Genomic DNA, 144,179 nt, shown 5'->3' with positions numbered 1-144,179 from the left:
ATGCCTTGACCCCAGCCTCAGTCCATTCCTTGTGAAGTTCACCCAAATTCTTAAATCGATTTTGCTTTACAAGCCTCTCAAGGCTGCGGTTCTCTTGGTTGGTTGTGCATCTTTTTCTTCCACTCAACTTTCTGTTAACATGCTTGGATACAGCACTCTGTGAACAGCTTCTTTGGCAATGAATGTTTGTGGCTTACACTCCTTGTGAAGGGTGTCAGTGATTGTCTTCTGGACAACTGTCAGATCAGCAGTTTTCCCCATGAATTGTGTAGCCTAGTGAACCAAACTGAGAGAGCATTTTGAAGGCTCAGGAAACCTTTGCAGGTGTTTTGAGTTGATTAGCTGATTGGCATGTCACCATATTCTAATTTGTTGAGATAGTGAATTGGTGGGATTTTGTTAAATGTGAGCCAAAATCATCACAATTAAAAGAACCAAAGACTAAAACTACTTCAGTGTGTGTGCACTGAATTTATTTAATACACAAGTTTCACAATTTGAATTGAATTACTGAAATAAATGAACTTTTACACAACATTGGAGATGCACCCGTATAAGTAATATGATGTAATTGAGATATATCTCTATGATAATCATTTAGAAACAGGAAACCCAGAACCATGATATTACTATGTGATGCCTTACTGTACCATGGTACATTACTTGATATGTAAGGCAGATTCAGTATTATCTTGTTTTTGGCTCATTTCATTCAGTAAACACGTGTAAACATGAGCCCGAAGTCACTGAACACTAACAGAGTTCAAATCATCTCTAAAACTGACTCTTGACTTCCTGTTTGACTTCCTGCCACAGCTGGTGTGAGTGAGTGTGTGATCAGAAGAGGAAGTTTGTGTTGTGTGTGTTTGGTGTTTAATGAGAGCAAGAGAGATGATGGAGACGGATGGAGACTCAGACGAGGACATACGGTAGGATCGCTCTCATGTCGCTTTTGTGGTTCGATCGGCTGCAGGGCTTTGACTTGCTGCATGTACGAAAGAGAAATATGAGAGATAAAACATGAAACGAGACGTGCGTGACCGTTTCCTGATCCGTATCGATGTGAGACGCTCTGTTTTACTCTGTGCAAAAATAACTTAACACTGTGTGCAGGTGTATGGAAATGCTTTTATTTTGGATAATTTTAACATGCAAGTAAACTCTGTGCAACTCTGGTCTATTGAAATTATTTATATTATATTATTATTATTATTATTATTATTTATATTTAATGTACAATTATTACAATTATTTATTTTAGATTTATTTATTTGTTTTATTATGATCATTCTTATTTTAGCATTCGGTCACTTGTTTATTTATTTAAAATATTTTTTATTTTATTTTTATATTCAGTTATTATTTATTTATTGCTTATTTGTTTTATTAGTTATCAATTATGAATATTTTTGTATTATTTTTATTGTATTTGATACATGTTTGTTCTTTCTCCTTGATTCTTGAAAAAAATGTAAAAAAATATTTTATTTATTTTTATGTTTTTTTTTTCCTTATTTTATTTATTTATGATACATTTTTATTTAATGATAAATGCACCTAGCAACAACCACATAGCAACACCTTGGCAACCACCAACATCATCTTAGCAGTGCTATTTTAGTATTATTGACATTTTAGTTTTTATTAATATTTAGTGTTTATTTTATATACCTTTTTTTCATTTAATTATATTTAGTTCATCTTCATTGTAGTTAATATTTTTATTACTTTTTTTAAAGATATGTATATATAGTTTTATTTTTTATATTTAATTATTATTTATTTATTACTCATTTGTTTTATTAGTTATTATTTCTGAATGTTTTTTTATTGTATTTGATAAATGTTTGTTCTTTCTCCTTGATGCTTTGAAGTGTTTTTAAATTAAAAAAATATTGTATAGTTTTTTGTAATTGTTATTGCTTTTTTTAAAGATATGTATATGTAGTTTTTATTCATTTTTAATTCAGTTATAGTTATTTTATACAAATTACAAACTAAATAAAAATGTAAATTATTAATTTATTTTTTTTTTTTTTTTTAGTTTTAGGTAATTATAATATTATAATAAACAACCGTGCGTCCTAGAATGACATTTTCTTTGGACAAAGAAAAAAAAAAATTTCACTTTCTAATCATACTGTATTTTAGAATGTGGCATCTATAATCATCATGATCTGGTTTCATTTCTCTTGTTCACAATGATAGACAGGATCTAGTGGCTGAACCTCTCAGGTTTGAATTAAACAGGGCTTTTAAGTGAACAATGCAGCTCTCCAGATGTGAGATTAATGCACGTTTACATGCTGAAGAGGCTGATCTTCATTCCTCAGTCTCATTTCTGTTCTTTTTTAATTAGTTTTTGTTCCTCATGTGATCTAATAAGCTTTAATGATGTTTCTTCCAGTCGCTTCAGCTTTGTTTACATGTGTGATGTGGCTTTAGTGTTTGTCATTGGATGCTGATTGGTCCGATAAGAGCTTAATTTGATTGGATGATTCCACTGGCATCAACAGATGTGGAAGGTTGTGATTTTTAGGGTGTATTAGAGTCTCACTTGACTGTTTTGGGACGTTTATTTCTCAGGGTTTGATCATCAGAGGTTTGGATGATTTCTTGTGGTTTATCATCTGCAAATGTTTCCGTTTTGGATCACTGACTGTCTGATGTCTGTTTCCTGTCGTCTTTAGGGTTCCTGCACTTCCTGTGAAGAATCTCACTGGTTCAGGACCAGTCCATCCTGCATTAGCAGGTACTGCACTATAAAATACAGTTTGTTTGTTTTTTAATCTCAAATTCACTTCAGTGTAAAGAACTTGATTTGCATGACAAAAATTACATTTATTTTGCTATCACAGCTTAACTCAAAGTTGTGTAGAAACGTTTTATATACAAAGGTTTATTTTTTTTAGTGAATATTTTATTTATTTATTTATTTTTATTTGAATGTAAAAGTAAACTTAGTACCAATGAATGATATAAAAAACACAGAAATTAAGAATTTAAAATTAAGAATTAACAAATTTTTAGTTTGTCGGTAAACAGCTAAATGCTGTACAAAAGCGTATTGAAATATGTATTTTATTTATTTTTTTTATTTTAACATGCAAGTATGCAGCTTAACTCTGAACAAAGATATATATAAATTATTTAATTGTATTTTATTGTATTATATTTTATTTTATTTTTATTTTAATATAAAAGTAAACTTAGTACCAGTGAATTTTATTAAAAGAAGGACATAAATTAAGAATTTAAAATGAAGAATTAACTAATTTTTAGTTTGTCGGTAAACAGATTAATGCTGTACAAAAGCATATAGAAATATATTTTTTTAATTCTTAATTTATTATTGTGTATAAAATAGTATAGTAGTATTTATATAAATAAATAAATAGTATTTATATAAATAAAATATAAAATAGTAAAACAAAGTGTATAAAATATTTTTTATTGTATTATTTTATTTATTGTTATTTGACATGCAAGTAAACAGCTTAACTGCACAAAGATGTATATCAATTATTTTATATTATTTTTTATATCAATTTTTTATTTTATTTTATTTTATTTTATTTTATTTTAATATGAAAGTTAGCTAAGTACCAATTAATATATACTTTTTAAAAGACATAAATTAAGAATTTAAAATTAAGAATTATCAACAGTTAATGCTGTACAAAAGCATATCAAAATCATTTTTTTTATTTTTATTTTTCAATTTACTTTTTTGTGTTAACATCTGAACAAAAGTGTATAAAAATATTTTTATTATATTAATATTATTTTAACATGCAAGTAAACAGCTTAACTCTGTAAAAAGATGTATATGAATTATATTTCTTAATATTTGTGTGTTTGTGTCAGGAATGACTGGTATCCTCATGTGTGCTGCTGGGCTCCCTGTGTGTTTGACTCGGGCCCCAAAACCCATCCTACATCCGCCGCCGATCAACAAGAGCGATCTGAAACCCGTGCCGGGGATCAACAGCATCCGACGCAAGACCAAGAAAAAGCACCTCCGCAAAGGTGAGTGTCTGTGTGTGTGTGTTTTGTCTAGCGATTGATTCTCTGTCTGACTTTTTTGCTGATCTGAGCAGAACAGACTTTGTGTGAATCGAGCAACAACGGAAAGTGACAAGGTTCCTCTTACGTTACAACACCTGAACCGTGTTACCATAGATCTGCTTAACGTCGTACTTATAGATTTGTTTTTGTGCCTTCGTTCCTGCAAAAATCAAGTGGCAGGAATCAATAGTGTATTGAAAGTCCAGACAGCAGGTGTGTGTTCATGCGCTAAAGGTCACCAGAATAAAGACTCTTTGAGAAATAAATAGCGCTCTGTGTTTTGAAGAGCACGTTTGTCAGCTAGGGCTGTGACGGTCGCAATGACAACCGCACCACCGCAGTCATCGGTTGCCACCGGCAGTACGTGACGTCACACAATCTATAACAAGCATAAAATACAGTGGCTGCATCCGAAAGCCTAGTCAGCTGACTTGCTGCCTCGCTGCCCTTTCAGGCAGTGACTTCGAAGGCTGCGAAGGCAACTCTAGAAACTGTTTCGGACAGACTTCAGAGGCAGCATTTTGTAGAAAAACGATCTTAAACAGTGTAGAAAATTAAGAGCTTTAGATTAAGAGCTGGTATTTTTCTTATGTGGTTTTCCAGTCATTTGGAGCCTAATAAACACACCAGCTTTTGTCTGCATTTTTTAATTAGGTTTTTAGTAAAAACCAGGGAGATACATCTGTTTTTATTTTATTTTAATTTTGTAAAACGTTTTATTTTTATATATTTTATTTTATTTACATTTGAGTAAACTGCTTGGCTATATAAGAGGTGTGTAGAATTTTTTAAAATTTATTTTAATTAATGCTTTATTTATTTTTGTGTATTTTATTTTATTTACATTCAAGTACACAGCTGAACTCTGTACAAAGGTGTGTAGAAGGTTTTCTTATTTTTCTTTTAATTTTTTGTATATTTAATTTTTATTTATTTACTTTTTTAAACATTCGAGTAAATTTTTGTATTTTATATTTAATTTAATTTTTGTATCTTTTGTTTTATTTTAATGTTCAAGTGAACAGGATAACTCTATACAAAGATGTACAGATGTATTTTTACATTTATATTATATTTTATTTTGCATGTTTTGTTTTAGTTACATTCAAGTAAATGACTACATAAGACATGTATTGAAACTAATTTTTTTATTTTCATTTTTTGTATATTTATTTATTTTTTTAAATATTAGTAAACATCTTAACTGTACAAATATATGCATAGAAATTATTTTTTAATTTGTATTTTATTTTTGTATAATTATTTTTTTCTTTTTGTATATTTAATTTATTATTTTTTATTTTATTATTTTTATCTTATCATTTTTAATTTCATTTAATTTTACTGTTTTTTATTTGCTTTGTTTCATTTTATTTGCATTCAAGTAAATAGCTTAATTCTACAAAAGGTGCATAGAAATGTTTTAGTTTTATTTTATTTTTTTATATTTTATTTTATCTATTTGTTTGAGTAAACTGCTTAGTTCTATAAGAGGTGTGTAATTTTTTTTATTGTTTTAGTTAATTTTTTTCTTGTATATTTTATTTTATTTACGTTCAAGTACACAGCTGAACTCTGTACAAAGGTGTACAGATGCATTATATTTTATATTATTTTATTTTGCATATTTTATTTTAATTACATTCGAGTAAACAGCTTAGCTAGACGAGAGGTGTATGGAAACTAATTTATTTATTTTAATTTATATTTGATTTTATTTTTGTATATTTATTTTATTTTTAAATACAAGTAAACAACTTTATACAAAGAAATTATTTTTTTAATTTTTTCTTGTATAATAATTTTTTCTTTTTGCATATTTTATTTTATTTGTATTTTAACTTTGAAGAACAGCATACTCTATACAAATGCATTGTTTTATTTTATTTTTAAGCATGCAAGTAAGCATGCTTTTAATGATTTTAACAAAAAGGCATAAATTAAGAATGATTTAGTGAAGACTAAAGCTCACTGTCTGTGTGATTCGGATCTAAATCAGTGTTCATTTTGTCTCGTTTTCCAGGTAAAAACCCAGAGGACGTAGTTCGGCGCTACACAGAGAAAATCAAAACTGCTCCCGAAGAGGTGATTCCCGCACACATGTGATTAATGAGCATCATGTGATCAGCCAAGCGCTGTGTTGTTTACTACTGTAGAAAAGCTAATGAGTGAGGCAGCAGATGTCTGTCAGTGTTACTCACTGTTGATATCCGTCAGGACTGCACCATCTGCATGGAACGACTGGCCACCGCGTCCGGATACGAGGGAGTGCTGAGCTACAAAGGCGTCAAACCCGAGCTGGTCGGCAAACTGGGAAAGTGCAGCCACATGTACCATCTCCTGTGTCTGGTGGCCATGTACAACAACGGCAATAAGGTCAGAACACAATGACACGAAGGCTGTGATCACATCAATGTGTTTTATTGTACATGTTTTTTTCATTTTCTTAATGGAGTTAAACCAAACCAACCAGATTTAAAAAAGAAATGTCTTTGGTGCTAAAAAGTATTTAAAAGTCATAATGCAAAAAACTTTTGCATGAACTTTTGAATGCGTTTGATTTGATTTGAGTATATATAAATACATATAATCTTAAAACTCATTTTATGGCCTGTTTTAAAAGTTGTTTTTTCTTAAAAGAAAAATAATGGGGTTTTAAAAACTGCTTTGTGTTGCGAGTCAATTTGACCCACATTGGTTTCCATGTGGTTTGTCAGAAATTGACATTATGGAAAACACCGATTACTACAAAACGAACTGAATGTGAATGTGTGACCTGCTTGTACAAAAATTGGATGGTGTGTGTTCTGTAAGCCCATACTATATTGGTGACAAGATTTAAGTTGCTCACTGTACGTGTAAAAATCAAAGTATACTTTGGGCTTTAGAGAGACAGAAAAACTGCGAAAAACTGTGTTTACAAATTGTGGAATGATTCCCGAATAATGTTCCTCAGTGTAAAATTGCGTAGACTATGAATATCTCATCATCTACAGTACATAGTAGTGATTCATTTTGGCAAACTGGTTCTTTCGGTCAGTTTGTCTTAAAAAACCAATTCATCAATGACGCCACTGTGTATTTGTTTTCTAACAACTCACTGTCGTGTTTTGCAGCATTTATATAAGCCTTTTGATGGGTTGCAGCTGTAAAAGTGGGTTACACTCACTAAGTGAATGAATCGCGTTTGTGCTGAACTCTTACAAATCAAAAACACTCTTCTTCGATCCATAATCACTTTCTTTCACTTAACATACGCAATCTCACAGTCTGAAGCGTCTGTCATGGGAAATCAACACATGCTGTTGTGAATAATTAAGCTAATTATCTTCTCATAGGATCTCATGAATAATTATTAGAAGTGTTGTGACGTCAACACAATGTAGATCTTAAACCCGGAAGATGAAAATAAAGCAAAAAATTAGCCAATTCTCTACAACAATTAAAATTAAAGGATGCTAACATTGTTAAAAACACAAACACCTGTGCTAAAATCTTAGAAAAAGTAATTTAATGTTTCATGACCCTTTAAAATATAATTTGTATGCACAATAAATAATAAATTTCAGGTTTTTCGGTCCATGTATGTTGCGTTCATTAGTTTTTTGATTTAATATTGAAAGAAGAAATATGAAAAAATAGATTTTTTTTTTTTTTTTTTTTTCCCAGAAAACTGAAAAACAAGAATTCAGCTTCATTTTTCGTTCAGGGTTGGAAAAACTAATAAACAGCCTGAATATTCGGTTTCTGCATGTGGGCAGGAATTAAACGCCCCTTTCTGCTGATTGGTCAGTCGAAGATCAAACCGCGCCATCATCAGTCCTTCCTCAGTTTCGCACAAAATAATAGTCCTGCTCACCTGCCGCTGCATTTGTACGGATTCTTAAAGGAGATGTCCACTTCCAGAAAAAAAAATTACGGATAATGTACTCACCCCCTTGTCATCCAAGATGTTTATGTCGAAGAGTCTTATCTAGTAAAACGATCATTTGATAAAAATTATACAATTTAAATACTTTTTCAATCTCAAACGCTCGTCTTGTCTTGCTCTTCCTGAACTCTGTGTATTCTGACTCAAGACATTTAGGGTATGTCGAAAAACTCCAAGCGTATTTTCTCCCTCAACTTCAAAAATCATTTCAAAATCATCCTACATCGCTGCAGAAGTACCGACCCAGTCTTTGCAAAGTGAATATGCAAAGAAGATCAAACACCCTTAACAAAAAAGGTAAAACAGCGATAAAGGACGATTTTGAAGTTGAGGGAGAACATGAGATGGGAGTTTTTCGACATACCCTAACTGTCATGAACCGGAACAAAAAATAGTTCAGGCAGAGTGAGACAAGACAAGTGTTTGACATTAAGAAGTAGAAATCGACCGATATATCGATTTTACCGATATTTTTCCCGATATTTAAGCATTTTACCTTAATTGGTTATCGGATTTGTAATATCAGATTCACCAAAAAACGCCACCATCTTGTGGGTGTTTTCAGAATTGCCGTCAGGATCAACATTTCAGGGGAGATGAGACAACAACAATGGCATGCATAGGTGAAGCACTTGCTTAGCTGTAATTAATAAGCTTTATTTAACATAACAGCCATTAATGCACATATTAGATATGTTACATAAATGCCTGATATGTAGCTAGTTTATGCAGCTTTGGATCTAAGAAATAGACGAACTCACGGAGTCACGTAAATAAACACGTAAATTTGTCTTAATTAAATAACATACAGCCATGAATGAGCACATGTTGGAAATGAAAGCACTGAATTTGATTCTCTCTGTGTTGTCTATATGCTCATCATTACTCTCGTGAAGTCAGAGTTGGCTAAAATAATCCGTCAAGTCCTGTCCCAATAAAGACTTAACTTTGCCTGAATTAAATAATACAGCCATAAATGAGCACATGTTGGTAATGACCTTCATTTTGCCATTCACTCACCGGGCTGATGCTCAGGAAATGTTCCAGCACAGCCACCGGATGTAACTTTTAACAAGATTCACTTGTTTAAAACACCCTAAGTTATATTAACATTTACTATATAACCATTATTTCACTAATACACATCTAAAAATATCTAAAAACGTTTTGTCAGAATCTAGAGCAAAATATTAGTGACTCTGATATAACATACCAGCTTAGAAATGCAATGTTTTGTTTGTTGTATTCCAGTATTTCAGAGAATATTATTCAGTGAATTAACATTATCCAGTGAGCTATTCTTCATTCTTTATATTAAACAGCTTATAAATCTACTAAAACTGTAGTTTAAAATGAAGTTGATATGACTCCTGTCCTTTATTTATTTTCTCCATTTGAAAACATTAGACATTCTACATTTGTTTTGCTTAATGTTGCAGCTGATACATTTTATAAATAAAAAAAAAAATATATATATATATATATAAATAAAAAGGTCACGTAACATGCAAATAATCGGTATCGGTTATAAAAAATCAATATCGGTCAATCACTATTAAGAAGTATATAAATTGTATTATTTTTATGAAAATAACTGATCGTTTCGCTAGATAAGACCATTCTTCCTTTGCTGTTATTATTTACAACCGCATTTGGGATAGTTTGAGGTCTCATTTAAACTGCATTTTGGAAATTCAAACTCAGGGCACCATAGAAGTCCATTATATGGAGAAAAATGCTGAAATGTTTCCCTCATAAAACATAATTTCTTTATGACAACGATCAGGCTTGTTTTTGCTAGAAATGCAAAAAAGCAAAACTTTACAGAAATGTTGAGGTTTTTTTTGGAAAATTTGGGAAATTTTATCAAATCTTTGGAATTTTCCTGAAGTTTTCCACCCCTTTGCAACCCCTGTCAGTGATGCATGTGCATAATGTCAACAACTCACTCATAAGAATCCTCGATAATCCTTAATAAACTACGAGAGTTGGTTAAACCGGCTTGGTTGAACTTTTTTGAGTCGAACATGCTACTCCATCTTGCATCATCAACCCAGAAATACATTTTAATTCATTTCAGTTTTTGAACCAGCTCAACTGATACTTCCTGAAAAACGGCTCCAAAGAAATATTCATTCAAGAATCAGACATCACTAGTGCATAATATCATCAAGTTCTCTGTGCTCTAGGAACAAGGGTGAAAATCAATAGCAGGATGCCCGTGATCTTTGGGCCATTAGGTGACACTGCATTAAAAACAGGCATGACTCTGTAATGAAAATCACTGCATGAGCTCAGAAACACCTCCAGAAATCATCGCCTGTGAGCACAGTTTGACATGCCGTTTTGTCATTTGCAGTTTTGCTTGGGCTGTGAAATGGGTTTGTTACACTTAAACTTTCAGTGCTGCAACAATCTAGTAATTTAGATCCAAACTGCCTGTGGCAGACTTTTTGATAAAGAAATTCTCTTTGGATGATTCAGATGACAAATCTTCAATTTCAAGTTAACTTCTAGTCCCAAATTTCATAAATTCTCATGTATTTCATGTTTTACCCTTTTAAACATCATCTGCTGTTTAGGTATGTTTTGAAGTGTGCCTACTAGCTTGAGCTGGTTTAAGTTGGTCATGTGCTGGTCCTAAGCAACAAACTCCTGCTCAGGACCAGCTTAGGACCAGCTCATGACCAGCAGCCATGCTTCAAAACATACCTAACCAGCATATGCTCTTTTTTTTTCAACAGGGTAGTATTTGACAAGCTACAATTAAGTTTTTTCCCCAGACTCTTCAGTGTTTTTCAGAGTGTTGATTTATTTATTTTTTTGCTAAATTGAATTGATCCAGTGACAAAAGTCATAACAAATTGTGTTTAGCCTTTCCGAAACACGTCTATGTGCTGAAACTTTGCATGCACATTCATGGCCATAAATGAAAAATATCCACCAAATTTCAGGAAAAGATAAATAGTTTAACCAGTGTTTCAGCCTGCTTGAAAATTGAATGTGGGTCAAAGTGACCTGAACACATCTGACAGATGCTTTTATCCAAAATGACTTTCATTGCATTCAAGGTGCACATTAATTTTTTTTAAATCAGTTTTGCTTTCAGTGTGAATTGAAGCCATGACTTTGGTATTGCAAGCACCAATGTTTGAGCAGAAAAAAAACACAAAATACATCTGCGTATAGAGTTTAGTAATAATGTTGTAACTAAAAATGTTTGCTTTTTGTGATGCTGCATCCACACACACAGTGCATTTTTTGCTCATCTTGAATAAAATGCATCAAAGCATGAAACATAAACACAAAAACTGGTGTGATTGTGCTGCACATCTCTGATGCCTCTGAATGTCCCAGCTGGTCCATCACAAGATCTCCTGAGTTTTCCTCTTGTGTTTTTTTTGTGTTTAATGTGTCTGATGTTGCTCTCAGGATGGCAGTCTGCAGTGTCCCACATGTAAGGCCATCTACGGGGAGAAAACCGGCACACAGCCTCCTGGGAAGATGGAGTACCACGTGATTCCTCATTCTCTACCTGGGCACTCCGATACCAAGACTATCCGCATCGTCTATGACATTCCCGCTGGGATACAGGTACAGAGATGGATAGAAGTGGTTTTATTTTATTTTATTTTTATTTTTATTTATTTTTTATTTTAACATGCAGTTAAATTGGTTAACTCTGTATTAAGATATAAGGGCTGAAGCGTAATCTGAAAAAAAAAAATTTTATTAATAAAATATATCACCTAAAATCAAAAGATATATAAGTAATAAGAAAAAAAAACATTTATTTGAATATATTTTATTTTTTATCAAATTGCATGTTTGCAAATACAGATGTTTATCATATGTGTAAAGAAAGCAAAACAATGCCGTTTGTATGATGGGCCATATGAACTAAACCTTTGTTCTTCGCTTCAGGCAGCCCAGTTTTCAGAGAAACGCTCTGCACCCACATTTAATATGTCAGGCTGTTTTTGCAAAATGACCTGTGGGCTTGTGGCTTCTGGTCACTGTGTTTTCACCGTGTTTTACCATATGTGAGACAGGAAGTGACTGCGTGGGGATTTCCTGCTCTTTGGGGACAGTGGCGCAGCTCGTTCTGGGTCGTTATCTCTCATGTATTTGCACACTAGTTTTGCACGATCAGCCACCCACTCACTTTCTGGGCTCTGATGTCATAAGATTGGCTTGATAAAAAATCTCCCATTACTAACATCCTCAACATTACAAGAAATGCATTTCTATACCAGTGTTATTTTAGCATCATTGAGATGCTATTATAGTTTATATATAAATATGTGGCGATGGAACACAAAACCAGTCATAAGGGTCAGTTTACATAAATCATACATAAAACTGAATAAATAAGCTTTCCTTTGATGTATGGTTTGTTAGGATACAACAAAATTTGGCTGAGATACAACTATTTGAAAATCTGGTATCTGAGGGCAAAAAAAAAAAAAAAAAAAAAAAAAAATATTGAGAAAATCACCTTTAAAGTTGCCCAAAATGAAGTTCTTAGCAATGCATATTACTAAAATCAAAAGGTTTTGGTATATTTACAGTACTTTACTTAATATCCTAATGATTTTTGGCATAAAAGAAATAAACTTTGACCCATGCAGTGTATTTTTGGCTATTGCTACAAATGCCCCTGTGAAAGTTATGAGTGGTTTTGTAGTCCAGGATATGTGTGTGTGTGTGTGTGTATATATATATATATATATATATATATGATTTAATTTTAATTATTGTTGTAATTATTTTATTTAAGTTTAAAAAAAGTTGATAAGAAAAACAGAAAAAAACTATATATATATATATGTATTTCTTTTTTCTTTCTATTTTCACATTTTTTTTGTGATTTAATTGTAGTTATTGTTAAAGTATATATATATTATATGGAGATGTGTGTGTATGTATGTATATATATATATATATATATATATATATATACACATACATACACACACACATAAATGTTACATACATTTTTATTTGAATATGTTTTATAAGATTAGTGTAATAATTTAAGCAACAACTTTCAGTATTTATTGATATGAAAGTATAGTTCAGTGTTTTTTCTAAGTATAGTTGATTTTATTTTTTTTACTTTCATATTTATTTAAAAATGTAAAAAAAAAATTAAAATGTTACCTTTTGTTTAGTTTTTTTAATGTTTATATCGTTTTTGTTTCAGTTTTATCGTGTTACTTTAGTACATCAAGGTAAACTAAATGAAAATAAAAATTGCAACTAGCTTAAATAAATAATAAATATAAATATAAATAATATATATTTTTTATGGTTTTAGTTTTAGTTGACAGTAATAACCCGTGTTTTATGCATGCATTTGCATTTTCCTTACAGTGTTAGGAAAGGATTGTTGCACCAAAATAACTGCAGTTTAGCTTTTCCAGCATCTCTCTGACAGTCGAAACTGAAAGCACCGTTTTTGTTTCTTGTACTTTTAAGACGTCTACATGTGAATGACCTGCTTATAGTAACAGTGATGCTAAACACTGCTAATAAATCATATGAGGTTGTGAAAGTCCAAATATGTCGCACAGTGCATAAAACTAACACAAAAGAGCAACAAAGCCTTTTTTTCCATGCTATCTGCTCATTAACATTCCCAGCGCAGGCTGTGATTCCTGTGTGTTTTATGAGATGAGAGGGATTGAGTCTAATGCCTGATTCACTGCAGTAATGCTGTTCTGCTCGTCTGTCTTTGATCTGCGTGTGTAAAGCTGTGATGTGATCAGAGCCGGTCGTGGCAGCGGGACGGATCTCGTGTTCACGCCTCGGGCCGTCGTTAGCGTTTCCTCTCCGCTGTGTGCTAATTGAGCGAGCGGCGTGTGTGAAGTATGACAGCGTGTGTTTTGTGTGTGTTTTGTCCAGACCACAGAGCACCCGAATCCTGGGAAAAAGTACAGCGCACGAGGATTTCCTCGACACTGCTACTTACCAGACAACGAGAAAGGCCGGAAGGTGAGAATCAAGATTTGATTTGAATTCACTATACTGTGTTTTTTTATTGTTTTATTTAATCAATTATTTGGATTTAAAATTTATTTTAATTAAGTAATTCTAAATAATAAAATATTTTATTTATTCATTATTGCTCATTATTTTTACATGTTGAGGTGTCCATCCAGAGTGTTTAAGACTGAACGAAAATATAAAACTTTATTTATTTATTTGTTTTAATTCCAACATGTGAGTTGCCAATCTCAACAGCATTATAAGGCATTATGTGTGTATTTTCTATACAAAAATCAAAATGTTGGATGGATTAAATTAAATATTGACTATACCTGGGTTATTATGAAAAGATAATTTAAAAAAAAACAATATAATTAAAATAATAAACTAAATAAACTAAAACTATAGACATATTAAAAACAATGACAATAACATAAAATAAAACTAAAACTTTAACTAGAAATGAAATAAAAAATACAAAAATGTAATCTAATAAAACAACAAATTGAAATAGTGTATAATAAAATATCAAATATAATATTAAACAAAGTATATATAAAAAATAAGAAATACTGTAAAATGTTATATCAATGATACTTAAAACTTTCACCAAAAATGACAACAAAAATACACAAATGAAATATGAAATATAATGTATTCCAAAAAATATTTTAAAAAAATCAAAACAGTATATAATAAAATATATTACATAACATAAAATATATAACAAATTAGAAGTCCTGTAACAATTTATCAGTTATACGAAAACTAAAAATTTTGTAAAAATTTATTTAGTACTGTATTTATGTGCAAATAAAATATATGTATAAATAATAAAAATGTATATAATAATTGTTTGTGTGTGTGTATATATAACATAATATAATATAATATAATATAATAATTATATATATATATACACACACACACACACACACACACACACATATTATATACATTTTTATCATTTATATATATATATTTTTTTATTAGTGTTGTCAAACGATTAATCGTGTTTAATCGCATCCAAAATAAAAGTTTTTGTTTACATAATATATGTGTATACTGTGTATATTTATTATGTATATAAAAAATACACACAAATGCATGTATATATTTAAGAAAATTATGTTATATTCACATTTTACATATATAAAATATAAAATATATGAATATAAATATATACATGGAGATACATGGAAATATTTCCAAAATATATACTGTATGTGTGTGTATTTATATATACATACTAAGTATACACACATATTGAAACAAAAACTTTTATTTTGGATACGATTAGTCATTTGACAGAGCAAATATATATATATATATATATATATATATATACACACACACACACACACAAGCAATCATAACCATATGGATTTTAATCACAAGTCACAGTCATATATAATATTATATTAATCAATATTTGTGTGTTGTGAATGCAGGTTCATGTTGTTTTTAATGTTAATTTCAGGTGTTGAAATTGTTAATCACGGCATGGGACCGCCGTTTGATTTTCACTATCGGGACGTCCAGCACCACGGGAGAGACGGACACGGTCGTGTGGAACGAGATTCACCACAAGACGGAGTTTGGCTCTAATCTCACTGGCCACGGCTACCCCGACCCCAACTATCTGGACAACGTGATGAGAGAACTGGCCGCCCAGGGTGTCGGCGAGGACAACCTGAAGGACTGAGGGTCGGTCCACTGCCGGACACACAACTGCACACACACAACCTCATTCTGAGGAGTTCCTGACCGCTGGAGAGACCCTTGACCTCTCTGGGAACAACAGTCCTCGCTGACCCTGAGTGCGGGACTGTGTGAGAGACGAGGAGATGTGGATGATGGAGTGATGAAATCAATAGAAATTACTCTAATGTGTTCCTCATTCACTGTCACAGCTTGCTTTCTCTCTCTATCTCTCGCGCGCTCTTTTTGAAGGCTACCCAGAATGCATCTGGGCTCAGACCGGTGCATGTGGTAGTTGTATATACACACACACTAGTGGTTGACCGATATGGGTTTTTCAATGGCCATGCCTCTGCAGATGGCAGGTATGTGTTTTATCTAGGGCTGTTAATCAAATGAATTATATGACATGCTGATTAATTAATTGCAAATTAATCATCCCCCGGAGATCATTTAAAGCCAGTATTGTTTTAAAGCATTGATTAAGCGATGAAAAGTAGGTTTAGAGTGAAATATTTTGATTCTCCTTTTTCAAAATTGGATATTGAAATATGAAATGATTTTAAAAAATGAAATGATACTCTAAATTTGAAACTAGGTGGCAGCAAATCACTGTCTTAATGAGTGAGTCATTGAATTATTCATCCAACCGATTTGTTCAAACATCTGATTCATTTAGAAATGAAGCAAGTGACTTTCTTTAAGAATGAGTCACTGAATCATTGACTCACATGATTTGTTCAAACAGCTGTTTAATTTAGAAACGAAGCAAAGTGACCGTCTTTATGAATAAGTCACTGAATCATTGACTCACTTGATTTGTTTAAATAGCTGATTCATTTAGATATGAAGCAAGTGACTGTCTTTATACATTAATCACTGAATCACTGGCTCACTCGATTTGTTTAAACAGCTTCATTCAGTAACAACAGATTCATTCAGTAACAAAGCTAACAGCTGTCTTTATGAATGAATCGTTGGCCCATTCAATACATTTGAATGGTTGATAAATTCAGAAACGAAGCAAGTGTCTCTTTATGAAAGAGTCACTGAATCATTGACTCACTTGATTTGTTCAAACAGCTGATTAATTCAGAAACAAAGCAAGTGACTGTTTGTATTAATGAGTCACTGAATCATTGGTTCACTCGATTTGTTCAGACAGCTGATTCATTCAGTAACAAAGTGACTGTCGTTATGAATGAATCTTTGACTCATTCAATTCATTAGAAGGGCTGATTCATTCAAAAATGAATCAAGTGACTCTTTATGAATGAGTCAATGAATTATTGACTCACTTGATATTTTCAAACAGCTGATTCATTTAGAAACAAAGCAAGTGACTGTCTTTATGAGTCACTGAATCATTGATTCACTTGATTTGCTCAAACAGCTGATTTCTTCAGTATCAAAAATAGTGACTGGCTTTATGAATGAGTTACTAAATCAGTGGCTCACTCGATTTGTTCAAACAGCTGATTCATTTAGAAATGAAGCAATTGACTCTTTTTGAATGAGTCACTGAATCATTGGCTCACACAATTTGTTCAAATTGCTGATTCATTCAGTAACGAAGTGACAGTCTATGAATGAATCATTGGCTCATTCAACTCATTCACTCACTTGATTCATTCAGTAGAAAAAACTGCTTTGTTGCTAGCTGTGATTAATGCAAAAGAAACACCAATTTTACACAATATTCACTGGAAAAATGTTGAAGTTAGTAAGCTCAATTAACACCTCTGTTAACCTGCCAATTAGTAGCTAATGCTGAATATCTCAAAAATCACCAAGTATCAGATGATTCATCCAATTTCTTGATATATCGGTCTACCACTGCATCCAATATCTGTGCATTTCTTTGGACAACATGGAAAAGTTTTGTTTCCATGTTGAGTTTTTTCACACTGCATCACTTTCAGACAATTTTCCTGATGTTTTCTGCCCGAAACATCTTCAGTTTGGCCTCCGTATGTATAAGCGATTAAAGGAGGAAGCCTGTAGTCATTGGCGTTTGTTGGGATATCAGTGTAGATGGATCCGTAAGCAGATTTTCGAGGCTGTTTTTGATGTTTGTGCAGCCGCTGCATAAAATATCTGCACTTCAAAACATTCAGCTCTCCAGCTCGTGTGCTACTTTTGAACTACAGAGCAATTAGCGGAGCTCAGAGCGAACGCTGAGATTTGAGGATCCTACTGTGTGCGTTTTAACTTTTAGAATGAATAAGATGAATAGGATGTCTTCTTGAAATATGCAATGATTCATATCCTATCTTGCTTTCTTTCTCTTTTATGTCATTGATCTGAGAGCGTGGCTTTCTGGTTGAAGACGGGTTTATCTGTGCTGTGTTTGGAATGGAATACTAGCATACTGCTTTACTAGAATACTGCACACAGTATGGAATGTATACTGTTTTTAAAATGCAGGCATTATTCCATGCCAGTGCATGCAGCTGTCTAGTTATGATGTTGAATAAATTAGATCATTGCCAATTTTTTAATGAAAAACACTGACATGTTGCATATATACGTTGTGCTCCAGTTGCACATTTTGGCAATCCAGTTGGTCATGCACAGAACGTTCATATAGTGTGCATGTAAACATACTAGATACTGTAGAAACAGTTGTATGTTCTGTTTTATTCTGAACACAGCCCTCGTTTGGTGACAGAGAGTTTCTGAACCGGTAGCAGATAAATCACGACTCAAACTGCTCTCAAGGTTAAAGTCGTTTCCAGAGAGCTAAGAAACACACACTCATTATGCCGTCCGTGGAGACGTGAGCGCAGCGCTGTTATCCATCACGGCCTGGGCGGTGTGCGTTATTGCTTTCTTTGCGGATCTCGTGCAGGTTTGTGACGTTCAGAGTCAAGAGACGTTTCCCAGAGGCGAGAGATTCCTTCAGCGCAGCCGCCTCGTGTTCCTCTGGGTCTGTGAACTGTGATTTATTTCTGTGGTGACTCTGATACGTGTTCACGTGTCATTTGGAAGCCAAAGATCGTGACGTCATCGTACAGTCTCTGAAGGGCCGTTCACACTGACAATTTTAATGTTTTATTATTACAATTTTAAATAGCTGTTTTCTGTGTGAATATATATTTAAATGTAATTTATTTCTGTGATCAAAGCTGGAATTTCAGCATCATTACTCCAGTCTTCAGTGTCACATGATCCTTCAGAAATCAAGATTTTTTTGTTGTTGTTCATTTAATGAAAAATACAGTAAAAACAGCAATATCCTGAAATATTATTACAATTTAACATAGCTGCTTTGCAAGTGAATATACTATAAAATGGAATGTATTTCTGTGATTCAAAGCTGAATTTTCAGCATCATTATTTCAATATGCTGATTTGCTGCTCAAGAAAAATTTATTTAAAAATGTAAATCTTTTATAACATCATAAATGTCTTTACTGTCACTTTTAATCAATTTAATGCGTGCTTGCTGAATAAAAATATACATTTCTGCCCAGAAAAAAAAAAAAGTAGTGCATTTCATAACACTTTACCGGTGTCAGTGTGAACGGCTCTTAAGACTCACGGATGATGATTTTAAACGCTGTGGATGATTGAACAGCCCACAGATCTGCAGTCTTCCTCCATCCAGAAACGCAGAATCTCTCTGATTGTGTCTTGAAATATCTGTAAGCATCTTTAGTTATCCTCGTGTCTTGTAATGCTTTGAAGAACTGTATGGAGTACAGTATATAGAAGTCAGCATATATACACATACATTTAAAAGTGTGATATATCTTTGAAGTGTTTAAATTATTTTTATACTTACACATGATGCACATGTATCCAGACACACACTCAGACACATACACATATACACGTGTACATATTTGATACATGCTTTTTTGTCAAATCTGACAGTTTGTCAGTAACGTCAGGGACTGTTACCGTGTTCTGAGCGTCTTATATTAGTCGTGCCGTTCAAGCAATGATTGCCGTTGCTGTCGATGATGTCGATGGGAAAGGTTTGTTTGTGTGACTTTACCTTGCCCACCCAAATGGGTCATGTACCTTTATATATCTGCAGGGAATATTTCAATCGTCATTCATATAAGCACTGCATCATACTGTCTGATATCACTGGGGATCTTCACATCTCGCCTCATTTCAGACGCAGAGTTCCTTAAAAATGCTTTTGCATTGTTTGAGCCTGTACAAACCTACATGTTGTGTTGAATTTTAGTGTAACTTTCAAACTGGAGAAGGAAAGTGTTATCTCAGTATGATTAATATTTTATATTTTACTTTTTTTATTTGTATATTTTCTCTTTTCATTTTTAATTTTAATTAAAATTTTAGTGCCATTTTTGTGTGTTTTTGTCATTTAATTGTTTATATATTTTGATTAATTTTTTAGGTTACTTTCTGTACCATTTTAACCACAGTTATAATATTTTGAGCTTTTTTCAGTTCACTTCAATCATTTTTTAGTGTAAGAATTTTTTTTTTTTTTTTTTTTTTTTTGCCAGTTTCATTTTTTTTTAATTCCTACAGTGTTTAATTTTGCAACTAAGTTAAACGAAATTAGAAATGTTGCTAAACTAAAATATTTTTTAAGTGTTTTATTTTAGTTAATATTTATTTCAGTTAACAAAAATATTTTAAATAATTTAGTTCATGATAACTCAAAAATGTCTTTAATAAATAATAATCAATGCAGTTCTGAAGCTAATTGTATCAAAAGGAAACCATAACAAATGGGTTATTATATACATTTTATACATATTAACATTTTTAACCATTTTGTCCAAACTTAACATTTATAGTCACGTGAGCTTTTTTGCAGTTCACTTTATTTTGTAGTGTGAGAAATGAAGAATCCATGTTGTAAAGCTCAAAATGACATGCATAGAATTATACAAGAATTAGTGTTGTGTTTTACACTTTTATCACAATTTGACGTGTCAACGGCCCAAATACTACCAAACTTGAAACTTTTGTAAAGGTAAATTGAATGTATGAGTTTGAACTGGGTTTGTACAGGCACTGTAGCTTTAACTCACTGTTCATCTATCTCATTGTCTAGGTGTAGTTTCTGCTAGTTATAATAAAAAGAAAAAGGATATCCAGTGAGATTTTACGAGAATGAGTTTTATGAGAGACTTGGACCGATTATGCAATTCTGTAAGAGATGCGTGTTGAACGCTGTTTTCATCTGAGCAGATGCTGTGTTTTTACCCAGCATGCTTTGTGCGCTCTTTTCAAAGGTGACTAATTAGACCCCCCTCATTAGACCTAATTAGATCATTTATCACCTGTCCATATGGTTCATCCCAAAATAACTCATCATTTTTAGCTGTTTGACTATATGCGCAATATTTCCACCGACAGGCCGTTTTAGTGAGGCGGAGCACCTCATGCATGTTGGTTATGAGTTTTTAGGACATTAGAGATGTTTTCAGGTGAAAGATTGATTTGAAATAGATGTATGGCAAGCTGTTTTAACATTTAATCTTTAAAACGTACTAGTGTCTATTATCATATCGAATTATTTTAGATGTCAGTATCCATTTAAATAGGTACTAGTACTTATTCATTAGCTACTAGTGCTTATTCTTTAGGTACTACTATTTATTACTAATTCATTAAATACTAGTACTCATTCTTTAGATGCTAATACCAATATGGCAAGCAGTTTTAACGTTTAATCAATAAAACATACTATTCTCTATTTTAGTATATATAGTATCTATTACATAAGGTGCTAGTACTTCTTGGAAGTACCTTTTAAATAGATACTAACATTTCAGTCGTGACTAGTAACTTCTTTTGTTACTAGTAACATTTCAAATTTTTGCATTTGATGTTGATTTCTGTCATTCAAATATCAACTATTCAGTTTTGACTGTTCAAAATGTATTCCAGTTATGACTAGTTCATATTTTCATATGCTAGTAGTTATTTATTAGGTACTAATACTTATCAGACACTAGTTTCTAGAGATGGGACAATACATCGATTCGTGGATCGATTCTGAGATCTTCTGAATGTATCGCCATTCTCTTTGGAATTGATTCTGAGCTTAGATTTTAACAGCAGATGGCGCTCTAATCTAGTTTTTATCCGCACACTCAAATGCTCATGAAGAAGAGTGCTGAAGATGTCATGTTATTTCACCTCAGCTCAGAATGCTTTTATGACACGAGAGATTATTGTAAACACAGCCCACTGTGAACACCCTTGTAATTCGCTTCAATCATGTATACATTTCAAATTTTATAAGTGATTATTTTACGTTCAAGTGCGTGTAAGGATTTTGAAACAAGCAGAGCATGGCTGTTTCTAAAGCAAGCAGTGCCATCTGCTGTTTAAAACTAAGCTCAGAATCGATTTGAGAAAGAATCACGATGTGCTCGGAAAATCTCAAATCGATGCTGAATCATTTCTCGAATTAATGATTTATGAGCCCATCCCTACTACACTGTAAAAAATAAAAAACACAATTTGTTGAGTCATCTTAAAATAATTTGTTACCCTGCTGCCTTAAAATTTTAAATTCAGTCAACTAAAATAAGTTTATTCAACTTGAAATGTTAAGTTGTACTAAGTAACAACTTAGATATTTGTGTTTGCTAAACTTAACAGATGGGTAAGTAACCCAGCTGCCTTAAAATTTTAAGTTGATTCAACTCAAATATCTAAGTTGTCACTTAGTATAATTTAACATTTCAAGTTGAATAAACTTTTTTTGAGTTGACTGAACTTAAAATTTTAAGGCAGCCAGGTTACAAATTATTTTAAGTTGACTCAACAAATTGTTTTTTACAGTGTAGTTTCTTTTGTAATTGTTACTAATAACAATTCTTAACTCACTAGTCACAACTGCTTTTTTTAAAACTATGACTAGTCAGAATGACCACTGAAGGGGTTCAATATGGCAAGATCTTTTAACATTTAGTCCTTAAAATGTGCTAATATCTATTTCCATGCTACTAGTGCTTATTCTTTAAGCACTAGTACCTTTTTAAAAGATACTAGTACTTATTTATTTGATGCTAGTACTTATTTCAATAGTGACTAGTAACTATTCTGTTGTTTCTAGTAACACATTTTGGATTTTACTGTTGACTTTTATGGGGATCTGTCATTCAGATATTCAGACTAGTACGTATGACAGTTCTGACTAGTACATATGTTTTATATACTAGTACTTATTAATGAGATACTAGTGCTTTTTTTTAGATACTTGTACCTATTAAACAGATACTGGTAGTACTGTTTTAAATACTAGTACTAATTATTATTCAAAATGTTACTAGTTAGATTTTTTTTTAATTTTACTACTACGATTTTTAGTTATACTTTTCAGTGGTCATTCTGACTAGACAAAATATAAGACAAATAAAATTAGACTAGTGTAATAATTAGACTAGCATAATAAGAGTTACTAGTAACAATTACAAAAGATACTAGTGTCTAACAAATAAGTACTAATGTCTAATGAATAACTACTAGTATCTATTGAACTGGTACTAGTATCTAATGAAAAGTAATAGTATTTAATGAAAACTTAAAAATAATAATCTAATGAATACTTGTTAAAAAGACACTATTGGAATACATACTAGTCAGAACTTGAATAGCTGATCTCTGAAAAGTAGATTCCCAAATAAGCCAATAGTAAAAATTTGAAATGTTTTACTAGTTACAGTAAAATAGTTACTAGTCACTACTGAAATAAGTACTAGTATGTTTAGAAGTTACTAGTACCTGAAGAATATGAATGGTGTTGCTTTCGTCAATGAAAATTATGACTAAATATCGTCGTCAACGAACCTTTATCACGTTACGAAAACAAGACGAGACGCAACGTAAATGCTGGTCGTGTGACGATGACTATAATTAAATGTATAATGCAATATTGTTGACGAATAAAAATGTGACAAAATGTGGTTTACAAAATAAAAACTATGCTAAAATGTCTTTTCATTTTCGTTGACCAAAACAAGACGAAACAAAATGTTATAACGATATTTCGTTTTGTTTAGTCGCGTTATTATTATTATTTTGCAGTATTTCTGAAGTGGGCTGCATCAGGTCGCACTGCACAGACGCAGGCGACGTCACTTCCTCAAGCCCAACTCACGGACCGGGGGGATTATAGGCCTGAAATTACAATTATTAAGACTATTAGACAGTTATATACAGTTATCAGCACATGTTGAAGTAAATAGAGAATATGCGCCGTATTGCAGCGTTAGAAAACTCTGTCAGTTATTTTTTACTTTCACTTTCTATATAGTGAATTGTAAAGTTAAAAATGAAGTTAAGACGTTCACCAGCATAACTATTGCGCAAAGTTTGATATCGATTGGCTCGCCTTCATGGTTTAAAACAGAAATACTTCCAATATTGCGATGTAACTGCAAACCCCCATGCATATGCATCTTAAACACAGGGAGAGGTGAAAGAGGAATCAACTTGGTATGCCGCTCTGTCTGAAACACGTCTTTATGTTTTGTGCGTGCTTCGGGTGTATGCGTGAACAGCGTGCAAGTAACGAATCGAGTTCTGTTTTGTTTCTTCTTCTTGTGGTTTTAAGTAGCTTGAATGTGTAAATTGGCAAACCTGCAAAATCACATGCCGAATGGTGGGGTTTTGACCTGGTCCATACGTATCATGGAACGACTGCGATCCATTTAAGCCCTAATAGGCTATATGACAGATCAGAGGCAATGCTTCAGGAAAATTGCTTTGCCGATCCAATGGCAGACTCCAGGGTTTTGTGTTCACCGTTTCACACACACCAATCACGTGCGCGTATTTGTATCTTGACTATCCTACTAGGTACTTATACTATATTGACTGGGTTAAATAGAATTGCATTACTAAAAAGAGACTAAAATACAATTTTCATTGACTAAAACTAGACTAAATGTTATCAGTTTTCGCTGACTAAAACTAGACGAAAATAGTCATGGATAATTATGACTAAAGACTAAAATGCTCAGACATTTAGTTGACTAAAACTTGACTAGACTAAAAAGAGAATGAACGTGACTAAAACTAATAAAAACTAAAATGACAGCTTCATATAAAGACTAGACTAAAACTAATATTAAAACAGGCTGCCAAAAACAACACTAAATATGAACTAGTAGGTAAAGAATAATCACTAGTATCTAAAGAAAATGAAACAGATACTAGTAGCTAGCGAAATAAGTACTAGTATGCATTAAAATAGACACTAGTAAATATTAAAACGGCCTGCCATATTGACACTATTATCTAGTAATTGAATACCAGAATCTAATAAATAAGACCTAGTACCGAATTAACAAGTACTAGTATCTTTTTAAAAGGTACTTGTACTTAAAGAATAAGCACAAGTACCTAATGCAATGCATACTAGTAGTTAAAAAGGTACTTGTAGCATGAAAATGCATACTATTACATTCGAAGGATTAAATGTTAAAACGGCTTGCCATAATAAATGCGTATCTGTGTTTGGTGTGTTTATTGCGGCTTTTGGCTTCGGTTGCGAATCGCAGCGGAAGGTGAGAGTCTCACGTGGAGACGGCGGATCAGTCAGGTGATTTCAGACCATATGGCACCTAAAAAGAGCCGCTGATGAACTGATCCGAGCCAAATCCGTCATCCCAGATTCATTAGCGTTTTATAATGAAATGCATTTGATGGAACTGAAATAGCAGGATCGAGAAGAGCTGTTTCCCAGAAGGAAATACGCTTTCTGAGGAGAATAATTTTGTAGCTGGCACACATTTAAGTGTGTCACAACCTCAAACCTGCTCTTCTAAGAGACCATTATGAACATAGATATATATAGAGAGAGAGAGGATATTGGTAAATGGTTAAGTGGTTAATGTCAATGTGTGTTTCTGGGGGCAGATTTTTAATGGGTTGTGGTTTTATTCATTTGGCCTCTCATATGAACCACTGAAGTCAAATAAAAGCGCATGGATTTGTTCCTCATGTCATAGACTCGTACAGGCAATAGAATTAACATGTACATTAAGAGAATCGATTTCAAATATCAGACGAATTGTTGTTTGATGAAACAATACAAGGGCTTTTATGATACGTGTCTTAATGAATCTGTTATGATCTTGTTGCATGTCTGTGTTTCCTGTGAAATAAACCATGTCCTTCAGCAGAGGGAGGTTGATTTGACTTTGGTCGTTCTGTTCGTATTTCTTCTCTTCTCTTTTGTCTCAGATGCATTGCTATTGGCAGCATTATTAATGTCCAGTGATTGTGTGAAGCTCCGAGAGGCTGATGCAGCAGATTCAATTCATTGGACTTTTACTTAATTAAGTGGCTCTTTATTTCTCCCGTTTTGTCAGCGCTTATTTGTTCCAAAGCTTAAAATAGAACCGAGCCGAAGAGCGAATATTGACTTTTAGGAAGCCATCATTATCATTATGATGAAAACAAATAATATAGCTCAAGGAGTAGAGCTGAGGATGTGAAGATGAACTGATAAAATGAATGCAATGCAAGTTTCTTTGGATGAAAGCATTTGCCCGGTCAGTAAGATTAAAAAAAAAAAAAAAAAAAAAAAGATATAAATAAGACAAAAATAAATAAATAAATATTTTTCAGCATTGATAATAATTATAAATGTTTACTGAGCAGGAAATCAGCATATTAGATCAGCTTTGATCACAGAAATAAATTACATTTTACTACATATTCACACAGAAAATAGCTATTTTAAATTACAATAATATTTCACAACGTTGCTGATTTTACTGTATTTTTAATCAAATAAACAAGAAGAACAAAGTATTAAAAATCGTACTGACCCTAAACTTTTGAATGGTTATGTATATAAAAGCATGCATGGAAAATAAATAAAATAAAATAATTTATTAATTAATTAATGTTTTATATATATAAATTAATGTTATTATTAATAGTTACAATGCAAATGAAATGCAATCTTAATTGTTAAAAAATCAGTTGTTTTAGTATCATTGATAAATGTTAGTTTTTTTTATTTTATTTAAATTTGTTTTTATTTTAATGTTAGAATTTATTTTAATTTTAGTAATATGTTTTTTTTCATATATATACACTTTCAAAATTAAAAAAGTTATACATTATACAATATACAAGTTATAAATTTTTTATTATATTTATACATTTTCTAATCATTTCCTTCCTTAAAACATTTCCTAGACTTAATTTCACCCTTGTATAGTGTAAAAAACCACTCACACGTGATGTCAGATTTGACTGAATCATTCTGTTGAATTGATTCTTTTCAATGATTCATTTAAATCAGCTCACAAATTATTCTAAAAGATTCGTTTGAGAACCAGTCTGATTTTAGAAACTATCCAGTATTGTCATAAACAATGACACAGATCATAAAAAAAATAATAAAATATAATCTAAGTATAATATATAACGTAAAAATCTGGTTAAAAATGAGTTAACATGACATGAACTAACAATGAACAATACATCTGTAAGTATTTATTCTTTTTTTTTTAACTGTTTATTGCTAGTTCATGAGATCCCAGGTTAATTAAGATTAAGAATTGGTTTAGAAGTGTTTTTCATTAAATCCTTTTTTAAAAAAAATAATAGAACCTCATCGTAAAGTGTTACCAGATCTTTAAATAAAAATCTGAAGTGTCATATATTTATTCACAAATATTGTGAAACATATATTTGTGTATTCAGGTTCGTTTCATCAGTTGTTTGTTTTATTTATATACACTCACAGGTTAATATCGCAGCTGTATATTTCTCATGAAATGTGTTCTGATTGTTTGTGATTGTGTCGTGCAGCATTTTCACTTACGTGGACAAATGACTCGTCGCTGGAAGCTTGTTGCGTCGTTCCTGTTTATGAACCTTTTGCGTCTGCTGTTTCGTTTGTCATTCTCACTCCCAGCGGCATAATATTAGCAGGTAATAATAATATTTCCTGTCAATTCAAAATTGATTTTGTCATCCTGCTCCGGAGAAATTGAATGTACAGCACAGGGCTCTTGCAAACATTAAACGCCGGCTTTATGCAATCATAAATGTAATGTGCTATGAATTATTTGAGGTCAGACTGGATTGAAAAAAACAGAGCGTTTGCTGCGGGTTTGGTGTAAATGGGTTTTATAGTTAACAGGCACAGCAGATGCTCTCCGTCCAAATAAAATGAGCATTAAATCAACAAAAGCAAATTTATGCACAAGAAAGCAAATGTTTTGAATACATATTTGGCCAAAATAACAAAACAAATGAACTCTATTCAGCTGTTTTCCAGCACACATGCTCACACAACCCAAAAACACTGTTTGGCACAATGCAAAGCCTCTTCTGTTTACACAAATAAATAAAACCACCAGAATCAGTCCACATGAACCAAATACCATTCAGAGAATTGATAAAGAAACATCTAAAGAAAACACAAACGCACAACCGTGACGCCACACGCTGGACGTCGGTCTGATTGGCTGCGAGACGCGGCTGCCCTCGTTTCGGTTTTACACTGCTAACCTGGATTCGGTCTAACCTGCTTCTGTCCACAGCAATGGCAAATCTAGAACATGGCTGCTGCTGAGGCTTTTAAAATAGATGTTTAAAGACACAAAAGTGATTTACAATCTTTTGTATGTCCATTACAAGTTGTGGGAATCATTTGTGTGCAAATATAAAAATATCACAATTACAAATACAATATTAATCAAGTTCATTTGGTCAAGAACTAGTCCACCTGCATGGAAGAAAAAAGCCAGAAAGCAAATTGCACGAAATAGATTCTGGTGCGCAGTGACCGTAAAAGCCACTCAGATGCTACTTGCTGTTTTATAACGCGCGTGTTGGTGTTATTTGAGCGTGACTGAGATGCTATAATAGGTTTTCTAAAATATTTTCCATTTTCATTTTAATTTAAAATAAGTTAATGTTTTAGTAATTATGTTATTTTATTATTATATTATTTTATTACTTCAAAAATGTCTGCAATAGAGGCCAAAAGTTTGGAATAATTAAGAAGTTTCTTAAAAATACAGTAAAAATTCTGAAATATTATTAGAATTTAAAACAGCTGTTTTCTATGTCAATATCTATTAAAATGTAATTTATTTCTGTGATTAAAACAGAATTTTCAGCATCATTGCTCCAGTCTTTAGTGTCACATGATCCTTCAGAAATCATAATAATATGCTGATTTGCTGCTCAAGAAACATTTTTGATTATTAGCAATATTAAAAACTGTTGTGCACAGTTGTGCTGCCCAATATTTTGGTGAAAATCATCATACATTAGATTTTTCTGGATTCACATATGAACAAAGTTCAAAAGAACAGCATTTATTTAAAATAGAAATCTTTTTTAACATTATAAATTACTTTATTCTCATTTTTTATCAATTTTATGTGTCCTTACAGAATGAAAATTTTATTTTATTTTATTTAAATTTTAATTATGTATTTATTATTTTATTTGAATAACAAACATTATTTTTTTGTATTTCTTGATTTTTTTATATTTTACTTATAATATATACTTAATTTGACTTATTTAACCAAATGGTATTTTTTAAAGTATATTTATTCAGTTGTTTATTCAAATAAAAAATCGTTTAGATATTTGAATAATTTTGAATAATTTTTTCTTTGAATATTTTTTTCTTTATTTCAATCCTATCTTCTGTCATGTTTCTTTCTTTCTTTACTTATTAATTAAATACAAATATTTACGTTTATCACATTTATTTAAAAATTTGAACTATTTACAACATTGATAATCAGAAATGTTTCTTGAGCAAAATTCAACTTTGCATCACAGGAATAAATTTTATTTTAAAATACATTATAGTGGAGAACAGTTATTTTAAAATGTCATTTATTTCTGTGATCAAAGCTGAATTTTTCAGCATCATTACTCCAGTCTTCAGTGTCACATGATCTTTCAGAAATCATTCTAATATGCTGATTTGCTGCTCAAGAAACATTTTTGATTATAAGCAACATTAAAAACAGTTGTGCTGCCCAATATTTTTGTGGAAACCATGATATAGAATTTTTTTTTTTTTTTTGACATTATAAATTACTTTATTCTCATTTTTGACCAATTTTATGTGTCCTTACAGAATGAACATGTTATTTTATTTTATTCCAATTTTAATTATGTATTTATTATTTTATCTGAATAACAAACTTTATTTTTTTTGTATTTCATGTTTTTTTATATATATTTTAATTTGTATTATTTAATCAAATGGTATTATTTTAAGTATATTTATTCATTTGTTTATTTAAATAAAAATTAGTTTAGATATTTGAATAATTTTGAAAAACTTTTTCTTTGAATATTTTTTTCTTTATTTCAATCCCATCTTCTGTCATGTTTCTTTCTTTCTGTCTTTACTTATTAATTAAATACAAATATTTACGTTTATCACTTTTATTTAAAAATTTGAACTATTTACAACATTGATAATCAGAAATGTGTCTTGAGCAAAATTCAACTTTGTATCACAGAAATAAAATAGATTTTAAAATACATTATAGTGGAAAGCAGTTATTTTAAAATGTCATTTATTTCTGTGATCAAAGCTGAATTTTCAGCATCATTACTTCAGTCTTCAATGTCACATGATTCTTGAGAAATCATTCTAATATGCTGATTTGCTGCTCAAGAAACATTTTTGATTATTAGCAATGTTAAAAACTTGTGCTACCCAATATTTTTGTGGAAACCAACATACATTTAATTTTTCAGGATTCCTTGATGAATAGATAATTCAAAAGAACAGGATTTATTTGAAATAGAAATCTTTTTAACATTATAAATAACTTTATTCTCATTTTTGAGCAATATTATGTGTCCTTACAGAATGAAAATGTTTTTCAATGTTCAATCCCATCTTCTGTCATGTTTCTTTCTTTCTTTCTTTAATGTTTTTATTAAGTTAAATTGAATTAATTGTAATCAAATGTATTTACTTATTAATTAAATACAAATATTTACGTTTATCACATTTATTTAAAAATATGAACTACTTACAACACTGATAATCAGAAATGTTTCTTGAGCAAAATTCAACACTGCATCACAGGAATAAATGATATTTTAAAATACATTATAGTGGAAAGCAGTTATTTTAAATTGTAATAATATTTCACAATATTATAATAATAAACTGATATTTTACAAACTAAATGAAAAGGAGAAACGTTGCTTTGGCAACTAGCTGTAATAAAATAAGTTTACTATGTTTTTTGTATTTTAAGTTAATGATTATTTTACTTCAAGTAATGTTTTTTATAGTTTTAATTGTAGTTAACTATAATAACCGTGGTGTGTGAATGTGTTTAGTGTACAGTAATGCCATGCAGACTGTAAGACTGTCACACACTTGCGGCTGATTTCAGAAGCTACAGTCGGGTGTTCGTGATAAAATCACCCAGATAAAAACACTTCAAAGTACAAATACGTAAAAATATTTCCACAGACATTCATAACTCGAGTTTGATTCAAAAACATTGCATAATCAGATTTTACAGTTGCTGTGAGTTCTTGTTCCTGAGCGCTGAAGCCGAAGAACAGTAACGCCGAGTTAACGTCAGTCTGAAGCGTTTTCTCGTGTTCTCTATGAGCTCAGGATGAGCGGACGGCTCTCGTCTGGTTCTTGGCTCTGGAAGGTCGAATGCGCTCGTTCTAAATCCAGCACGACGTCCAGCAGACGAGCGGCGACGACACGAGCGCGCTCAGATCGGCCCTGCGCAGACACTAATACACATGGACAGAAAGAAAATGCTTTAACATGTATTGTGTGCTGGATGAGTGTGTTTGTCTGTCAGATCTGATTTACAGGTGAACTCTAGTGTTTCTGAAGATGAGGTGCGTCTGACCTGATGACGGCTGACTGGCTCTTAGAGGCTCTTCTTGTTTCGCTGCCTGCATTTCCTGTGTCTCCAGGTACTGCTTCCTGTGTCCCAAACATCAGCAATGAGTCAATGATGAAGCACAGTGAGGATTTGTTCTTTATAGACGTTTACTATGGTAACTATGAAATACTGCAGTTATTGTTCATACTGTAAAATCATAATTAATATGATATATTAATATAATAATTTCCTTTTTTTTTTCTTTTTTTTTGATGGTGGTGGTGGTTTGTTTATATTAATAAATCACTGTAGGAATTTGATGAATATCATGATGGTTGTCCAAAACATACCAATAAAATATCAATAATAAACATAAAAATATAAATTAATATATAAGCAAATACATAAATAAATAACAATAACATTATAATTTGCACAGAGAAAATAAAACCTAATTTTACGCCAGGTTCTTATCATTGCTTAAATCTGAAACAATTTAAAATAATTTGGTTTACTTGAAATACAATATAAAAAGCTTAAACATATTTTATTTTAACTAGCTGCCATAACAAACATTTTCATTTTAAGTTAGTTGATCTTAACGTACTAATATAATTATAATAAAAATAATTAAATAAATAAATAAACAAATAAATAAACAATGATATTATAATTTGCACAGAGAAAACAAAACCTAACAAGGTTCTTATAATTAATTAAATCTAAAACAATAAAAAATAATTGAATGTTTACTTGAAATAATATACAGTGGGTACGGAAAGTATTCAGACCCCCTTAAATTTTTCACTCTTTGTTATATTGCAGCCATTTGCTAAAATCAATTATGTTCATTTTTTTCCTCATTAATGTACACACAGCACCCCATATTGACAGAAAAACACAGAATTGTTGACATTTTTGCAGATTTATTAAAAAGAAAAACTGAAATATCACATGGTCCTAAGTATTCAGACGCTTTGCTCAGTATTTAGTAGAAGCACCCTTTTGATCTAATACAGCCATGAGTCTTTTTGGGAAAGATGCAACAAGTTTTTCACACCTGGATTTGGGGATCCTCTGCCATTCCTCCTTGCAGATCCTCTCCAGTTCTGTCAGGTTGGATGGTAAACGTTGGTGGACAGCCATTTTTAGGTCTCTCCAGAGATGCTCAGTTGGGTTTAAGTCAGGGCTCTGGCTGGGCCATTCAAGAACAGTCACGGAGTTGTTGTGAAGCCACTCCTTCGTTATTTTAGCTGTGTGCTTAGGGTCATTGTCTTGTTGGAAGGTAAACCTTCGGCCCAGTCTGAGGTCCTGAGCAGTCTGGAGAAGGTTTTCGTCCAGGATATCCCTGTACTTGGCCGTGTTCATCTTTCCCTCGATTGCAACCAGTCGTCCTGTCCCTGCAGCTGAAAAACACCCCCACAGCATGATGCTGCCACCACCATGCTTCACTGTTGGGACTGTATTGGACAGGTGATGAGCAGTGCCTGGTTTTCTCCACACATACCGCTTAGAATTAAGGCCAAAAAGTTCTATCTTGGTCTCATCAGACCAGAGAATCTTATTTCTCACCATCTTGGAGTCCTTCAGGTGGGCTTTCATGTGTCTTGCACTGAGGAGAGGCTTCCGTCGGGCCACTCTGCCATAAAGCCCCGACTGGTGGAGGGCTGCAGTGATGGTTGACTTTCTACAACTTTCTCCCATCTCCCGACTGCATCTCTGGAGCTCAGCCACAGTGATCTTTGGGTTCTTCTTTACCTCTCTCACCAAGGCTCTTCTCCCCCCGATAGCTCAGATTGGCCGGACGGCCAGCTCTAGGAAGGGTTCTGGTCGTCCCGAACGTCTTCCATTTAAGGATTATGGAGGCCACTGTGCTCTTAGGAACCTTAAGTGCAGCAGAAATGTTTTTGTAACCTTGGCCAGATCTGTGCCTTGCCACAATTCTGTCTCTGAGCTCTTCAAGCAGTTCCTTTGACCTCATGATTCTCATTTGCTCTGACATGCACTGTGAGCTGTAAGGTCTTATATAGACAGGTGTGTGGGTTTCCTAATCAAGTCCAGTCAGTATAATCAAACACAACTGGACTCAAATGAAGGTGTAGAACCATCTCAAGGATGATCAGAAGAAATGGACAGCACCTGAGTTAAATATATGAGTGTCACAGCGAAGGGTCTGAATACTTAGGACCATGTGATATTTCAGTTTTTCTTTTTTAATAAATCTGCAAAAATGTCAACAATTCTGTGTTTTTCTGTCAATATGGGGTGCTGTGTGTACATTAATGAGGAAAAAAAATGAACTTAAATGATTTTAGCAAATGGCTGCAATATAACAAAGAGCGAAAAATTTAAGGGGGTCTGAATACTTTCCGTACCCACTGTATATATATAATAAAATATTTAAAAAAAAACCTGAAACATATTTTATTTCAACTAGGTGCCATAACAAACATTTTATTTTAGTTTATCTTAAAGTACTAAAATAACTATAATGGAAATAAGTAAATAAATAAAAATAAATAAATAAATAAACAAACAAACAATGATATTATAATTTGCACAGAGAAAATAAAACCTAATTTTAGACAAGGTTATTATTATTAATTACATCTGAAACAATTAAAAATTATTTTATGTTTACATAAAATAAAATAAAATAAAATATAAAAAAGCTTAAAAATATTTTATTTTAACTAGCTGCCATAACAAACATTTTCATTTTAACTAAGTTTATCTTAAAGTACTAAAATAACTATAATGGAATTTAATTAATTAATTAATTAACAAGCAACAATATTATAATTTATAAAATAAAACTTAATTTTACACAAGGTTTTTATTATTAATTAAATCTGAAACAATGAAAAATAATTGTATGTTTACTTGAAATAAAATGAAAAAATGAAAAAAAACTGAAACATATTTTATTTCAACTAGGTGTCATAACATTTTCATTTTATTTTAGTTTATCTTAAAGTACTAAAATAACTATAATGAAAATAAATAAATATAAATAAATGAATAAATAAATAATTTGCACAGAGAAATAACAGTGTCAGTGATAGTAAAATAACACTGATCTTGTAACGATTGAGATTGCACATTAAGATGGTCCAAAACATGGGTCTGGGTCATATGTAATAAAACATCAAATAAATAAATAAATAAAATATATAATATATTCATGACATTCACCCAGACAATATATATATAGATGTATAATATAATACATGTATATTTATGCATTTGGCAGTTGCTTTTATCTAAAGCAGCTTATGCTGCATTGAATATATAATAATAATGTTTTAATAAAGCCACATCTCCTTGATTTCTGTCATTACAGCAGCGACACCTGCTGGGCGTCTACAGTATTACAGTGTCACAGGAATCACAGCAATCAGGTAAAGACTTGTCACAGACCTGAGTTTGTCTCGGCCCTGCAGCAGTTCTTTATAAATGATCTGTGTTTCAGCATCTGGATCTAACGGGTCGCTCCAGTCACCCAGAGTCACGGCCGAATGAGTCCGACTGCAGCCCGACGCTGACAGACACGCACATACACACACACACAAGACACAGATGACCGTGAGTAACACAACCTCTGCTCTCTTTCTCTCCTGTCACACCTAATATTATTGAGGATGCTATTACTGTAATGTTTTTTATGATGACCATAAAACACACTGAAATAATGAAGCATTGCAACTGAAAACGTCCATGAAAACCTACTGTAATCTAATCAGTCTGAGGTCACTGTTAAGTACCATGTGAATCACACACACACACACACACACACACCTGTGCGGTCAGGCTGCAGGCAGCAGGTCCATTTGTTTCCTCGATGAGCTCCAGGGTGAAACGAAGGCAGCATGTGTTCATTATAAATACTGACCTTCCTGATGGCTGACAACCACTGATTAAGCTCATTTACATTCTGAAACACACACACATACATATACAGTTTAATATATATTTATATACAGATTTTTTAAAAAAGAAATTCACTACTTTTAATCAGCAAAGGATGCATTAAATTGATCAAAACTGACAGTAAAGACATTTATAATGTTACAAAAGATTAAAATAAATGCTGTTCTTTTGAACTTTTCATCTGTGAATCCTGAAACTACAAAATCCGGGAAATTGATTTGAATCAATTCGGACTTTGGAGCTGGTTCGCGAATCATTTGATTCAGATCGGGACTTCGGTGCGGGCTCGCGAATCATTTGAACCAAATCGGACTTTAGAGTGGGTTCGCGAATCATTTGATTCAGATCGGGACTTTACAGCGCGGATCGCGAACAATTTGAATCAAATCGGACTTCGGAGCAGATCGCTAATCATTTGATTTAGATCAGAACTTCAGAGCTGGTTCGCGAATCATTTGATTCAGATCAGGACTTCAAAGCGCGGATTGTGAATCATTTGATTCAGATCGGGACTTTGGTGCGGGTTCGAATCAAATCGGACTTCGGAGCGCGGAATCATTTGAATCAAATCGGACTTCGGGTTCAGCGCGATCGCTTCAAAGAATCATTTGATTCAAAACGGGACATTTGATTCAGATCGGGACTTCGGAGCGCGGATCACGGATCATTTGACTCAAAGATCAGAACTTCAGAGCTGGTTCGGGACTGATCGGGACGGTGCGGGTCACGAATCACGAATCATTTGATTCAGATCGGGACTTCAAAGCACGGATCGCGAATAGTTTGATTCAAAAGGAAAGGAAAGGAAAGGAAGGATTGGACGTGACGTGAGGACAGGTATGGTGACCCATACTGGGTGCGGGTTCACGAATCACTGATTCAAAACGGGACTTCGGTCGTTCGCGAATCATATGATTCAGATCGGGACTTCAAAGCGCGGATCGCGAATCATTTGATTCAAAACGGGACTTCGGTGTGGTTTGACGAATCATTTGATTCAGATCAGGACTTCGGAGCGCGGATCACGGATAATTTGAATCAAATCGGACTAATCATTTGATCGCTAATCATTTGATTTAGATCAAAACTTCAGAGCTGGTTCGCGAATCATTTGATTCAGATCATGACTTCAAAGCGCGAATTGTGAATCATTTGATTCAGATCGGGACTTTGGTGCGGGTTCGCGAATCATTTGAATCAAATCGGACTTCGGAGCGCGGATCGCGAATCATCTGATTCAAAACGGGACTGCGGTGCGGGTTCACGAATCATTTGATTCAGATCGGGACTTCAAAGCACGGATCGCGAATAGTTTAATTCAAAAGGAAAGGAAAGGAAAGGAAAGGAAAGGAAAGGAAAGGAAAGGAAAGAAAAAGAAGGATTGGACGTGACGGACAGGTATGGTGACCCATACTGGGTGCGGGTTCACGAATCACTGATTCAAAACGGGACTTTGGTCGTTCGCGAATCATATGATTTAGATCGGGACTTCAAAGCGCGGATCGTGAATCATTTGATTCAAAACGGGACTTCGGTGTGGTTTGACGAATCATTTGATTCAGATCGGGACTTCGGAGCGCGGATCACGAATCATTTGATCGGAGCACGTATCGCGAATCTTTTTTTCTGATTCTTTCTTTCTTTTTCTTTTTATTGAACAGTATAAAACATAAAACCATTAAGAAAGTACAGTAAAAAAAAAAAAAAAAAAAAAAAACAAAGAAAGATAGGAAGTATTCACATACAAATCCCTTAAGAAAATTAACCATGGTTTTACTATAGTAAAAGTGTATAGTAAAAATTTTTTTTTTTTTTTGGTATAACCAGTTTTACTACAAATACCATGGTTAAAATATGATTTGTGTAGAAAAACGAGGTTAAATTTGTGGTTACCGTGGTAACAGTTTTTTTTAGTAAAACTACAGTTAATTTTTGTAAGTGATGTGTTGCTATGTCAACAAAAAAGTGATACATTTACACCTTAAGAGTACACTGAATATATAGAGAGATACAGTTTTCACTGATTTAGAATTAACAGAGCTCCGGATAGTTTCCATATACTGGTCTAGATCAACTAAGGAAAAGAGAGGTTTAGAGACAGTTAACTGTTTATGTATGTGAAATTTAGCTAGCAGGAAACACAAATTAAGTTACGTTTTGCTATATTCTCTTTTGAATAGTCCAAAGGAAACTCTTTAAAACTGCTGCTGTAATGTTGTTGGTTTTACATAATCAAAATTGTGTATTATTGTCTGATAATACAAAATCTCTCTTTATAAATAATGAATATGTTGGCTACCATAGTTATACTGTAAATAAAGACTTTAGATGATATAAAACTGGTCAAAAAGGGTGGGGTGCGTTATCATTGCTTTATCATTGTGTACAACCTGAACTCTGTAAACACGGTTCAGTTCAGCAGTATATGTCCACTGTTCATAAGGACGATCTTCCTCTAGTCAGTACAGGTTTAGTGGTTACTGTAATGTGTGTTACACTGAATTGGAGCTTCTATCAGGTGATGTCATACAGTATGTGTGTGTGTGTGTGTGTTTCGTGTCACCTTGCACTGCAGGTATGTGGTGTGTAGTTGTCCGTCCGTGTCCTGCGTAATGACCTGCATGACATTCTGGAGCTGAAAGGCGTTTTCATCCACGCGCTCCACCGCGCACACATGCGTTATGAGAATAGTGGAGCGAACCTGCAAACACACAAACACACACACACACACACACACACTACAGTCTGAATGTGTCTGTGAGTACCAGGGCTAGTCACAGTCGTATTGTTTCCTATATTGCATGTGCTCTATATTAAGCATCTCTTTATTCAGATTGACATAAAAGAAAGTGTCACACACACACAAACACATGCGCACACACAGTCTCACCTTGGCACTTTCCCAACATCAAAAGCCAAGAGATGATAATGAGCTTACAGCTAATGACACTCTATTCATAAAACACACACAGAGAGGAGAGGAAAGGAAAGGGTGTCGGACCTGCCAGTCGGGGCTCTTGGCGTACGACAGCGACTCTGAACTCAGCCAGAAATATCGTTTCTTAAAAGCGAAGCGTTTGAGCAGCTGAGGTCCTTCAGCTTTGTGTTTCTGCAGGAAACCTTCCTTCACAATGACAGACGGCAAAAACACTGCGCGCTGAGGAGCTTCACACACTGCAGAGACAACAACCAGAAACTAGATTATTACTGTAATCAGTCATATCTAAAATACATATACAAAGACTGAAATTATTTAAAAAATAAAATATATCAAGTATAATAAAAATGATAATTTTTTAAATATTTTTCCAATGATTGAAATGAAAATTGTTTACAGATAAATATAAAATAAATAATATAAAATATAATATAAAATTTTTCCAGCATGAATGCATGCATAAATGATGAATAAATATGATATAAAAATACAACTAAAATAAACAGAAGAGAATATAATAAAAAATGGTAATATTAAAAGTTACAATAATCATTTATATCTAAAATCCATGTGGTTTAGGTTTTAATTATGATTCTTCCAACATGAATGCATAAATTATTCAAATGAAAATTATATCAAATTAAATATATATAAAAAATAAATATTAAAATGAACAATATAGAATATAATAAAAATATAACTTTACAACATGAATGCATCCATAAATGATTGAAATGAAAGTTTTATAAAATAAACAATATAGAATATAGTAAGTTATTATTTGTCCAACGTGAATGCATGCATAATGACTGAAATGAAAATTATATAAAAAGTAAATATATAAAAAAATAAATATTAAAATAAACAATATAGAACGTAATAAAAATATAACTTTTACAACATGATTGAAATAAAAGCTGTATAAAATGTACAATATAGAATATAAGTTATTATTTTTTTTTCAATGTAAATGCATGAATTAATAATTGCAATGAAAATTATATAAAAATAAATATTAAAATAAACAATATAGAATGTAATAAAAAATAATAGTTTCTTAAAATAAATGCATGCATAAATGACTAATATATATATATAGAATAAATAAAATAAATATAGAATATAACAAAAATATAACTTTTACAACATGATTAAATAACTAATATAGAATGTATTAAAAAATAAAATTTTCTCAAAATGAATGCATGCATAAATGATTGAAATGAAAATTATATATAGTGTATCCTATACTTTTTTAGTACATTATACTAGTGTATAATGTACTAAAAAAAAGATTTTCTTAACATGAATGCATGCATAAAGAGTTAAAATAAACACAATAAATATAAACAATATAGAACATACACACAGAGAGGCAACAATGAAAAACTAGATTAATTACAAACTGAATGCATTGAATGCAGTGGTTTGTTTGTGTATGTTGTGCAGTGCTGCAGTGCAGACAGCAGGTGGTGCACTTGACTACAGTCAGTCAGACACACAGCAACTCATATTTCACTCACACATGTGTGGATTACAGTCAAATAGAGTACAGTAAACCTTAAGAGCCTGCATGTATTGTACTGATGCTCTCTCAGTTATTCTAACATGCATTTAACCGATCAAACACACAGATGCTGTGGAGTGAATGAGTTTGTGTAAGAGCTGCAGGTGTGACTGTTATCAGACTCCGTGTGTAATGTATTCACATACACATTAAATATTAAAGCAGTGTTTGACAGGACGTGTTCAGCACGGTGTCAGAGTAGATATGGCTAGTAGATATGTGATCTCTCAGTCAACCTACACACACACACACACACACATTTTTGTGCGCTTATTGCATTATTTGTGCTATTTTTTGACGATCAACTTTATATAATTTGGGAAATGCAATTTCAATTTCAGTTTGGCTATATGCAACGTAACATACCTGCATATTTATGCATATAATGCAAAAAACACAACTATATACAGCCTTAGAGTGCAAATTAATGAAATACATATGTGACCCTGGACCACAAAATCAGTCTTAAGTCGCTGGGATATATTTGTAGCAATAGCCAAAAATACATTGTATGGGTCAAAATTATTGATTTTTCTTTTATGCCAAAAATCATTAGGAAATTAAGTAAAGATCATGTTTCATGAAGATATTTTGTAAAGTTTCTACTGTAAATATATCAAAACGTAATGTTTGATTAGTAATATGCATTAGTAAGAGCTTCATATGGACAACTTTAAAGGTGATTTTCTCAATATTTAGATTTTTTGCACCCTCAGATTCCATATATTCAAATAGTCGTATCTCTGCCAAATATTGTCCTATCCTAACAAACCATACATCTGTGGAAAGCTTATTTATTCAGCTTTCAGATGACATATAAAACTCTGGACCCTTATGACTGGTTTTGTGGTCCAGGGTCACATATATAAATGTAAAAAAAAATACACATTTATAAAATAATTTAAAAATATGTACATAAAATAACATTTTTAAGTAGAATAAATCAATAATAAAAATACGAGAAGATCACTGTTATTTTAATATAATTAATATACTATTAAAACTACTAATATACTGTTTTTTGTATTTTATATTTACATTTTATTTAAAAAATGTATTTTCCTTTTTGTTAAAGTTTTAATTTTGTTGTGTTTTTGTAATTTTAGCTTCTTTCAAAATGTATACCTAGGTTTTATTAGGTTTTAGTTTTAGATTTATTTATTTGTTACTACTTCAACTAAAACTAGATAAAAAAAAGCTTGTCAAGACAAACTTTAAGTTAGCTTGAGAAAGCCAGACCAGAACATTTGAAAAGTTTAAATATTTAAAGAGTTTAAGAAGTTTTAAAAAGTTCTAAGTTTGATGGTTTTTAGTCTGAAATAGTTTGAAGTCTAAAGTGGTTTTAAAGGGTTAAAATTTGAATGTTTTGAAGGCAATACAGTCTCAGAAAGATAGACAGATGGCATGTTGTTAGCATGTAACTAGCATGTTGTTTTAACGATTAGTTACTAGCATGTTGCTAGCATGTTTCTAGGATGATTAGCAAGTTACTACATGTTGTTAACAATTAGCAAGTTACTAGCATGATTCTAGGATGATTAGCATGTTATTAGCATGTTTAGCATGTTACTAACATGTTTCTAGCATGTTTCTAGCATGATTAACATGTTTCTAACATGATTAACATTGTACTAGCATGTTACTAGCATGTTTATAACATGATTAGTGTGTTTTAGCATGTTTGTAGCATGATTAGCATGTTACTAGCATGTTGCTAGCATGGTTTTAGCACGATTAGTATGTTACTAGCATGGTTCTAGCATAATTAGCATGTTACTAGCATGTTAACATGTTTAGCATGTTACTAGCATGTTTCTAGCATGTTTTTAGCATGATTAACATGTTTCTAACATGATTAACATTGTACTAGCATGTTACTAGCATGTTTATAACATGATTAGTGTGTTTTAGCATGTTTGTAGCATGATTAGCATGTTACTAGCATGTTGCTAGCATGGTTTTAGCACAATTAGTATGTTACTAGCATGGTTCTAGCATAATTAGCATGTTACTAGCATGTTAACATGTTTAGCATGTTACTAGCATGTTTCTAGCATGTTTCCAGCATGATTAACATGTTTCTAACATGATTAACATGTTTTTCTAACATGTTTCCAGCATGATTAACATGTTTCTAACATGATTAACATTGTACTAGCATGTTACTAGCATTTTTATAACATGATTAGCGTGTATTTAGCATGTTTGTAGCATGATTAGCATGTTACTAGCATGTTGCTATTATGATTTTACCACGATTAGCATGTTACTAGCATGGTTCTAGCATAATTAGCATGTTATTAGCATGTTGCTAGCATGGTTCTAGCGTGATTAGCATGTTACTAGCATGTTAGCATGTTTAACATGTTACTAGCATGTTTTGAACATGATTAGCATGTTTTTAACATGTTTCTAGCATGATTAGCAAGCTACTAGCATGACTCTATTTGCTAGGCTTGGCTAGTGATAGATAGATTAGAAATATTAGATGAGTTTGAATGAGTTTAAATGGATTAGAAATATAGTACATAGAAGGGAAGTTTGACTGAGTCAAAAATTCAGTTCGTTTTTATTTCATGTTGTGAAAATGTTAAATGGTTTTAGTTCTTGATAATAACCCTGCTTTAGTTTTTGATGCAATTATGAAAAGTATTTTTAGTAAACAGTCTTTATAATTAATTGTCTCTCTCAGTCTGTTGTCATGGCAATAAGTTGCTGTGATATTTGCGGCCGGTCGTCATGGCGACTCACCGTTGTCGTGATCGATGTCTATGAGTTTGTCCAGGAAGTCTTTGACGGACGCCACGCTGCACAGGATGATGGGATGCAGAGGGGTCATCCACTGCTCCTTCCCATGACCCAGCTGAAGGCCCAGATTCCCCACGCTCTGAAGAGCCTGAGAGAGACGGAGAGAGACGCTCACGGCGCTGCAGGTGTGAGTGGGTGAGTGAAGACCGGACAGCATGTCATTAACCCGTTTACACTGCTAATGTGCCGTCAATTAAACTGCTGAAACGCCTGTTTGAAGATCCAAGTGCTTAGGAGTTGATTGTGTTCAGATTGTGACCTTCATTCTGTGGAGTTCATTGTACAGCCACAGTGCCAGTATTCAGTCAGCTCCTCTTGTATATTTTTAAAGTGCATGTGAAGTTTCGCCCCCCCGTTTTCACATTTTGAATTCAAATTATTTTAAAATCATCCTGTGAAATGCACTGATAAATGATTTTTTTAAATTATATAAATTATATAAAAGTAGATGTAAAATAAACAATATACAATATAATAAAAATATTTTTTTCTTACTTAAATGCATGCATGAATGACTGAAATGAAAATTATATAAAAATGTAAAATAAGCAATATAGAATATAAAAAATATATTCTGATTTTTTTTCCCAATTAAATGCATGCATAAATATGAAAATGAAAATTATATAGAAATACTCAAAAAATAAACAATATATAATATAATATAATATAATAAAAATTGTTTTTTCTAACACAAATTAATGTTTAAATGACTGAAATGAAAATGACATAAAAAAAATGTAAAATAAACAATTTAGAATATAGAAAAAAATATTTTTCCAAACATGAATGCATGCATAAATGATTTAAATGAAAATTATATAAAAATAAATATTAAATAAACAATATAGAATATAGTAAAATTATTCTTTTCCAACATGAATGCATGCATAAATAATTTAAATGAAAATGATAAAAAATATATATATTAAATAAACAATATACAATATAATAAAAATATTTTTCTCACATGTATGCATAACTAAATAAATGATGGAAATGAAAATGGCATAAATAAATATAAAATAAACAGTAGAGAATATAAAAATTATGATTTTTCTAACGTGAATGCATGCACAAATTATTGAAATTAAATTCACTATGAACGAGATCTCAGCTTTCATCTTAATTTTAGTATAAAGTTTTAGTAATTTTGTTGTCAGTTTTAACATTTTTAAATGACTATATAGTTTTTTTTATTTTAGTTTTAGTTTTAGTTATTTCAGCACATCAAGTTAAACTAACTGAAAATTAGAAACGTTGCCTTGAAAACTAGGTGAAATAAAATAAATTTAAGTTTTTATATTTTGTTTCAGTTAACATTTGTGTTATTTCAAATAACAATAAACAAAATAAAATCATATTATAAAAATTAAATGTAAAATAAACAATATAGAAAATAAAAATATATATTTTTTCCAACATGAATGCATGCATAATAATTGAAATGAAAATTATACAAATAAATATTAAATAAACAACATAGAATATTATAAAAATTTAAAGATTTAAAATAAACAATATAAAACATAATAAAAAAGATGCTTTTCCAACAAGAATGCATGCATAAGTGACTGAAATGAATATATATAAATACGCATACAAAATAAACAATATATAATATAATATAATATAATATAATATAATAAATATAATAAAATTGTTTTTTTCTGACATTAATGCATGCATATATGATTGAAATTTAAATTATATTAAAATAAATATTAAATAAACAATATAGAATATAATACAAATTATGATGGGTTTTTTTCAAAATTAATGCGGGCATAAGTGATTGACATTAAAATTATATAAAAACAAATGAAAATACAATATAATAGAAATTCCAACATGAATGCACAACTAAATAATTGATGGACATGAAAATGGCATAAAAATAAATATAAAATAAAAAATATAGAATATAAAAAATATGATTTTTCTAACATGAATGCATGCATAAATTATTGAAATTAAAATATATAAATAAATAATATATAATAAAAACGTTATTTTTTTCCCAAAATGAATGCATATATAAGTGACTGAAATGAATATATATGTAAAAATACATAAAAAATAAACAATATATAATATAAAAGAAAAATATTTGTCTAACATGAATGCATGCATGAATGACTGAAATAATAATAATTTAAAAATGTAAAATAAACAATATAGAATATTAACATAAATACATGCATAAATAATTTAAATGAAAATTATATAAAAATAAGTATTAAATAAACAATATAGAATATAATAAAATGATGAATTATATAAAAATAAATGAAAAATACAATATAATAAAAATTATTTTTCTAACATGAATGCCTAACTAAATAAATGATGGAAATATAGAATATAAAAAATATGATTTTTCTAATGTGAATGCATGCACAAATGATTGAAATTAAATTCACTATGACTGAGATCTCAGCTTTCATCTTAATTTTAGTATAAAGTTTTAGTAATTTTGTTGTCTGTTTTTAACATTTTTAAATGACTATATAGTTTTTTTTAATTTCAGTTTTAGTTTTAGTTATTTCAGCACATCAAGTTAATATAACTGAAAATTAGAAAATTAGTTGCCTTGGAAATAAAATAAATGTTTATTATTAATAAAATAAAAGTTTTTTGTTTTGTTTTGTTTCAGTTAACATTTGTGTTATTTCAAGTTATAACAATAAACAAAATAAAAATCATATTATAAAAATTAAATGTAAAACAAACAATATAGAAAACATGAAAATGTGATGTCATAACAAAGAATGGCCAACTTGAAAGTAGGAGCTTCCCAGGTGCATTTTGAAAGCAGCGTTAGATCGGTGAAAAGTGTTTTTGTAATTTATCGGGAGTGCATTTAATAGACAATTGCACATTTTCTTAATATGAAGCTGAATTGGAGATGTGACTGTACACTGTTGTGTATGTGCCGTACCTTAGCGAGCAGCAGTAGCGTCCTGCTAGTCCTGGTGTCGGCGTGATGGTCTCTCAGGTGGAAGAGTTTGGGCGTCAGAATGGCAGGAGCAAACAGACGCAGGAAGAAAAAGCCGCTGATGGCCAAATACTTCACATCCTACAAGACACAAACCGTGAGTAAAACCACATCACCATCATCGTAATCACTGCGAGAGTCCGATCAGGTCCTCACCTCATTCTCGGGTTCTGGAAACTGTTCCTCCACGCGTTTATGGAGCTGTTTGAAGACAACTCTCATCACGGGAGGACACTGGGAAACAGAGCTGACGATGGCCTCCATGATGCTGCTCAGATACGTCTGCAGGAGCCCCACGCTGCTCTCCCTGACCTCGGCCTCCGACGCCGAGCCTTTAAATGAGATACGTCTGCAGAGAAATATTTTGAATATTACCCGGCTGCATCAATGAACATGTCACTGTGATTTCTTCTGGGCAAAAGCCTTCTTTCTATGCAAATGAGTCTCATGATAGTAGAACTAAAACTGCTCTTAACGCCCACTGAAAGCAGAGAGTAAGGAGGTTTATTTAAAAGACTTTTTTTAACCGTGCATCTAAATATGGCATCTTTACACAGCAAAGGCGGCACAGAAACTGAATCTGAAGCAGCATAAAACCACGAAAATGTGCATTTACACAGACCGTGTAATGCTGTTCTGAAGCGGCATAAATGCATTTACACAGGAATTAAAATAGTGGGAAACATACATCTTTTAAAATAACTACAATTTTAAAATTAGTTTTAACAAAAACAAATGCTATAAAATTAAATAACAAATATAAAGAAGAACAAATAATATAAAACACGAAATAAATAAAAACACAGAAATGTATTTCTTTGGTTTTCTGCACAACAATTCTCAGAAACTACACAGTTACTTTATTAGAGGTTATTGTTATCATTGGTTTCACATAAAAATGCATCAATATACACTCTCATTCAAAAGTTTGGGGTCAGCAAGATTTTTATTAATCAAGGACGCATGAAATTGATCAAAAGTGACAGTTTATAATGTTACAAAAGATTTCTATTCAAATAAATGCTGCTCTTTTGAACTTTCTATTCATCTGTAAATCCTGTAAATATATCATGGTTTCCACAAAAATATTGGGCAGCACAGCCGTCACAACAATGACAATAATCATAAATGTTTCTTGAGCAGCAAATCAGCATATTAGAATGATTCCTAAAGGATCATGTGACACTGAAGACTGGAGTAATGATGATGAAAATTCAGCTATGATCACAGAAATAAATTATATTTTAACATACATCCACATAGGAAACAGCTATTTTGAATTGTAAAAATATTTCACAATATAGCTGTTTTTACTATACTTCTAATCAAATAAATGCAGCCTTGGTGAGCAGAAGAGACTTCTTTTAGAAACATAAAAAATCATTTTGAATGGTCGTATACACATAAAAAGTTGTACATTTAAAGAATAAACAAATAAATAAACAAATATTTTAAATATTCAGATTCTGTCCTATAATATTTTTTAATATTTTGAGTTTGTTGCTATTTTCTATGTTCATTTAATTTTAGTTAATGTTTTAGTAATTTTGCTATGTTTGTAATTGTTTTTACATTTTTAATTTTAAAATACATCAATATAGTTTTTATATGTATTTCAAATACATTTTTATTTGTCATATATGACGTTTTATGTCATTTTATTAGTTTAATTTAAATATATCTATATAGGTGTTATTTATTTTTTATTTTTTTTAAAAAGGTTACATCTTTATATTTTCTGTTTTCATTTTAATTTTAGTTAATGTTTTAGTAATTTTGCTGTGTTTGTAATTGTTTTTTAATTTTTAATTTTAAAATACATCAATATAGTTTTTATATGTATTTCAAATTAATTTTTGTATTTTCTGTTTTCATTTTTAATCTTAGTCGAAGTTTTATTTGTCATTTATGAAGTTTTATATGTCATTTTTATTAGTTTAGTTTAAATATATCTATATAGGTTTTATTAATGTTTTAAATAAATGTATTTTTTTATATTTTCTGTTTTTATTTTAATTTTAGTTAAAGTTTTAGTAATTTTGCTGTGTTTGTAGTTGTTTTTTAATTTTTAATTTTAAAATACATCAATATAGTTTTTATATATATTTCAAATTATTTTTTTCTATTTTCTGTTTTCACTTTAATTTTAGTTGAAGTTTTACTTGTCATTTATGAAGTTTTATATGTCATTTTTATTATTTTAATTTAAATATATCTATAAAGTTTTTTGTTTTATATATATTTTTTGTTTTCATTTTAATTTTAAGTAAAGTTTTAGTAATTTTGCTGTGTTTGTAATTGTTTTTCATTTTTATTTTTGTTACAATACATTATTATAGTTTTTATATATATATTTCAAATTAATCTTTTATACTTTCTGTTTTCATGTTAATTTTAGTTGAAGTTTGATTGGTCATTTATGAAGTTTTATATGTCATTGTTATTATTATTTTTTTAAGTAATATTTTAAATTATTTTCTGTTTTCATTTTAATTTTAAAGTTTCAGTAAGTAATGACGCAAAAAATTCAGCTTTGCATCATAGAAATAAATGACATTTTACTATATATATATATATATATATATATATATATGTATATATGATATATATATATATATATATATATATATATATATATATATATATATATATGATATATATATATATATATATATATATTTATGTGGAAGTAAGCGTACAGGAAAATAACGAGGAGAATACAACGTGCAGTAAACGGTAAAACTGTTTGCACTACAAACCAGTGTGTTTATTATTAAGATAATACATACTAATATAATATGGTAAGACATACCAATTTGCAATATCAATCATCAAAACGACCTGTTTTGTACAGCTAAAACAGCTGGATGCAGATGAGACTGGAAGTCAAACCCATAAAATTTACAATTGTAAATTTTCTTACAGGAAAAATAATAATATTCTAATAGTACTGCACATTTTTACAGTATTTTTGATCATATAAATGCATCCTTGTGAGCAGGAGTGACTATCATCAACATTAAAACATCTTACCGACCCCAAACTTCTGAAATTACAGTGTATATGATATATTTCAAATATGAAAGCTGGAGACACTTGGTGCTCGGTGACATTTCTCATGCTATACATAGATCTAAAAGCCAAAGTTTGAAGAGTTCACTGCTGTTGCTTGGCAACACAGTTATTTGCCCGATCATGGCTGTTTCATCTAATGATATACTGCATGAATGAACTACCGTTATGTGCGTGTTTGTGTGTTTCTACACACCTGGAGCGGTTGAGGTCTATCTTACAGGGATCCAATTCGACGTACTTTCTTTCCTCGAAGATGCGGTTGATAATGGGCTTCAGAACCTCATGTAGATACAGCATCCCGACAGCCTGAGAAACACACAAACCCTCTGACTACATTCACATGATAAAAACACAAGCTTATGTTTCAGATGTAGTTGTGCGCACACCTTCATGAACTGCTCCATAGCTTTGGAGGCCAGAGAGTTGGACCGGAAGAGGGTATTTGGATCTGCTGTTGGGGAGAAACAGAAAACAAGTTCTCTCCATGTGTTTCTCAGCCCTTAATCTTAAGCATGAGTAATTAAGGGCACATGATTCATCAAAATAATGCCAAAATCACAACATAGCTCAGATTTAATTAATTAAATATATGCACAGCATGGTTCAAAGTTGAGCACGGCGCTGTGTTCATTTACACGCTTTAAAAAATCGTTTTGCTGCTAGATATTGCAAATTGGTGTGTCTTGCCATATTATTTTAATGTATTACCTAAACACACTGGTTTGTAGTCAAACAGTTTTACCGTTTTTATACAAAAAAACCTTCCATTTTGATTTTATGGGGAGGTGAAGGCTCCCTGTGTGTTTCTGTCAAAATAAAAGTTTGATGGTTTAACATTTGGAAAGAGAAGAAATTAAGACTTTTATAAATATCAGTATTGTAAATGTAGTTATAATGTAAAAATATAGCTGCAAGCAGCAATTGCGGGGCCAAGCACAAAAGAGGCAGTATGAGGAGCTAAGCACGGCAAGGAGCAACAGACCGACCTCAACAATGAGTAATTATTTTAGGATGATATCAGTTGAAATGGCTGAAAAACCATAAATACAACCACTAGTAATATTATTTAATGGCTTATCACTTTTGACCAATAGGAGTGCTGTTTTCAAATTGATGTGACGTGTTCTGTGTGAGGTGACAATGACACACACAAAGTTTGGTGTCATTATGTCAAAGCTTTACGGAGATACAGCCTCAGAGTTATTTTTGCATCATGCCACAAATGTGTAGTGGCACTGTACGAAAACGGTTTTGTCTATCGACACAAAATCCATAACTCGGTGTAAGCACAGTCTGAAGATGATTTGAGTCAAATTTGGTGAAGATCAGACTAACGGTCTAGAAGTTCAAAAGAGTAGGTTTTCAACATTAATCAAAATGGTGGACAGGATGCTTGGCCAATATTGGCATAATGGGTATCAGTGTTCTCGGCATGACTCAAAATCATTTATTGAGATCATTTTCATTACAATAGGCTAATGTAAGCAGAAGTTATTAGTATTTTTGTAAATTTCTTTATAACTTTTGACCACAAGGTGGCTCTGCCCCCAAACTTTTTGTGTACTGTCAGGGCATGGTGCCGAAGACACATACCGAGTTTCGTAACGATACGTCAATGCGTTCGTAAAATATAGAATTTTTGGACAAAATTCAATATGGCCGACACCCAAAATGGCCGATATGGCAAAATTGGGTATGGTTGGGTATGGTTTTGTGATTTTTGGCCAAACCATTGAGAAGTAAAATAGCCATTTTTCATATCTCCTGACCATTAGGTGGCACTGCGCCGAAACACTGCAGGTAGCCTCAGGTCATGCTTGTTATGACATACACCAAATTTGGTCTCAATACGCCAAACCGTTGCAGAGATATAGCCTCACAACCATTTTGACTAATCAACTTAAATTCCATAACTTTTTGCCAGCATAGTCTGAAGATGATCTGAGCCAATTTTGGTGAAAACCAGACAAACCGTCTAGGATGAGTTCGAAAAAGTAGGTTTTACGAACAAAAATTAATAGAAAAAAAACTAAACCTTACGATTTTTGAATTTTGGACTTCATTCGACTCGGCATGAGCCACGGATTCAGATATAGTAATAATATTTATGTTATAGCCATATTGACATAACAAAAATCTTCCCAATAAAAATCTAGTCTAATAGTATTTTCTTATTTTGAATTTATTTAGTAATTTCAATTTTTTTTTTATTGAATTAACAAATATAATAATAATATTTATGTATAATTTATAATTTATTTTATTATATATATATATATATATATATATATATATTACTAAAAATGAGTAATTATTGAAATCTCCAGTATACTTTAAGATAATAATAATGATCCCATATGTGACCCTGGACCACAAAACCAGTCATAAGGGTCAAGAGATCACCACCCAAAAGCTGAATAAAAAAAGCTTTCCATTGGTTTGTTAGGATAGGATATTTGGCCAAGATGCAACTATTTGAAAATCTGAAATCTGAGGGTGCAAAAAAAATCTAAATATTGAGAAAATCACCTTTAAAATTGTCCAAATGAAGTTCTTAGCAATGCATATTACTAATCAAAAATTCAGTTCTGATATATTTACAAAATATTTTCATGGAACATGAACATACTTAATATTCTACTGATTTTTGACATAAACGAAAAATGTGTAATTTTGACCCATAAATGTATTTTTGGCTATTGCTACAAATATACCCGTGCTACTTAAGACTACTTAAGACTTTTATGGCTGATCTGCCAGAGAAGACCCTGATGTAGCTGCATTAAAAGTTGTAACTTTTGCGACGGTTTTCTCCCTCTTTAATCTTCCGTCGCTCACTGACGAACATTCCCATTTTATGATCGTTCCGTTTCCTTTTGAAGCTGCTTCCTGTGGAGTTGCTATGGAAACGCAGGCACTCTGTTTGTCATCGGCGCGGCACAAACGCAACATAAAACACCAGCCGAGTGTGAAAAACCCACGCGCTCGCGCAACACAAAACATCATTAATGAGAGAGGAGAAGTTCAGATGACTTTACGCCAGCGAGGGGAACTGTGGGTAAATATAGCTGGACTGCAGTCGTCACGTCGCCTACACACAGAAGACGCACGAATCACACACACGTACTGGTGTTGTGGAGCTCTCTTGTGTTGAGGTAGTCCAGGAACGGCACCACCAGACCCTGACCCAGATAGATCTTGACGAGTGTCATGGCCACATCCTGCCGGCTCTCCACCGTCGTCACCTCCTCCAGCAGGGTCAGAGGTGTGGGCTCGTCCACCTGACAGCATCGGGCACAATTCACAACATAAGAACGTGCAACTCACACAGAATGCTGAATTGGAATGACAGGAAGAGGAACTGAACAGATTTTAGGCACTAAACAAACAGAAGCAGAACATGATTTAGATGTTATGTTGAATGTTTGTAGACCTGCATCAGGGTTATTATGTTTAATGAAAACTAAAACCATAAAAAAGCATTCCCATTACCTGAAATAAAATAATAAAAAATATATATATATAATTTTTCATATTAAAATATATATATTTTTTCATCTAGTTGCCAATGCAACATTTCTCATTATTTAGTTTAATTATGAAAATATAATTAGATAGTAAAGTTCGTAGACAAACTTTAAAGGGGTCATCGGATGCAAAGTTCACTTTTACATGTTGTTTGAACATTAATGTGTGTTGGCAGTGTATGTACAAATCTACCCTATAATGATAAAAATCCATGCAGTGGTCTTTAATTAATCTGTAAAAATAATCTCCCCTTTTTCAAATCGAGCCATTCTCAGATGCCTGTCAGTGTGGCTCCCATGATAGTTGATTGACATGAGCGTCTTACCTCAGACATGTCAGCAGGGATGTAAGTTAGACAAGAATATCTCCGATTGAGCGATAGAGGTGTTGTGTTGCTGGATGAAATAATGAACATAGTGGTCGTCATTTACTCCCGACATCTGAGCCGCTGAAGATGCAGTGGATTACATTTGTTTGTGAAGGGAATGCGCCTCCCGATCTACATAAATGTGTCTATGTTCGCGCAAATCATTCATGATCCAGCTTCACTTACAGCAGAGGTGAAGAAGTTTTTTTATGATTATTTGCGATCGCCTTTTCCTAATAACATGCTAGTTAGCAAGTTTCGCGGCTAAACGCGGCTAAATGCAGCTAAAGTAAACAATCTCTCAGAGCAGCTCGTCACTCCACAGAGAGAAGAGAGGGGCGGGGCGAGCAGAGCTCATTTGCATTTAAAGGAACAATCCCTCAGAACAGGATGATTTTTGCAGAGCTCATTTTGGCAAGGTAAAAAAGGTGTTGTTTACACTACCATTGAGACATTTTAACCAAAGCATGTTATAGACTTTTCATTAAGACCCTAAAGAATCATATCAACTTGTGGGAAATGGGCATCCAATGACCTTTTTAAGTTGGCTTGAAAAATGTTACATTTTTGATGGTTTTCAGTTTGAAATAGTTTGAAGGCAATACAGCAGGGGTGGGCAATTAATTTTCCCAAGGGGCCACATGATAAACTTAGGCGGTTGCAGAGGGCCGGACCAATACACTGAACTCAGTTCTGCCCAATATATTTTATATCTCTTTATAAAAAATAAATAAATAAACATTAAATTAAACATTACAATCAAACACTGTGGAGCACATATTTATATTACTATTTAATGGACATTCACAAAAACAGTTTAAAAAATATTGCAGTTTTCAAAAACTACCATCACAACTTATTTTAAAGTATTACAAAGATTAGCATGACGCAGTTTCAGCATTATGGACGTGACATTTGCAGTCAAAACCTGAAACATAAATTCTCATAGAATGTGTTAATTACCAATAACTTGTACAATCTATTTATATTTTTCTAAAACCCTTAGAAAAGTATCAGTATAAAAGCAACAATATCTGCCGAATGGAGAAAGGTTGGCAATTCACAAAACATAGGCTATATGCCTTTTTTGTTTTCTTCAATAAATTTTTTTTGTTGTTGTTTCTGAGGAAAAAATCAATGTTACGGATATGACAGTTTTGAAAGTGGAATTTATCCGACTACGGAAATCCGTATGAAATGCTTTAAAAACGGAGACGTCTTTAGAGAGAAATGCAACCTTCATACAGATTACATAATCAGGGGGTATTTAATTTCATTTTAAATTTGATCGTTTAAAAGTAGACATTTTAAACTTTCTATAGATATATTTCTCATGTATGTGAGACGGTCATACGATGAGTTTCAGTTCTTTTTTTGTGACGCGCTTCAGAGACGGGAGAAAGTGCATCCTGTTTGTTCTTATTACTCTACAAAAGCAACGTTTGTTGTTATTGAGTTTACAGAAATAAAATTCGTTTCATTATCGCGGACGCTTCTCTGTCATGCATTAGGTGAATTCCACACTCCACATAAAAACGCACACTCTATTAAAATAAATCTTGAACAGTCTACATCCGTGACAGATGCAATTATAACTAATAAACTGAAGGCTATTTGATGTTTTAAAATGATCTAACGGACTGATGCCGCTTGTTGATCATTATTAGTTGTTCTCCATCAAGATGTGGCTTTTAAAAAAATAAAATCTGTTTTTAAAATGCTAGCCTATGTGAATAAGACCGCAGTTTCACATTTTGTATCTGCATAACAAAGTACATTATTTTTAACATGCAGTGATACGAAATAAGACCAAACAAGACGTGTAATGAAGAAAAATATTTAGACAAAAATAAGAAAAAAGAAAAAAAATGAATCTCTTACGACTAACGGCAAACTTACATTTCTTGAAAGCTATATCACAAACATATTTGAGATACGGTTACACGAACGGACGTAATTGTTAATAATAATAATAATAGCACTTTGAAAATAAAAGCAGTGCGGTTGTATTTCGTGCACATAATTACACCTATTTGCAATTCACCAATTACCTCACGCGGGCGGTCAAGGATAGCCAGAGGGCCGGATGTGGCCCGGGGGCCGTACAATGCCCAGGTCTGCAATACAGTCTATTAGAAAAACAGATAGATAGGGTGTTGCTATGTGGTTGCTAGGCTAGCCAGGGCAGTTGCTAGGGTGTTGCTGGGATACTCAGGGTGGTTGCTAAGGTGTTGCTATAAGGTTGGTAGGGAGAACAGAGTGGTTGCTAGGGTGTTACTATGAGGTTGCTAGGGTATTTGGGAGGCGTTGCTATGTGGTTGCTCACCCGGCGTGGTTGCTAGGGTTTTGTTATCCGGTTGCTAGGGTACTTAGGGGGTTGCTAGGGTGTTGCTATGTGGTTTCTAAGGTACTTTAGGTGGTTGCTAGGGTGTAGCTATGCGGTTGCTAGGATACTCAGGGTGGTTGCTAGGACGGATCTAGGGTCCCCAGGGTGGTTCCTAGGGTACCTGGGGTGGTTGCTAGGGTGTTACTGTGCTAAGGTACTTTGGGTGGTTGCTATAATGTTGCTATGTGGTTGCTAGGGTATCCATGGTGGTGGCTGGGGCGGTTGCTAGAGTACCTGGGTTGGTAGCTAGGGTGTTGCTTTGTGGTTGCTAGGCACTCAGGGTGGTTGCTAGGGTGTTACTAGCATGTTGTTACCATGACTAGCAAGTTACTAGCATGTTGCTAACATGTTTCTAGCATGATTATCAAGTTACTAGCATGTTGCTGGCATGTTTCTAGTATGTTTAACATGTTACTAACATGTTGCTAGCATGTTTCTAGCATGATTAGCATGTTACTAGGAGGTTGTTACCATGATTAGCAAATTACTATCAGGTTGCTAGCATGTTTCTAGCATGTTTAGCATGTTACTTACATATTGCTAGCATGTTTCTAGCAAAACCAAAACCATAAAAAAGCATTCCCATTACCTGAAATAAAATAAATGTTGACTGAAATAAAATAATAACAAACTCTTAAAATATATTTTTTTCATCCAGTTGCCGATGCAACATTTCTCATTATTTAGTTTAATTTTTTTTAAAAACTATACAAAAAATATGAACATATAAAAATGAAAACTAATTTGAAATATTAACACAACTGTATCTCATTGTATAATACAAAATACAATATATAATAATATATAAATATATAAATATAATACAAATTGTATCTCAATGATACTGCGTCATGTTTTCATCATGAAAATGTTTTTCATTTTTAATTTTCATTTTAGCTTAACTTCTAAAAACTAAAACCGAAATAAAAACTATAGACATTTAAAAAAAAACACACACACAAAATGAACACAGTTAAATTACCAAAACTAACTAAAATGAAAAAGAAAACGGAAATTAAATAAATACAAATAATTCAAAATATTCTTAAAACTATAAATAATGTCAGTGATACTAAAATAGCATTGGCCTGCATCATTTTGATGATTGATGCAGTTTTGTTGTAGAGACATTTCTCATTTTAATTGTTTAACTTTACTAACTAAAAATAAATTAAAAATTAATAAAAACTAGATGTGATTAAAAAACATAACTAAGTTAGTAAAAAGAAAACAGCAAATATTAAAATAAAAAATAAATGTAAAATATTAATAAAAACTATAATATTAAACCATAATCTTGATACTAAACTAACAAGATTCTTTTTGTAAATGACAGATTTCTAGAACATTCAGTGTGCCATGTGTAAACTGAAATTTAATTTATTATTAAATGTATATGAGAATGTCTGTATGACATGTATTATGTATGCATTTATTAATACAACCTAATACATCATTTCTCATTTTAATTTAGTTTAACTTGATGTACTTAAATGACTAAAACTTAAATTGAATTAAAAATGAATCCTCTATAGACATAAAAAAAACGAAACTAACACAACTGTAATGCTAAAATGAAAACGGAAATGTTTTTGTAAATAGCCTATATAGAGTGTATATGAGAATGTTTATACGAAATGTATTACTTCTAACTGCAGTTAAATGAATTTCATTCTGTTCTAATGAATTTCAAATTTAAATTATAAAACGGATAGTTCCGGTCCTTGATTCTGATTGGTTGAGCTGTGTTCTAAGCTGTTGCTCGGCAACCACATTGTTGCAACCACACTGAGGAACTACATTGTTTGGCGGAAGAATAATGTTGTTATTAATATCATTACACTTTATTTGCTCCATTTTATTTTGTGAAACCTTACTACATATGTGGAATAACCATTTTATTAAGACTGTCAGTTAAATTCCTGAACAGAATTTGAATTGAGGTGGCTTCGCGTCATGCGAATTCAATGCAAACCACAGCTTTTTGGGGCTTATTGCTTTATTAAGATTCTGTTTGATAAACCCTGTCTGACAGATGGAGGAAGAGGAACTAGTTGTTTTCAAATTAAATTTGACAAGCATGAGATCATTGTGGTTTATCTTCAGTGGTCTAGTGTCAGTATTTTTGGTTCTAGGTTTAATCTGTTAATGAGTAATGCTGAAGCACCATGGTTATCTTCTAGACGTGCAGTTTAAATGTCATCAAATGACATGTTTTAGGTCTGATACAGATTCTGTGTGTGATGTACCTCTGATGGTGAGATGACGGCCTCCACCAGCAGGTCGATCAGAGGCTGATAATACACAGACGGAAGAATCCTCTCCTCGGCCAAACGCACCTTCAGCCGCAAAGCACCCAGTTTACCTCTAAAAGACAGACAGAGAAAGTCATGTGTCATTTTTGGCTGTGTTTGCATAATTCCTTTAGTCTGGGGTTCATAAACTAGGGTTTATGAGTTAATAAACGGCTAATGGACCTTTATCGCACCGGAATTGAACACCGGAAGCGCTCGTCGAAGCAGTGTATAGATTCTTACGGTTGTGTATATTTTTCAATATGCTATAATCACCTAGTTGAATAAAAGCCTGTTAAAATGAGCATCTGCTGGATGATTTTAAAATCCGGACATTTTCGGAGACAGGCAAAGAAATATTCTTTTGATTACTGTGCACAGAATTTTCTAAACTTAACGGAACTTTAATTAATGTACCGATCTGAGAAACCCATGGCTCCTAAACATGCATGATTTCACCACACTGCGTCAGTGCTGCAGTGTGTGTGAGACCTGATGAATAAGATCAGAATCAGCATATTTATTTATTTATTTGTATTACATTTTGGTCTTTATTCTGTCATTTTTCATTTACAGTCATTTCACCCTATGTAATTCACATATTCATGCCAAAATTCTTAATTAATACTAAAAGTCACGCTGTCAATGCGTTAAACTGTTTAAGATTAATTAGCTAAAATGTTCAACATTATTTCTTTAAGGTAACGCCTGCGCATGCATTCATCTATTTTAATACCGCTCTTACGAAAATTAACTATGGTATGTGTAGTAAAACTGTGGCAATACAAATGTAAAGTAAAAATAAAATAAAATATAACATGGTTACTGCATATTTACTATAGTAAATCCATGGTTAATTTTGTAAGAGTGTTTATCAGTCAAATTTATTTTAATGTAAAAAGGTATAAAATATGATGAGAAAAACATTGTTAATGAGAAGATGAAATTGCAGCAGGTTAAATTTATTATTCAGAATGCACATTTGTAAGAGAAATATATTAATAGTAAGATTTCAGCAGGTGATATGAGATGTAGACCTAAACATCTTCAGTTTCTAAATGCATACTCCACGCGAACGTGCTCCCGTGTAATATTTTAGAAGGACCTTAATTCATCCCACGCATCTCATTCGTGTTGTGTCAGGAAATCGTGAAAACTGAGGCAGTGCGTCATTGTTTAGAATAAAAGCAGCCAGGTACACTGCAGTAACACCGGCAAAAGAAAGGAAAGAGAGGATTCTCCCATTAGTTTTCATTGTGTTGCGATGAGAACGGAAGTGGGGACACACTGCTTCACTTACCGGATATAGGAAGTGAGATAAAGGTCCATTAACGTCAGATTCACAGATCCTTACTGTGGGATCAGGAAGACTTGTGATGTTTTTTAACAAAGTCTCTTATGCTCATCAGGACTGCATTTATTTCAAAAATACAGAAAAAAACTGTAATACTGCAAAATGCTATTACTATATAAAATAATGGTTTTTATTTTAATATACTTTAAAATATAATTAAGTTGGCTGAAGAAAGCCAACTTACTGAAATGCTATCAACATGCTAACAACATGCTATCAACTTGATAATCATGCTTACAACATGCTAGTAACATGCTAATCATGCTAGAAACATGCTAGCAACTTGTTAATCATGATAGAGACATACTAACTCAGCCCAATCATGTTAAAAATATCTGACTTGACATGTTAACAACTTTTTTTATGTTTGAAACATGCTAGCAACATGCTAACAACTTGCTAATACTGCTAAAACATGCTGAACTATCAAAAACATCCTAGAATATGCTTTGAGACTCAATAACTTCTAATCACGTTAGAAACATGTACTTGTTAATCATGTTAGAATCAATTCAAACTCATTCAAACTCATCTATCTATCTATTCTGCTAATCATGCTAGAAACATGCTAGTAACTTGCTAATCATGCTGCAATCTTGTTAACAATGTGCTAGTAACTTGCTAGCAACTTGTTAATCATGATAACAACATGCTAGTAACATGTTAAAAATATGTTAGTAACATGTTAACAACATGCTATGTTTGAAACATGCTAATCATGCTAACAACTTGCTGATCATGTTAAAAACATGCTAACAACATGCTATCAGCTTGATAATCATGCTAACAACATGCTAGTAACATGCTAATCATGCTAGAAATAAGCTAGTAACATGTTAACTACTTGCTAATTTATGTTAGAAACATGCTAGCAACATGCTAACAACATGCTAGTAACATGCTAATCATGTTAGAAACATGCTAACAATTTGCTAATCATGCTAGAAACATGCTAGCAACATGCTAACAACTTTGCTAATCATGCTAAAAACATGCAAGCAACATGCTAAAAACTTGCTAATTATGTTAAAACATGTTAACAACTTGGTAATCATGCTAGCAACATGCTAGTAGCATGCTAATCAACATGTTACTTGAAATCATGAAAAACATGCTAACAACATGCTAGTAACTTGCTAATATTAATGTTGCTATCTATCTGACAGACTGCATTCAAACTTTAACCTTTTAAAACTACTTTAAACTTCAAACTATTTCAGACTGAAAACTGTCCAAACTTAAAACTTTTTAAAACCTCTTAAACTTTTTAAACTTTTCAAACTTTTTTAAAGTTTCTGATAGCACTAACAGATATTTTTCTTGTTTTTTGCATAAACTTTGTATCTTTTTTAGTATATTTTTCAGTATTTTGAATCTCATGTAAATATGACTGAAGAAGTTTTAGATATTTACACTGGAAAACAAGACAAAAATATTGAGTAAGTAAATCATTTCTGCAGTGTAATTAGGAAATGAAAACATTTAAAATGATAAATAAATACATTTTAAATAAAATACATATATTAAACCCATAAAAACACCTATATTAAATATTTAACCCTCGTTATTAATAAAAATGTTATAAAAATAAATTTTAAAATGATCTAAAAAACAGTATTTTGTTTACCTGCATTTCATCTGACTATTAACTGACATGTAAATGTGTCATTAAATTATTTCAATATTAGCTTAAAATTGTAGAAAGCATTTCAAGAAAATGTTTTAGCTTTTATGTTTTAGTGGCTCAGCTGACAAAATTTTGGGAATCCTCGCTTTAGTGAATCATATAGACAGCGGGTGTACATCATTCTCAGTGAAATCACTTTGTTAATGTGACGTGAAAGCAGCTCGTCATTCAATTAAATTACCATCACACACACAATGTGACAAATGAATGTGACTGTATAAACCACACACACCCGGCATCGTCCTCCGTGTTTCCCAGCGGCAGCAGCCGAAACCAGCCCTGCAGCAGAGGAGATCTGTGCAGACACGACAGAGGGATTTCCACCTGTACAACCCAAAAACACAAAGCACACATTCAATACAGTTCAATTCTGTCATCATCATGTACTCGTGCTAAACAGCTGCTTTTGTTTTCCACAGAAGAAACAACCACATACAGTATTCGAGTGACTGAGGGTGAGTAAAAGATCATTTTTAGGTGAACAATGCCTTTAACGTTAATTGCAAAGTTATCAAAATGTGCTTCCATTGTATTTTATACATTGTTTTCTCATCTTAAGATGCACATCGTGGGGTTTCCACCCAGTGTTTTCAATGCAATATCCCAAAGATGTTTGGAGGGAATCATAGATTGTGCAAAAATGTGTTTCCATCATATTTTGTTTCATGTTTATACACAAAAAAATGATCTGCCTCAATTTACTCCCGACATCTGAAGATGCAGATGCAGTCGATTACGTTTGTGAAGGGAATGCGCCTCCCGATCTACATAAATGCTTCCATGTTTGCGCAAATCATTTGTGATCCAGCTTCACTTACAGCAGAAGTGAGTATAAGGGTTTTTTTTATGAATCCCTGCAATCACCTTTCCTAATAACGTGCTAGTGAGCAAGTTTCACAGCTAAATGTGCTAAATGCGGCTAAAGTAAACAATCTCTCAGAGCAGCTTGTCACTCCACAGAGAGAAGAGAGGGGAGGGTCGAGCAGAGCTCATTTGCATTTAAACGAACAATCCCTCAGAATGGGATGATTATTGCAGAGCTCATTTTGACAAGGTAAAAAGGGTGTTGTTTTACACCGTTGAGAATTTTTAACCAAAGTATATTACAGACTTTTCATTAAGACCCTAAAGAATCATATCAACTTGTGGAAAATGGGCATCCAATGACCCCTTTAATGCAAATTCTATGCATTTCCATACGTCATTTTTTTAATGCAATATCCCAAATTTCATTTGAAAATGCATGCATGGAAACAGTGACAATTTATTCATGGAGTGAATGTTAGTTATTTAAAATTATACTTTAATAATTGAAACAAATAATTGGAATTATTTAAATAAACAGTCATGAAGAATTATTCAAATTATTTACCAATCGACCAACTGTCAGCTCACCTTTCCCAGAAAGTCATTCTTGCCCACCATGTCCCAGTCCCAGACTTCTACCATCACACTTCCGCCCTCATCATCATCACCTTCATCCAAACACAACTCCAGAGTCTCATCCCAGTGCGGGAATCGTGTCTTCTTTATTATCTGATGAGACAGCCTCATATTATGACACTTACAGATGAACATGTGTTAATTTAACTCTATTTTTCTTAAATACTTAAAACAAACAAACAAACAAATATATATATATATATATATATATATTTTTTATTTTTTATTTTTTTTTTTTTATTTTTTTTTTTACAGTGAACTATTAAAGTAGTGACATTTCTTTTAGTATTCTGTATTAGTAGTTTATTATTATTATTATTATTACATTATATATATTTATTATTATTATTATTATTAACAATAAATCATTATTATTACTTTAGTCATACTGATATATAATCATGCATTTTTTGGCCAAATTGTGCAGCTCTGTGAACCAGCACAGTCATAAATATTAGTATTGTAATTTTACAGTTTTACTGTATAATAAAATTGTATTATTATTATTATTATTATTATTAGATTTTTCTTGAATACTCACAGTAAAATATTACAAAAGCACTTTTTGTTATTGCTTTTATTTTAATATTTGTTTTATTTAGTAATAATGATAATAAAATGATTACTGTTATTATTTCATAGTCATGCTGATATATAATCACAAAATTTTGGGCCAAATTCTGCAGCACTACAAATAAACACAAGAAAAGATATGAAGTGAGGCTGTCAAACGATTAATCGTGATTAATCGCATGCAAAATAAAAGTCTGAGTCTGCCTAACATATGTGTGTGTACTGTGTGTTTATGTATATATAAATGCAAACACATTCATGTATATATTTAAGAAATATTTAAAAGTACATGTATTTATTGTCATATATACATATATATAAATATAATTTATATTGCTTAATATTTTAATAATCATAATAAAACAATAATAATAATTATTATTATCATTATTTTATAGTTATATTGATAAATAATCACAAATTTTACACCCCTAAAACAAGCACAACAAACAAGGAGAATGGACCGAATTATTATCCAAAAAATCTAAAGATTTCAGACTTTTTTCTCTAGGAAGTAAAAATTGAACGGCTGGTTCTGGCATGAATGTTTTGAACATGCAAAGGTATGAGCTTCAGCTAAAGAAAAGTTTTTTATTGAATAGTGACTTAAATTTGGATATTTTACTCATGTAAATTGATCAGATGATGTCAAAAGACTTAAATAGTGCAAAACTCTATGAACCACATCATGGTGACGTCATGATATTTTTTGTCTGTTTCGTAGCTTGAAAGCCACCGCCGACTTTCACCATATGGATGATGACAGATGATCTCACCGATGTCTCAGCGCTGAGGTTGCTGTAGATGATTCTGGTGAACGGATCAGAGGTACCGGAAATATCACGCGGAGCCAAATCACTGTAACGACAAAAACACACAACGGCATGCAATTCAGACTATAATTAGACTACTTTTAGATTACTTTTGACCCAAATGATTTGCCATGTCTTATACCATACTGATATAAAAATACAAAGCTAAAAATATGTATTTTCTATTTGTTGCATCATGAAAGTGCATTAAAAAACATTACATTATGCCAAGGTTTCCTAAACTGGAATCTGATTACAAATGAGATAATCCAGATTAGATGTAATCAGTTACTGTCCAGCACTGTAGACTGCAAAGAAACAGCTGATGCAAAAATACAGCTGAGAACAGTTACATTTATGCATTTTGCAGATGCTTTTGTCAAACCTACTTACAACAGAAGAAAAAAGGCATCTGTCACAGAGCAAATAATATTTGTAACATACACAGGCAGGTTTATTAGAAAGCTGGATTAGTCCTCACCGGGCCTCGATGACGTGACAGTGCAGGCTGGTTCTCTGAGCGTCTCTGTGCAGCTCCAGAGCTAAATGTATCTCACCCTGAACTTCTTCATCTGGATCCACACGCGTCAGATTCAGCCAGTTATCCAAACCTGTAGAGGAAGAACACACATATAACAAGGCTGAAATATTGAATAGCATGCATACTACTCGTGCAATCTGTTTTGCACTATACAGTATTTATACTGTAAACTGTAAAGTTTTGTTGTTTGCATTTGCCAACATGTGTATACAACCGGAATGCACTGCAGATACTGTATCCCACAATGCAATGCAATGCAAACCTTTCATTTCCAGTGTGGCAAATATCAAGTAATATCAGCTGTGTTATTTGAGTATCATTTAAATAAGGTTTTTTTTTATTTAAATAGTTTTGTAAAAAAAATAATATTAATAATTATAATAATTAAATAAATAAATAATGGCTTATATTTGTATTTTGCAGTAGATTTAATTTCAGTTAAAGTTTTAGTAATTTTGTTGTCTGTTTTTGTCTTTTTTTTAAATATTGCAACTTTATTTATTTTAATATAATTTGTTAAATTTACTTCAAGTAATGAAAATGATTTTTTTTATTATTATTGTTTTAGTTTCAGTTTTTGTTTTAGAATTTTCAGTTAAGAGATTATTATTTTTTATTTCAATAGTCAAAATAATAATAATAGTAATAATATAAAATAACATTAATAATAAAAAATAAATAAATAAATAATGGTTTATTTTTGTATTTTATTGTGTTTTTAATTACAATTAAAGTTTTATTAATTTTGTTGTCTGTTTTTGTAATTTTATTATTTTTTATTATAATTTTTATTTTTTATATCGTTTTTTTATTAGTGATTTCAATTGCAACTTTATTTATTTTATTATATCAAGTCAAACTAAATTAAAATTAGTCAAGTATTTTATTTAAGTTTAAGTTTAATTTTTTTTTTTTTTTTTTTTATTATTGTTTTAGTTTCAATTTTTGTTAACTAATAACCCTGGCGTCAATTGTAACATCTTTCTGACTCACTATTTTATACTGAATTAAAATTCCAAAATATTTAATATCATTTTAATATTTTTGAGATGCCAACTGGACGCCATACACTGAAATAAACATGTAAAGTTGTAAATTTAATATAAAATAATACTGTTAAAATGTTTATCAATGCATACTTTTACATATTATATAGAAACAGTATTCAGAATATAGTAAGAGATTTATTGCATGCCAAATGCAGCAGCTCTAAGAAATTTAAATACATTTTTTAATAGTTTTGTAAAGTAGTAATAATTATAATAACAACATAAATAAATAAATAAATAAATAAATAATAGCTTATTCTTGTATTTTACAGTTGTTAATTTCAGTTAAAGTTTTAGTAATTTTGTTGTCTGTTTTTGTAATTTTATTATTTTTATTATCATTTTTTAAATATAGTTTTTAATATTTTTTTATTAGTGATTTTTATATATTATACAGAAAAAGTATTCAGAATATAGTAAGAGACTTTATTGCATGTCAAATGCAATGGCTTTAAACATGTTTTGCATTGTTAATCTACTTTTGTCACATTTAAGATATTTAAATATTTTTTTTATTTCAATAGTTTTGTAAAAAAATAAATAAATAATAAAAATGATAATAATAATAATAATAATAACAACATTAAATAAATAAATAAATAATGGTTTATTTTAGTTTTGTTTTTAATTTCAGTTAAAGTTTTAGTAATTTTTTGTCTGTTTTTGTAATTTTATTATTTTTATTATCATTTTTTAAATATAGTTTTTAATATTTTTTATTATTGATTTTTATATATTACAAGCATTCAGAATATAGTAAGAGATTTATTGCACTGTAAATCTACGTTTGTCACATTTAAGAGATTTAAATATTTTTTATTTAAAAAAAATAAACAATTTTGTAAAATAAATAAATAAATAAATAAATAATAACATAAATAAATAAATTATGGTTTCTTTTGTATTTTACAGTTGTTTTTAATTTCGGTTAAAGTTTTAGTAATTTTGTTGTCTGTTTTTAATATTTTTTTTATTAGTGATTTTTATTGCAACTTTATTTATTTTAGTATATCAAGTCAAACTAAATTAAAATTAGTTATGTGTTTTATTTTAGTTTAAGTTACATTTTTATTGTTTTAGTTTCAGTTTCTGTAACTATAATAACCCTGCTGTCAATTTTAACATCATTTTAACTCACTATTAAATATTATTTATATTTTAATATTTAATATTTCTGAGATGCCAACTGGATGCCAAACACTGAATTAAACATGTAATGTTGTAAATTTAATATAGCATAATACTGATTAAATATTTATCAATGCACACTTTTTACACGTTATATAGAAACAGTATTCAGAATACAGTAATAGATGTACTGCATGCCAAATGTAGTGGCTCTAAAAATGTTTTGCATTGTAATTCTACTTTTCTCACATTGAAGAGATTTTGGCCACACAATAAAAAAAAAAAATTAGTGATGTTAAAAATAGTGAAATGACTTGCAGTTCATTTCTCACACTGTGCATAATGCATGGTGGGATACAGTATCTCATGCATACAGTATGCTTTGGCTGTATATTCTGCACAAAATAAATATTTAATGCCTGCAAACATGAATGCATAAAATTCACATCATCTAGCCAGTGTGATTTTAAAGCAGAGCAGGTACAGCGGGAGGATGCAGTGCAGTTTGAGTTTACAGTTACAGTAAATCAACTCTCATCGGAGAGATTCGGAGAGCCAAACGCTTCCCATGATCCCGTGGGTGAGGGGTGAGTCAGTCCTGACAGGCTGTGGTGATTCATAGGGGCAAGTGCATGCTGGGAGAACATGAAACCCACTGCAGGGTGGCGTGGTCTCTAATACATCACGCGTGTGCCCGTAATAACTAATAACTCCTGCCTTTCGGCTGAGGGAATTACTTCAGGATGAAAATAATCATTGCTCGTCTCCCCGGGTGATTTTTAAACACTGTAATCACTTTCATAGGCGATGTTTAGTACAAAGATTGTGTAAAGTCATTTCAGTTTCTGTAGTTTTAATGCAACATGTTACAAAGTGATGCTCATTTCTGATATGAAACCAATCTGTATTCATTCTCATCTTAAATCACACGCTTACCTTTGTGTTGAGCGGCGATCACGTCTTTACTCAGGGAGATTTTACCGATCACATCATCATGACTTCGGCATGAAAAACAACATGAGATGCGTGTTAATTTTCATAAAGTAACCAAAAGCATGAGCATCATCAGATTTGCATTTACAGACAGAATGAAACACAGATAAACAAACAGATCTAGAGTCAAACGGAAGAAACAAAGAGGAGAACTGAGCGAATCAAAGACGTGGTCATCACACCATCTGTGTGTTTGTGTGTGCAAATGTTCTGCTGTGTGAATGTGAATGTCTTCATTTACAAACACTGTGTGAGTTCATCACATGGCATGAGTGGGCAGACGGGGCTCCACAACACAAACACCAGCAGAAGACCGGCTAACGGAACCAATGCTGATAACGTGAGGACAAAACATTCGGAATGTTTGCGGAGCCATCTTATAAATAACGTTCTAATCATGACAAGAAAACTGAACATTTTTTATTTTCTTAGAATGTTAAAAATAAACATTCAAATAACATTATATTTTGGGTAAAAACATATATTTGAACATTAAAAATAAATGCTCAGAAAACTCAAAAAATAATTTGGGTGAAAATACAGTTAGTAGAGCGTTGTAAAGAAACATTTTTTACCTTTTAAAAAAAAAAAATGATAATCATGGCAAGGTTTTCAAAAGTTCTTGGAATTTTACAATAAACATTCAACGAACTATATTGTGGGTAAAAAATAAAATTAGTAGAATGTTTAAGAAATGTGTTTGTAACCTTTAAATAACGTTATAATTGCAACAAAAAAACCCAACATTTTTAAGTTTTTGAAATGTTAAATATATAACGTTCAAACAACATTATAGTTGGGTAAAAAAAAAATTGTAGAATGCTAAAGAAATGTTTTAGTAACCTTTAAATAATCATAACAAGATAAAAATACATGCTCAAATATAGGTAAATACATTTTTGTAACCTTTAAAAAAATCATGACAAGGAAACTGGACTTTTCAAAGTTCTTAGAATTTTAAAAATAAACTATATTTTAGGTGAAAATAAAATTTGTAGAATGTTTAAAAAATATTTTTCTAACCTTTAAATAACATTATAATTGTGACAAGAAAACATCATTTTAAAGTTTTTAGAATGCTAAAAATAAATGTACGAATAACGTTATATTTTGGGTAAAAAAATACAATTAATAGAACATTTAAGAAATATTTTTGTAACCTTTAAATAACGCTATAATCGTGACAAGAAAACATTTAAAAGTTTTTAGAATATTAAAAATAAACGCTCAAATAACAATATATCTTGGGTTAAAAAAATTAATAGAATGTTTAAGAAATGTTTTAGTAACCTTTAAATAATGCTGCAACCACAACAAAAACCTAGACATTTTAATGTTGTTAGAATATTAAAAATAAACATTCAAATTACATTATATTTTGGGTAAAAAAATTAATAGAATGTTTAAGAAATTTTTAGTAACCTTTAAATAATCATAACAAGAAACCTATACATTTTAACAATATTAGAGTATTAAAAATGCATGCTCAAATATAGTTAAATATAGTAGAGTGTTGCAAAGAAACATTTTTGTAACCTTTAAAAAAAATCATGACAAGGAAACTGGACTTTTCAAAGTTCTTAGAATTTTAAAAATAAATGTTCAAATAACTATATTTTAGGTGAAAATAAAATTAGTAGAATGTTTAAGAAATATTTTTGTAACTTTCAAATAACATTATAATTGCGACAAGAAAACATAATTTTAAAGTTTTTAGAATGTTACAAATAAACGTTCAAATAACATTATATTTTGGGTAAAAAATTACAATTCATAGAACATTTAAGAAATATTTTTGTAACTTTTAAATAACTTTATCACTGCAATAAGAAAACAACATTTTAAAGTTATTAGAATATTAAAAATAAACATTAAGATAACATTATATTTTGGGTAAAAAATTACAATTAATAGAACATTTAAGAAATGTTTTTGTAACCTTTAAATAATGTTAAAATCGCAACAAAAACAACATTTTAATGTTCTTAGAATATTAAAAATGAACATTCAAATAACATTATATTTTGCGTTAAAAAAATTATATCATGTTTATATCATGTAATATTTTTGTTACCCTAAAATAATGTTATAATCATGACAAGAAAACAACATTTACATTTTTTTAGAATATTAAAAATAAATGTTCAAATAACATTATATTTTGGGTTAAAAAAATACAATTAATAGAACATTTAAGAAATGTTTTTGTAACCTTTAAATAACGCTATAATCACAACAAGAAACAACATTTTAAAGTTTTTAGAATATTAAAAATAAACTTTCAAATAACGTTATTTTTTGGGTAAAAAATACAATCAATAGAACAATTAAGAAATGTTTTTGTAACCTTAAAATAACGTTATAATCATGACAAGAAAACAACATTTTTGAATATTAAAAATAAACGTGCAAATAATTTTATATTTTGGGTTACAAAAAATACAATTAACAGAACATTTAAGAAATGTTTTTGTAACCTTTAAATAAAGTTATAATTGTAAGAAAAGAAAACAACATTTTAAAGTTATTAGAATATTAAAAATAAAGTTTAAATAACATTAGATTTTGGGCAAAAAGTGCAATAATAGAACATTTAAGAAATGTTTTTGTAACCTTTAAATAACACTACAATAATGACAAGAAAACAATGTTTAAATTTTGTTTAGAATAATAAAAATAAACTTTCAAATAACATTATATTTTGGGTTAAAAAATACAATTAATAGAACATTTAAGAAATATTTTTGTAACCTTTAAATAATGTTATAACTGTGTTATAACAAGAAAACATTTTGAAGTTTTTCAAATATATAAAAAAAATCATTCAAATAACGTTACATTTTGGGTAAAAAGAATACAATTAATAGAACATTTAAGAAATGTTTTTGTAACCTTTAAATAATATTAAAATTGCGACAAAGAAACAACATTTTAAAGCTTTTAGAACATTAAAAAGAAACTCAAATAACATTATTTTTTGGGTAAAAAATACAATTAATAGAACATTTGAAAAATGTTTTTGTAACCTTTAAATAAAGCTATAATCATGATAAGAAAACAACATTTAATTGTTTTAGAATATTAAAAATAAATATTTAAATAATGTTATATTTTGGGTTAAAAAATACAATTAATGGAACATGTAAGAAATGTTTTTGTAAGCTTTAAATAATGCTATAATCGCGACAAAGAAACAACATTTTAAAGTTTTTAGAATATTAAAAATAAAGTTCATATAACATTATTTTTTGGGCAAAACATACAATTAATAGAACATTTAAGAAATGTTTTTGTAACCTTTAAATAACTTTAGAATTGCAACAAGAAAACTGGACATCTAAGTGCTCTTTGAATTTTCAAAAAAATAAATAATGTTATATTTTTGGTGAAAATAATGTTTTAACATTTTAGAAACATTTATTTCAAAACAATGTTCCGGCAATGTTTTTATAAGCTACATTTGTTCCACTGCTGTCATCACTTCTGGACTGAAATATTTATCATGCCGTATGCTGAAATGTACATCTGTTGTGACATCACAGGACATTTGTTACCCAATCGTGTCTTCATCCATGACGTAAAAGGTGAGCGTGTGGAAGCCCATGGGCAGATGCAGAGTGTATTCCTCGCCCCAGAACGGATTCAGGTTTTTCCAGACGGTGGCGGTTCTGGACGGGACACAGAACACATGATTTACCGAACACTTCACTGCGCTTCGTGCGGCATGGAGCCAATTTGTGTACGTTTAATACGTGCGTTCGAGCCTGAATTAGAATCTGCCTAGATACAGAGGACAATTTAAATGGCCATAAGTGACGAGGATGGAAAACAATCAATCAATTCACCCAATTTCTCAAAGGGAGGCCTGATCATTTCCATTTCAAAAGACACAACGCTTTTTAAATATGCACCACACCAGGTGTGCTGTTCATCAAACTATCACAATACAGCATCTGAAAGCAACACGACACGCAATGCGCTGACTCCTTCACACACGCATCGTATTTGGCGAGGGGGTTGTGATTAGTTAGTTGCTCTCCATGGCAACCAGCTGATGCTGTAAAGTGCTATGATGCATCCCATCATCACAGCATCAGTGTCAAACAGATCACTTAGATCAATAACCAATACAACACCATTAATCATCATGCATGCAATCAATAATTCAATGATTAATTATGATGACTAATAGAGCTTTCAAAACGCAAACAATTGCAATAAATTACCTATTCGTTTAGAGATGTAGCTTTCATGCACATACACATTTACACTATATAAAAAATGACAAACCTTATATCTAAATTTGGAATTACAGAAACTTCATTACTTTATTTACAATCAAGGCAATCACTATGTTTTGCTAAATTTAGTTCACTTCTGCAGACAATTTTCTGCTCGAAATATCAATAAACTTATTTAGAGATGCACGCAAATACTTGAAGCCACATTAGTGAGCTTTTGTATTTCATTTCAAGATTTTTATTAACACAATCACCTCACACAAACCTGCTGACATTAGTAGATTTAATGTAACACCTGATTTAGCTGAATTTTGAGCCTTTCAAACAGTGAGGAGCACTTGTTGCTTTTTTAAAATTATAAAAAAATATTATTTACTTTATTTAAAAACACTTTTGTAAGGCTAGTTTTGTCAGATTTTAACCATTTCAGAATTATAAAAAAACATTATTTTTTTTAAAAAAAACATTTTTACCTTTACAAGGAAAGTTTTGTCAGATTTGACCTATTTCACAATTAACAATTAAAACTTTCTTTAAAAAAATATTTTTTTAAGGAAAGGTTTATCATATTTGACCTATTTCACAATTAACAATTAAAACTTTTTTTTTTTTTTATATATATTTTTTAAGGAAAGTTTTGTCAGATTTGACCTATTTCACAATTAACAATTAAAACTTTCTTTTAAAAATATTTTTTAAGGAACGTTTTGTCAGATTTGTAACTATTTTCATAATTACAAAATAAGTAAGTAAGGAAATAAATAAATAATTAATTTTAAAAAATAAGCACGTTAATAAGCAAGCAAGTAAGTAAGCAAGCAAGTAAATAAATAAATAAGTACATACATACTTTACTTAAAAAACATTTTTACCTTTTTTAAGGAAATTTTGGTCAGATTTGAAATATATTTTAGAATTATAAAGATTATAAAGTTATTTCCTTTTTTCATTTTTTTAAGAAAAGTTTTGTCAGATTTGATCTATTTCACAATTACAAAAACTACTAATAATTAAAAATAAATAAATAAATAAATAAAAGTTACTTTATTTTTTTTTATTAGCTTTAAGAAAAGTTTTGTCAGATTTTAACTCACAATTACAAAAAATTATTTACCTTAAAAAAAAATATTTTTAAGGAAAGTTTTTGTGAGATTTGACACAATTACAGAAAATAATCATTTACCTTACTCAAAAAATATTTAAAAAAAAAGTTTTGTCAGATTTTTAAAATTACATAATTATTTTCATAATTACAAAATAAGTAAGTATAAGGTAAGTAAATAAATAAATAAGTACATACATACTTTACTTAAAAAAAAAAAAAAAAATTTTTACTGTTTTAAGGAAATTTTGGTCAGATTTGAAATATTTCAGAATTATAAAAAACATTTTATTTACTTTATTTAAAAAAAAAAAATCATTGTTTAAGAATTAAGAATTTCACAATTTAAAAAAATACTAATTATTAAAAATTAATTCATTACTTAATAAAAAATACTTTATTTCAAAAACATTTTTCATTGTTTAAGAAACGTTTTGTCATATTTTAACTATTTTAGAATTACAAAAAAACATTATTTACTTTATTTAAAAACATTTTTTATTGTTTAAGAAAAGTTTTGTCAGATCTAAACTATTTAATTTATATATATATATACATTTATATATAACTTTGGGGACAATTGTGTTCTCTTAAGTAAACGCACACACACACACACACACAGGTGAAAATGTGACACTCACCTGGCCACGACCTCATTGTCAACTTTGACGATGCAGTACGGATCACTGGTCCCAGAACTTGACAAAAACACACATCATCATCCTCATGTCAACAGCATTATGATTGCAGATGATTAGACTAAAATTAGAGAGCATTCTCAGAACATTCTGCCAACGTTCTCTCAAAGTTATGAACAGTTCTCCAGTAACTTTACTTTAATTTTGTTTAACATTATTTTACTAATGCTCTTGAAATGTTAGCACAAATACATTACTTATACAATGCTCAAATACAAAATTTCTTTTGAACATTTAGTTGGATGTTTATCTAACACAGGGGTAGGCAATGTCGGTCCTGGCGTGCTGCTGTCCTGCAGAGTTTGAATGCAACCCTAATCAAGCACACCTGAACAAGCTAATCAAGGTCTTCAGAATTACTAGGGCTACAGGCAGGTGAGGGTTTTTTCAGGGTTGGACCTAAACTCTGCAAGACATCAGCACTCCAGGACCAACGTTGCTACCAGTTTTTTAAAGAAGTCTCTTCTGCTCACCAGGCTTGCATTTTTTTGATCCAAAGTACACTAAAACAGTAACATTCGAAACATTTTTACTATTTAAAATAACTGTTTTCTATTTGAATATATTTCAAAATGTAATTTATTCCTGTGATTTCAAAGCTTATTTTTTAGCATCATTACTCCAGTCACATTATCTTTCAGAAATCATTCTAATATTCTGATTTGCTGCTCAAAAAACATTTATTATTATTATTATTATTATTATGTTAAAAACGGCTATGTAGAAGTTCAGGAAGTTCAGAAAAACAGCATTTATCTGAAATATAAACCTTTTGTAACATTATAAATGTCTTTATCATCACTTTAAATGTCCAATCCTTAAAAAAATGTACTCTGCTGCTTTAAATAATGATAATAATAAAATAGAAATGTTTGTTGAGCAGCAAATCAGAATATTAGAGTGATTTCTGAAGGATCATGTGACACTGAAGATGGACTAATGATGCTGAAAATTCAACGTTGATCACAGAAATAAATTACATTTGAAAATATATTCAAATAGAAAGCAGTTATTTTAAATAATAAAAATATGCTGTTTTTGCTGTAGACAATTCTTTAAAAACTTCTGACTGTAACATTCTCATGTAATAACATGTAATAACATTCTCAATATAGTAACAGTTTTTAAACGTTACTTATTTTATAATATTCAAAGGACATTAAAAGTAACGTTCCACAAAATGGAATGTTTTCTCTCTGGATGTTCAGAGAAGATTCAGAAATAACATTTTCATAACTTAATGGGAACATTTTTCATTTTTTTAAGAAAAGTTTTGTGTCAGATTTTACCTATTTCACAATTACTTTAATAAAAATTACTTTATTAAAAACAAAAAACACACAAACAAACAAAAAAAAACAATTTTTACCTTCACAATTGGCAAAAATGATTTACCTTATTTAAAAAAAAAAAAACTTTTATAAGGAAGGTTTTGTCAGATTTTACCTATTTCACAATTACAAAAAATATATATTTATCTTTATTTAAAATATATATATACATACTACTTTATTTAAAAAAAAAAAAAAAAAAAAAAAAAAAAAAACCTTTTTTTTTTTTTAGGAATATTTACCTACAACATTTACGAAGGACATTAAAAGTAACGTTCCATAAAATAGAATGTTTTCTCTCTGGATGTTCAAAGAACATTCATAAATAACATTTTCATAACTTAATGGGAACATTTTTCATTTTTTTAAGAAAGGTTTTGTGTCAGATTTTACCTATTTTACAATTACTTAAATAAAAATTACTTTATTAAAAAAAATAAAATAAAATAAAAAAATGTTACCTTCACAATTGGCAAAAATTATTTACCTTATTAAAAAAAAACCTTTTATAAGGAAAGTTTTGTCAGATTTTACCTATTTCACAATTACAAAAAATCTATATTTATCTTTATTTATCTATATTTATCTTTATTTAAATATATATATATATATATATATATATATACATAAACTTTTTTTAGGAATATTTACCTACAACATTTGCGAAGGACATTAATAAGTAATGTTCCCATAATGTTTGCAAAATTATAAAATGAAACGTTCCGTAAAATAGAATGTTTTCTCTCTGGATGTTCAGAGAACATTAATAAATAACATTTTAATAATAGATAACAAATAAATAAATAACATTTTCATTTTAAGAAAAGTTTTGTGTCAGATTTTACCTATTTTACAATTACTTTAATAAAAATTGCTTTATTAAAAAAAACAAAAAAACCCCAAAATTTTTACCTTCACAACTGGCAAATATGATTTACCTTATTTAAAAAAAAAAAAAAAAAAAAAAAAAAAAAACCTTTTATAAGGAACGTTTTGTCAGATTTTACCTATTTCACAATGACAAAAAAATGTATTTGTCTTTATTTAAAAAATTAAAAAAAAAACATTACTTTATTAAAAAAAATAAAATAAAAAAAAACTAAATTTTTACCTAACCTTTACTAAGGACATTAAACAGAAATGTTCCCATAATGTTTGCAAAATTATTAAAAAAAACAAGGATGTTCCAAGTAGAATCATAAATTTAATGTTCATAACTTCACTGGAATATTATCAGAACATTCTGTCATAGTTACACTACCAATAAACAGTAAGATTTTTAATGTTTTTTAAAGAAGTCACCAAGCCTAAGTACAGCAAAAACAGTAAACTTTTCCATTATTTTTACTATTTAAAATACCTTTTCATTATTATTATTAAATATATTTTGACAAGTAATTTATTTCTGTGATTTCAAAGCTGAATTTTCGTCAAGCAAAAGGTTTTTAGAACATATTTGGTTAGCATATCTGAGCAGTATCATAACAGAAAGCCCGGTTGTTTTCCCTGAACTTACACGTCTTTTGCAGGCAGATTTCGTCCCTCGACGATGCGAAAGTAGAGTGAAGTGTTTTTGGCCATGATGAGAGGAGCTCGAGCAGATCAGCCTCATGTCACTGAAGATCTTCAGGGATGGACTAGAGCTTAAGATCTGGGCTGGTCAAACCCCGCAGGAGCTGCTCCGTTAAACACCATTATCAGAAAACCGAAGCTCAAGACACTTGGGTAAAAACCTCCGCTAAATTAATTGACATTCATTACATGAAAACGTCGCCTCCAAGATCCAATAAGAAACTATAAGAACATAAAAAAAGCATATCTTCAATAGAATAACTATATCATGCTGTTCAGGTGATGATGAGATCGGATCTACTCTGGAGTTTCACACCGGCTTTCCATCCACGCGCAAATCCATTGATCTTGTGTCCATCGATCCACTTGATCAGTTATGCACCCGCGACGTTACGTAGCCTATATTTTCTGTAGTCATTATATGATGTAAATGCATTAGACTCATTGCAACAGTGCGTGAGTCGTGATGCCTCCGTCTCTGTTCTCGAGTGATGATGAGACGATGATGATGATGATGAGACTTCAGTGATGCTGTTGAGAACCTGAGGGAACAGCGACACCTGCTGGTGAGCGACGCACAATGCAGCGCCGCGCTGCGCGTAACCACAGAAATGACATCACAACTTTAAAAAATATTTTATTATGTAAAAATAATATGTTTATTCGCACATTTAATAAAGAATAACTAACGCAGAGTGGAATAGTAATTATTACTATTATTTTATTATTATTGTAATGATTATAACAAAGCATGATCGTATTATTTTATCTGTTAAAAATAATGAATTAATCTGATCTTTTAAATGCATTTAAAAGTGATTTTAGACAACATTAAAAGTAAAACTTGCGAAAGAGAAAGAAACTGATTAATGCAGTAAAACATAAGAAATAAAGCTGCAGTATATAACAATAAAGTTACGCTAAAATACATATGACAACTTTATTTAAAAAAAAAAAAAACTTTTTTTTAGGAATATTTACCTACAACATTTACGAAGGTCATTAAAAAGTAACGTTCCCATAATGTTTGCAAAATTATAAAATGAGATGTTCTGTAAAATAGAATGTTTTCTCTCTAGAGAAAAAATATTAATAACATTTTCATAACTTAATGGGAACATTTTTCATTTTTTTAAGAAAGGTTTTGTGTCAGAATTTACCTATTTTACAATTAAAATTACTTAAAAAAAAACACTTTATTAAAAAAAAAAAAAATTTACCTTCACAATTGGCAAAAATTATTTACCTTATTAAAAAAAAACCTTTTATAAGGAAAGTTTTGTCAGATTTTACCTATTTCACAATTACAAAAAATATATATTTATCTTTATTTAAAATATATGTATATATATATATATATATATATATATATTACTTTATTTAAAAAAAAAAAAAAAAAAAAAAAAATTTAGGAATATTTACCTACAACATTTACGAAGGACATTAATAAGTAATGTTCCCATAATGTTTGCAAAATTATAAAATGAAACGTTCCGTAAAACAGAATGTTTTCTCTCTGGATGTTCAGAGAACATTCATAAATAACATTTTAATAATAGATAACAAATAAATAAAGAACATTTTCATTTTAAGAAAAGTTTTGTGTCAGATTTTACCTATTTTACAATTACTTTAATAAAAATTGCTTTATTAAAAAAAAAAAAAAAAAAAAAAAAAAAAAATTACCTTCACAACTGGCAAAAAATGATTTACCTTATTTGAAAAAAAAAAAAAAAAAATTATAAGGAACGTTTTGTCAGATTTTACCTATTTCACAATGAGAAAATATATATTTATCTTTATTAAAAAAAAAAAAAAAAAAAAAAAAAAATTTTTTTTTTTTTTAAAGGAAATTTTTACCTAACATTAGAAACATAAGAAATAAAGCTGCAGTATGTAACAATAAAATTACGCTAAAATACATATGACTTAAAATATTGATTAAACCATAGACACGAGTCTATTATGTATTAAATGTATTATGTACATTTAATACATAATACACAAAAAATAAATACGATATAAATATAAATGTCTCACATTAGCAGCAGTTTAAAGTTGAATAAATAAAATCAATTTAAAATATTTATCTTAAGATTAATTAAAAAAAGTAAGGAAAATACAACTTAATTCAAAGGGAATTCAAACTCTCAGAAAACAAGGCTTCACATGTTCATTTTGCATCTCAAGTCAGTATATTTTAATTTAAGAATGTTTAGACTGAGAAACGGAATGTATTAAACTACAAGAAAACTTCTAGGCATATGAAAGGGCAGCCCCGCGTGCTGAAGGACCTCAGGACGCCGTTGCTGCGCATGCGCAAACTTGCACGCACAGTTCAAAACAATGGTCAGTTCAGTCTGTAATATTTGTAGTTATACATAATAAACATCAAACGAAGTTTAACGTAGTTAAACTCGAAACGCATGTAAGATTAATCGTTTCCTCGACGGAAGGTGAAACTTAAAGCAGGTAAGAGGTTCGTTGAGTTGAATTTCTGTTTTTAGTGTCAGTAGTAATAAGAGGATGTTGTTCAGTGAAGCAACCGGAGACTTACCACCTTAAAAGCTTAAAAAGATACTAAAAATAAATAAATATGCATATAAACACATGCATATACATATCTATGTACAATTATCATCTTGTTAATTGCGTTCATTGACTGTATTCAGTTGCTACTAGTTTATTGCAGCCAGTTTGTTTGTTTGTTTGTTTGTTTGTTTGTTTGTATATTGGTGACGTACATGTTAGTATTACATTTAGTTACACTAACGTTACCGGGCAAAAGTTTTTGAATACTAAGATTTTTAAATGTTTTTTAAAGAAATCTCTTTTGCTCATCAAGCCTGGATTTGTATGATCCAAAGTTTAGCAAAAACAGTAAAATTGTGAAATATTTTTACTATTTAAAATATCTGTTTTCTATTTGAATATATTTTAAAATGTAATTTATTTGTTATTTTAAAGCTGAATTTTTAGCATCATTACTCTAGTCACATGATCCTTCAGAAATCATTTTAATATTTAAAATTTTAATTAATATTTTATTTTTTACATTAATATTTGCTGCTCAAAAAACATTTAAACGTTTCTTTGATAAATAGAAAGTTCAGAAGAACAGCATTTATCTGAAATAGAAATCTTTTGTAACATTATAAATGTCTATATCATCACATTTGAAGCATCCTTGCTAAATAAAATGATTAATTTCTATAATTTCTTTACCAAAAAGAAAAAAAAAAAATATACTGACTCCAAGCTTTTGAATGGTATAGTGTATAATGTAACAAAAGCTTTATATTTTAGATTAATTCTGATATTTGGATCTTTCTATTCATCGAAGAATCCTGAAAAATGTACTGTTTAAAATATTGATAATAATAAAAATAATAAAACATGCTTCTTGAGCAGCAAATCAGCATATTAGAATGATTTCTGAAGGATCATGTGACACTGAAGACTGGAGTAATGATGCTGAAAATTCAGCTTTGATCACAGGAATAAATTACATTTTAAAATAGATTCACATAGAAAGCATTTATATTAAATAATAAAAATATTTTAAAAATTGTACAGCTTTTGCTGTACTTTGGATCAAATAACTGCTGGCTTGGTGAACAGACAAGACTTCTTTAAAGAAACATTAAAAATCTTAGTCTTCAAAAACTTTTTTCAGTTCTTTATAAATTCTACATACCACAGTTATCTTTAATAATCATATTAATACATTTATTAGACTAGTATTAATTGTTTTGACTAATGTTTGACTGATTATAATGGCCACAATCATCATAATTAATATGTAACATTGTTAATTATCCTAAATGAGAGTGTTTACAGTTGTCAAGCTGATTAATGCGTAATTTAAGTGAGCATGACCAGTGTTATTTTAGTATTATTTATATGCATTCATAGTATTTAATAATATTTTAAATGAGATTTTATTTTTTATTTTCAGTATTAGTTTTTCATCTAATGTTTACATTTTATTTTAACTCAGCTTTATTTCAGTCAACAAAAACTGTTTAATACATCCACTCAGGATTTTAAAAAAGGGAGTTATTTGTTTTATACTGAGCTCTTTTCTCCATACATCCAGGCTGAATGTGGGATGGACGCATACTGCGGTGTGAGTGATGATCAGTCTGATGCCGCCAGACAACAAGAGAGACATTATTACCTGCTATCAGAACTGCAGGTGCTCGTGAAGGACCTGCCCAGGTACACACAACACATTACAAATCACTTATGTACAGGAATACATCATGCAGCAGTGATTACAGACTTAGAAATGTTATTGCACACTCAAAAAATAGAAATTTAGAAGTTAAAAATTACAGCAGGGTTTCTGCGGGTCTTTAAAAGTATTAATTACACAAATTAAGGCCATACAAGCTCTTTGATCAGAGCAGAAATCTTAAATTCATAAAGTCATTAAACATTACATGCACTGCAAAAACAAATTGAATACCATCCTCAGAAGTTTTGCTTTCCAGTACTAATCTAAACATCTTTAAATCAAGGTATATTTACTTGAGATGCAAAATAAACATGAAGCCTTGTTTTCTGGCAGTTTATGCTTAAAGGGGTCATTGGATGAAAAGTTCACTTTTACATGTTGTTTGAACATTAATGTGTGTTGGCAGTGTGTGTACAAATCTGCACTATAATGATAAAAATCCATGCAGTGGTTTTTAATTAATCTGTAAAAATAATATTCCCTTTTGCGTCACACCGACAGAGGCCGCTCCCACGATAGTTGATTGACATTAGCGTTTTACTTCAGATCAGTTGTAATAGTCCAACCTCTATGTTTTGATGCCGGAGCAGGGATGTAAGTTAGACAAGAATTGAGGCGATTGAGGTGTTGTGTTGCTGGATGTAATAATGAACATAGTGGTCGTCATTTACCCCTGACATCTGAGCCGCTGAAGATGCAGTGGATTACGTTTGTTTGTGAAGGGAATGCGCCTCCCGATCTTCATAAATCTATCTATGTTCGCACAAATCATTCGTGATCCAGCTTCACTTACAGCAGAAGTGAGTATAAGGGTTTTTTTTATGAATTTTTGCGATCGCCTTTCCTAATAATGTGTTGGTTAGCAAGTTTAGCGGGTAAACGTGGCTAAATGCGGCTAAAGTAAACAGGCTCGTCACTCCACAGAGAGAAGAGAGGGGCGGGGCGAGCAGAGCTCATTAACATTTAAAGCTACCTTGACCAGAACAGGATGATTTTTGGAGAGGTGATTTTGACAAGGTAAAAACTGTGTTATTTACACTACCATTGAGAAATTTTAACCAAAGCATCTTATAGATTTTTCATTAAGACCCTAAAGAATCATGTCAACTTGTGGAAAATGGCCATCCGATGACCCCTTTAAGATAAATATTAAAAATTGATTATATTTATTTAACTTTAAAGTGTTGCTAATGTGAGACATTTACATTTGGAGAACATATTAATTTTTTGTGTGTTCCATTTAAGTTGTTCTTAGAGTCTTATATTTGCCTTCATATAAATACATATAAAAATGTATTACTGCAAAAAGTGCAGCATGCTGATTCAATCAGTTGAAAACAATGTCAAACATCTGTTTAATTTTACATAATATTTTCCACATAGTACAGATTTGGTAGTTCTCCTTCCAAGTGTGTAATATTTATTGATTGTTTGGCAGTGTAAACACGTTCTGCTCACTCTGCTGATGTAACTGGAGGACCTTTGTGAGTAATAAAGGTTTTTTTCAGCTCGTTTCAGCAGCGTCTGTCCTACACCACGCTCAGCGATCTGGCTCAAGCGCTCATCGACGGGACGGTGTATGAAATAGTTCAAGGGCTGCTGGACATTCAGCACCTGACAGAAAAAAACCTCTACAACCAGAGACAGAAACTACACAGCGAACACAGAGGTGTGTGTGAGTGTTTCAGACCATGCTGAAAACTTTAAGATGTTGACTCGGTATGATTTATTTGTGTGTGTCTTTCAGCTCTCAAACAGGATTTGGTGCGGAAACACAAACAGGCTCTGCAGACGTGCAAATCTCACAATCTGGCCGTTCTGAAAACCAACCAGAGAGCAGAAACTGAGGTATGGTGATGTGTTGGTTTGGGTGACCGTATGACCTCTGTTTCCTGCACATGTCTGTGTTTGGCTTCGTTTTCCTGTTGTTTTCATACTTTTGACCAATAGTTTGAAGACAGGGCCTAAAATTAACACTCGCCAACACACCAAATGTGAGTAAAATTTGGTGTTGGTGATTATATGAAGCAGTATTACTTGCAAGTTGGCTGTTATTTATTTTTAATCAATTCTAACAATGCCTGAAAACAAAATATCGTTTAGGATAATTATCAAATCTGCAAATGCTGTGAGTTTGAGTTGCTTATAACATGCATTTGAAAATGCAACATGAGCCAAACATCTTCTGAGTTTGTAATGAAAATGATTTGTGAAAAAAAAAAAATTGAAAGCGCTGTTGTTTAGTGTTTAAAAGTAAAGACGGAAAGAGAAAAAACAGCCATAAATTAAAATTTTACTGTTGTAATTTTACAACGTTAATAAAAATAACAACAACAGCAACAGCAGTAATAATAATAATAATAATAATAATAATAATAATAATACATTGTATTTATTTACTTACTTATTGTTTAAATAATAATAACAATAATAATTATACTTATTATTATATTTTTAACATATTAAATAATATTAATAAATATTTGAAATATTTAATTATTATGAAATAATATTATAGTGATATTTATTGATTTGTTTATATATTTAATATATTGTTATTAATATTTTTTTTTACTATAAATGTTGATCAAATTAATCAAAGAATCCTGAGAAAAAAATTACTCAATTGTTTAAAATATTGATGATAATAATAATAAAAAAACTTGCTTTTTCAAGCAAATCAGCATATTAGAATGATCATGTGACACTGAAGACTGGAGTAAAGATACTGAAAATTCAGCTTTGATCACAGAAATAAAATAAATTTTAAAATATATTAACATAGAAAACAGTTAATTTAAATAGTACAAATGTTTCATAATTTTACTGTTTTTGCTGCAGAAGATAAATTATTAAATTAAAATTATTATTATGAAATATTTCAAATATTTCATAATTATGAAATACTTATGAAATAATATTATAATGTTATTTATTTATTGGTTTATGCATGTTTATATTTATTTATATGTTAATCTTTTTTTATTTATAAATACAAATAAATGATTTTGACTTTTTTTTTAATTTTTATTTTGATTATAATAACCCTATGCAAAGTTTACGTTGTTTTTAATCCTAAATTTAAAGTGTTTACAACCTGCTTTAAACACATTAATACATAATTCGTGTGAGCAAACAAGGCCTGTGTTATTTTATTACTATTTATACACAATTATGTTATTGATTAATGTTTTGAATTGGGTTTTGTTTTTATATATATATATATATTTTTTTAGTTTTTTTATCATACTGGTCATATTAAATTCATAATTTTATTTTTTTCTCCTATTTACATTTATTTCAGTTTTAGTTTTAGTAATTTTCAGTCCAAAGTAACATTTCTAATGTCCATTTAAAATGTGGAAAATGTTTTTTTTTTTTTTATAAAAGTTTTAGGCCCTGCATGCAGGCATTGTACATAATCAACCAAGCGTGCCGTGCAAGAATGTGGGATCTATAGATCGAAACAATGAAAATTTAATGGAAATTCACTTATATATCATGTGTGAGGACTGTAGAGCACGTCAATAGAAAAACAAAACCAAAACGTGCTTAATTTTAGGCATTTTTAGGACGTGTCTGGAAAAAGGAGGACATATGGTCACCCTAGTGTTTGTGAGTTTTCTCTGAGTCCCACAGCAAACGCTGTCTCTCCGTCACTGTTTCAGGCTCTCGATCAGCGGGTGAAAGATGAGCAGAGGATGATGGACGAGAAGATCGTGGCTGAGATGGATCAGAAGGTTCTGGATCAGCAGAACACGCTGGAGAAAGCAGGCGTGCCGGGATTTTACATCACCACCAACCCGCAGGTCACTCTCGCACTTTCTCCCTTTCAGCATCATCTACTTTCATTCTTTTGGTCACAGTTCGCTCTGTCTGTCACAGGAGGTGATGATGCAGATGAATTTGCTGGAACTGATTCTGAAGCTGCAGCAGAAAGAGACGCACTCTGGATCTCTGCCCTGAAAAGACTCACACGTGATTGTGATGGCGGTGAAAGAATCACACACCAGTCAAACTTCTCGGTTTCAACATGAAATAAGTGTGGATGATCTGTTTGGACTGCAGCAGGACGTTGGACCTTCAGATTTTTTGAGAATCTCTTTTAGTTGATGATGATGGGCTGAAAAGGTCTATAACATGACAGCGGAGCACTGAAGAAATGCCCACCGTTTTTCTTTTGACATTAAACATTGTTTTGTAAATATATGTAAAATTTGTTGCATCTGAGGTTGTTTGCACACATTCAGTGTGCTGTTATAATTTATATTACATGTAAAGGAACCACATTAGTTTATTCTTAAATAATTATTAAAAATGACTCTGCATTTGTTAACTCATTTATTTTGTTGAATACAATTTACATCATTAAATCACAAACATAAGGCTGTCAGATTTGCTTCAGTACATGTTCAGAGAGCATGTAAATATTTGGGAACTTTTTAAACTCATTGATTCAGTAGAATTAATTATGTAGAAATATTCATTTGTGTATACAGTAAGAATTACAAATATTGAATTTGATTAATATTAATAATAATAATAATAAAAAATAATTAAATAATAATAAAATAAAATAATAAAAATACATAATTAATTAAATAAATAATTAAAAATGAATAATTAAAAAAAAATTATAAAGATGTTTGAAATTATGTAATTTAAGTATTAAACATTATTTAATTTAATTCATAATAGTTTCCTATTATACCACCATATGTTCAATAAAATAAATAAATAAAATAAATTTTTAATATTTTTATAAAGATGTTTTTAATTATATAATTTAAGTATTAAAAATATTTAATTAATGATATTTGCCATAGTGAAAATGTTAAATATTTTTATTAAAAAAAATTGAATTATGTAAGTATTAAAAATATTAAATTTAATTAATAATATTTGCCTATTATACCATCATATGGTCAACAGAAAAGTAATTAATTTTTTTTTTATAAAGATTTTTTGAATTATATAATTTAAGTATTAAACATTTAATTGACTTAATAATATTTTCCTGTTATACCATCATATGGTCAATAAAATAAATGTTAGATATTTTTATAAAGATCTTTTTAAATACAAAGTTTATTTAAGTATTAAACATATTTAATTAAATTAATAATATTTGCCTATTATACCATCATAATGTCAATAAAAAATAAGTTTTGTTAAACTATTTTTATGAACATTTTTTGAATTATATAATTTAAGTATTAAACATTTAATTTAATTAAGAACATTTTCCTATTATACCATCATATGGCCAATAAAATAAATAAATAAAATAATTTTTGAATTATCTAATTTATTTAAGTATTAAAATATTTTATTTAATTAAGATCAAAATCAAGATTTGCCTATTATACCATCATATGGTCAATAAAATAAATAAAATAAAATTTTAATATTTTTATAAAGATTTTTTGAATTATATAATTTATTTAAATACTAAAAATATTTAATTTATTTAATAAGATCTTCCTATTGTACCATATCATATGGTCGATAAAATAAATACGTTTTAAATATTTTTATAAAGATGTTTTTAAATTACGACCTTTGGGGCTCTGCTCTCATTGAGCATATTTATTTATATAGCATAGTTTATTTTATTTGAGATCAACTACAAACAATGTCAATTTTGTAAAGTTTAGTTTTGAAATGTAAGTCAATAACAATAGGCTGAAGCCAGAGCCAATGGGTAAAGTCTTTAGAGGTACTGAAATGTATATGATTACTATCATTTAATTCATTTGCTATTATTTTACCCAACTTTAAGCAGATGTCATGGAGCAGCCAGTGGGTGGCGCTGTCAAAATCGCTTTATACATGTTTTGCTCATCATCGCTGCTGCAGGTACCAGATGGTTAATGTGGAAAACGCTTAAGATTTTTTACATCGTCGAGTTTTATGAAGTTCATGGACATGTTATGAATCATGCAGCGACTAACTAGCTGTATTTTCCAGTCATGGGTTTTTTCTTACTTGAAACAAAATAAAGTATGTGAAGTAAAATATTTTATTTCAGCTCAATGCCAAAGCAATATTTCTCATTTAGTTTAACTTTTTTGTTACTTAAAATAAAATAAATGTTAATAAAATGTAAAATAAAATATAAAAACTTATTTCAGTTCATTGCCAAAGCAACATTTATCATTTTTATTTAGCTTAACTTGATATATTAAAATTGAACTAAATAAATGTTAATAAAAATTTAATTAAATGTGAATGTATACAAGTATTAAAAAGTATTCATTTGTATATACAGTAAGTATTAAAATATTTAATTTAATAAATAATATTTTACTATTATACCATCATATGGTCAATAAAATAAATAAAATAAAATTTAAATATTTTTATAAAGATTTTTTGAATTATTTAATTTAAGTATTAAAAATATTTAATTTAATTAATAAGATTTGCATATTATACCATGATATGGTCAATAAAATAAATAAAATAAAATTTAAATATTTTTATAAAGATTTTTTGAATTATAAAATATAAGTATTAAAAATATTTAATTTAATTAATAATATTTGCCTGTTGTACCATCATATGGTCAATAAAATAAATAAATGTAAAATATTTTTATAAAGATTTTTTTTAATTTATATAATTTAAGTATTAAACATTATTTTTTTATAAAATATAATAAAATACATAAAATAATTTTTAAATATATTAAAAATATTTGCTAAAATATGTTTGAAAATATATTTATATAAATGTATGTTTTGTACCAATTTTGCCTTTTTTAAAAGTTTTTTAAAATATAAATATTGTTTTTAAAAACATAAAAAAAATTATATATATTTCTCCATATATTTCAATCCAAGAAAATATATTCACATATGTCACATTTGAAGAAAAACTAAATGTAGGTTACTGTACTACCACAAATTATAGGTGCCTTGTGTCTTTGCAAAGTACAGTAGCTTTGCAAATATTTATTTTGTCATATTTTAACAGACCTCTCTCTGGCAGTTTTTCATCTTCCTCTTCTCTTTCATGTCATTTTTTTCACACTGTATCCACTGTTTTCACAATGCAGGGTTGGGGTCAATTCAGGAATGAACTCAACAATTCCAATTCAAAGAAGGAAATGGAATTGGAATTCAACAACAATTACAGGAAACAGAGTTGGAATTGAATTGGAATTACAGGAAGTGGAATTCAATTCAGGGAAATTCCACTGAATTCCGTTTATTGCTGTTTCTGAGCATTTATTTGTGATTGCATTTAGAGACATACATTTGAACTTTATTTATGATGCTTTACAAATACCAAGTAATGTATGAAATAGAGTTGATCAAATGCAAGTAAATAAAAATGAGAACTGTACATTATGAATTAATAACTGAATGACAGTGGTGATAGGTTTCTGGATGTACTATACATTCAATATATGATTACCACATAATATATATCTCAACTCACAAAAAAAAAGAGTCATGTTCATTCATGTATTTCATTCACTTTTTATTGCATCGAATTATCATCATTTCCTGAAATTTGGCATCGCTAAGATTGCATCTCTCAGGCCTAAATATCTCAAGTGGAATTTAGTGGAATTTATTTGACTTCAATTCTGTTTCCTGACATTCCAATTCAAATCCAATTCCATTTCCTGTCAGCTGCATGCAATTCCAATTCCAATTCCATTCCAGGAAGTGAATTGGAATTTACCATTCATTCTCAATTCAATTCATGAATGGCCCCAACCCTGCCACAATGTATAATTCTGTTAATTATTTTTTACTGATTATAGTTACTTATCAAGTCTTATTGCATAATGTGCTTTCACGTACTATTTCAAAAGTCTACTACACAGTATATGTAGTATGCTAGTTTTCCATTCTGAACACAGCCAGAAAACAAGATCATCAGATCATCAAATCTCTGGGACCTTCGGGACGAGACAAAACCACAGGTGCACCTTTTATGTCCTTTAACATGTATAAATGAACTTCAGAAGCAGCTTGTGGAAGTAAATGTGCTCTTGTGTGCGAGTAAACTGGATTGAGCCGCTGCTGATATCTGCTAGTTTTCTGTTGTTATTGTGGGATTTTCTCTAGAGCCTGTGATGGTTCTTTAAAAATATCCATCTTTACTGAGAAGCTTGTGCTGAAATTGATCGCTTTAGCAGAAATCAACAGTTTCAGAAAAACCCAACTAGATCTCACAGCTACACAACAAACACAACAACAACAGAGACCAACACTAAAAATAACTAAATGTCTTGAAGGCACTCAGCTGTGTCTCAGAGAGAAATCCTTGGAGGTTTCTCTTTCATTGCTCAGAAGACTTCAGGAGCTCTAGTTGTATTTAAATGAGAAATTATTTGTCATGCATTATAGACTATAGAAATACTGCATTAATGAAGACAGTGAAATGTGTGAGTTCATTTGAGGGTTATTATAGGTAAATAAAATGAAAACCCTTGTTACTTGAAATAAAATAAATGTTAATACAAAATAAAATCAAATAATAAAATAAAAAAAAAAGAATGTAAAACAAAATATAAAATAAAATAAAAAATAATTAAAACTAAAATAAAGTAAAATAAAATATATAAAAAAAATACTTTTCAGCTAGTTGCCAAAGTTAGGTAAAATAAATTAAAACTATATATATATATATATATATATATATATATATAAACCCTAAATTAAATGTAAAATAAAATCTAAAATAAAATATTAGAATGTAAAACAAAAAACAAACCTTACTTTTCAGCTAGTTTTCAAAGCAACATCAGTTAGTTTAATTTGATGTACTAAAATTAATACCATAAAAAGAGGTTTTTGTTGCTTGAAATAAAATACACATTAATAAAAGAAAATGAAATATATTAAAAAAAAAAAAAAAAAAATTATTTCAGCTTATTGCCAAAGCAACATTTCTCATTTAGTTAAATTAAATTGAAACCATAAATGATCTTTGTTACTTGAAATATAAACGTTAATAAAAAAAAGGAAAATAAAAAAACAATAAAATAAAATGTAAAAAAAAACCAAAACTTACTTTTCAGCCAGTTGCCAAAGCCGCATTTCTCATTCCCATTTAGTTTAATTTGATGTACTAAAATTAAAAGCATAAAGAAAGATTTTTGATTTACTTGGAAAAAAATATGTTAATAAAAATTAAATAAACGTAAAATAAAATATCATAAAATACATAAAATTAAATTAAAACAATTACTAAAATGACTAAAACTGAAATTAATGTAAAAAACTAAAATAAATAAATCACAAAACCAGTCGTAAGGGTCATTTTTTCAAAATTGAGATTTATAAATCATATGAAAGCTGAATAAATAAGCTTTTCATTGATGTATAGTTTGTTAGGATAGGACAATATTTGGCCGAGATATAACTATTTAAAAAATCAGGAATCTAAGGGTGAAAAAATTCAAAATATTGAGAAAATTACCTTTAAAGTTAAAGAAATTAAGAATGTTCTTAACAATGTATATTACTAATCAAAAATTAAGTTTTCATATATTTACAGTAAGAATTTTACAAAATATCTTAATGGAACATGATCTTTACTTAATTTCCTAATGATTTTTGCCATAAAAGAAAAATCAATAATTTTGACCCATACAATGTATTTTTGGCTATTGCTACAAATAAACCCCGGCGACTTAAGACTGGTTTTGTGGTCCAGGGTCACAAATACTAATAAACGAAAAACATGGGCAAATCTGAGCACAGTTTGAGACATTGCTGACTTCTCCTCTGAAACTCTAAAGCAGACACGTGTGAGATTACTTCTTTTTTTTCAGGAGAAACATTTGAAACTTTAGCTGAGCTTAATTTGTTCTCCATTCAGTGTCAGATTCTGTCTAGGAGAGACCATTGACATTTCATTTGTGTTTTTTGTTCTGTGTGAGACGTACGACCCTGACATGCTGTATCAAAACGTCCAAATGCATTTTGTGATATTCGTCAGGTCTAAAACTCAGCGTGTCAGAGATTGCTTGAGGTTTTGCTGAATGAAAGTCCACCTGCTGAAGAAAATCACCCAGCTGTCAGATCTTAAAAGGTTAGGAGGTGAATAAACAGCCTCAAATCTGTCACATTTCTGCAGGTCTGACTTTTACATGCACGCTTAAAATGACCACTTCACTCCAAACCTTTATGAAAGCAGCTTTTGGGGCTGTTTGTGAACGTTAAAACATTTTATTGAAAGTAAAAAACACTGCAGGTGATTCAAGTTTACATGTGCTTGTAGAGGAGTGAAAACGCATTCAAGACGGCACTGTAAAACATGTTTGACTTATGAATTTAATCAGAATATTAGTGTTGCTTATTCAGGAAAATGTGTATCTTGTTTAAAGTGTGAAATGTTTACTGAAATAAACAATAATTAACAATAAAATGTTTAATAAAAAATAATAATAAGTCTCTTATACTCACCAAGGCATTTGTTTTTTGTTGTTGTTTTCATTTATGCAATTTTTTGATGATAAATGCAATAAAACATAAAACCAAAAAGTAACAGTCTTGGTGAGCATAAGAGACTTTTTTTTAATATACTAATATACTGTGTATATTCACATATTTGTTTTATATTTATATCATTTTATATTTATGCTTTTTTGATGAAAAATACAATAAAACAAAAATTAAAAAAAAAATGTGTTGCTCGTTCAGGAAAATGTGAATCTTGTTTAAAGTGTGAAATGTTTACTGAAATAAACAATAATTAACAATAAAACATATTATTAAAAAAATAAATAAATCTCTTATGCTCACCAAGGCATTTTTTTTTTCATTTATCAGAAGTAAATAAAAAAATAATTTTTAGGTAAAAATAAAAAAGTCTCTTATGCTCACCAAGGCTTTTATTTTTTATTTTTATGTTTTATTGCATTTATCTTCAAATATTATCATAAATATAAAATAATATAAATATAAAACAAATATATGAATATATACAGTATATCAGTATATTTAAAATAAAATAAGTCTCTTGTGCTCACCAAGGCTTTTATTTTTTGTTTTTATGTTTTATTGCATTTATCTTCAAATATTATCATAAATATAAAATAATATTAATCTAAAATAAATATTTTAATACAGTATATTAAAAATTTTTAAGTCTCTTATGCTCACCAAGGCTTTTTTTTATTTATTAATATTTTGCGTTTATAATCAAAAATAGTGTAAATATAAAATAATATAAAAAAGTTCATATATAGAGTATATCAGTATATTAAAAAAATTACATTTATAACACTTATCAGGAAAAAAATAATAAAATTTTTAATTAAAAATAAAAGTCTCTTATGCTCACCAAGGCTTTTATTTATTTATTTATTTATTTATTTTTCATTTATCATCAAAAAACAGCATAAATATAAAATAATATATAATAAATAAATATAAAACAAATATGTGAATATATACAGTATATTAAAAATTAAGTCTCTTATGCTCATCAAGGCTTTTATTTTTTTTATTTTTCGCATTTATCAAAAATAGTATAAATATAAAATAAATATGTGAATATATAAAGTATTATCAATTAAATAATACTCTAATATAACATAAAACACTTTTATAATATAAGACATACACGTTTGAAGCCAGCAAGTTTTTTGTTGTTTGATTTTCAAGTTTTTGATAGTCTTTTCTGCTCGCTAAGGCTTCATTTATTTGATTAAAAATACAGTAAAAACTGTAAAATTATGAAATATTATTTTAATTCAAAATTCACACGTTTTCTACGTGTGTATATAGTAACATGTAATTTATTTCTGTGATCGAAGCTGAATTTTCAGCATCATTACTCCAGTCTTCAGTGTCACATGATCCTTCAGAAATCATTCTAATATGCTGATTTGCTCCTCAAGAACCATTTCTGATTATTATGAATGCTGAAAACAGTTGAGCTATTCTTTTAAAAGTCCAGAAGTAGAGTGTAAAGCAGGACGCGGATTTATGATCCTCAGATTGATGTTCTTCAGGTGTTTCACACATTCAGGAATCCAGTCAGCAGAAGAGCGGCTTTGTTCCTCGTGTCGTATTGAGCTCCAGAAACAGGTGCGATGAGAAGCAACACGCGTCACGCCGCATTTCAGTCTCCAGAAACGTGTCATCAGCACATCAGTAAACACACACTCAATCTGTCACACGCAGAACAGGAAGCGGCAGAGCTCCTCACTTCCTGTGGCCAAACACACAGCTGGCCGACCACACAGACCGAAATGAATGCAGGGGATTTTCTGTACGATATATGCTGACAGTGCGTGTTTGCAGAGATAATATTGACTTCTGACTGTATATATCATGGGGGGGGGTGTGTGTGTGTGTGTTTGTGTGTGTGTGTGTTCTGTGCTTTTGCATTTGCAGCATTGTGCCATTAGGAGGCAGAGCAGAACAACAAATGAGTTTTAACACTTAGTAAAACACACAAAAACAGACTATATCTGCTTCTATATTTATTTTTATTCTTTACATCTGTCATAGATAGATAAATAGTCTGAATATAATATAAATTAAATAATCTTATCATGTATTATTAATAAAAATATAAAACAAATATAATAGTGTGAATATATATGACACATTTTAAATATATTGTAATAGATTAAAAATATTATGCATAAATATTATAAATTACAAAAAATATATAATATTTTGTTATAGAATAAATCTAAGATATCTTATAAATTAAATGATATTATAATGCATTATAAAATAAACACTTTTTGTTTAGTGTTTACAATTTCTGATTTTTATCAAAGATGAAAACAGTTGTGCTGACTAATATTTTTGTTGAAACTGTGATACATTTTATTTTTCAGGATTCAAAGATGAATAGAAAGTTCAAAAGAACAGCATTTATTTGAAATATAAATCTTTTGTAACATTATAAATGCCTTTACCGTCACTTTTGATTAATTTAATGCATCCTAGATTAATAACAGTATTCGTTATTTTAGAAAATAAAAATCGTACTGACCTCAAACTTTTGAACGGTAGTGTAAACACAAATATAAAACTAATATAATCTCTATATATCTGGATAGTTCATAATTTATCCAGATAATTAATTTTGTGTAATTTTTGACTAGATATAAAATATGTAATAATATTGAACACTTACACAAGTGTAACAGGTTTGGAAAAAATCCCCAAAAAATTGTTAACATCCTTACAAAAAAAGTAAATATGTTTAATTTAGTAATTCAGTGTGCTTAAATTTAAAACCATAAAAATGTGTTACTTGAAAATAAATACATAAATACATGCATGCATACATTGCAAAAATATTAAATATTTTAGAAAATAAATACCTCAAACTTTTGAACAGTAGTGTAAACATAAATATAAAACAAATACAATATCTATATATCTGGATAATTATTAATCCAGAGATTTTTTTTTTTTTTTTTTTTTTTTTTTGTCATTTCTGACCGGATATAAAATATATAACAATATTAAATATTTACACAAGTGTAACAAGGTAGGAAAAAAAAGTACAAATTATCCTTTAAAAAAATGTTTAATGTTAACATCCTTAAAGTTTAAATAGGCTATGTATAATTTAGTTTAACTCGATGTACTAAAATTAAAACCATAAAAAAAGTTGTTACTTGAAAATAAATAAATAAATGCATGCATGCACTGCAAAAATATAAATTATTTTAGAAAAAAAAATCTTACTGACCTTAAACTTTTGAACAGTAGTGTAGCCATAAATATAAAACAAATACAACATCTATATATCTGGATAATTATTAATATATCCAGATAATTATTTGTTTAAATTTTGTGACCAGATATAAAATATATAATAATATTTAATACATACACAAGTGTAACAAGGTGGGAATAAATCCACAAAAATATGTTAACATCCTTAAAAAAGTTTAAATATGTTTCATTTAGTTTAACTCAATGTACTAAAATTAAAACCATAAAAAATGTTGTTACTTGAAAAAAAATGAATTGCAAAAATATGAATTATTTTAGAAAAAATCTAACTGACCTCAAACTTTTTAACAGTAGTGTAAACATAAATATAAAACAAATATAATGCCTATATATCTGGATAATTATTTTTTAAAATTTTAATATTAATATTAATATTAATTAATAACAAGGTGGGGGAAAAAGCCAAAAAAAAGTATGTTAACATCCTTGAAAAAAAAGTTTCAATATGTTTAATTTACTTTAACTCCATGTAATTAAATTAAAACTATTACAAAAAAATTGTTACTTAAAATAAATAAATAAATAAATAAATAAATAAATACATGCATGCATGCATACATTGCAAAAATATCAATTATTTAAAAAAAAAATCACTGATCTCAGACTTTTAAACAGTAGACATAAATATAAAACAAATATAATATCTGTATGTCTGTATAATTATGTAGGTGATGTGTGTATTCACATATATTGATGTATGCCTGTTTTTCTTCCACCGCTCTTCTGTTTGGTTTGTTGTTCATAGACAGCATTATTAGTGTTTGCATCAGCATTACGAGCAGCTGACGGCCCACCAGTGGCTTCTCTTTACATGCATAAAATAAAGCAATAACAAAGCGGAAATGAACTTGATGAAAACAGCGTGTTAGAAAAGTCAGCACATGTTTAACTGAGTGCGGTTTTGTGCTGTGAAGGACAAATATTTGCCACTCGGTTATTTAAACACAATTATGATGCTGAGACGTGATAAAAGCTGAGAACATGAGGGAGTTTTTGCATAAAAGAAAACATGAAACGCCAGATTACAGCTGAGAGTTGATGTAGACATTTGGCGTGCTGTATAACAGCAGGTGAATGCAGTTTCGCAAGTTCTGCTTGTTTAACCTTTATGCTGCTAGAAACCCTGTTTGTAATTTGACCAGCCTTTTAAAAACTGTGTGTAAATGTCTCATTATTCTATATTATCACTAAATCTTAGATTCAATCTTGTCAGCTTGTTTTGTTTCTGTTAGCATAGGTTTTGTATTTCTTTTTTGCTCTGTTTGATCGTAGGTCTCATTGATCTGAGCTCAAACACCTCAGTTTGTGAGTGAAAAAGAGTTATTTGGCAACGTCCACTCATAAACTGAGATTAATGAGGCCTATGATACATCAGTTTCAAAAATAATTGCAACACCTGTTCTGGCTGAAAGAAAATAAGTAGATAAAAATAATGAATCCAGAATTTGGTAATAAAATAGTATAAAACGAAATTCATAAGCAATTTTTTGTTGGCCGGTCAAATTTTTTTTTTACCAGATATAAAATATAAAATACTTGATACTTAAAATATAAAAAACATATTTTATTTTAAGAATATATTGACAAAGGAACCACTAAAATTAAAATCATAAAAAAATTGTTCCTTGACAATAAATAAATGCAAATATAAGAAAATATTCATTCAAAAGCTGAGTTGTAAGACCAGTATTTGGTGATAATATAGAATAATAAAAAATTTATAAGCTGTTTATTTGTTTGTTTGTTTATTTTTTGTCATCTTTGAGCAGATATATAAAATATATAATATTAAATACTTACACAACTGTAACAAGGTCCAAAATAAAATACGAATTATCCTTTAAAAATGTTTAATGTTAACATCCTTTTAAATAAGTTTAAATATGTTTAATTTAGTTTAACTTGATGTACTAAAATTAAAACCATAAATTTTGTTACTTGAAAATAAAGAAATTCATGCATACATAAATAAACATAAATATGTAAACAAATAACAGTAAAATGTTAAAGCAAATTTAATCAAATATTCATTCAAAAACTGAGTTGTAGGACAGTTAAATCAAGTATTTGGTCATAATAGAGAATAATGAAAAATTTCTAAGCAATTTTCTTTTTTTGTAATTTTTGACCAGATATAGAAAATATATAATATTATTAAATACTTACACAAGGGTAACTGAGTTGTAAGACAGTTAAATCAGTATTTGGTCATAATATAGAATACCGAGAAATTTATAATCAATTTTTTGACCAGATATAAAACGTATAATAATATTAAATACTTACACAAGTGTAAAAAGGTGCAAAAAAATTGTCCTTTTAAAAATGTTTAATGTTAGCATCCTGTTAAATAAGTTTAAATATGTATAATTTAGTTTAACTTGATGTACTAAAATTAAAACCATAAATTTTGTTACTTGAAAATAAATAAATAAATGCATGCATACATAATTAAACACATAAATATGTTTATAATAATAAATGATATAAAAATAAATAAGATATCAGATATAAAATCTATAATATTATTAAATACTTACACAAGGGTAACAAGGTACTTTAAAGCACACATTACTGTTTTATTCTGCATGACCGTATTTTGATACCTTACGAACTATTAATAAGTAGCAAATTAGCAGTTTATTGAGGCCAAATACATAGACCAAAATTATAAACCCAACACTTTTGTTTTTGCCCCCGTTTTTCATGAGCTGATCTCACACAGCACAATGCCACAGATGTTGCAAGTTTTGAGGGAGCGTGCAATTGGCATTGTGAATTGAATGTTCATTTCTCTACCACAAGCCGTCTCCAAAGGCGTTTCAGAGAATTTGGCAGTACATCCAACCGGACTCACAACCACAGACAACGTGTAACCACACCAGTCCAGGACCTCCACATCCAGCATCTTCACCTCCAAGATCGTCTGAGACCAGCCACCCGGACAGCTGCTGCAGCAATCGCTTTGCATAACCAAAGAATTTCTGCGCAAACTGTCAGAAACCGTCTCAGGGAAGCTCATCTGCATGCTCGTCGTCCGCATCAGGGTCTCGACCTGACTGCAGTTCGTCATCATAACCGACTTGAGTGGGCAAATGCTCACATTCGATGGCGTCTGGCACTTTGGAGAGGTGGTTCTGTTCACGGATGAATCCCGGTTTTCACTGTACTGGGGAGATGGCAGACAGCGTGTATGGCGTCGTGTGGGTGAGCGGTTTGCTGATGTCAACGTTGTGGATTGAGTGGATCGAGTGGCCCATGGTGGCGGTGGGGTATGGGCAGGCATATGTTATGGATAACGAACACAGGTGCATTTTATTGATGCCATTTTGAATGCACAGAGATACTGTGATGAGGTTCTGAGGCCCATTGTTGTGCCATTCATCCACGACCATCACCTCATGTTGCAGCATGATAATTCACGGCCCCATGTTGCAAGGATCTGTACACAATTCCTGAAAGCTAAAAACATCCCAGTTCTTGCATGGCCAGCATACTCACAGGACATGTCACCCATTGAGCATGTTTGGGATGCTCTGGATCGGCGTATACGACAGCGTGTTCCAGTTCCTGCCAATACAGAAGTCTTGCGTTTATAATTTTGGTCAGTGTACATAGTTAGTAGTTAATTAATAGTGAGAATTGGTCCCCAAACTAAAGTGTGACCATAAGTTTTAATCCAGTGCATTAACATTAACTAGCATTTCCAGGAAAAAGAAAATCCTCTCCAGGTCAAAATGACCAGAATATGGGGGTCAAACATTAATCTTTAGATATACAGTAGTCAGCATTTGAAGTGGATCAAAACCTTTCATCGAAGTTGTTCTAAAACCAAAACAATATCCATTCTTGTCTTAGGACAACTTTGATGAACTTTTTTGATCCACTTCAAATGTTGACTAATAAATCTGCTTCTGTTTCAGAATCCAATGATTCCAGTTCTTTAATGTTTCCATTAGTGATTGTTTTAGTACTTTTGAGGAAATTTAGGTTGTAGATTCCCATAGTGGAGGAAAAACTCTGTTTATTTTAGTTTGTTGTTTCTTCCACATCTAAAGTACAATTGAGATGTTAAAAGAACAAAATATGAATTTTATTCAGAACTATTGTGTGTTTCTGATCTCTCTCTTGAATGAGAACTGCAGGAACCTTTTTTTCATTTGCATATGTTTCTTTGAGACATCGCAGGTGTGGGACACATTCTGACAGAGGAAGGTGTTTATGAACTCTACAGCCGCTGTGATGGTCTTTGTCGGCCGTCGGCAGGTTTCAATGATAACCCTCTAAAGCACGTAATAAAACATGCGGCTCACCTCGCTGTCTGGCCTGAATGCTATTTTCTGTCCTCAAAACTAGGACAGAAGCGCACGCTGGTAGACCCACGGAGAGCCGTATTCACAGAAGCTCTCCAGGCGGGACGTTATTCCAGAATCCGTTGTGTGGTTTTTCATATTGTGTCCGCTTGATTACCCGGTGGAGGGATTTGCTTCTGATTTTCCATGACACGGAGGCCCGAGTTCATCTCCGTCTGGGTGAAATGAAGTGGGATTTTCGTACAAGTGGTGTTTGTCACACAGAAAATAATTACTCCGATTGAGCCGTCCAAGAAAACGCTGAAAGTATATGTGATATGACTTTCAAAATAATCCAGAAATGAACCAGAGCAGCAACAGGAGGCCAATGCAAACACACTGTAGTGATAGTGTTACGGCAGCTTTAATATAAAAAACTTGCATTCTGAATGGAACTTGACATATTTAAATGATTATATGATATTAATTTGCTTGTTTTGTTTATGTTAAAGGTTTAGCCAAAAATAAAAATGTGCTGAAAATGTGCTCACTCTCAGGCCATCCAAGATTAGCATGAGTTTGTTTCTTCATCAGATTTGGAGAAATGTGTCATTGCATCACTTGCTCACCAGTGGATCCTCTGTAGTAAATGGGTGCCGTCAGAATGAGAGCTGATAAAACATTAAAAAAGTAATCCACACCACTTCAGTCCATCAGTTAACATCTTGAGAAACCAAAGCTGAAACAAATCAAACACTAACATACGAGCTCATAATCCATTATAACGCTTCCTCCAATGGAAAAAGTGGTCTGGTCTGAATCAGGAGAGAAATCTGCACAGATCAAGCACCGTTTGCAAGCCTAAACAGCTCGAAACAAATATGTTGATAAATTTTGATGTGAGAGACAACAGGATATGGACTTTTTCACTTGAGAAAGCATTATTATGGATTCATATTTTGGCCATATACAACGGTTTGAAGTTTAAAATGTCTTAATGATGGATTTGTTTCAGCTTTTGTCTTCTCAAGATGTTAACTGATGGACTGGAGTGGTGTGGATTACTTGTGGATTATTGTGATGTTTTTATTAGATGTTTGGACTCTCATTCTGACGGCACCCATTCACTGCAGAGCATCCACTGGTGAGCAAGTGATGCAACGATACGCTTCTCCAAATGTGTTTTTTTGGAAATTTTCATTTTCAGATGAAATATTCCTTCAGGTACAGATGTATGGAAGTTTATATCTGCCAATAAATAAAAATATAGAAATGGTAATTGCAGCCTTTAACCTCACAATTCAGACTTTTTACGAATTGAAAGTTTATGTTTTGCAATTGCCAGTTATAAACTCACAATTCTGACTTTGTTTTAATAATGCAAAAATGCTGAAAATATGTGATATGACTTTCGAAATAATCCAGTGCAGCAACAGTAGGTGTGTGAATAATGCAAAAACGTATATCAACACTATTTTCCTATTTAATATGGTAAAGCTGCGTTGCCACAATCTTTATTGTTAAAAGTGCTGTATAAAGTGCAAAATATATTTGTTATCATCACATATTCAATTGATAACTCGTAAAAGTCTGAATAGGTTAAGGGAGAAGTCCACTTCCAGAACAAAAATTTACAGATAATGTACTCACCCTCTTGCCATCCAAGATATTCATGTCTTTCTTTCTTCAGTCGTAAAGAAATTATGATTTTTGAGGAAAACCGGATTCAGGATTTTTCTTCATATAATGTACTTCTATGATGCCCTGAGTTTGAACTTCCAAAATCCAATTTAAATGCGGCTTTAAACGATCCCAAATGCGGTTGTAAATGATCCCAGCCGAGGAAGAAGGGTCTTATCTAGCGAAACTATCCCAGCAGGCACTGGACGTCTATATAACGTCAGGTTGACGTTGGACATGATGTCGGACAGACGTTGCATTTTGGTTGAGAATGAAAATCGTGTTGACGTCAGTATTTGACGTCAATTTGACGCTGACTTAATGTTGGATTTTGGTTACACAACCTAAAAACAACAAAATATCAACGTCAGCTGACATTGGTATTGGACATCAGTTTAACGTTGACATTAAACGTTGAATTTACATTGAATTTTGGTCAGCCGATGTCGCAACCGAAATTTAACCAAATATCAGCGTCTTATGACATTGTGTGCCTGCTGGGATTGGTTATTTTCATAAAAATAATACAGTTCATATACTTTTTAATGTCAAACACTCGTCTTGTCTACTCTCCCTGAACTCTGTTTTTTTTCCGGTTCATGACAGTTAGGGTATGTCGAAAAATTCCCATCTCATGTTCTCCCTCAACTTCAAAATCACTGTTTTATCTTCTTTGCATGTTTACTTTGCAAAGACTGGGTCAGTACTTCTGCAGCGATGTAGGATGATTTTGAAATGATTTTTGAAGTTGAGGGAGAAAATGCGATCAGAGTTTTTCGACATACCCTAACTGTCTTGAACTGGAATACACAGAGTTCAGGAAATTTACTACACAGTAAAAAAAAAAAAAAAACACACATTTTGTGGAGTCAACTTAAAATTTTAAGGCAGCAGGGTAATAAATTATTTTAAGTTCAGTCAACTTGAAATGTTAAGTTGTGCTAAGTCACAACTTAGATATTTGAGTTGACTAAACTAAAAATTTGAGTTTGTTAAACCTAAAAGCTGGGCTTGTTACTCAGTTGCCTTAAAATTTAAGGGGAGACTAAACCTTTTTTGAGTTGACTGAACTTAAAATTTTAAAGGCAGCCAGGTAGCAAATTATTTTAAGTTGACTCAACAAATAGTTTTTTTACAGTGTAAATGTCTTCATGGAACACGGTCTTTACTTAATATCCTAATGATTTTTGGCATAAAAGAAAAGAAAAATTGATAATTTTAACCCACGCAATGTATTCTTGACTATTGCTACAAATATACCCATGCTATTTAAGACTGGTTTTGTGGTCCAGGGTCACATCTGTCATTTTTATTTGATATTGATTTTAAACAGAGATAGGAGGAAGTATGTATGAAAACGTCATGTATTCATATATTTTATTATACTTCTTTTATTGATTTTTTTTTATTTATTTTTTTTTGGTCTGCAGAGAAATATCACTTTAACTTTAGGTTTTGAATGAGGTTCGACCTTGTTTATGTTGTACAATTTCTCTGCATCTGTCTCTAATGTCATTTGTTCAAATCCACAATGCAACCCAGTATAAGAAAGCAAGTTATTGTTACAAGACATCATCAGAAAAAATGCAACACAAAGACAGAAAGGAAAACAGTTTAATTTTTGACTATTTTAACCAGACATTGATAAACAAAAGGACATTGTTTTCATCCCGCAGAGACAAGAAAACAAAGCATGGAATCTAACAAGGCTGTAATTTTTCCCCTTGGTTGCGATTTGGAAGCTGATTTCTGAAGAGCTGTTGTGTCACACATTGTCTTGTGAGTTTCGGCGTATCAGAACAAAACACATCATCGAGTCTCAAATCCCCGCGTGAGTTTGCCAGGCTTTTATTTGCGTGGCAGCGATTGACAGGCTGTCTTCGGGGCTTGGCAGCGTCGCTCGATTGTCTAGGCCGGGCGAGAAGGAGGCGGCTCGGGGCATTTTCCCATTACACCTTTGCATTAGATGACAGGCAAAAAAGCCTGTCAGAATGCAGCCCTCCCACGTTGGGCAAAAAGTGCTGAACTAAAGCAGTGTTGAGACGAGGGCATTGACAGACAGGGCTCGCTGTCTCTCTCTCTCTCATCCCCAAATCAATCCACTGATCTGATGCTGAGATGGGTTTGCAGCTCACTATTGAATCCAGAGGTCAGCGCCGGTCCAGTGGATAAGACCGCTGAGCAAAGTCCCTTATCGTATCTGCCCAAGGACTTTGCTGTGACCTTCACAAACATTCATACAAGAGGGGACGGCTTTAAACTCCACTGTATGTCGGGCCGATGGAGGACAGAGCAGACAAACACTGCTGAGACTCCTGTTTGTTTTGTTGGACAATGAAATTATGGTAGCTGTCAGTGTGTTGTTTGCTAGTTTTGTGTTGCAGAAGCATATTCAGCATGTGTTGTATTGCATTGTAGTGCATCTGATTCTTTTTCAGTAAACAGTGTTGGTTTATGCACTGTGCTTTTAATATATACACTGACCAAAATTATAAATGCAACACTTTTGTTTTTGCCCCCATGTATGTACACAAAAGGCCTATTTCTCTCAAATATTGTTCACAAATCTGTCTAAATCTGAGTTAGTGAGCATATGTATGTGTGGCATATCAAGATGCTGATTAGACAGCATGATTATTGCACAGGTGTGCCTTAGGCTGGCCACAATAAAAGGCCACTCTAAAATGTGCGGTTTTACTGTACTGGGGGGGTCCGTGAGGGTCCGAAAACCAGTCAGTATCTGGTGTGACCACCATTTGCCTCATGCAGTGCAACACATCTCCTTCGCATAGAGCTGATCAGGTTGTTATTTGTGGCCTGTAAAATTTTGGTCCACTCCTCTTCAATGGCTGTGCGAAGTTGCTGGATATTGGCAGGAACTGGAACACGCTGTCATATACACCGATCCAGAGCATCCCAAACATGCCTATTGGGTGACATGTCCTGTGAGTATGCTGGCCATGCAAGAACTGGGATGTTTTCAGCTTCCAGAAATTGTGTACAGATCCTTGCAACATGGGGCCGTGCATCATCATGCTGCAAAATGAGGTGATAGTCGTGGATGAATAGCACAACAATGGGCCTCAGGATCTCGTCACGGTATCTCTGTGCATTCAAAATGCATCAATAAAATGCACCTGTGTTTGTTGTCCATAACATACGCCTGCCCATACCATAACCCCACCGCCACCATGGGCCACTCAATCCACAACGCTGACATCAGCAAACCGCTCACCCACACGACGCCATACACGCTGTCTGCCATCTGCCCAGTACAGTGAAAACCGGGATTCATCCGTGAAAAAAACACCTCTCCAAAGTGCCAGACGCCATTGAATGTGAGCATTTGCCCACTCAGGTCGGTTATGATGACGAACTGCAGTCAGGTCGAGACCCCAATGAGGACTACAAGCATGCAGATGAGCTTCCCTGAGACGGTTTCTGACAATTTGTGCAGAAATTCTTTGGTTATGCAAACGATTGTTGCAGCAGCTGTCCGGGTGGCTGGTCTCAAACGATCTTGGAGGTGAAGATGCTGGATGTGGAGGTTCTGGGCTGGTGTGGTTACACGTGGTCTGTGGTTGTGAGTCCGGTTGAATGTACTGCCAAATTCTCTGAAACGCCTTTGGAGACGGCTTATGGTACAGGCAACGGGCAACAGCTCTGGTGGACATTCCTGCAGTCAGCATGCCAACTGCACGCTCCCTCAAAACTTGCGACATCATTGTGCTGTGTGATAAAATTGCACATTTTAGAGTGGCCTTTTATTGTGGCCAGCCTAAGGCACACCTGTGCAATAATCATGCTGTCTAATCAGCATCTTGATATGCCACACCTGTGAGGTGAATGGATTATCTCGGCAAAAGAGAAGTGCTCACTAACACAGATTTAGACAGATTTGTGAACAATATTTGAGAGAATTAGGCCTTTTGTGTACATAGAAAAAGTCGTAGATCTTTGAATTCAGCTCATGAAAAATGGGGGCAAAAACAAAAGTGTAGCGTTTATAATTTTGGTCAGTGTACTTAAACTTGAAATAAAATAAAAAATGATAAAATATAAAAAAATAAAAAATGTATTAAAAAAAAAACTTATAACAGTTATTTGTATTTTATCATTTTCTGTCATTTTTAATTTTATTTAAATTTTAAGCTGTTTGTAATTTTTATTAGTTTATTTAGATTTTTTTTAAACATGCTTAATCAAATGAAATTATATATATAAAAATCACAAAAATGTGAACATAAATAAATAAATACATATATAAATAGAATGAAAGAAAGAAAATAAATGAGTAATTAAAAATCATAATTTTCCTGTTAGTTTCTGACGAAAATGGAAAGTGTTTCATAAGAATGACCAATCCATTTGTGAATATGAAATCTTATATCATCATAAGACAGCTCCAGTCTTATTATAAATGCATGAATTCATGTACATTCAGTAAAAAGTTAATATACACAAGTACAATGAACTGGAATCAAACAAACTGCTGTTTTGGAGTAGTTTTGCTCAGGCAAAAATCACTGACTTATTTGGTAATGTTGTGCATAGGGCGTTTCTGTGCATTCTGACTATTTTAGTATGTTGCCAAGTGGTTGCTAATGTTTTCTAGATGTTTTAAGGTAGTCTGTACTAAAGCTAAAGTGGAAAACAATATACAGTATATAGATCATGTGAAGTCTTCAAGTGACAAATGAACCATAGCTAAATGATGAAGAGCACTGAATGAGTAAAAGGCACGTGCGTTGGTCTGGAGTGTGAGCGGAGCAGCAGGACGCACAGAGCGCTGTGTGGATGCGCGTGTGGGCGCCGGTTTGAGCCGCTTTGACTGGCGGCAGCAGGTGGATCTGACGCTTTGCAGGCTTCTTTCCTTTGGCTGTTGGAGCCCTCTTTTTTTTGATGACAATTACAGACGTGGACTTCATCCCATTTGGACCGGCATGTCAAAGCCGTCCACCTGTCCTCCTGCACAAAGAGCTTTACAGCGCCATACGCAGCCGCTAAATGTTGGACGGCGATGCTGCGCCACACTGATGGAAACAGCAGGCATGACAGGACTATGAGAATAAAACCAATGCCTCTTCATTTTATTACATACAAATGAACACCGTCTGTCGCTCACGCTGCTTTTAAGGTTTATGTACTGTGCGCCTTTGTCTTAGTGCTAAACTTGAGTCATTAGCTTCTTACTGAAGGAGTCATTATGGACGAGAAAGACAAGCTTTCTTGTACTTGGCTTTTTAGTAGGCTAATCAAATAGCTGCCAAATTAGTTTCCTTTTAAATCTGGAAATAAACAGGTTTTAAATGAAAAAGATTTTTAGATTTAGATTTTGCCACATTTCTTGTGAGTAATCAAATGATGTAGTGTTATTTTATTATCACTGACATACTCTTATAGTTTTTTTAATTAATATTTGGATTTTTTAAAGTTTTTTTTTTTTTCAGATTTCTGTTTTAATTTTGTTGTTTTTGTCATTTTTAGTTCTTGTTAAATGCATTAATATAAATTTATTCATATAGTAATTATTTTTTAATTGTTAATATTTTTATTTTAATTTTAGTTAGTATTTTTCGTTTGCATAATGTTTAGCACTTTACTTTAAAAATACATCTATATATTTTTATTAATGTTTTAAATTAAGTTACTATTTTAATATTTTCTGTTTTTATGTTAATTTTAGTTAGTTTTAATAATTTTGTGTTTGTCATTTTTATTAGTCTATTTTAAATACATCTATATAGTCTTGTTAATATTTTAAATTAATTTTTTTTTTTCTGTTTTTCTGTTAATTTTAGTTAGTTTTAATCATTTTGGTGTTTGTCATTTTTATTAGTTTATTTTAAATACATCATGTAATTTTTATTCATTTTTTTAATTATATTTGAATTTCCTGTTTTTATTTCATTTTAGTTAGTATTTTTCTTGTTTACATTTATTTTTTAGCAGTTTATTTTAAATACATCTATATAGTTTTTATTAATAATTTAATTAATTTTTACTTGTTTATATTTTCTTTTTTATTTTAATTTTAGTTAGTATTTTTGATGTGTTTACATCATTTTTTTTAAATATGTCTATATAGTTTTATTCATGTTTTAAATTAATTTAATTTCAATTAATTTAATTTATTATTTTGTCATATTTTTATATCATATCATATTTTTTTTAATAAATAATAATAATAAATAATAATAAATCATATTTTAGTTTTAGTTAAAGTTTTGGTCATCCCGCAGTGTGTGTCATTTTTATCTATATAGTTTTTAGTCATTTTTATTTCAGTTTAGTTATTTAACTAAATAACTAAATTAGTTATTTAACTAAACTGTTAATTTAGTTATTTGGTTAGTTATTTAAACTATAAAACTATGAAAATAAGAAATGTTTCCTGGGCAACTAGCTGAAATAAAATTGGTTTTAGTGTTTTTTTTTTATGTTTTACTTTATTTATATATTTTTACCTTTAATTTAATTTTATTTCATTTAGGGTTTATTTTATTTCAAGTAGCACATTTTTAATGGTTTCAGTTTTAGTTAAGAACAATAACCTTGATCAAATAAGTAAATATGACTATTTGTGCAGTCATATTTATTTATTTTTTATTTTTTGCTTCCACTGATGCATTCAATTTAAATTGATATTCTAATAATATACTTTGTAATAATAAATAATGCAAAAATTAAGCATCTTCACTGATGCTCACAGACATTTTCAGACGTTGTGTTCATGGTGAATTCTCCTGGGTTTCTTCCATGGGTTTCTAGTTGCTAAATGAGTGAGTGGTATCCCATGTTGCACTTCTTCTCCATAATCCTGCAGAGAAATGAGGAGGATCAATGGTGAATGTGCTGCAGCTCTCAGCATGACATGTGCATTTACGTTACAGATCATCAATACCCAAACTAATCAATGCTCTCTTTTCTCTTTATTCTTGTGCTCACTGGAGCCATTTAGCAGCGCCGCCTTGTTTGTAGATGATCAAGAGGTCAGGTTCAGGTTAACTTGTGTTGTTGTAATGCAAATATTGTTACAAAAAAAGCCAGGAATTTATATGATCTGGCTGAACTCACCAGCTGAGTCATTAAAGCGCTGTTATTATTACTGCGGTGCAACGTCTGCTTACCGCGGTTCAGATGCGCTGCTGCTTTAGATGTGTGTGTATCTCAGCAGAAGGATCATTACGGCCAGTTGTGTTTTCAAGCCACATTTACTCACCCTCATGTTGTTCAGAGTCGTATGATTTTCGTTCTAGCCGAATGTCCAGGTTGTTTTTTTTTTTCCATCAAATGAAAGTGGATGGTGACCAAAACGGCATGTTATTGGTTCTTGAGACCGATTGTGACCCTTATGCTTTGAACATGCACAAACGTGTCTCTTTTTGTTCCGCAGAATAAGGAAATCATGTTTTGAGTGAGCAAATGACAAGATTTTCAGGTTAGGGTGAACTAATGTTGTTATTATTATGTTTTAAAATGATGTTGCTAGTCATTTTGCAGTTGAAACAAACAATTCAGTGTCAGTAAAGACATTTATAATGTTACAAAATATTTCTATTTCAAATAAATGCTTTTCTTTTGAACTTTCTATTCATCTGTGAATCCTGAAAAATAAAATGTATCACAATTTCCACAAAAACATTGGGTAGCACAACTGTTCAACACTGATAATAGTCAGAAATGTTTGTTGAGCAGCAAATCAGCATATTATTATGATTTCTGAAGGATCATGTGACACTGAAGTCTGGAGTTATGATGCTGAAAATTCAGCTTTGAATCACAGAAATAAATTACACTTTACAGTAGATTCACTTAGGAAACAGCTATTTTAAATTGTAATAATATTTCAGAAAATTGCTGTTTTACTGAATTTTTAATCAAGTAAACAACAACAACAAAAAATTTCTTGATTTCTGAAGAATCCTGTGACACTGAAGACGGGTAAAGATGATGAAAATTCACCACCGAAATAAATTTAATTTTATAGTATATTCACTTAGAAAACAGATATTTTAAATTGTAATAATATTTCGGAATAATGCTGTTTTTACTGTATTTTTAATCCAAATAAACAAGAACAAAAAAATTAAAAATCTTGATTTCTAAAGGGTTAATCGACAATGAAGACTGGAGTAATGATGCTGAAAATTCAGCGCTGAATCACAGAAATAAATTCCATTTTATAGTATATTCACTTAGATATTTTAAATTGTAATAATATTTCAGAATATTGCTGTTTTTACTGTATTTTAATCAAATAAACAAACAAAACAAAACATTAAAAATCTTGATTTCTGAAGGATCTTGTGACACTGAAGTCTGGAGTAATGATGCTGAAAATTCAGCATTGAATCACAGAGATAAATTACATTTTAACATATATCCACATAGAAAACAGCTATTTTAAATTGTAATACTATTTCAGAATATTGCTGTTTTACTGTATTTTTAATCAAGTAAACAACAAAAAAAAATCTTGATTTCTGAAGGATCATGTGACCCTGAAGACGAGTAAAGATGATGAAAATTCAGCATTGAATCACAGAAATAAATTACATTTTATAGTATATTCACTTAGAAAATAGCTATTTTTAACTGTAATAATATTAACAACAAAAAAATTAAAAATCTTGATTTCTAAAGGGTCAATCGACAATGAAGACTGAAGTAAAGGTGCTGAAAATTCAGCATTGAATCACAGAAATACATTCTGTTTTATAGCATATTTACATAGAAAACAGATATTTTAAATTGTAATAATATTTCAGAATATTGCTGTTTTTACTGTACTTTAATCAAATAAACAACAAAAACATTAAAAATCTTGATTTATGAAGGATCTTGTGACACTGAAGTCTGGAGTAAAGATGCTGAAAATTCATCATTGAATCACAGAAATAAATTACATTTTAACATATATTCACATAAAAAACAGATATTATTTCACATTGTTGCTAATTTTACTGTATTTGTACTCAAATTAATGCTGAGTGGAGTATAAATCACACATATGTATTTAAATATACATTTAAATTTTAGTTGATGTTTTATCAGTGCATTAACCCAACTACTGGTTTGTCTTAAAAAAACAACTACAGCTAAAACAGAAATATGTTAAATCTTTAAATATTTCACAGCATTTCAATTGACAGCAAAAACATGAACTATTTTTGTCTTGTTTACCACTCTAAATAATTCTTTATCATTTCTAAATCACTATTTTTGTTTCCAGAGAATGTCTCTTGCAAGTGTAACCTGTCATGTTGTAAGCATAAGCCTTAAACAACATTAAACAATCTCTAATTGTTGAATGGTAGTGTAAATGGTATAGTTGTAGTAGTTGTAAACATGAGCAGTCTGTGCATGAAATGTTCCATCAGTGTATGAAACACAAAGCCAAACGCTGTATGAAAGTGAGTCGTCTCACATTACAGTATTAGAAAGCTCTCAGCTCTGGGGTTTGGCTGAATCATCTGCCGGTCGTTTATCACCTCGGCGGGACCCTCTCCTGGCCCCGATTCACATCTAAATCACCACGGCCGACTGCTCTCATCACGCGCGCTAAAGCCGCCAGCATATGTGAGCCGCTCCTCCTGACTGGCAAATTCAGCTGTGATTGAGGAGATTTGCTTTACCCCTGGTGTGTTAAGTAGTTCTCTGCAGCGATATGACACCGGACTGACCCTCAGCCAACATTAGAACGACCTTGAGGAGCTTCTCGGGACTGAGAAGATAAGGCATTAGATTCAAGTATAAAAGGGACTTTACTCCCATCATGAAAATGCTCACGAACACAAATAAAGACTGTGGACGTCAGCACAAAACGCCAGAAAAAAGCTACAGGCATTTGACAGATGCCTTTCCATGGATATTTATTTGTTTCATTTAATATAATGTAATGTAAAGACTTTCTGAAGTCATTATGAAGAAAAATATTATTCAGATTCTTACCTATTTTTATGTGGCTAATCAAATGTCATGTTAATTCACAGTTATGAAATACTATTATTAGTTCAAGTTAATTTTAATATTTTTCTATTTTTAAAATATTTTGTAATTTTTATATAAAGTTTTAGTAATGTGTTTTTGTCTCTTTTTATCAGTTTTTAATATATCTTGAATATTTTTAATAATAAAATAATATCATTTATCATAATACAAGTAGGCTATTGTTATTGTATTAAAGTAATATCATTTTATTTATTTATTTTAGTTTAGTTAAACTAATTGAAAATGAGAAATAAAAAAAGTTTTATTCAAGTTTTTTTTAATAAAAAGTAAAAGTAAAGTGTATTTTAGTTCAAGTAACTTAACTTTATGGACATTTTTATAAACAAAATTACAGAAACTAAAATTAAAATATAAAAGGAAAATATTAAAACTATAATCATATAGCAGTGGAACTAAAATAACATTGCAGTGCAATAAATAATGTTAACAAATACAATTTCTAATTTTAAAAATGCTTTGTTACATTTTTAAATTACCAAAGATTATTACATATAGTGTATTGTTGTTAGTTCTCTGTGATTAATATTAATATTAATGTTAATATTGCTTTTACTATTTTCATTTTAGCTAAAGTTTTACTTTTTTTTTTCATTTTTAGTTTTTTTTTTAATCTCCATATCATTTTTATTTCAGTCCTATCGTTTGTTATTTTTAATACACAAAGTTACAAAATAAAAATTAAAAGTTTATATTGTATTTTATTTCAGTTAATGTTTATTTTGATGTCGAATGTAATAATGCAACTTAATGCACTAAAATAACTAAAATTGAAATAAAAATGTAAAACTTTATAGACACATTTTTTAAAAAAACAAAAATGACAAAATCATAGAACAAAATTACAGAAACTACTTATAAATAAAACTAAAAAAAAAAAAAAAAAAAAAAAAAAAAACTATAATCATATCTCAGTGGTACTAAAATAACATTGCAGTGCAATAAATAATGTTAACAGATACTACTTTTCATTTTAAAAATGCATTATTACATTTTAAAATGACCAAAGTTTATTAAATACTGTATTGTTGTTAGCTCTCTGTAATTAATAATAAATAAATAACAAATAAATATTACTTGTTTTTCTCACCAGTATTATTGAGATACTATTATATTTTAAATTAATATTTTGAATCTATGTTAATATTTTACATTTACAGCTAAAGCTTTACTATTTATTTTTTTAATTTTAGTTTATTTTTAATCTCCATATCTTTTTTTAATTCTTGATATGTATTAGACTTAGTTTATTTTAATACACAAAGTTGAAATAAAAAATAAAATTAAAGTTTATATTTTATTTTATTTCAGTTAATTTTCATTTTCAGTGAAAAAGTCCATCTGTCTCTCAAATCAAAATCCAGCCACATATTTGTTTCGAGCTGTTTTGGCTTGTAAACGGTGTTTGATCTGGGTAGATCTCTCTCCTGATTCAGACCAGACCACTTTTTCACTGGAGGAAGGGTTATTTTGGATTATGGACTCTAGGGATTTTAGTTAAAATGTCTTAATGATGGATTTGTTTCAGCTTTTGTCTTCTCAAGATGTGAACTGATGGACTGGAGTGGTGTGGATTACTTGTGTCTATTATTGTGATGTTTTTATCAGCTGTTTGGACTCATTCTGACGGCACCCACTCACTGCTGAGCAAGGGATGGAAAGACACGTTTCTGCAAATCTGGTGAAGAAACAAACTCATCTACATCTTGGATGGCCTGAGGGTGAGCACAGTTTTACCAAATGTAAATTTTTTTTTGCACAAGCTATTCCTTTAAGAGAGTATGGCAAGGAGTGCTGTTTATGTAGCACATGACGTTACTGCCTGTGTAGAATGAGCAATCACTCATGAGGTTGCATTTCAGTAAGAATGCTCCCTACAGCAGGGTTTGGAGTCACCCTGATGGCTGGATCGGTCCAGCTCTGTCCCTCATCCGTTGTCAGGGAAACGTCCCCTGGACGGCACACGTGCTTCATCCTGATGAGGAGATGGAACGGCACCGATAAGCAGAGATCCAGACCGGGACCGGAGCACTGGAACCAATTCAATGACAGTCCCGCGTCGGCAGCGTGGACGCAGCTGAAATGATGCTTGAACACTGATAAAATCATTTCTATCGGACTCGCTTTAGACAGTGCCATAATTACAGGTCTGAAATCAGAGAGATTTAATGTCACGCTGCACTTGGAATGAGAACGGCTGAACCCTGGAGTATCACTGAACAATATCATAAAGGGTAATAATTTACAATAATGCCTCATCAGTTAATGCATTAGCTGACATGAACTAACAATAAACAATGCATTTTTTATAGCATTTATTGAGTGTTGTTAATTGGTTAACAAAGTTACAGTTGTTGATTGCTCATTTTAGTTCATCAAGGTAAAGGAGAAGTCCACTTCCAGCACAACAATTTAGAAATATTTTACTCACCCCCTTGTCATCCAAGATGTTCATGTCTTTCTTTCTTCAGTCGTAAAGAAATTATGTTTTTTTGAGGAAAACATTTCAGCATTTTTCTCCATATAATGGACTTATATGGTGCCCCGATTCTGAACTTCCAAAATGCAGTTTAAATGCGACTTCAAACGATCGCAAATGCGGTTGTAAACGATCCCAGCCGAGAAAGAAGGGTCTTATCTAAAGAAACAAGAAACGACTGGTCTCTCTATCAGTCTCTCTCAGTTTTTTTCCTCTGAGTGAAAGTCGTGAAAACACTATCGTATAGTTTTTCTTTTGCTATTTGAGCAAACAGGAATGCCAAAAATAGATTTGTGGTACTGTCCCATTCATTGCTCTCGGATTTTACCCAACTATGATGACTTCCGCTATGACAAACCCGGAAATGTGACAAAGGTCCATTATTGTTTTTTTATTAATATTTTAAATCAGTTTTAATTTTTATATTTTACATTTTAATTTTAGCTCAAGATTTAGTAATTTTGTTGTTTTTGTCTTTTTTTTTTTTTTTTTTAAAATGTCGACATAGTTTTTTTTAAATCATTTTTATTTCAGTCTTAGTTTTAGTTATTTTTATAAAATGTTACAAATAGAAATTTTACCTTGCAACTAGCTAAAATAAAATTATATATATATATATATTTTTAACATTTTTTATTTTATTTTAATTAACATTTAGTTTATTTCAAATAGTTTAAATGAAAAAAATAAAATGGAAAAAATTAAATAAAATAAATATTAATTAAAATTAATTAGAACTTTTGATTTTAAAGTATTATTAAATGTTGAAATAAACATTGACAAAGATTGTTAAATACTGTAGAAGTATTGTTGTTAGTTCACTGTGATTTAATAATCAATATAGCTTGTTTTTCTCATCAGTTTTGTAGTATTGTGAGATACTATTATTGTTTTTTGTTAATATTTTAAATCAGTTTTAATTTACATATTTTACATTTTAATTTTAGGAAATTAAGTAATTTCGTGGTGTGTTTTTGTCTTTTATTTCAGTCTTAGCTTTTTTTTATTAAATGTTAGAAATAGACATTTTACCTTGGCAACTAAATAAAATAAAAATATTTTTACATTTTGTTTTATTTTAGTTAACATTTAGTTTATTTCAAGTAATTAAAATGAAAAAAAGGAAAAATCAAAATAAAAAATAAATATTATTTAAAGTAACTTTTGAATTTTAAATTTGTATGAATTTTAAAGTATTATTAAATGTTGAAATAAACATTAATGAAGGTTTTTAAATACTGTAGAAGCGTTGTTAGTTCTCTGTGATTTAATAATCAACATTGCTCATTTTTCTCACCACTTTTGTAATATTGTGAGATACTGTTATTGTTTTTTATTAATATTTCAAATCAGTTTTAATTTTTATATTTTACATTTTAATTTTAGCTGAAGATTTAGTAGTTTTGTTGTTTTGTTGTGTTTTTGTCTTTTTTTTTCCATTTAAAAAATGTGTGTATAGTTTTTTTTAGTTAATTCTATAAATGGAAATCTATTTTATTATTTTAGCTGAAGAATTAGTAATTTTGTTGTGTTTTTGTAATTTTTTCCTTTTTTTTATGTCGATATAGGTTTTTTTTCTGCCTTAGTTTTATTTATATTTATAAAATGTTAGAAATAGAAATGGCAACTAGCTAAAATAAAATATATGTTTACGTTTTATTTTATTTTAGTTAACATTTAGTTTATTTCAAGTAATTTTTTTTTTTTTTCTTTTAGCGGTTTTAGTTTCACTTCAGTTCTAGTTTTAGTTAACCAGTAACCATTTCTCACAACATGATTTGAGGAATCATTTGTGTTTAGGGCGGGACGACACGCACACACATTTTAATAGTTACTGTTAGAGGTTTGATCAGACTGACCTTAATATGACCTTAAGATAATTATAGTGTTTTATATCATTTCTAAAATGAAACCTATTTATAATATTATAAAATGTTTTATTAGGATATGAAAAGAAGCAGCAGAGGTTATTTTCTCTGCCTGCTTCACTCGAATGAGCGGAAATTCATGTGAATTTACTTTCATGGCATCGAGGGTCATCAGAGTGAATTGAAACGGCCGTGCCATTGTCGTATCTGACCGCTTGTATTATACTCCCAGAAACAAAGACCCCCAGCAGCGTCGTACCGTGTTTTTGTACAGTAAATGAATTGATTGGACATTCCCACATCGCCAGTCCAACCGCAAACAAAGGCTTGTGCCGCTGGAGCCGGAGTTTCCTCTGCTCTCGTCCCTGAAGTAGTTCCTGCGCCCCGGTGCTGCTCAGCATTCATGCAACGCTGAAGAGCTCAACAGGCCAATTAGAGCAGATGGGAAGGAGATTGTGTTCGAACTGCAGACTGTAAATTCACTAAAGCTTCCAGGAGCTTCTACCGCCAGTCTATACTGAGACAAATACTCGATTTAGTCTCCCTCTCTCTCTCACACATAAAATGAAGTAAATCCAGTGGCGCATTTACTGCATACAAACTCACTTCTTTATTTGTTTGGAATAGGACTGCTTTAACACAGTGGATCTCACCTGGTTTTATCATAACTACTGTTTGTGTTGGGTTGTGTTTTCCTTTACGTTGTGTAGTTTTTCAGAATGAAAGCATTGCACAAAATGTAGTTTTCTCATTTTTACAAGATACCAAAAAGCTTTATAAATTTGAGTTTGATTAAACATGACTTTTGACTTTGTAAATCTAGTAAGTCAGTTTTATCAGTAAAAAATAATGTTCCATTTGTTAACAATAGTAAACATAAACTTACATTAAAAATACTTCTAAAACATTTATTTTTCTTAGCTTATGTTGATTTCAACCAGGGTTATTATAGTTAACTAAAACTAAAACAGACAAAAATTAAAAACATGCACAACAACAAAAAAAAATTTTGTTACTTGAAATAAAATAGACATTACCTGAAATGAAATGAAATAAAAACAAACAAACAAACAATAAATTGCCAAGGCAACATTTCTTATTTTAATTTAGTTTAACTTGAGCTATAAAAAGAAAAATATATATTTAATATATATATTAAAAATATATATATTAAATTATTTAAAAAGTTACATATATAAATAGATAAATATACTATGGTATTTTATAAATAAATACTATATATATAGTTTCAGTATTTACTAATACATTTTTAAAATCAAGTTTAATCTATTAATATTTAATGGATCTACTCTAAAACAAACTAAATTTAGTTAGTCTATTTATTAGTAAAACTTAATAATGTTCAATGTAACAATAGTTAACATAAACAGTAAAAATACCTCTAAAATATTTATTATTCTTAGCTTATGTTGATTTCAGCAGGGTTATTATAGTTAACTAAAACTAAAATTAAAAACGTGCACGCAAAAAAAAAAAAAAAAAAAAAAAAAAAAAAACATTTTTGTTCTTTGAAATAAAATAAATATTAACTGAAATGAAATAAAAACAAACAAACAATAAATTGCCAAGGCAACATTTCTTATTTTAATTTAGTATAACTTAAGGTATAAAAAGAAAAAATATATATTTTTAAAATTATTGAAAAAGTTATTCAGTTTAACAATAATTAACAAACTTACAGTAAAAATACTTCTAAAACATGTATTATTCTTAGCTTATATTGATTTCAGCCAGGGTTATTATAGTTAACTAAAACTGACTATAATAATAAAACATGCAAAAACAAACAAACAAAACATACAAAAATATTACAAAAAATAAAATAAAACTTACTAAATTTACTAAAGTAACATTAAAACAAAATATGGAAATATTAATTAAAACTATAATAGTATTGTATAATAGTTTCAGTATTTACTAATACATTATTATATCAAGTGTAATCTATTAATGTTATTTAATGAATCTGCTCTAATCTGCTCCTATTTTTACTAACATTAACAAAGGTTAATAAATACTAGTTAATATTAATGCATTAACTAAAAGTGTCACGTTTACTTCCTAACTATTAACTAACTTTGCATGATTCTGTACAGTAGTTTGGTTGCATTTTATTATTTGCATTTGACTGCTGTCAGATCAGACCCGTTGAGAACTGCTGATCTAGTATCTGCACTTATTTTCTTAGCAGATGTTTTAGCAGAAGTCTAACACTGTTATGTAACTATTACTGTACCATACTCGTTCATTTTAGTCCATAAATATTCAGTGATTTAAACGGGGAGGTTCAGAAGGCAAACAGCCCTAATGAGTTACTGCTTTACTCTGATCACAAAGCCACAATTAAAGTAATTAGAGGGCAGAAAGCAGCCTAATATTAAGTCTGTTTTAGGCGATTATCGAATTATTCATTAGACGCCTCCAAAGGCAGAGTTCGATTCAAGGGGTTAATGTAGTAATTCTCCAGAAAATCACATGCAGATCATCCTGTGTGGATTTGTTTATAGCCGCTGAGATAAAGAAGCACAACAGCGATGTCCACTTTTTCAGCTGCTTTTGTTCTGTATTGTTTTTGTTAATTGTTTTCTTTAGGGATTTTGAAAAATTCCTTGAACCAAATCAAGCAGCTTTGAGCAGGCTAAACCTTACACATAAAAACCACTGAAACAGACAGAAACAGAGAGAGAAACCTGTTTGGTTTATAGTTTTGGGTTTACTTGAAATAAAAGAAATGTAATTAAAAACCTTACAAAAGCCAATTACGTATATCGGAGGAAGTTCCGCTCGAAATGATTCAGTCCGCAAGTCCCGATCAAAATAAAATGATTCACAATACGCGCTCTGAATTCTCTATCATTGCGTCCAAATGTGCATTCTATCTACGCTATCTGCCCTAAATAGTCCGCTCCAACCTCACTCAGAAGGTCCTTTTTGAATCAAATGATTCACAATACGCGGATTTCTGATCCAAATCAAATGATTCGCGACCCCGCAAATCAAATGATTCGATCTGCCCTCCGAAGTCCCACTCTGAAAAATGATTCGCGAACCATTTCAGACCGGGACTTTCGAGCGTGGATCGCGAATCATTCAAATAGCGAAATGATTCGCGAGTCCGCTCCAAATTCGCTCGGAAGGTCCCTTTTGAATCAAATGATTCACAATACGCAAATTTCCGATCTGAATCAAATTATTCTAGAATCCGCTCCGAGGTTCCAAATCAAATGATTCGATCTTCCCTCCGAAATCCCGCTCTGAAAAATGATTCGCGAACCATTATTTCAGATCGGGACGTCCGAGCGCAGATCGCGAATCATTCAGTTCGCGAAATAATTCGCGAGCCCGCTCCAAACTCGCTCAAAAGTTCTGATCTAAATCAAATGATTCGCGAACTGGCTCCGAAATTCCAAATCAAATGATTCTATCTGCAATCCAAAGTCTAGCTCTGAAAAATGATTCGCGAACCATCATTTCAGATCGAGACTTCTGACCGAGGATCGCGAATCATTCAATTCGCGAAATGATTCGCGAGCCCGCTTCAAACTCGCTCAGAATTTCCGATCTAAATCAAATGATTCTATCTGCAATCCAAAGTCTAGCTCTGAAAAATGATTCGCGAACCATCATTTCAGACCGGGACTTTCGAGCGTGGATCGCGAATCATTCAAATAGTGAAATGATTCGCGAGTCCGCTCCAAATTCGCTCGGAAGGTCCCTTTTGAATCAAATGATTCACAATACGCAAATTTCCGATCTGAATCAAATTATTCTCGAATCCGCTCCGAGGTTCCAAATCAAATCATTCGATCTTCCCTGGATTTGGATATGTATGTGGAAACTATCCAAAGTTCTGCTAATTTGAAAGCTATGAAAACTGTATCTCTGTATTCATCCTTTGAGTCATCTTAAGATGTAATTGTATTACCCTGTTTTTTTCTTTGTTACCCTGGCAACAAATCTGTGTATTCTTGTTTCTTTTTATTTATTTTGTCTGTATTTGTACTGTTTTGTTGTTTTGAATATCTGTAATGCTTAATAAAAAAAAAAAAAAAAAAAAAAAAAAAATCATTCGATCTTCCCTCCGAAATCCCGCTCTGAAAAATGATTCGCGAACCATTATTTCAGATCGGGACGTCCGAGCGCAGATCGCGAATCATTCAGTTCGCGAAATAATTCGCGAGCCCGCTCCAAACTCGCTCAAAAGTTCTGATCTAAATCGAATGATTCGCGATACGCGAAGTTCCGATTTAAATCAAATGATTCGCGAACCGGCTCCGAAATTCCAAATCAAATGATTCTATCTGCAATCCAAAGTATAGCTCTGAAAAATGATACGCGAACCATCATTTTAGATCGGGACTTCTGAGCGAGGATCGCGAATCTTTCAATTCGCGAAATGATTCGCGAGCCCGCTCCAAACTCGCTCAGAATTTCCGACCTAAATCAAATGATTCGCGAACCCGCTCCGAAGTTCCAAATCAAATGATTCACGATACGCGAAGTTCCGATCTAAATCAAATGATTCGCGAACCGGCTCCGAAGTCCCAATGTAAATGATTCGCGATACGCGATTTGAAGTTCTAATAAGAATCAAATGATTCGCGAACCGACTCCAAAGTCCCGATGTAAATGATTCGCGATACGCCATTTGAAATTCTAATAAGAATCAAATGATTCGCGATCTGATTGGAGGGCTTCGAAATAGTGAATCATTTTGCGACGCAGTGGTTTAACTGTTTCGGAGTACTTGAAACCGTTTCACAAATCACGTATGCTTTTTAAAATCATTAGAATCAATGTCGAAAATCGATGGCTCTTTCGATCTAGTTTTTGCTAGGGAATTGCTTGATCTGAATGATCGAAGTCCCGAGTTTGAATCAATCGTAGCGGTTCCAGCGTAAATGACTCATTCAATTGAATCGGCTTGTCTGTTCCTCCACTTTTCGCGTCTTAAGCCATGTTTACACGACGCTGTCAGTTTACTACAGGTTTAGCTCGCGGATTTTTTCAGACAATAACTGAAATAAGCGAAAAAAGTATGATGTTTACAAATAAAATATCCATTTTTCCTTGCTGAAGATAACTACTCTCCACGTCGAAGACATCCAACACAAATCCACGAACATATTCAGGTGAGCTAACCGGTTTACTGCTAACTAGCGAAAACACTCCGTTAATATGACGAGCTGCGGTTCAAAATACATCTTAGGTGGAAACATTGTGCGTGAGTTTGTAGCTTTATTAAGTATATTTTTAGTTTTACCACTGTAGTTCGGTTGGTGACAGTTCAACAGAAAATCAGTTCACGCACATTTGATTGACAGATAAACCATACAATTCAGTGTTGTTGTTTTTTTTTTTTAAGTTTGTGGATATTTTTGCTAACAGTTCGCTTTTCGTATTTTATATTTTTTAAATATATGGAGATATATATACAGTAGTCAACATTTGAAGTGGATCAAAACCTTTCATCAAAGTTGTCCAAAAACCAAAACAATACTCGTTCGTGTTTTAGGACAACTTTGATAAACTTTTTTGATCCACTTCAAATGTTGACTACTGTATGTGTGTGTATATACACACACACACAAGATATTTACCATTTATTTAACATATGATATTTAATATTGTTTTTAATATTTTTATAATTTTCATAATCATATTTGTAAAGAATATTTGTTGTAAGTGTATTATTAAATTTATTGAACATTTTTAAACTATATCTATGGAGAAAACAGATTTTTATTGCTGCACTTGGGAACTTAATTTCTCAGTGAGGAAACCAAAGCAATATTCTATTTAATTAAAATCCACTTAATACACTGTGTTCCATATGAGTGCAGACACAGTAACCCATGACACAAACACGTGAAAATACTCTCAGAGGTCTTTCCTGTGGATTTCTGTTCTGCAATAATGTGTTTCTGCTCTTGATCAAATAAAGCACTAAATTATTCATCTCTACTGCCTTTAGCGTTGTGATGAATGTGACGTCACGGTGAGCAGCGGAGCCTTTTAACAAAGATTTCCTGTGGAAATGAAGGACAGATGGTAACTTTATTACGAGGCCAACAGAATAATGACATTAAGGCATTATTTACTCATCCTCATGTTACTACCGGATACTTTTATGGTGCTGTTATAGCTTTTGATTTGAATTTATTCTTGTGTGCTCCACGGAACAGCAGATGGGTTTGCAACAGCATGAATTCAGCCGAACTTTATTCAGCTTGTCTTGTGAGGTCAGTTCATTTCACATGTTAGAGGTTTTATAATTGTATGTAATCTGGATTACATAATCAGATTACAAAAATCAAGTACTCATAATTAGATTACATTTTTAAATGTAATCTACCCAGCAGTGACTGTAGATTCAGAGAATCTGCTCATTTCTCATGTCGTTTGCCGGCACGCCTTTAATGACCTCTTAAAGTCTCACTTAGCCTGTGATCGCTCCATCTGTCCTCGATGTCGTATGCAACGAATACGCCGACGGACCCGAAATGTGATTTCATACAAATTTGCTCCTCTCAGGCGGGTCAGCGCTGGGGTCCCGAGAAATAAATTGCTTCTGAAAGCTGCGGTTGCAGATGGAGGCCGTCTTGCTCAGCATGGCAGCGGCCACTTTTCAGGCTACGGTTCTGGTCGGGAGTGACCCGACGGTCGCTGTCTGATTGACCACAGGTGCGACGGTCGATTTACAGTCTCACCAGCACACATTACCCCACAGATCTGTTCTGAAATAGTTATCACTGATGACACCCAACGTAATTGCTAATTACACGCATCAGCAAACACATTTTCTCGCTCTCCACCCTCTTCTCTTCTGTTTTCTGAGGCGAAATCTTGAGAGTTATTTATTTTTCCTTTTTGGGTTCTGAGACTCGTGTCATTTGGAAGTAAGAGCGACTGTAATTTCTCTCAATGTAAAGTTTGAGTAAGTTAAATTTCCAATTTGACAAATGTGGGAATGTTGTAGCTTTTGGTGGAAATATGAATTCACAGCAGATGCTAGGAGAAAATATTGTGTAAGTGGAATTTGGCAGGATTGTGATCATAATTTTGGTGTGTTGAAACAAAACAATGTATTGTATATTTACATTTACATTTAGACATTTAGCAGATGCTTTTATCCAAAGAAACTTACAAAAGAGGACAATGGAAGCAATCAAAATCAACTAAAGAGTAATAACATGTAAGTGCTATGACAAGTCTCAGTTAGCCTAACGCAGTACACATAGCAAAGGTTGTTTTCTTTTTAATAAACAAAAAGAAAACAGAATATATACATGTGTGTGTGTATATATATATATATATATATATATATATGTGTGTGTGTGTGTGTGTATATATATATATATATATATATACAGGTTTGTATCTCAGTATTAAAGTATAAGATGATCCGCACATAAACTACATGTTTATTTAGCAAGAAAATTAATATGTATCATAAATGGGTAAAAAATAAATGCATGTGTAGGAGTTTTGTATTTATTAGGCATGTATTTTGAATTGTTTATTTCAAGTTTATTTAAATTAAAAGTTAAGATTAATCATGTTCTGCACTGTAATTGTTAATAATTGCTAAACAAGAACAGTCTGATATTTTGCAGATTACACTTATACTGACTTTAAAATAAAAAACGGCTTTAATTTTTCATCTTGCCCTTCGAAATCTCTAAAACTTTTTTAAAAAGACTTTTATATAATACTGACACTGGCCTTGATTTTACATAGTATTGGATTGAACAGAAAATAAGTGGTATTATCCATCCCCAAAAAGGTAAGATAACCCTTAATAAAAGATTCAAAAATTAATATTTAATGAATTCAGAGATGAATATGTGCAGTTTTAATTGATTGGGCTTATTAATTTAGAGACCTGAAGTTTTGTGCTTTTATGAATTAATTTATCACACAAAGGACCATTGAAAATCATACACTGCCATTCAAAAGTTTGAGGTCAGTAAGCTCTTTTTTTTTTAATTAATTGTATTCAGTAAGCACACACTAAATTGATCAAAAGTGACAGTAAAGACATGTATAATGTTCCAAAAGATTTCTATTTTAAATAAACATTGTTTTTTTTATCTTTCTATTTATCTGTAAATCCTGGAAAATAAAATGTGTCAGCAAATAAGCATATTAGAATGATTTCCGAAGGATCATGTAGCACTGAAGTCTGGAGTAATGCTGAAAATTCAGGTTTGATCACAGCAATCAATTACAGTAGAACAGATATTTACATAAAAAAACAGCTATTTGAAATTACAATATTTCACTGTTTTTACAGTATTTTTGATCAAACGAATGCAGGATTGTTGAACAGAAGAGACTATCAAAAACCCCTTAGACATAAAAATAGTGTTCATTTATATAAACTCAAACCTAAAAGTTTGATTTTGCTAAATAAAAGTTCATATGTGTAGGTAAACCACTTGTATATGACTAAAAATGTCAGTGCTTCAGAGATGCTGTTTACTTTACTCTAACATTAGCTGCTTTATGAATATTCAGTAATTGAGATCCTGAAGTTTATCAGAACAATTACTTTGAATGATGACTTTTATAATTGTCTTAATATTCAAGATATTAATACCTTAATGTCTCCCACATTGCCAAGTTGAAACGGCACATAATTAGATTCATAATGAAAGTGAAAGTGCCACTGGTTAATTAAGCACAAAGGAACGTGAGAAAGGTAACATGTATCCATAAACAAACCCAGCCGTGATAAACGTGACGACTCCCTCAAGCTTCACTGTTGATTAATCTGCTGGAAAATGACTTTAAGATGCAGATCTCAGAAAGGTCGGTCTTCACGTTACACACGGATATGAACATGAAATTCGCAATGCAGTCCAATCCCAACTGGGATGAAAGTAAAGGCCTATATATTGATTATTTTGGCATTTAAAACCTCTTACATGTGCATTTAATAACACAAATGGGCTTTGTTTTACAGATTACACTCTATTTTTTTTTATTTCTTCACTGTCACTTTTGAGTAATTTAATGCATCCTTGCTGAATAAAAATGTTCATTTCTTGCAAAAAAAGATCTGCTCAATACCCTAACAACCAACTTAGAAGCTCCCCTTTTCCAACCTTGCCAAACACCTTAGCAACTCCTTAGAAACCAGTCTAAACACATTAAGATCTTCCTAGCGACCATTCAGAACACTTAGGTACTCCCTAGCACCAACTCTAAACAGCAACTCTCTAGCAACCACTCTGACCACCTTAGAAACTCCCTAACAACTATTTCAAACACCTTAGCAACTCTTTAGAAATTGCTCTGAACACCTTAAGATCTTTTTTAAGCGACCATTCAGAACATCTTAGCAACTCCTTAGCACCCACTTTAAACAGCATCTCTATCGCAGTCACTCTAAACACCTTAGAAGCTCCTTAGCAACCACGCCAAATGCCTTATCACCTCCTTAGATACCTCTCTGAACACCATAAGATCTTCCTAGCGACCACTCTAAACACCTTAGCAACTCTATAGCAACCACTCTGACCACCCTAGAAATACCTTAGCAACCATGGCAAACGTCTTAGCAACTCCTTAGAAACTGCTCTGAACACCGTTACAATTGCCTAGTGACCATTCTAAACAGCAACTCTATAACAACTACTCTGAGCACCTTAGAAACTCTCTAACAATCATGGCAAACACTGTAGCACCTCCTTAGAAACCACTCTGAACATGTTAATATCTTCCTAGCAGCCACTTCAAACACCTTAGTCCCTAACACCAACTCTACTTAGCAACTCCCTAACAACTGTTTTGAAAACCTGAGCAAATGAACACCTGAGCAACTCCCTACCAGCAGACTCCAAACACCACAGCAACACCCTAGCAGCCATTTAAAATGCTTTAGCCACTGCCTAACAACCACTCTAAACTCCTTAGAAACTTCCTAGAAACAATGCCAAATACATTAGCTACTCCTTAGAAACTGCTCTGAACACCTTAAGATCTTCCTAGTGACCATTCAGCACCAGCTCTAACCAGCAACTCTATAGCATTCACTCTGAACACCTTGGAAACACTCTAGCAACCATGCCAAACTCCTTAGCATCTCCTTAGAAACCGATCTAAACACCTTAAGATCTTCCTACTACCCACTCTAAATGCTTTAGCAACTCCATAGCAACTACTAAAACTGAGCAAAAAACACCTGAGCAGCTCCCTACCAACAACTCCAAACACCATAACAACTCCCTAGCCTCCACTCCAAATGCTTTAGCAACTCCCTAGCAACTACTCTAAACACCTTAAAAACTCCTTAGCAAATGCTCTGAATAACTGAGCAACTGAATACCTAAAACTCTCTAGCAACCACTCCAAACACCATAGCAACTCCTTAACAGCCACACTGAACACTTTAGCGACTCCCTAGTAACCACTCCGAACACCATAGCAACTCCCTAGCAACCACTCTGAATAACTGAACACCTGGACAACTCCTTAGCAACCACTCTGAACACCATAGAAACTCCTTAGCAACCACTCTGAATAACTGAGCAACTGAACACCTGGACAACTCCTTAGCAACCACTCCAAACACCTTAGCAACTCTTTAGCAACCACTCTGACACCTTAAGATCTTCTTAGCACCTACTCTAAACACCTTAGCAACTCCCTAGCAACTACTCTGAAAAATTGAGCAAAAAAAAAAACACCTGAGCAACTCCCTACCAGCAACTCCAATCATCTTAGCAACTTCCCAGCATCCACTCCAAATGCTTTAGCAACTCCCTAGCAACTACTCTAACACCTTACAAACTCTCTAGCAACTACTCTGAACACCGTAGCAACTCCCTAGCAACCACTCCAAGCACCATAGTAACTTTTTAGCAGCCACTCTGAACATTTTAGCAACTCCCCAGCAGTGTATCCGTAAACAAACCCAGACGTGATAAATCTGACGACTCCCTCAAGCTTCACTGTTGATTAATCTGCTAGAAAATGACTTCAAGATGCAGATCTCAGAAAAAGTTGGCGTTCGCATAACACGGATGTGAACATGAAATTCACACCACAGTCCAATCCCATTTGGGCTGTAAGTAAAAGCCTATATATTGATTATTTTGGCGTTTGAAATATTCTATATGTGCATTTAATAACTCAAATGGGGTTTGTTTTAAAGATCACACTGTAATTTTTAACTTTTCAACACATCTGGAAGAGGAAGAACGTCTCAATGCTCTATTTACGGGAAGTCTGGATGTGTTTATATTGGGTGTGTTTGCTATTATCTTTACGCTTGGTTTCTGTCTGCAGGGCGTCACAGGTGGGTCATTCTCTGGGTCAAAGGTCAGCGGCAGACGAACTTGTCACAGTGGCAGCGAGAGGGTGAACATGAGGTCTTCTCCCGTGGACGATTCTTCTGAGCCGGGTGCCGACAGGCTGCTGGTCCTCGGGGGGTTTTGCATGGCTGTGTCTGGCAGATGTTGTGCTCTTCTGGGGCTGTTGGTTTCTTCCTCCCTCCCGGATCGTCGGCCGTGACCCATGACGCGCCTCCTGGACCACCGTCATGCGGTATGAAGACAGGCTTGCATTATGGATGAGGTATGTAATAGTTTAAAGGGATAGCTCACCCAAAAATTAAGATTTGCTATTAATTTACTCAGGCCATCCAAGATCACTTTTTCTTCAGTAGAACAGTAAAGAAGATTGTTAGCTGACACTGTCATCCTTGATGCTTCATAAAATGCAATTCAACAGCTGCATAATGAGGAACACAAAATTAACACCAATGGCTCCTGATGATATGTTGAGGTCTTATAAAGTGAAACAATCTGTCTGTGCAAGAAACTGAACATTATTTACCACATTATTACCTATAATTCAGAGCCTAAGGCAAACGATCCAGAGAGAGTCCGGTTCACAAATGACTCATTCTTTTTCAACCAGTTCACCAAATCAAACTGAAGTATCTGAATCAGTTTGCAGCTCAAGCAGCACAGATCTACAAGTTACTCAATTAAAACCCACTTTCAGACGTCTGACAGTCACTCTGACGCTAAATGAGCCAAAATAGCCGTATATATCTGATCCTATGATGAATGAACTGATTCAGTGCTCCATTTCCTCCAAAAGTCACTGAAATGAGGAAACAGTTCAACTCAGACCGAAGACAGATGAGGCGCTGATATTTGCATGCGTGATCCGAACACTTGAAAGAAAGAGGCCAAATGAACATTCTTATGGTTTCTCAAGGTTTATGTAAAAAGATGAGCTGATAAAGACACATTTATTGACTTTATATGCTTTAGACGTGCAAAACATGCACTTTCACGTCATTATTGGGTGCTTTAATAATATAATTGCAAATATGTTATGCCATTGTGTTTATGTAAACAAACAAGTGAACTGAACCACTCTATTAAACAGATTGTCCGAAAAAATCAGTTCGCGGAAAAGAATCAAATGTTCTCAGTGCATGAGGCTCTGGATTACAGGTAATAATGTTGTAAATAAAGTTTTCAGAATGTTTTGCAATATATACGGTCAGATTTTTAATTATTAAAAAGAGGCAGCTGTTGCCTTGCTTACTGTGAATCACCAAGGACCATGGTTTCAGCTAAAAAATCTCTTTTTTTCACTGTTTATCTTCTACTGAAGATAAAAAGTCACCTACAATGCCAAAGTCTCTTATGCTCATCAAGGCTGCATTTATTTGATCAAAAATACAGAAAAACGGTAATATTGCAAAATGTTTTTACAATATAAAATAATGGTTTTTATTTGAATATACTTTAAATATAATTTATTCCTGTGGTGCAAAGCTGAATTTTCATCAGCTGTTACTCCATTCTTAAGTGTCACATGATCCTTCAGAAATCATTCTAATATGCTGATTTATTATCAGTGTTAATAGTTTTTTTGGAACCTGTAATACGTCTGATCAATAAAAAGCGTTTATTTAAAATTTGTAAATACATTTATTTAAAAAGCCACTGTTCAAAAGTTTGGGATCAGTACATTTTTATTCTTTATTATTTATTATTAATACTTTTATTCACCAAGGATGTGTTAAATTAATAAAAAGTTATAGCACAGATTTACGCTGTTAGAAAAATTTTATATTTTGTATAAATGCTGTTCTTTTTAACTTGTCATTCATCAAAGAATCCTGAAAAATAGAATTAAAGGTTCCAAAAAAATATTTGGCAACTGTTTTCAACATTGATAATTTTAATAATAAATCAGCATATTAGAATGATTTCTGAAGGATCATGTGACACTTAACATCTGATGAAAATTCAGCTTTGCATCACAGAAATAAATTATATTTTAAAATATATTAAAATAGAAAACCATGATTTTAAACTGCAATTATATTTTACAATATTATCGCTTTTTTCTGTATTTTTGATCAAATAAATGTAGCCTTGATGAGCATGAGACTTCTTTAAAAAAAATGTATAAATATAAAAAATAATAAAAGTCTTACTGATCCCAAACTTTTAGCTGCAGTGTACATCTTGCCTGAGGGTGAGTAAGTTAACAGCAAATTTTAATTTCTGGATGAGCTATCCCTTTAATACAGCTTTGGGAACACCATGCATTTTCATTTGAATACGAAGGCAAGTGAAAACTTATCTGCAGACTCTCTTCGTCTTTCCCATGACAGCTTAGTTCAGTTTTTGTTGGAAAAGAGTTTTGGTTTTATAAGAATTGATGGGTGTGTCTTTGTGCTCGATTACATTTCTGCACTGTTGATCTATGATCGCTTGATAAAACGGTCACATGGAGTTCTGTTCAATAAGAGAGATACCAAAAAACACAAGCGAATCATTTAAAGGATTCCTGTCACAGAAATGGATGAGATGCTGAAAATCATTATGTTCGCTTGCCAAAGTACTGTTATGTTTCTGTTATATGACTATTTATCTACACTGCTGTTCGAAAGTTTGGGGTTGGTTTATTTATTTTTTTAATGTTTTTAATGTCTCTTCTGCTCCAGAAGCCTGCATTCACTTGTTAAAAAATACAGTAAAATCTGTGAAATTGTGAAATATTATTACAATTTGAAATGGATGTTTTCTATGTGAATATATAGTAAAGTGCGATCAAAGCTGAATTTTCAATTATCATTACTCCAGTCTTCACTGTCACATGATCCTTCAGAAATCATTCTAATATGCTGATTTGCTGCTCAAGAAAGTTCTGAAAGCCAAGATCCAAGTGATTTTGTCACATTTGCAGTGATTGTGAAAAGTTTTTGGATGTGATTGTTCCAGGTGGCACTTTGTCAGTGATTTCACACATTAGTAAAACCCAGATCATCTTAATCTCCCAGCTAATACACGTTCCTGCTCTGACACTAATGCAATGCATATGTATGATGAGCTGCAGCAGAGCATGAAACTTCAATGTGCATTAGCAATGAAAGCAGGAAGGTTGGATTAAACAGGTATTAAATATGCATATTTCTCTCATCATTAGAGCAGCTTGATGTTGGTGTTTGCTTATGAGGGATTAGATCTGAGTCTGATCATTACGTGGAGCTCAATAATGTATACGCAGCGAGAACACTGATGTATTAAACCCGTCCGATACGTATAGGAACAGAAACGGATGAACCCGCGAGGACGTACAATAAGTCACCGGCTCACATGAAAAACTCATTTTGAATTATTTAACCGCGGCTCATTATTGCAAAGTCTACAAATCTTAGAGGTGCAGCTCTAAAAAAAAATGACAGTAGCCATTATCCTATTTACACAGCTGCAGGGAGCCATACATTATCCCTCTGACACGAACACATTCGTTTTACTCTTTCATCGGGTTATCAAACCATCAGACCTCTTTGTGCCCTGGATTTGTGGTGCCGGACGGAGAAGAATCATCACCGAATTCACATCGCGCTTCATCACTTCCTTAAGCAGAAACCGCCTATTTTCCCAGGGAACGTCCCGCACGGATACGGCCTGCTTGGGAAAACCGAGCAAGCGATGCCGTTCAGGTGGGAAGGAAGGGAGATCCGTCTTGGGACGGCCTTGGCAGATCCTCCCGATCGGATGGAGCGTATTCGGTTCACGTGCGGCGACTGAATGCCTTCCAATGTTTGCCGACACTGATGGATGAGAACATAACGACGTGCCGACGGACAGACCACATCTCGGAGAAAAAACTGTGAATATGGCAATTAATCTTGAAGCTGGAAGGCTTGGAAGCAGTTGGAGCTGCACAGTGTTGGACTTCTGAAATGCACAAATGTTTGGTTTCGGTTTACACTTGGAGTTTTTTCGCGTTTCCGCTCAGTCGTTTCATCTGTGAGAGCAGTTTGCTGTTTTATTTAAAAGCTTATAAGATTACAGTTCCGCTCGAGTTCTGCTTTCTCTCAAGGATTTTGCTACGTGATGATGGTTTTATGACCGAATTTAGGGAGGTTTATGCTTGAAACATGACAGGTTGTAAGATACTGTACATTCTGTGTAAACAAGATTTAATATTGTATGCAATTTGCTTGTCAGGCCTGTCATGTTTTAAAAACATTTACAGAGGGAAAGACCAAAATACAGGATTTCTTCTTTCATGTGAACTGATGCTTATATTTGAACATATTTGTGTTTTAGTTGAAGCTGGTTAGTTTAAAGAGCCTCCAAAAAAGAATCAGCCAGGCTTGGGGCCAGTAAGATTTTTATTGAAAAAGTGCTCACCAAAGCTGCATTTATTTTTACAAAAATGCAGTAAAAATGTGAAATATTTTTAGAATTTAAAATAGCTGTTTACCAGTGATGGGAATAACGGCATTATAAATAGGTAAATAAATATGTTTCTCAGCAACAAGTAATCAAACGAATTACTGTTTCTGCCATTACAGCGCCATTACCGTTACTGGCAATAAAGTGTGGCGTTACTATAATTTATTATAATATTATTATAATTTAATTTTTCAGTTCATCTGAATGGATGCAGAGGGAACCTGTATTTGATGAACCATAAACTGTAGTGTGAAGGCACACGACTAGCCGTCGTTTTGTCTCACACAGACGCAAAAAAAGATACAAAGCGAGAGAGTCTTATATGCAGAATTGATACGCAACATGTAAACGATATTCTTTGCTGTATTCTCCTGTCAAAATAACCTTTGGAGTTCCTTTGGAATTCTTTAGTTTTTAAGAACTGCTGGTTTCTCCGGTAATAGGCAGAACTAATGCACAAACAACAATCTCTTTGGATGGCGCTCACCTCGAGCAAACGCAGACAACGTGATTAATATTCATGAACCCAGCAGCTCATTAATCCTTGGTGTGTTTTATATTGTTATTAGTAGTAAAATGTGTAGTAGTTTTGTTATCTTATCAATATTATTTTTAGTTTTTTTTCTTTTTTTATAGAAACACTAAATTACAAACAATGTCTTAAGCACCACCACAAGTCCTAAGTTCAGTCAGTATGACAAATATGCTTTCATACATGCTTATTGTAATTGCTAAAGTTCTATGTATATGCATGTATATATATGTATGTATGTGTATATACATTTCATTCATTTCATTTAAATGTTATTCATTTCACTTATTTAATATTGGGGGCATCCAAGTTACGTGACATACTTGAACATTTAAAAAAAAAAAAAAAAGAGACAAACACAATAGGTACTTTCCCTGGTAATTAGTTACTTGTATAATGATGTAACTCGGTTACTAACTCCGTTACTATTTGTGAGAAGTAATTAGTAACTATAACTAATTATTTTTTAAAAGAAACATGCCCAACATTGCTGTTTACTATGCGAATATTTCTTAAAATGTAATTTATTTCTGTGATCAAAGCTGAATTTTCAGGATCATTACTCCAGTCTTCAGTGTCACATGATCCTTCAGAAATCATTCTAATATTCTGATTTGCTGCTCAAGAAACATTTCAAATTATTATAAATTTTGAAAACAGTTGTGCTGTCCAGTATTTTTATGTGAACTGTGATACATTTTATTTCTTTAGAATTCACAGATGAATAGAAAGTTCAAAGGAACAGCATTTATTTCAAATAGAAATGTTTTGTAACATTGTAAATGTCTTTACTATCACTTTTGATCCATTTAATGCAATTTCTTCTACAAACCATGACTTTGAAAACAATGTGTGACCTTTGACCTTTAGACAGTAAGATATATTGAGCCATCCAGTTTTTAATGCTCATCATCTAAAACAAAACTTTATTTTAAACTTACAGAAAAATCTGAATCCACGTCTTCATGAACTCACAGCATTTTGACGGCACGTCCAGTTGATTTACACTGATTATCACAGTAAATATGCTGCGCACAATCAGCAGAGCGAAGCCGTAATGTATGTGTGTATGTAGAGGAGCTGGCAGACTCATGAATCACTTCTGTTGATTTGGGTGTAATGACGCCGCGGCAGAGATGAGACTGACAGAGATGGAGACGCGAGACCTTATTTACACCGACTGCACGAATCATTAAATGTTCACCGTTTCGTTTCTGAGCTATTGTATGAATCATTCGTTTGACTCGGCTGGAATACTGAACTCCGATCAGTGATTTCGGTGAAGAAAAAACATGATGATTCATGTGAACAGAGCAGCGCTTGTCATTACCATCTCTTCGGTTTATTTCTGTTGCTACCAATGCTGGGCAAATTGGATTCATTTCTGTTTGGAACTAATTATGAACATTACAGATGGCCTGTAATGGTTTTTCCAGAATATGCTGTGTGCGTTTGCCAGCAAACAGTTTAATGTGCTATTGTTTTCTTTGGGCTGCAAACAGCAGAACTCAAGCGGCGTAATGTTTGACGAACATGCTGCTGCCATTAAAGCAAGAGAGACATCATCAAGTTAATAAAAAAAGTTTAATTAAAAATGTTAATTGTTATGCTGATAAGATCATTTTTAATGAAAAAAGAAAAACATTTCATTAGTAAACTTTGGACCCCTTCAGTCTTGTGAAATGAATGTGAACAGCTAACAGGAAACATTCTCAGAATATTATAATCAAGCATTCTTCCAGTAACATGAGTAGAGAGTTCATTCAGAGTTATCTTGTCTTTAATAACGCTCTCAAAACATTAGTACAAAAATGAGGAAAAAAGGACATTTTATTTCTCATATTGTTTAGTTGCACTGCTAAAAATATTTTCCTCCTTAGTATTTTTGTCTTATCTAGTATAAATATCTAAAAATTCTTGAACCAGGATGCGTTTACTTGATAAGTAAAATGACTATTATATCTTGTTTTCTGAAAGAAATATATTTAAATTGTGTTATCTGCCAACGGGGTAAGAAAAATAATCTTAAATCAAAGGCTGAACAAGGTTTTTTTTTTCTTGGCCCATTGGCAGGTATTTTTTCGTGTTTTAACAAAAACTAACACAAATTAAATGGCCAGTTTTATTTTGTAAATATAAACAAATTTTGATTTTGATGTATGCAACACACTTTAAAAAAGTTGTGACAGATGCATGTTTAACACTGTGTCACAACAACTTTTAATTGTATGGGAATTGAGAATACTTATTGTCAAAGTTTTGCAAGCAAACTTTTTGTCCAGTCTTGCTTGATACAAGACATTTTTAATAAGAGACAGATCTGGACTGCAGGCAGGCCAGTCAAACACATTCACTCTGCGTCTACGAAACCACACAGTTGTAGCACATGCAGAATGAGACCTGCCATTGTCTTGATCTAATAACCATGGACTTCCCATGAAAGGGAATGTTTATGTCTCTGTGCAATCCCAATATATGCCTTCATGTCAATGGTACCTTCGTACATATGCCAGTCACCCATGCCATTTGCTCTGCTGCACCCCATTCCATGACATTTGCTTTTGCGTCTGTCGCTGATGAAAGTCTGGATTGTCCCTATGGTCTTTGGGACTCATCTGACCTCAGCACACATTTCCACTGTCTTTCTGACTATCTGAGAAAAGCTCAGGCTCATAGAAGCCTGCGGCATCGCTGCATAGAATTAATGTATAGATTTGTCCTAGAGTAACAGAGATTCAAGTTGCATTTCTTGATGCATCGACAGATTGTGTTAAGTGACAGCGGTTTTCCAAAGTACTTCTGAGCCCACGTGGCTATATTTAACACCCCAACATGAAGGTTTCTCATGCAATTTCATGCTTTGCCCTGCACAAACTGAGATTCGTCTGGTTTCCCTGAATATTTTCACAATATTATGTATGGTAGTTAGAGAAAGACCTAAATTCTTTGCAATTTTGCATTGAAAAATGTGATTTTTGATTTGTTTGACATTTCTGTCATGTGATGAGCCATGATTCACTTTGCTTTTTATACATGTTCACCTATAACCAATTCACTTGCTTATTGTGAACTGTTTCAAAACAGTTTAAAGTGGATATTTGATATCACTTTTACAGGGTTTGTATAAGGTGCTTAAAGTGCTTGAAGTACTTGAATTTGACTTTTTGAAATTTAAGGCTTGGAAAATCTGTGAAAATAGCAATATTCCTGAACAGGTACTTAAAAGGTGCTTAAATTATAAAAAGACAATGTATCTGTGAAAGTGTTCATTTTTTTTTACAATAATAATAATAAAAAAAAATTCACTTTATTTAATGTCATAAAACTATCTGAATCAGTTAAACCATTGCATCGCAAAATGACTCACTGTTTCGAAGCACTTCAATCAGATTGGAACTTTGCATTGTGCGAATCATTTGATTCAATTCGGAACTTCAGACCGGGTTTTTGAATCATTCTTCAAACTGAATGATTTGTAATCCACGCTCTGAGTCCTGATCTGAAATGATGGTTCGCTAGGAGCGTGGATCGCGATTCTGTTGATTCAGTTTGAGAGTTTGGTGCAGGTTTTTTTTTAAATTCAAAAACCTGAATCAGTTATTTGATTCAATTCAGGATTTCGAAGCACGTATCATGAATCGTTTGTTTTCAGATGAGGATTTCAGAGCGCTTTAGCAAATCTTTTTTTCCAGATATTTTTTCTTAAACAGTGGAAAACATTAAACCATAAGTGAGATTTCCAATTGAAGTCTTTGAAAATAAAAAAGCAGTGCTTGAAAAGTCCTTGAAAGTCCTGGAAATTCGTTTTACAGTATCTGTATGTACCCTGCTTTTGTTTTGCATCTGTCCCAACTTTTTTAAAGTGTGTTGCAGCCAGCAAAATTAAAATTGATTTATATTTACAAAAAATATTTTTACAAAAGAAAAAACAAACAAACTGGTGTTTAATAATGTTCTTAAAACATTAGCAAAAAAAAGAAGGAACAAACAAAAGAAACTTTATTTCTGAAAAAAAATTGTTTGGATGTTTGACATTTTTTAAATGTTACTGCTTGTTTCAGAATTTTGAAGAATATTAAAAAGTAATGTTCCCATAATATTTGCAAAGAATGTTCTCTTAACATTCCTTAAAACATTTTTTAAAACATTTAAAACACCGGCAGGCTCTCTCAAACTTATATTCACATTATTACAGTCATTCATACAGTAACAAAAAAGGAATTTTTATTTCATAAATACCTTATTTGGATGGTTGTCTAACATTTTTTTAAACGTTACTATGTTTTGTAACATTCAAATGTAACATTCTTGTGATGTTTTCAAAAATGAAAATGGAACGTTTCCCTAATGTTCACAGAAGAGAACATTCAAAAGCAAGGGGTTGTTAGGGGTCCTCTTGCATGTGTTATTCGATGCACATCCGTGGCACAGGAAGAGAATCGTATGAAAAAGCATTTTCTCACTCTTGAGGAAAAACATTACACGGAAAGTTAAGTTACCCTGCGCTGTGAAATGATTCCTGTTCTTGCTCACACACGCGCTCGTCTGTCGGAGAGAGGCCAATTTCAGCGAGGTGAAATGGAGACGGCCGGGTGCCGCGTCTGTATGCTGCCAGGTCAATTGAAATTGTGTACTTACCCTTGTGGCGCTGGAAAAATGAACTACTGCTGCACGTCTAGGGACGTGAAGGACTCGGGTTAATGGGGAGACTTGGCTCGCCGTCCACATGAGTGATGCCGCCTTCTGTGACAATGTTGTTTTCCAGTGAAATGTATGACATTATAAAGATGAGGGAGCTGGATGGAGATATTGGAATCTGGCCAGGTCAATTTCAGACATCTCTCTCTCTCTCTCTCTCTCTCTCTCTCTCTCGAGACGATCGCTGATGATGATTTCTGTGACATTTCGGTGGAGAGCCGCGCCGTAACATTAAAGTACCTCGGTGAGACGGATCTGTGTAGCCGCTCGGCCAAATTCCATTTTGTTCAGAGAAAATGACAGTCATTCCCGGCAGACTGACGCTTGAGTTGGACTCGGGTTAGAGAAGCTGACAGGAGTGTTTCCAAAAAAGTGATTTCAGAAGTGTGTGTTGGTCTCTCTGCCTCGATAGAGCTATCACAAACGTCCAAAGTGTTTCTCAGCAGCGTTTCTGCTCTCTGTCCTGAGTTTCAGTTCCAGCTCCGCTGGGAGGCCATCAGTAAAACTAGAGAATTAAAGTGATCTTCATCATGGTTTGCTGAACGCTCTCAATCCGTCTTTCATTAACCTTTTTACACACAAAAATGACCATGTTGTTAAATAATTTGGCCATTGTACATGACCAAAAAAAACCCCATCTATCTATCTATCTATCTGTCTATCTATCTATCTATATCTATCTATCTATCGTTCTGTGTTTTATCTATCTGTTGTTCTGTCTATGTATCTATGTATCGTTCTGTCTATCTATAGTTCTATCTATCTATCTATTGTTCTATCGTTCTATCTATTGTTCTATCTATCTGTCTATCGTTCTGTCTATCATTCTGTTTTATCTATGTCGTTTTATCTGTCTATCTGTCGTTCTATCGTTCTGTGTTCTATCTGTCTGTTGTTCTATCTATGTATTGTTCTCTCTATCGTTCTATTATCTATTGTTCTATTGTTCTATCGTTCTATCTATTGTTCTATCTATCTATCGTTCTGTTTTATCTATCTGTCATTTTATCTATAGTTCTGTCATTCTATTTATCTATATATCTATCTATCGTTCTGTTTTATCTATCTGTTGTTCTCTGTCTATCTGTGTATCTTTCTGTCTATCTATCGTTCTGTTGTTCTATCTATCTATCTATCTATCATTCTATCGTTCTATCATTCTATCGTTCTATTATTCTATGTGTTTTATCTATGTGTTGTTTTATCTATAGTTCTATCTATCTATCTATCTGTCTATCTATCGCACTATCTATCATCATTCTATGTGTTTTAGCTATCTGTCCTTTTATCTATAGTTCTGTTGTTCTGCTTATCTCTTTATCGTTTTATCTATCTATCTATCTATCTATCGTTCTGTGTATTTATCTACTGTGTTTTTATTTTATATATAGCGATCTGTTGTTCTGTCTGTCTGTCTGTCTATCTATCTATCTATCTATCTATCTATCTATGTATCTAGCTAGCTAGCTAGCTATCCATCTATCCATCTATCTATCTATCTGTGAGGCCTACAGATGTTAACCAAAACTTTCTGGCTGTGTCTAGTCCTTGTATAAAGTTTGTCTTGACTTCTGTAGTTAAAACAATTACAGTTGCATGAATTCTCTTGAATTCCAATTCATTTTAATTCTACTTACATTTAAATTCAAATTGCAATTTGGCATACAATTTGTTTAAATGAAGAACTTTAGAAGGATTCTCAGTTTGATTCTGAATGATGATGTAAATACTGTGACTCGTACTAAAGATCATGTTTTGTGAGTGTGTACGGCTGTGTTCTCCTCACAGGTGACACCCGAGCAGACGCTCCGGAGCGCATGTGTCTTGTTGAGGTAGATATTGTGGTCGCTGAAGGCTAAACAGGATATCTTCATACTCGTCTCTTTGTTCCCCGGGGCCAAATAGTGGATGTCAATCACAAACTCCACCAACCAAATCCTGTGAACCGCACATGTCACCAGGGGGCATTCAGGAGCTCCGGCTCTTATGGGCTTTTCTTATCTCTACAGTCCAGTGAGGAATCACCTTTCATTTGTCGTGGGTTTTTTTTTCCCTCCTGAATGCCACGAGCAGCTGCGCTTAAAGCCGATACGGTTTCTTCTTGGTAATGACGATCCAAACACATCACTTGTGTTGCACGGGTGGAGGAAATGGAAATAAATGAAATTATGTTGATGAATTCTGACACACCCGCAGAGATCAGTCTTCATTTGGTCACCAGATACGAGTTTTCTGGGTTCTCCTGAGTGAAATCTCCATCATGATGATGATGATGATGATGATGATGATGTGCAGGCGTCCTGGACGCTCCCAAACATCTCGTCATCTCCAGCTATGGATGTCAGGGGATCGGATATCCTACAGGCCCATTTGCTGAAGAAGCCTGAACATTGCATTCTTAATTTCCTTAAATTCTTCCTTGTGATAAATGTGGGTCATATTTCTGGCGTTTCATGTCCTCTCTGGACACATAAACTAGATTTCAGCGGAAACCCGATGCTGGACTCTGAGGAACCCGATAGGAAATTCTCCAGGATATTGATGAGTTGAACTGGATGCTCGCATCTGAAGGCATCAGTCCTGATTACAGGCTCCAGGACTCTCATTACGGCCCGTGTGAATGGATTTTGGAGGCTACGGCCATTAATCCCGATGGATATTTTCTAGATCACTCATTGTCTGCAATAGCACTTTCCAAAAGTTGCTCGTTCACACTGAAAACAATTCAACTATGAAAGTGACAACAATGCCGGTACAACCTTATATGTCTAGGGGTAAAATGTGCGTCTTGTGACTAAATCTGCTATTGCTTTTGAATATCTCGATTTTCACAGTCCTCAAAAAAAGCATTTTCATATTTACAAGGGTGTAGGTTTGATTTCGACACTGGTGGGGACATATAACAGCAGACAACACCCCTCAACCCATCCAACTACCTAACTATTTTTGCATTTATCATAAACTTTTGACCACAGTTTCGTGTCATTGGTGTCTTTATTTATAGCTATGGTAGCTTACATATTCATAATTCAGAAAGAGGGCTTTTATATTTTAGCATATTCTTCACACAATAATAATTTTATTTTAATATTAAAAATGAATTAATTTTATGAATTCAAAATGAATTTCTCACCTGGTACTGTTAGGATAGTAATGAACAGTCCTCACACACATCTGAAGGTCACCAGATACAACAACAGCGATTACATATACATATATTTAATTGTTTGATCAGTTTAGCTGAAGACATTGAAATGAGTTGCTGTGTTTGTCACTCTTCTGAGGAAGATTTTACTTGTCATTTACTTGTTTTGAACCCACACAGAGACATTTTGGTCAGATTTTTTTTATGTTCATCTAATCTCATTTTCTCACTTTTCCTTCTGTTTTAAAGATGTTTTCTTTGGATTGTTTGACTACTCAAAAGAGAATATAGGAAAATGTTGTGTATTTTCTTACTAGCTAAATTTCAGCTTTCATTTCATACAAAAAATCTGTCTCTAAATCTCTCTTTTCTTTACTCAAAGTTGATCTAGACAAGTGTTTGGAAACTATCCAAACTCTGTTAATATTTGTTTTGTTTTAACTGTACCGCTTTAATGGTTTGATGTTTTATATTGTTTAATAAAAAAAGTTTCACGATCCGTGCTCCGAAGGTCCGGCCAAGTGATTCACGCTCTGCGATCCGATTTCCCTATCTGAATCAAATGATTCGTGAACCCGCACTGAATTTCAGATCTAATGATTTGAATACGCGATTTGAAGTTCCGAATGGAATCAAATGATTTGCGATACGCGATCCGAATTTCCGATCTTAAATCAAATGATTCGCGATTCGATTAAATGCTTTGAAACAGTAATTCATTTTGCGACTTAGTAGTTTAACTGATTCGGAGTTTTGGAAAATCTCTGTTTGACACGTGCTTTTTAAAATCTTTTTAAAAGCAGTGTCGAAATTCAAAAATTAATTTCTCTTTTGAGCTGGTTTTTGCTAGTGAATCGCTTGAAGTGAACAATCAAGGTCACGAGTTTGAATCAATCGGAGCGGTTCCAGTGTAAATGATTCATTCAATGAAATCGGTTTGTCTGTTCGTCCGCTTTTCGCCTCTTCAGCCATGTTTACACAACACTGTCAGTACCACTACTGGCTTATCTCGCTTCTTTTATGAGATTAACTGAAGTAAACGAAAAAGGATGATGTTTACAAATAATATATCCATATTTCCGTTCTAAGGATAACGGCTTTCAACGTCGAAGACGTCCAACACAAATCTACAAACATCTTCAGATGAGCTAACCGGTTTACTGCTAACTAGTGAAAACACTCCATTAATATGAACCTCAAAATACATGTTAGATGGAAACAATGTGCGACAATCGAGTCTGTAGCTTGATTAACTATATTTAAAATAGTTTGTCGACTTTAATTCAGGTGGTGACAGTTGGCGCACATCTGATTGACACATAAACTGTACATTTTAATGTTGTTTTTTTTATTTGTGGATATTTCAGCCGTAAGCTTTGTGCTTTAAGTTTAACAACATTTACTCTCCCTTTGGTCGTTTTAAGCCCGTATGACTTTCACTAGCAAAAACTGTTTAGCAGAATGTTTCCATTTTCATATGATGAAAGCGGATAGTTTCCAGGGGTCGTCAAGCTCAAAAAGCACATAAAATCAATGTCATACGGGCGTGAAACAACATGGGGGAGATTAAATGATGACAGTTTTCAGTTTTGTCTAAACTATTCCTGTAAATTGCGCTGGAAAGATCAACAATTCTCAACATGTAATTATTCCCACATTCAGAGGCTTTCAGATCTTCTTTCAGCTGTGAGGTCTTCAGTGACGGCTTGTTGTTTTTCATATCGCTGTCGTCTGGGAGGTTTCTGACGCTCTTATCTCACAGACTGTGTTTTTGGCAGCTTGAACTTTTCTGAAGTCTTTAAAAGCGCACAGTGTTCAGGTCTGTGTTGATTTATAGTTTGGAAATCTCCGTTTAAAGCAGGTTGTGTTATCAAAGATGAGAAGGCCGCCGACATTGTGATATTCCTGTCTGTCCAAGATAAACATTTTGCTGATTGAGCTGCTAGGATCTAATTAGTTGAATAATATTTGTGCTTTTATAAGGCAGCATGTGAACTGGCTCATCTCGGATGGGGGTCTGTGACCCGGTTTGGGTTCCTCACATTTATCAGCACAAACAATAGTCTGCAGTGGAAATGCTCAGTCTCGATCCCGTCACATATTCTACAGCTGTTTTCAAACCGCGTGACCTCGATCGACTCTAAGTGCCAAATGCCCACGTCAAGGAACCGGGATGGTGCCACGGATTTCTACATCTGAATGTGTGCCAGGACCTGGAGCACAAACCAGAGGGAAACTGATAACAGAGCTCTGCTACGATGACATTTACAAAGTGTTCATGAGCTGGAGTCTAGATACGAGTCTAGCTGTGAGAGAAGGGAATCAAAACAAGCACTCAGTTGTTATCATTTTACATTTGGCTTTTCCTCCAGTCAAACTAACACTGAATGTTTCCACCAGGACTACACACACACACACACACACACATATCTATATATACATTTTTTTTTTTTTTTTTTTTTTTTTGTTGCTATTAATATTACCAAAGCTGTTTGAGTTATTCATATTGTTTAATCAGAGAAGTAATGCAGTCTGATTAAAATATAGGCATTTGAAAATGTGTATTAAATATTAAATTGTAATTTAAATTGTAAATATTGCATTAATTAATTAAACATTAAATATTAAACATTAATTACAAAAAAGTCAAATGTGTGTATATATATATATATATTTCTTTTTTGCTATTAATATTGCTAAAGCTGTTGAAGTTATTCAAATTGTTATAATATATATATATATATATATATATATATATATGTATGTATGTATGTATGTATATCTTAATATAATATAATAACTTAATATATAATATGATATATTTTCATATATAATTTCATTAATCAAAATCTAATTATATCAACTTTGATATTAATATTAACTTCAAAGTTCCACCAAGTAATCTGAAAAAAGTAAAAATAAATAAATAAATAAAAATAGTGCTGTATGGCAAACTTAAAACCTATAAAATAAAATAAAAGTATATTATTAAATATGTAAATAATTTATTCAAGATTTAATATATTAAATATTAATGTAAATATAATGTAAATTATTAAAATATGTATAAATCTATTCAATAATAATGTAAATAAATATTTTGTACATTTTTTATTTTTATTATTGACTTTGAATTAAGTCTAGTGAAATATCTAATCAGAGAAATAGTGCAGTTGGATTAACAAGAAACTAAAATTTGATATATACATTACCAGTCAAATATTTTTGAAGATTTTGAGTATAATTTGTAGTAATTATAGAAATTAATACTTTTATTTATCAAGGAAGCTTTAAATTGATCTATAATTGACTTATAATGTTACAAAAAAAATCTATTTTAGATAAATTCTGTTCTTCTGGACTTTCTATTCATCAAAGAAACCTGAAAAAAATCTTCTCAGCTGTTTTCAACATGAAAATAATAACAAATATTTTTGAAGCAGCAAATCGGAAAATTAGAATGATTTCTGAAGGATCGTGTGAATGGAGTAATGATGCTAAAAATTCAGCTTTGAAATCACAGGAATAAATTACATTTTAACAGATATTCAAATAGAAAACCGTTTTTTTTTTAAATAGTAAAAATATTAAAAAATTTTACAGTTTTTTGATGTACTTTAGATCAAATAAATGAAGGCTTGGTGAACAGAAGAGAAGAGACTTCTTTAAAAAGAATTAAAAATCTTACTGTGGTAGTGTGTGTGTGTATATATATACAAGCACACACAAAAGCATAAATATTTCATTAGTTGCAGTAATGAAATGCCTGTGCTGTATGGCTGAATGTTAAATCCTGAATTTTGCCTAATTCTGCTCGTGGAGCCATTCTGATGCCGTAATTTTATTAAAATGCTGCTCAGTTGAATCAAATGACTCCTGCAGGTCACTGATCTGCGTCTGCTCTGTGGATTCTAGCTGAAAACGTTCTCTTTTTCCCAGCATTTCATTTGCAATCCAGCATTATAATGTGATTTATATATACAATATCGGATAGCAAATGCAGGAGATTGAAAACAAATAAATAACAAACAGCCAAACACCTTAATCAGCGTGCCGGAGGAAACACGTGTTCCTGGAGGAAGCGCAGCGTTTCTTTGCCAGCGGCGGAGAGGTTTGTGACTGAGCTCGGACCACCAACAGAGACGCTGACATTGTTAGCAGAAGCCGAGCGGTGTTTACAGCATCCAGACACGTGAAGTCATGAGCCACATGAAGAAGAAGTGACTGAACGTCCATGAGGAAGAAGAAACCAACTGTTCCTAATGAAGCTTGAGACGCTGGACGGCACGAAAGAGAGACTGCGGTCACTTCCTCTCGAAGGTCAAAGCCATAAATGACTCTGGATTTAATTTCTTCTTACATTTACTTGTTCCCCCACATCTCTTTCAAGTTTTTAATACATTTATCAAAGCATAACAATCGTGTCCTTGAAGCCGCGTGTTGCAGCACACATGGGTAGTTTGGAGAAAAGCACAAAGATGATTTTTTTTCACTGAACTCTTTGATTCGTTTTTGATTTATTCTGTGCATAAAAACGTTTAACAACTCTTTGTCTTCACTCGTGATCGGTTCAAGGTGAAATCTCATGGGAATTTCCCACTAATAGGTTCTGAAAATGTTGCGATTGTAATGTTATTTAAAGGTTACAAAAAGGTTTCTTAATCATTCTACAAACTAAAATTTTATGTAATTTGAACATTTATCATTTCGATTTTAAAGGTTATATTATAAAGTTATATAAAGGTTACAAATTTTTATTTTACAAGATTATACTCTTATATAATATTGATTGTATATTTTATTTTTACCCAAAATATAACATTATTTGATTTTCTTGTTAATTTTTTTATCGGAATTTTATTTTAAATTTTTGTTTATTTTTAAAATTCTAAGAATGTTAAAATGTCCAGTTCTCTTGTTGTGATTAGAACATTATTTAACAGTTACAAAAATATTTCTTTAACATTTTACTAATTTTTACCCAAAATTAGGTAAATATTTGAAGGTTATTTGAATATTGATTTTTAATATTCTAATAATGTAAAAACAATTCTAGGTTTATTTTTGTGATTATAACATTATTTAAAGGTTGCTAAAATGTTTCTTAAACATTCTTTTAAATGTTTTTTTTACCCAAAATATAATGTTTTTATAATGTTTATTTTCAATATTTTTAAAAGGATAAAATGTTTTATTGTTATGACTATACTGTTATACAGGTTATACAAAGACTTTTCTGAGAACATTGTACTGATTTTATTTTTACCCAAAATATAACATTATTTAAATATTTTTTGTCATTTTTTTTTTTATTTTATTTAGAATTTTTGTTTATTTTTAAGCTTCTAAGAATGTTAAAATGTCCAGTTTTCTTGTTGTTGATTAGAACATTTTTTAACAGTTTTTTTTTTTACAAAAAAATATTTATTTCTCATTTTATTTTTACCCAAAATATATGGTTATTTGAATATTTAATATTTTGTTTCTTTTTGTGATTATTTTTACCCAGAATGTTAAAATGTACAGTTTTCTTGTTGTGATTAGAACATTTATTTAAGAGTTACAAAAATATTCATTTAACATTTTACTCATTTTATTTTAACCCAAAATACAAGGTTATTTGAATATTTATTTTTAATATTCTAATGATGTAAAAAAAAATTCTGGGTTTATTTTTGTGATTATAATATTATTTAAAGGTTATTAAAATGTTTCTTAAACATTCTATGCATTTTATTTTTTACCCAAAATATAACGTTATTTGATTGTTTATTTTTTATATTTTTAAAAGGAAAAAAGTCCAGTTTTCATGTCATGATTAT

General features: G+C 31.5%; 3 protein-coding genes across 4 annotated transcripts in view; 2 read left to right on the top strand and 1 right to left on the bottom strand.

Annotated features, from left to right (window-relative positions):
• dtx1 (deltex 1, E3 ubiquitin ligase) overlaps positions 1-16,129 on the top strand; it is a 50,425-nt gene extending 34,296 nt beyond the window's left edge. Inside the window, exons 4-10 of the mRNA XM_051117279.1 lie at positions 2,691-2,752; positions 3,868-4,029; positions 6,092-6,153; positions 6,286-6,444; positions 11,432-11,593; positions 13,907-13,996; positions 15,471-16,129. Coding sequence (XP_050973236.1) covers positions 2,691-2,752; positions 3,868-4,029; positions 6,092-6,153; positions 6,286-6,444; positions 11,432-11,593; positions 13,907-13,996; positions 15,471-15,695 — 922 coding nt within the window. The 3' untranslated portion in view covers positions 15,696-16,129. The remainder of the gene's footprint in view (positions 1-2,690; positions 2,753-3,867; positions 4,030-6,091; positions 6,154-6,285; positions 6,445-11,431; positions 11,594-13,906; positions 13,997-15,470) is intronic.
• An 11,256-nt stretch (positions 16,130-27,385) lies between these two features.
• Positions 27,386-76,470, bottom strand: LOC127169713 (rasGAP-activating-like protein 1). The gene is made up of 21 exons (XM_051117278.1): positions 75,872-76,470; positions 72,968-73,024; positions 70,538-70,651; positions 66,927-66,988; positions 63,754-63,883; positions 63,237-63,318; positions 61,840-61,980; positions 60,677-60,768; positions 57,359-57,476; positions 51,956-52,109; positions 49,215-49,279; positions 49,022-49,134; positions 45,910-46,102; positions 45,697-45,834; positions 42,699-42,843; positions 38,444-38,616; positions 38,006-38,143; positions 35,311-35,446; positions 34,933-35,053; positions 31,537-31,613; positions 27,386-31,414 (listed from the first exon to the last, which is right to left on the bottom strand). Exons 1-21 carry the CDS (start codon positions 75,934-75,936, stop codon positions 31,275-31,277), a joined length of 2,454 nt encoding a protein of 817 aa, XP_050973235.1. The 5' UTR covers positions 75,937-76,470; the 3' UTR covers positions 27,386-31,274.
• A 1,754-nt stretch (positions 76,471-78,224) lies between these two features.
• dgcr6 (DiGeorge syndrome critical region gene 6) lies at positions 78,225-84,495 on the top strand. Of its 2 annotated transcripts, none has more exons than XM_051118081.1 (6): positions 78,225-78,406; positions 80,027-80,148; positions 81,676-81,836; positions 81,915-82,015; positions 83,836-83,976; positions 84,053-84,495. In XM_051118081.1, the coding sequence occupies exons 2-6, from the start codon at positions 80,039-80,041 to the stop codon at positions 84,131-84,133; spliced, it is 594 nt and encodes a 197-aa protein (XP_050974038.1). In that variant the 5' UTR covers positions 78,225-78,406; positions 80,027-80,038; the 3' UTR covers positions 84,134-84,495. The 2 variants fall into 2 exon arrangements, with proteins under 2 accessions (XP_050974038.1, XP_050974037.1); XM_051118080.1 differs by having other exon boundaries at positions 78,226-78,399.
• Positions 84,496-144,179: the final 59,684 nt, after the last annotated feature.

This window comes from Labeo rohita, chromosome 8 (assembly GCF_022985175.1).
Source record: "Labeo rohita strain BAU-BD-2019 chromosome 8, IGBB_LRoh.1.0, whole genome shotgun sequence".
NCBI classification, from domain to species: domain Eukaryota; kingdom Metazoa; phylum Chordata; class Actinopteri; order Cypriniformes; family Cyprinidae; genus Labeo; species Labeo rohita.
Note: the sequence above shows the minus strand (reverse complement) of the source record. Positions and strands in the feature narration are given on the sequence as shown.

Coding starts and splice junctions, on each gene's coding strand:
- dgcr6 (XM_051118081.1), top strand. CDS start 80,039: ATGGACGCATACTGCGGTGTGAGTGATGATCAGTCTGATGCCGCCAGA. Junction 82,016..83,835: donor ACCAGAGAGCAGAAACTGAG/GTATGGTGATGT, acceptor TCACTGTTTCAG/GCTCTCGATCAGCGGGTGAA. Junction 83,977..84,052: donor ACATCACCACCAACCCGCAG/GTCACTCTCGCA, acceptor TGTCTGTCACAG/GAGGTGATGATGCAGATGAA.
- LOC127169713 (XM_051117278.1), bottom strand. CDS start 75,936: ATGGCCAAAAACACTTCACTCTACTTTCGCATCGTCGAGGGACGAAAT. Junction 63,319..63,753: donor TGTCACGTCATCGAGGCCCG/GTGAGGACTAAT, acceptor TTGTCGTTACAG/TGATTTGGCTCCGCGTGATA. Junction 31,415..31,536: donor AGCCAGTCAGCCGTCATCAG/GTCAGACGCACC, acceptor CATGTGTATTAG/TGTCTGCGCAGGGCCGATCT.